At 45.0% G+C, this 121,896-nt stretch overlaps 2 protein-coding genes across 3 annotated transcripts; both read left to right on the top strand.

Annotated features, from left to right (window-relative positions):
• Positions 1-703: 703 nt before the first annotated feature.
• On the top strand, positions 704-82,314 carry TRPM8 (transient receptor potential cation channel subfamily M member 8). 2 transcript variants are annotated; one of them, XM_014862582.3, is made up of 25 exons: positions 704-820; positions 4,318-4,391; positions 10,612-10,768; positions 11,702-11,879; positions 14,448-14,620; positions 20,425-20,599; positions 21,635-21,702; positions 24,153-24,350; positions 30,013-30,115; positions 31,197-31,315; positions 35,082-35,372; positions 36,986-37,081; positions 37,915-38,044; positions 38,703-38,848; positions 41,387-41,499; positions 41,896-42,112; positions 47,627-47,718; positions 49,003-49,144; positions 50,666-50,837; positions 52,961-53,138; positions 62,962-63,152; positions 71,236-71,335; positions 72,385-72,418; positions 76,716-76,807; positions 79,397-82,314. In XM_014862582.3, exons 1-24 carry the CDS (start codon positions 704-706, stop codon positions 76,764-76,766), a joined length of 3,315 nt encoding a protein of 1,104 aa, XP_014718068.3. In that variant the 3' UTR covers positions 76,767-76,807; positions 79,397-82,314. The 2 variants fall into 2 exon arrangements, with proteins under 2 accessions (XP_014718068.3, XP_070345450.1); XM_070489349.1 differs by lacking the exons at positions 704-820; positions 4,318-4,391; positions 10,612-10,768; ... (6 more) ...; positions 76,716-76,807; positions 79,397-82,314 and having other exon boundaries at positions 29,868-30,115; positions 41,890-42,112; positions 71,236-72,372.
• Positions 82,315-98,991: 16,677 nt separating this feature from the next.
• On the top strand, positions 98,992-120,585 carry SPP2 (secreted phosphoprotein 2). Its single transcript, XM_014862583.3, has 7 exons — positions 98,992-99,251; positions 99,337-99,461; positions 106,455-106,577; positions 107,714-107,821; positions 112,587-112,641; positions 116,109-116,203; positions 120,473-120,585. Exons 1-6 carry the CDS (start codon positions 99,185-99,187, stop codon positions 116,168-116,170), a joined length of 540 nt encoding a protein of 179 aa, XP_014718069.1. The 5' UTR covers positions 98,992-99,184; the 3' UTR covers positions 116,171-116,203; positions 120,473-120,585.
• The last annotated feature ends 1,311 nt before the right edge of the window (positions 120,586-121,896 follow it).

Here is a 121,896-nt window from a genome sequence, read left to right as displayed (position 1 = left end):
CGAGCTCCTGTAGTGCGGGATGGGAGCATCTGAGCTTGAGAAGAGCAAGGGGGCAGCCCCGGAGTGTCTCCTCGGCAGCTGAGGCATCTGTGATGCTGGGCTAATGGCCTGCTCTGGAGCCTGAGAGGGAACTGCCAGCATCCCTGGGGCTGACGTGCCAGCTCCAAGTCTCAGGGTGACCTGAAGCACCCTGACCCTCTGGCCCTACTGCTACGGTCCATCAAGCTCCTTCTCCCCCGTCGCTTGGTTGGCTCAGGGCTGGGATTCCTCTCCCCTGCTGATGGCCACGTCCTCTCATCCTCCAGCTGATACGAGCTGCTGGTAGTTTAATTTGGAAGTTTCTTTTACTCATTTACTTGGAAGTAGCTATTGTGAACCTCCTTTGTGTGGTAGTCTGTGATGCATGAGCCCCCCTGGGAGAGGGGGTGCCCAGAAGGGCCCTGCCCCAGGCGTGAGGGTTAGGGAAGAGCTACTGAAGGACAGACAGTCAAGCTGGGTCTCGGAAGATGAAGAGGAGGAGACAAGAGGAGCAGGGGCAGGGGAACCATCACCCCGTGGGGTGGCCAGCAGAGCATGGGGCACTCTGCAAATGGCGGAGGGGAGACGGTGGAGGGTAGGGGCTTTGTGACAAAGCTTTGCATGGAGCCCTTTTACTGCTTGTAGCCTAGACTTATGCCTCCCCCTATTCTCCACAGCAGAAGAGATGTCCTTTGAGGGATCCAGGCTCAGCATGAGAAACAGGAGGAACGGCATGCTGGACAGCACCCGTACCCTGTACTCCAGCGCGTCGCGGAGCACAGACGTGTCCTATAGTGAAAGTGTAAGTCGGAGTGGCGCCCAACCCCTGCCGCCATCATGTTAGAAGGCATGGCTTTGGCAATTAAGATTATTTGGGGATCAATACTCCTTTAAAAAGATCATATCTCAACATATAGTATTTTCTTTTGTGAGCTATTTTTGTCGAATGTATAAGCATTTCCTTGTCTGTGCCATTTTTCCAGCATTCCTATTTTAAAGGTTGTTAACGTAACCATAATAAGTTATTAAATAGTGTATTTGTTATGAAATTCTAAGTGCTGCACTTTTAATATTCATTTACTATTTTATGCTTGGTGTTCTTGCTTCCAGTCCTGTCGATTCACTTCAGAAATGATTCTTGAATCTAAGTGCTTTTCTTCAACTCTGTGGCCAGGGTCTCAGTTCGTGTCCACTTCTGTTCCTGCCATAGCTTCTGGCTCTTCTCTGGAGCATCCGTCTCTCTCATTCCAGGCTGGCATCCGTGTTGCCTTCAGGACGTATAGATGCACCCAGTTATCGCTTACTGGATGGGCGGGACTCAGCTGGGGGGGCTGCCTCTCCCACCCCTGTCCTTGCTGACACCTGAGTTGTTCTCATAGGTGTTCTGCTCACAGGTCATGGGGAGTACCCTCCTTTGTCCGGAAATGAAGACAACCTTGCAGTCTGATACCACGGTTCCCTCTTGACTAGTGTTAGACCGGGATAGTGACTAGCTTTGGAAAAAAGAAAGAAGGAAGGATGAGGAGTGGGGGTGCTTCTGGGGTGCTGGGCATGTCAGGATTTTGATCTGATTGGTGGTTACGTGGGGGCTGACTTTGTGATCCATCAGAGAGTTGTAAAAAAACAAACAAGCAGACAAAAATTCTGTCCCTCACCCTGCGTATTTAAGGAGGATCCGTCTCTTGGGGGCCGCCCCTGAACTGGCCCACCTGGACACGGAGCGTCTCCTTAGATTTTGCACCTGGTCTGATGTTAGCCCTGTCCCTGTGAGAAATACACAGTGGGCAAAGGACAGTGGTGGCCTCTCATTGCTTCCCCCTCGTGCTGTCTTCCTTCATCCTCAAGCAATGAAGGACCGCTGGCTGGGCAGGAAAGCCCTTTCTAGATGGCACGTGGACCCAGGCCTTGATGTCTCTGGGAGATGGACAAAGGCCGGCTCGCTGTCTCACCAAGCTCCTGTGGGCTCCCACGGGTACCCTGGAGGGCCTTCCCACCCACTCAGAAATGTAGGCGGCCCTGTGGATAGAACTTCTGGGACCACCCAAGGGCAGCTCAGTTCTGGGGGGTCCTGTTTGTCCCTGAGAACACACACGTCTGCAAAGTGCATTTTCCAAGGGAACTTTTAGCAACAAAGCAGTTTTTATTTCCACCCCTCGTTCACGATCATTGATTTCACAAGCTCATGCGTCTGTGGAGTTTTCTTCCTCTGTGTTAAGCAGACTTAAAATTAGTTAAGAGGAGAGAAAATATTACGAGGAAGAAAGGGCATTGCAGGTTTTCAAAATTTTTGCCTTAAGAGGAATGTAGAAATTATTTGTGCTTTTTACTTTTTTACCAGAAAACAATGCACAAATGTAAATTTTCAGCTTAAGGAAGAAGAGTAAAACAAACGCTCCGGTACCCACACCCAGCCTAAAGGAACAGACTATCACCAGGCCTTCAGAAGTCCTCCATGTGCCCCCCAGATTGGGGTCCCTCCCTTCTGTCAGAGGTGACCACTGTCCTGAATTCAGTGTCACTCATTCTTTGCTTTTATTTATAATTTTATCATTTGAATATCTATCCCTAAACAAGTTGTTTAGCTTTGTCTGTTTTTGATGTATGGCGTGATACAATGTCTCCCTCGTGAGTTTGATTTTGGGAAGCATCGTGCTTTGAGATTCCCCCACGTGGATGGGTGCAGCAGTTGCTGGTTTGTTTCACCGCTGTGCAGCGCTCCATTGTGTGCAAATGTTTATCCAGTTCGAGGAGGGTGAACGTTTGGGTTTCCTGCTTGGCTCCTGGGAGCAACGCCACTCTGAACATTCTCAGCCGTGTGAGCCGGGCTCCCTGGAAAACATTCTTTTGGTTGAGGCTTGGTGGGTAAAGGCGAACCCCTTTCCCTCATTCTAGGATGAAGTTTGTGTCTGGGTTTAAGACATAGGATTTATGGGGAAACTCCTTCAAAGGGCTGGGAGAAGGGGACAGGCGGCCCTTGTTCTCTGATGTCTCAGGATGTATGCTGGGTGGCAAGAGGGGAGGCTGCTCCATGCGCTGTAGACTTTGCTCCAAGAGAGAGTCTGCCCCCCATCCCCTTTCTGCCATGCACGCCTGGTGACGGCCTTGCTGTAGGGGACATGGAGTCAGGGGTGGCTTTGGTGCCGGTGGCCTGACTTGGGAGGCCACACTTGCGTGCAGTTCTCTGAGAACTGCAGCTGCCAACGCCCGGTGACCCGAGGGAAGTGGATTTGGGCTGCCAGCCCCTCCTCTCCGGGGCAAGACGGCCTCCTAAAGCTGACAACCCACTGCCAGGCACCTGAGCTAGCAGGCTGTTCACGGGACAACCCTACCTCTCTCTCCACAAGGTCCATTTCTAGGGGCTCAACCTTACTGGCAATGGCAGGTGATTTTCCAGAGTGGCTGTACCAATTTACTCACCCACCCACAGCGGGCATGAGGCCCCGCTCCTTGGGCACCCCACCATGTTTGGTGTCAATTGCCTTTTTAATTTTTCCAGCCCGGTGGGTGTGCAACGGAATGCCATTGTGGTTCCGCTTCACATTTGCCTCATTGCTGATGAGCTTGAGTTTTTCACACATTCATAGCTTAGTCGCGTGTCCTGTTTCATTCAATGCCTGCTCCTGTCTTTTACCATTTTTCCATCAGGTTGTCTGTCTTATTCTTAGTGATTTATAGTCCTTTATATATTCTATTTACCAATCCTATGATATTAATCCATGTTGCAAATATCTTCTCCCACTTTGAGGAGTGTAGGTATTTTGGAAGTATTTTTCATCTGTTTCCAAATCGTTTGCATCTTTCAACTAAAGGGAAGCTTTAGGTTTATAAAGGTTTTTGGTTGGTGGTCAGAATGAGGTCCTGGATATGCCTTCCACCTTGCCCAAGCAGGAGCAAATACAACCAAGGAAGGAATTTTTGGAATATATCTTCTTTGAAAAGCAAGCACAGGAAGAATGGGTGCATTGAAACATTACTTATGCTCACCTGTCAACAAATGGTCATGTTCCTCCAGTAGCCTTAGAGATGGAAACACATAATTTGCATGTCTATGATGACATTTATTACAAGACAACTCCAAGTAACTTTCAGAAAAATTTGCATTCAGTGATAAAAATTTAAACGTACGCTGCTTTTTAAAAACCGTGTACTCTAAAATCATGAACAGATGCTGGATGCTATGGATATAAGGTAAATTCTTAAAACCTTTGAAACAGGCCTGGGTCATATTTACTATTCATTAATAACAGCAGCGAGTGAGCATCAATTAGTAATGTGCTGTCCAATGTTCTTTCTCCAAAGGACCTGGTGAACTTCATTCAAGCAAATTTTAAGAAACGAGAATGTGTCTTCTTTACCAAAGATTCCAAGGCCACGTAAGCATCTATTTTCCCTCCGTATTTGCTTCTGAAAATAAATAATTAAAAAACCATTGCAACAAATAAACAAATATTTGCTAGTTCATTATTAAAGTTGTTTTCATCTTGCAATTCTCAGAAATGGCGTGTAGAAGAATTTTCTCAGAAGTGGTGTGTGAGCAGGAAGAATTTTCTCAGAAGTGGTGTGTGAGCAGGAAGAATTTGGCAAGTAGCTTGCAGTTGATCCCTAGAGTGACATCATTTCGTTTTATATTTTTAACTTTGGAAATAGTTGGTAAAGGCTCCAAGAGAGGCTGTCGCTCCCTTCCATAGTCCCACGAGCCTGGGAGCCCACCTGAGTGGCCGCAGCAATGCATGTGGTTGTTTAGAGCAGGTGGCAGGTGACACCAATGGCGCCCATGGCAATCTGACCGGCTTCCCTGTCAGGCTGTCCTTCCCTTTTGTTGACTTTGAGGCTTGCCATCTAGTTGGGTTTTCCTCTGCTCTGAGTCTTAGTGTTTTGAAACATCAAGGCTGGTTACAAAAGCCATGGGGAGCAGCCCCCAGTGGCTCTGTACCCAGGAGGTCCTCAATAAGTGTTCCTTAATGAGTGAGTGAGTGAATGGACTGACTGCTGGTCTCTCCCATAGAAGATGCACCGAGATCTAATGAAACAACGTTAGCCCACCTCCCTCTCATCTCGTTCCTCTCTGCCCTGTCTTTTGTCTCCTGGTGATAGAAGAAAGAGCCCAGCTATTAACTGACTGGATAGTTGCTGCTGTAGTTTGTAATCAAAGCATTGACCTTTTGTTGAATGGAGGCAGTGGACAGACGAAGGACGTAAGAATGAGCAAGAGCAGAGACTTTAGAATCAGCCCTGGGTCCAACCTTGGTCTGGCTGCCTGCCCACTGCTTGACCTTGAGCCAATTACTCTCTTTTCTGAACCCAATTTTCTCATGCTAAAACTCTAGCAAAGCATACCTCATGGGTTATGGGAAGGAGTCAATGAGGCAACACATAAAATACCCACCACCGTGCCTCAGATCCTCAAAGGTTCTCAAAAAATGTGTTTTCTTATTTCATGTGAACTAGAAAATGAATTGGAAAAACTAAGAGATCTGTATTTTGTCATTAATATAAACTTATTCATCATGAGTCATTTTGACTCTATGAGTCAAACTCTATGAATCAGCTACTTATTTCCCCAATGTTTCACTGAAAGATTTTTCTGTTAATATATTTGTTTGACTGACAGAAAACACCATTTGGGTGCATTCATTTGTTTGACAAATATTTATTGGGTACTTACTATGTCACGGGGACTTTATAAACTTTATTATGAATTCTACAACCCCCTTGCCAGGTAGCTGCTGTTATCATTTGACAGACCAGACATTTGAGGCCCAGGGGCCTTCAGTATTTTACCCAAGGTCATGTGGCCAGTGGGCGACAGATGAGAGGTTGGACCCAGGTTTTCTGATTCCTAGGTTGTATGTTCTTTGTATCCCCAGCTCCTGCCCATTCTAAGACGGTATTCATCAGCAATTTCTTACCTGTAGATACCCAATCTAATTGGCTTAGGTGAGAGAGGTGGTCCCATCACTGGCTGAAAAGGACAGCTAGATCCAGGGCTCAACGTCACCCAGACCCTGTCTTTTCTACCTGTCATTTCTGCTATTCTCTGAGTGGGCAGGCTCTTCACAATGGTTACCAAATGGTCACCATATCTTTGACTTACATGTTATCAGCTTACCATTTTGCCAGTGGTGGGAAAGGGAGCCTTGTTCCTAGCAGTTCCACCAAAAGTCCTGGGCTGATGCTCATGGCTCTTATTGGCCTGGCTGGGGCCATGCGCCCGTCTCTGAGTTAATTCCTGGAGCTGCGGGATGGAAAGTGTTGACTGGCCAGGCTTGGGATATGTATTCACATGGACCCAGTGTGGAAATGGATGATTCCTCAAAGGGAAACTGAGGTGCACCTACCAGCAGAATGGATGCAAGGTAGGGAACCTGGAGCTGTCCACCTTAGCTGCTTGATTCAGCTTGAGTCTGGCCAGAATGAAGGGAGATGTGGTGAGCAGCCCTGCGCTCAACAACACAAGCAGAGGACAGGAACACCTCAGAGTCTTCCAGTTCCCGTCCCAGATGGACAGAAGGTTGAAGGCCAGGGTTAAGACTCTATACTCTTTGAACTTCCCTGTATTTATTATTTTTACTTCTCCACAGGTAGTGGGAATACTTTGTATAATCTAAATTACCCATCATGCAAGGGAATCAGATGAAGTGACTATCAATATTCTGTCCCAATTTTGTTGCTGCTTGCCACACTAGCTGACATACGCTGTCCAAAGTCTCCAGAGTTGTCTCATATGTGCTAAGCCCAGACTACCCATGTCTCTCCACCCTAACCCCTTTCGGATGTCTATTTCTTGACTGGTCACCGGAGAGTGATGCTCGACAATTGCCCCTGCTGCAGATGCCCTCTGAGACATTGCCACCCAACTCAGTGGCCCTCTCTTGGCACTCCTGAGGCTGTAAGCCCCTGATATGCCTTTGTTCTCTTCAGTTCTCACTGCCTCAGCCCTGCTGGGTTCCAGGTAGAAACTGGAAGAACTCTACTTCTGCTGTACTTGCTCTGTGCAACAGAACTTCCTCCATGATAGAAATATTCTATATCTGCACTGTCCAAAATGGTAGTCACTAGCCACATGTGCCTACTGAGCATTTGAAATGCAGTTAGTGCAAGCAAGGAATTGAATTCATTTAATTTTAATTTTGACTAATTTAAATATAAAATTGAATAGCCACACGTGGCTAGTGACTACCTAATTGACACTGTAGCGCTATAAGATTCAGATTTGGCCTGAGAGGTAGAACTGGGGACCTGCTGTTCTCCTGCCCTCTTCATCTCTCCTCTCTGTCACCTCTATCCCTCCTCCAGGTATCTGGGTTCCTAATGCCTTCTGTCTCTTCTCCATTTGTAAAGCAATTCATGCAAATTGATGCTTAGAGGGCTACCAGCCCAGCCCGCAGACCATGAAGATGGAGCCACAACAACTCTCTGGCAAGGTCACCTGAGACACAGCCCTACCCTTAGAAGGAAAAAGGCTCAAGAGTCTATCTTCACTTGTAGCAGGATGAGTGGGCGAGGGAATTCTCTCCCCACCCTGCAATGAGCTTGGGTGGGTGTGGACAGACCCCAGAGAATAGTGGGGTGGTAAAAGCTAACGAGAGGAGAGAGGAAGCCATCTTGGACCCTAATGAGGAAGACTCTGAGACCATGGGCAGCACCCTCGGCTCAGGAAATGCCTGGGACTGAGTAAGAGAAATGACCCAAGAAACTGTGATCAATGATGGCTGACTTTTTTTCTTGGTCAAACTGAGTGATGCCCCAGGGAACTGTTCCAGAAAGGAGGCAAGAGTGCTGCTGGAGGTGTGATTTTGGATCCAGGCTCTAGCTCAGTTTTTATAGTTCTAGAAAATATTGAATGTTCTGATATATATTTTGAATACTGATAATTTCCATATTCTATAGTAATTAAGACTTTTGATTACAAGGAACTCAAGCTAGCTAAACCTGAAAGGGGGGATTTACTATAAAGAAACAGGAATGCCACACAGAACCTAAGAGAGAGAAGTGGCTGAGCATGTGGGATGGGTGGAACCATGGCCGGAACATGCGGGGACTCCAGAAGTCCTGTCTAATTTTATCTCCACCTCTCCTTGCACACCTGCTTTCTTCTTTCTCTGTGCAGATACAACTGTGCTGTATTGCCTGGATCCTCCATGTACCAGGTCTAGACCTGGAGACATGGGAACAGCTCTTTTTGTTGTAACTCAAAATTCCCAAGAAAGGGATTCCTATGTCAATCCTGGACTAACTTCCTACCTCTGGGCCCATCAACTGTGGACAGTGCCACAGGATCCGGTTATATGAACAGGCTTGTCTTGATCCAATTGTGTCGTTGAGGTTGAAGAGTGAGAACAGTCCCACCAGGGTCCATGTCAAATGTATCCTCTCCAGCAGGGACCCACACTGATGGATCACTGGCAGCCTCTCCCATAAGAGAGTGAGATGCTTTCAAAGATTCCCACCGGGATGCATTTGTGCCTCATTATAAAATCTCTTTGTTGAATGGCTTTGGCAGTTACCCTGGGCTTCCAGTACTCCAAAAAGATCTCTATCAGCAGAGTAAATCCAGGTCCATGTGACACAATTGAAGCCAGCTGCATCCAGGTAGCAGAATCTTGGCCGCCACTGGAATCCATCTGCTTCTGGTGCAGTCGAAACCTTGCCTACAAAGCACGTAGTTTCTGCTCCTATTATGTTTTTAGAAATAGTCACACAAATGCTTATCACTATTATCATCTTGTAAAATGGAAACGTGATCTACCACCACAGGGTGTTTTTAGAATGAATCCTACATCTTGCCATCTATCAAACAAGTTCAATAGTGAGGAGGAAAATCTTGAGAACAGCCATGTTCATGGTCATGACAGCCATGTACACGTAAGCCCATCTTCTGGAAGGCAAAAATCCCTACTTCACAAAAATTACTCAGGCTGGATGAGGATACAAACTATTTGCAAGAAGACCAGTGAACGTATTCATTCACTATTGTGGGACCGGGGACACTGATAAGAGAGATGGAGGTACTGATCCTACTAGGGCAACAAGTATGAACTGGGAGTGTTGTGTGCAAATCAGGAAGTTTGGCCAGCCACTGGGGGTGGCCCTGTCTTGCTCCAGTGTCTTTGCTCTCTCAGAAAAAGGAGAGCTCTGCCCCTCTAGCCTCTTTCAGTGGCCAAACATGTCTCCCACTTGGCCACTCTCCAGCCTCCTTGGGACAGAACTCTCTGTTCTCCTTCTCCACTGGCCATGACCCCCTTCTGAATCTTGTCCAAAGACTGATTGGAGAGAGAACAGGGAGAGATGCAGAAGCACGTGGGTGGGACAGGCAGAAAGAAACCAGGAGGAGGGTGAGCAGTGTCTCCCTAGGGAGAGCTGCTCTGGCCACGCTAGGATCTTTGTTGTGGTTCTTGTTCATCCATTTGGAGACCACAACCCTCAGAATCCAATATGGCCCTGGCGAGAGGGGCCAAAGTAGTCACGGAATGTATTTTTTGATTTTTTTTTTTTACTGCATTTTTGCTTCTTTTCTGTTGCCACTGCCTTTGCTATTCCTTGCTTTGCACATATGGTGCCACCATAACCTCAAGGCACTTGCCAGGGCATGTCTCATGTCCCAGCAGGATGCTCTGCATCATTTCCAACCCTCTCAGCAAGCCCGACAGGAGAGGGACTGTGCAAGGATAAAGGAGGTGTTCTGTCTGCTCCTCTCTGCCCTCCGCCTGGTGTTGTACTTAGCTATGCCCGAGAGATCACAGGAAGCCCAAGGGCAGGAATCCCATTCAGTTAATCTCTGGATGCGAGGAGCTCGGCCAGGTCTGACTCCAGGTGGATTTTCAATCCACGTTTCTTGAAGGATTACAGTATGTTGGGGAGGAGAAGGGGAAGGGGTTTTACCTCTTACTGCCTATCTTTTCATCCTCTCCCAATTTCCTATCATGCATAGGTGTCCATGAACAAACAAATTTAGCTCTATTGCACTGTTAATGGGAAGAAATTGTGTTCATTTATTGCACAATTTGTCCTTGTCTAGAAGAAATTATTCAGTCTCCCAAACAGCTGATGTCCAGCAGTGAAAGGATGGTCTCTCTAAACTCTGGAACCTTTTGGGCTCCTGCCAGGGGACCACCTCTCTCCAGGGAGTAGAGCCCATGGTGAAGGCTTGCTTCATTTCAGAAGAGGGTGATGGGCCAGGCAAACTGGCAGGGCTGGCACCAAGGCCTGCCCCAGGGCTCCTGTGTGTTATAAACCATGCAGGAAGCTGCATAAATAGTCTCCAGATTTCTAAGACTCTATCCCACAAGAACCTCATGTCCACTTATGTAGAGGACAGACTCCATGAGGGCAGGGTCTGCTCTCCTTATATCTCAGTTCTCAACACAGAGCCAGCTTTTTGGTGAACAGACAATAGACAACAGGGGGACAACACCAAGATAATTTTTGAACAGTCAACTGAGATAATGCAAATGGTCTGAAAATAAGACCTGATGGTCAAATCTCTTTTTGCGTTTATTTAAGCTGATAATGTGTGACATTCTAAAAACGTGACAAACTATTTAAGTAAGTTTAATGAAATCCTTTCCTTCCTGTGAATATCATTCTGCTCAGGGAAAACGTGTGCAAGTGTGGCTATGCCCAGAGCCAGCACATTGAAGGCACGCAGATCAACCAAAACGAGAAATGGAATTACAAGAAACACACCAAGGAATTTCCAACAGATGCCTTTGGAGATATTCAGTTTGAGACTCTGGGGAGGAAAGGGAAGGTAAGCAATGGCTTTCTACTTGAGCTGGCTAATTCATTTACCAACACAACTTGGGCCACCTTGAATTGTCTAATAGCGTGAAGGTGGGAGAGATGGGCAGTCAATGCAAAAACTGTTGCAGAAAAAGATAAATCCTGTAAAAGTCAAAAGCTGTGATTAGATTATGTGCAACTGGAGAACTCCAGAGACGATGACTGGCTGATCGCCCAGCAGCCTTTTTCTGCGAACACTGCAGGCATTCGTGTAGCATCCACGGTGACCCCCACTGCTACAAAAGGCCCGATGAACACTTCTGTGAATCACCCCCTTTAGTTTGGTGTATGGCATTCTTGAGAATACATATGGCCCGGAATAAGGTGACATTTCCCTCTGCACACCCACATGGCAGGCTCTTACACGAGGTTTGACAACAATGTTTAAGGATTGGAAAGTGCGTATTCTTAAACTCTCCCGTGTCCTCTGCTCAATGGCAGAAATATCCACAGACAGCTAGAAGCCTGGGCCTTGACTCTTCCTGTCCCCAAGCCCCATGGTTGCAGCCCTAGAAAGTGACCCAGCTCCGTCCACCGCTGTCTCTTCCCAGGGCCCCTGGCCCAGGATGGGTCACCGAATCGCTTGCCGCCCCACAGCTCTCCCTGCCTGTCTTGTTCCTCCATCTGTAGTCGACCCTACCGTTCGAGGGCTCCCTCAGGTGTAAACCTCAGCCCTCTCAGGTGCCCCACTGCCTGCAAGTCCCAAGTTCTCCCGATGGCTGGGAGGGCCCTTCAGTGGCAGCCACGTCCCCTAGTTTACTGCTTCCCTTGCTCTTCCCTGCCTGGGACCCTCTTTAGCTGCGGTCCCCTCCCCTCGCCCCTTCCGCAGGGGCAGGTCAGCGGCTACACCCCGACCGCCAGGTGGACAGCGCCCACCCTGTCCTTTCCCTCTCCCCCACAGTACATCCGATTGTCCTGCGACACCGACGCGGAAACCCTCTACGAGCTGCTGACCCAGCACTGGCACCTGAAAACGCCCAACCTTGTCATTTCCGTGACCGGCGGCGCCAAAAACTTCGCCCTGAAGCCGCGCATGCGCAAGATCTTCAGCCGCCTGATCTACATCGCGCAGTCGAAAGGTGCGCGCGGTCCCTGCGGTCCGGGAAATTGCGGACGGTCCCTGAGGTCCTGGGAAATTGCGCCAGCCAGTTAGTCCATCCTGGCTGCGCAGCCTCTTCGGAGACGGAAATTCGCAATGCAATTCATGCGCAGGATCCAGATGCTCTAGAAAGACATGAGTAATCATGATCTTTTTAAAGGAGAGATCCTCAAATGATGGACAGGCAGGGAGCTCTGGCACATGGTGGGAGGTTTCGCAAAGTAACTTTAAAATCAGCGTTAAGGTACTTCCTTGCGGGTGATTTTATGTTTCGGTTAATCTTCTAAGGTTTTCATTTTATTTCTGCATATAATATTTTACCCGGAATACTCTGGCGAAAAGGAGATTCCTTTCAAAAAGGAAAGTTTAATTCGTTTGCTCTTTAATTTTGAGATCAAGGATGCTATTTTGGAAATAGTGACAGTGCCTGTGAGGTGGGCAGCGCCACGAAAGTCTATGATAGAGATCAAAATAAATAACAGTGGCTCTGTTACTACAGATGTTCAGCTTAGCATTTCTTTTTCTAACTTTTTATTATGAAAAATTTCAAACCTGCAGAAGAGTAGTAAGAATAACACAGTGAACATCTGCACACCCTTCATTTGGATTCACCAGATCTTAACATTTTCCCACATTTGTCTGATCTCCTTCCATAAATATCCACATATTATGATTTTTTTTCAATCAATTGAGAGTAAATTGCGGGCATCATGGCCCTCTGCCCCCAAGTATGTCAGCATGCTTCTCCTAGGAACAGGATGTTCTCTCCTATAACTTCTCACAATTTTCAAACCCGAGAAAGTTAACGTGGACCAATACTGTTCCCTAACAAACCGTCCATATTTTGATTTTGCTATTATCCCAACAATGTCCTTTAGAGCAAAAAACAAAAATTTTTTTCTCTATCTGGACTCCAATGCATTCAGCTTTTTTTTTTTATCATAGCAAGCTAAAAAACGTTCATTCATCTCGAACTATTCTTTGTCTTTCTCGGCTGTTCAGGACATTTCTGAAGACTGTAGACAAACTGTTTTTGCAGACTGCCCCTCAATTTGAGTTTGACTCATGTTTCCTTATGAGTAGATTTCATTTACCCAAGCCTAACATTTTAAAAGCTTCTTTATTAGGAATATTAGTTGACTGACAGCACTAAGGAGCTAGGTGGCTTATTTTAGATATGAGTTTTTCCTTAATGTCAAGAAGAAACTGAGATCCCCCCCCATGTATTCCTCTCAATTTCCTGATGAACCAGAGAGGGCCACCGTGAGTAGTTACTTTGTCATGAAACTAACTCAGTTCCTTGTTAAATCCTGAACACACATCATTCATTCATTTAATGTTCTTATGAAATGCCTACTATGTGTCAGGAATTGTTTTAGGTGATGGGAATATAGCAGAACAAAACAGACAGAAGTTCCTGGCCTGGGACAGCTTCTTAGGTGAAGTGAGGGGCCAGAGAGGGGATGTTAATGGTCTCATTGTGCTCAGCATTGGCCCCCGGAGAGCTCCTTCACTTCCTGTTGTCTCATTTTAAAGGGGGGGAGGTGTTGACTCTTGAAATCTGTCTGGAGGAAGGAGATTGGGTGCTGACGGGTCTGGAATCACATCCTCTGAGAACTGGCTGAATTTCGGGTATGAAAATTCTAAGGACTGCATCACATTTGCCTTAAAATGTTGGAAGTAAAATATTGGACATACTTCTACGTGGGAGTTGACTAAGCTTGTTCCTCACTGCTGAAGACAGCAGTAAAATTAGAGAACGGAGACAAATGGTGGACAGAGGCCCCTTCTGACGGTTGGAGCAGAGGGCTCCCTCACTCAGGATTCCTGACACTTCCATGACCAGAGCTAATGAAGGGAGGCTGGGACCGTCCCTCGGGCTGGATTCCTGCATGGGTAGCAGATTCGAGCAGAGTCATTTCCAACTTTATAGTCTATTATTATGCAAAATAATATTTTGTAGGTATTTTATTTACTTCAATTCGAAAACAAAAACAAAACAAAAATTCAAAACCCTTGACCTTGTGAAGATCATCACATCGAAACCTTAAGATAGCAGTATGCAAAATTGTGTGGTTCTAAAGTAGAGTTAAATTGTAGGCACCAAGGTCATGCCAGGAAGGTCACGGAGACCCACCCACGTGGGGGTCTGGGAGGTGGGGGGTCGGAGCCTTGGGAGCGTGCTCCACTTTCCATGGAGGCACTGCCTAACTTGCTCAAAGGCTCAGGCCAGGTATTTATTATCCATAAAAAGATTTACCTGAGAGGCTGGTTAAAGATGCAGAGTCCCTGGCCCACCTGCCAGAGAGTCTGATGATGGAGATTTACCATGAGGTCCAGAATCTGTATTTTTTTAAACCAGCATCTCTTAGAAACACTGAGATCCTCTTCTCCTTCCCTTCCATACGGTCGTAGGCGAGGCCCTTTCCAAAGTGGGGTGGCAGTGCTGCGTCCTGGTACTCCTGGGACGGGAGCTTCTTTAGGGGTCTGTGAGCACAGGAAGGGAACCCGAGCCAGCTGAGCGCGTGCTCCTCTCGTTACTTGACAGGCGCTTGGATCCTCACTGGAGGCACCCACTATGGCCTGATGAAGTACATCGGGGAGGTGGTGAGAGACAACACCATCAGCAGGAGCTCGGAGGAGAACATCGTGGCCATTGGCATAGCGGCTTGGGGCATGGTCTCCAACAGGGACACCCTCATCAGGAATTGCGATGCTGAGGTACGAGTGGGTCCGGAGGAGGTCTGTGAGGTCACTCATGTGGGAGAAAGACCACGGCATGGGGCTCTGTGGCGCAGTCAGCTCCTAGGGAAGGCGGCCTTACAAGGAGCATCTTTGGAACCTCAGGGATTGAAAATAAGGATGACATAATCAAAGAACTCCTGGGAAGGAGTTACCCATGGATGTGTTTTGTTCATTAAGATTTGTTTTCAGCAAATTGTGGTAGAATCAGTTTCTTTATTCTTTATAACCATGAGCTGAATCTGTCCCCAGAGGGTTCCAGTCCTGGCTCCCATGCCTTTGTTGCTTGGCCACACTCACAGGAAGTGAAATGAATGCTGTGGCCCCTGGTTAATTTGGCATTAAGAGGGCTGTGAGACGCCCCTTCCCAAAATTTCCCGTTAGCATATTTAGAGAGTAATGAAATGCGAATTTCATGTTAGAAATACAAGGTAGATGTGGGGTTTTGTATCAAGTATGGAATTTTGAAAACAGCATTTCTAGTGAATTGAGGACCTCCTTAAACAAAAGGTGTTCTTTACTCAGAAGCTTTGGGCCAGATGCTCAGAAATCGCAGTTTACTCCACACTGTCTTGCATCCGGGACTCATTAGAAGTTTATGCAGTAAATGTTCGGGATTTGGGGAATCACTGTGGTTCTTTTTATTTTTAGAAATTATTTTACTTTTGTGTCTGTGACTATTGTTGAGGTTCCTGCGGGAAAGAGGAGAGTGGGGGGGCATTTCCTGAGTGTCTCCCACGGTGGAGTGGGAGGAGGGTGGGCTTTGGGGTCCCGGAGGTCTGGGTGCGAGTGACCGATCTTTTGACAGCTGCATAGTCTGAGCGAGATCCGTTCTCTAAGTTTTTATAATCATGACCTTGTGTTGTTGTGGGATAAATTAATTATGCAGGTTGAATAGTAGCTTTTATTGTTATTACCAGACGCTCGGCCAGGGATGGCGAGATGGCCTCACATCAAATGCCACCTTCAGGGTGAGAGCGGCCTGGGGAGGAGTCTGAGGACAGTGGCCAGCTGGGTGGGAAAGAATGCTGTTATCTGTTAGCGATGTTTTGTTGTGTGCATAGGAGTCTACTCGGTGTTGTATAATCATCATCGCCCTGGTGGACACGTTACATATATTAATTCATAGAATCGCAAAAATGACCCTGTAAAGAAAGTATTTTTACCTGTGAATTGGAACAACAACAAAAGACTTCAATATTTCCCTGGTGGGAGTTTATAGGACCCATTCTCTGTCAAGAAGTAAAATCTGAAATGAATCTATAAAGATTAAACAGAAAATGCCAATCACTTGGAAATTAAGAACAAACAATCAAACAACCTTCTTATTAAATAGCTGTTGGGTCAAAAAAGAACTTTCAAGGGCTGGCCCGGTGGCACAGTGGTAAAGTTTGCATGTTCCACTTTGGTGACCCAGGATTCGCTGGTTCGGATCCCTGGTGCAGACCTATGCACTGCTTGTCAGCCATGCTGTGGCAGGCACCCCACATATAAACTAGAGGAAGATAGGCACAGATGTTAGCTCAGGGCCAGTCTTCCAAAAAAAAAAGAACTTTCAAAATTATGCAGTTAGCCTTCCATATCTTCTGATTCTGCATCCATGGATTCAACCAATTGCAGGTGGTATACGTACTGGGTTTACTAGTTGGATATTTGGATGCAGAGGGCCAACTAAGGGACTGAGCATCCTCGGATTTTGGTCTCCAAGGGGGGTCTTGAAACTAATCCCCCGAGGATGCTGAGTGATGACTGTAATTGCAGGTCACTTAGAAAGCAATGAAAATGAAAACATTTCATGTTAAGGCTAACAATGTATGGCCAAAGCTGCATCAAGAGTGAAATTCGTAGTTGTTTACCTTTATTAGTGAAAATAACTCAATAATAATAATAACAATAATAACTAACACTTATTTAATAGTACTCACTATGTATTGGATTCCATTCTAAGTGTTTTATATATAATAACTCATTTAATCTTTGCAACAGTCCTATGAGTTAAGAACCATTATTACCTCTCATTATAGATGAGAAAACTGTGACATGGAGAAAGTAAGAAACTTCCTTAACTCACATGGCTGGTAAGTGGCAGAGCCATGGTTCATAGTCCTTTAACCACAGCAGTATTCAAATTAATAGGTTTGAAAAGTAACAACACCAACAAAACTTAAGAAGGGCAGGAGGAGAAAAATAATAATCAATCAGCAATAAATTAATTAGAAAAGAAAAAAGAGAAAGAATAGAAATATTCTTTTTTCTCTGAAATAGTTTTAACAATTTAATTTAAGGAATAAATAGGACCAAGAAATCAAATATAATAATAAATGTTGAGAAAAATTATGTGGATGCTGCATACAACTGTGTGTCAATAAATTTGAAGATCTCGTGGGAATTTATATTTTTCTGTGAAACTATAACTTTTAAAAAACTGATTCGAAAAGAACTAGAAAATCTGACTAGATGAATTATCAATGAATGAGCTTAAAGGAAGATAAAAAATTATCTCCAAAATTACTCTTGGCCAGATGGCTTCACCTAGTCACAATTTAAAAAAAGTCTATTAATAGCTAATTTCAAAAATATTTATAGTCTCCAGCACATACAGAAGCATGAGATCTTTATAAATTGCTGGAGAATGAACAAATTTGTGCCCTTTCTGGAAAAATCTTTGGAGATATGTATCAAGAGCATGAAAGCTTCATAATATATATCCAATAATCATAAATACATCACTAGGGAATTTAATATTTGGACAAATATATCGTTAAAATATTTCTTATAGTAGCAAGAATTGACATGAACCTAAATATCTAGTTATATTAATAATAGGAGAATCTTCAGGTAGATTACACAAAACTTGAGGGAAAATTGTTGAACCTTTAAAATACTGTTTCCAATGGTTTTCCTAGTATGGAAAATATTTACAATTTTAAATAGAAAATTATGAAAACTATGTAAATCAATCCACGCCTGGAAAAGAAAGAAATGCACTAAAATCTTGATGGGGACTATCACTGAGTTGTGGAATTTAGTGTGATTTTAATTTTCCTTTTACTTTTCTGCATTTTCCATGTTTTCTACTATAAGCATAGATTATTTTTAGATACTCAAATTACAGTGCTAATTGTTATCCTTTTATGTTTCTGTTAATGATAGAGTAGTTTTGCAGGAAACCCATGACCTTGTGGCTGACTTCCTTGTTTCTTTTCTGCCTTCCACGAACAACGGTGTTTGATCTTTTGCATAAGTTGAACCTCATAATTGTTCATAATGACTTCGTCAGACATCTCTTTCTACTCATGGCCTCATTACAAACCCCACCACGGGGCTCTACTAGGATCCAAATGCAGCTGGCTGAAACAATACTGCATTTCACAAGCACTAAAGTTTTACATAATTTTGAGGATCTTTTCTAGGGTTTTTTTCTCATCTTCCATCAGCTGTTTTTTCTTGAGTCAGCACTACACTTTAAAAATTATTGTCATGTTAAAAAGGATAGCTCAGGGGCTGGCCCTGTGGCCTAGTGGTCAAGTTTGGTGTGCTCCACTTTGGTGGCCCAGATCTGGTTCCCAGGCACGGACCTGCACCACTTGTCAGTGGCCGTGTTGTAGCAGCGACCCACATACAGAGTAGAGGAAGACTGACAACAGATGCTAATGCTCAGGGTCAATCTTCCTTAGCAAAAAACAAAAAAAAAAAAAAAGAAAAAGAAAAAAGATAGCTCAAGTCTCTACTCATTATTCTTGTTATTTAAACTTTAAAATCCCTTTGTAAAGATACAACCCAACACAACAAACACAAAAGACAAAACAACACAATAAAATTTCACACTCACTAAGTGGAATCAAATTAAACCTGTAAGTTGCTGCAGGAAAAAATGTGATTGTTATGCTATCAGGTCCTTGTCCAGTGACAATTTATGCAAGTCTGTGTCTTTCAGGAAAGTTTACAGTTTTCCTCTTTGGGTCCTACCTATTTCTTCTTAACGTTATTTCTAGAGATTTTTAATTTTTTAATTTTTGTGAATGGGGTCTTTATTCAATGTAATTTTTGAAGTGATTTTTGCTGGTGTGTATAAAAATAGTGATTTGTTGTTTTGAATCAAACGTTTTATGAACTCTTGTCTTTGTTCTAATAGTTTTTCAGTAGATTGTCTGGCTGTTCTCTGTTCGCAAACGTATTATTGGTATATATTGTTACTTTTTAAAACAACTCTTCCATTTAGTTATATCTTGCATTTTTTGCTCATTTTGTTGCCTTGGCTAAAATGTGCAGAGTAATGTCCGATAATAGTCATGATAACAGGTATCCTGACAGGTGGTTAGCGGGTGAGTGTAGTGTTTCACCAGTAAATAGGATTTGTCTAAAAGTTCAATTTACATATATTTTTAAAAAGTATCGTAGGGAATCATCCTTTCATTTCTAGTGTATAATTTTTTAAAGTGGGAATGAATGTTGAGTATTAAATATCTTTTTGCCTCTATTGGGTTATTTTTCTCCTTTAAACCATAATCTAACGGACTGACTCCTGGAAACAACACTAATTGCTCCTGAATAATCCTGCTGAGTTTAATTAGTGAACGGTGTTTTAAGAATTTTGTATCCTTGTTCATTAGAGAGCTTGACCTTTGGCTTTTCCTTTTGTGATTCTTTCCTCGTTAAGGTTTTGGAATCAGTGTTGTGTTCTGGAAGGATATAAGTGAAATGGGAATTAGTTGTTCAAGAAAAGTTTGTAGCGCTCCTCCGTGAAATGCTTGGATGCCTGCCTTGCAAATATTATCTCATCTGTCCAGGGCTCTCCTGACGGGAGCTCCTGCTGGGGCAAGGGCCACTGGAGAATAGAACTGTTACATATGAATTCTACTTTTCGTTCTGCCTTTCTTCTGATTGTGTATATTCTGTTAATAGAGTCAATAACCTTCCTCTTCTCACTGACTTTTCAACTTAACTTGTACTCTTGCAGTTTGGGTTGAAACACCTTTTAATGCAACCCTGATACTTTAGAAACTAAACACCTTTGAATGGGACGTGATGGTCAGGAACTCCTTTCTTCATATTCCTGCATCAGTTTTTTATTCTTTGCTGTTAAGTGTTGTGACAAAGTATCTGTTTGATTGCTTCTTTTTGTGGTCCTGTAACTATGCTCTTTGCAAGGGTGAAGATTCCATTTTATTCATTTTTTAATCCCTAGACTCTGGCACAGGTCTTGGCATATGATAGATGCCAGACAAATATGTATGTGATTATGTCAATGTCTACCTCTGCCTGTGTCCAGATAGACACGCTCAAATATATGTGTGTGTGTGTGTATATGTGTATATATACATAGAGAGAGAGTGTGTGTGTGTATATTGTATGTACTTACATATATGTGTGTGTATATACATATAAATATCTGTGTGTCTGGATATGTGTGTGTGTGTGTGTGTGTGTGTGTTCATATACATACACACTTTCCTGAATGCTGTCAGTTTCGATGAATTTATACATAAGAGCTCAGGTCAACGGAACAAGAACTGGATTGGGGATCTGATCCTCACACTGTCACTGGCCATTTATGTGACAATAGGCAAGTGACCTACCCATTTTCAACCTTTGTTTCTTCATATTTAGAACGAAAGCCTGCATTGTAAGATCTCTAAGACCCTTTTGAACCTAGGAATCTGGGAGGAGGCATCAGTATAGTTGAACCCAAAAGGCTAGCCTTCATATGAACATATAAAATATCATCATGCATCTTGTCCAGCTTATAAAATCTCAAAGGCAAGTTCCTTTGTGCATTTCAGGAGTATTTTTCAGCTCAGTACATTATGGATGACTTCAAGAGAGACCCGCTCTACATCCTGGACAACAATCATACGCACTTGCTGCTGGTCGACAACGGCTGCCACGGACACCCCACGGTGGAAGCGAAGCTCCGGGATCAGCTGGAGAAGTACATCTCCAAGCGCACTATTCAAGGTCGGTGTTTAGAAAGTGGGAGGTCAGCCACATGCCATAACCAGAGCAGCAGCACTCCCAACAGTAGCTCCCAATTACTGAGTGCAGCACGATGAACCTACCCAATTAGGTCTTGTTCCCAAAGAAGAGCCATTATTTTTCTTCTTTCTTTGACATCCTAGGAGTACTTCTGCCTGGGTCACTGTGATAGGTACCCTTCGACGTGCTGGAGCAATGACAAATACTGACTTGTCCCACTCTGGTTGGTCAGCATAGAAAGCCTGCTGTCTCTTCTTCTGCGAGACAACACTTAAGAACAAATACCATCCACCATGGCAAATATGAGAGCACAAAGCAATGCAGTTAACTAGGGTAGAAATGATAAAAACCAACCCACTAGTTGAACAGTTGATGGTTTAGTTCTTTGAATTTTGGCTACTTCTATATAACAGAACCACCTAAAACACTGGTTTCAAGGGGAGAATGCAACAATTGAGTGAAAGCCTTTATTTGCAATGGAAAGTGACGCTCTCTGTCTTCCTGTGGTTGAGATGTGTCCTGTTGTGGAACCAATTCTCTCATGATGTAGTGATAGACTCCATGACAGAGACTCGCTGGAGATGTTCTCAACCCTTTTCCTCTCTCAACGGGACGTACGCAAAGAAAGATGTTTATATATGCAATGCTCTCCCTTGAGAGAACACAGTTATGCAAATTTATCACCCACTCAAGAAAGCATAGGATTATGCAAATGAGTGAGAGTATAATTATTATAAGGATAAACTTGAACCTGGCCTAATAAATATTAGCAAAAGTAAAAGACTTTAGCATTTTAAGTAGCATTAACAAATTGCGATGTGATACATGTCATGCCATTACTGGCTGGGACACAGAGACGTATCCATCCTGACCAGTGGGAAGATAGTCAAGTCTGATCTGTAGCCATCACCCCACACCCTGGACTCACAGGACAGAAGCTCCTGGTCCACCTCCTTCTTGAGGTAGGCAAATATTTCTAATAAACCCAAAATAAGTTTTACGCATTATGTTTTACAGATTCCAACTATGGTGGCAAGATCCCCATTGTGTGTTTTGCCCAAGGAGGTGGAAAAGAGACTTTGAAAGTGAGTTTTGGCTTGGTTTTCTAGAAGATCGGTCAATAAGCTTGCTTAACAAATGTATATTTGCGGACTTTGGGGCTCGCCTAATCCAACCTGACTAACTTATTTTACTGCAGCATGATGGGAGCATTTTTCCCACCCTAGAATGTTCCTCTGACAGGCTTAGATTATTTCCTCAGCCGACAAGATTTAGGAAGAGACTTTGAAGCAACGTGAATAGCCTGTATATTTAGTGCTGGCTTTGGCCAACAGCCTGCCAAGGAGAAGGGTTGACATTAACTCATGAGACTTAAGGATTGTAACCAGTATGTACATTGGAAAACCATGGCCACCCCATCTGCATGGAGATGAGCTGTGACCATACACACACAGGTTGCCCCCAAATCGGTGTTCCCAGACCAACTAAAGTCCATCCACATGCTTCCTCGGGCTGCAAGACTCCACCCACATGAAGAAATCCCAAACCCTAAGTGATTCTGAGATCATGGGAAGCTTCTCGAATGATTCTGCACCTGCAACATTGAGCAACTGAGGAAGAATTCTGCTTCCCATCCTATCCATGTAGACTCTGCTATTACTGAGTTCATCTTGCCTGCAGCCAGACTTCTGTTTGACTTTTAAAAAAGCATCAGTGCAACTGCATTTTAGTCAGTATTTGAAAGCATGAGCATCATTTTCAAGATGTCATTTTTCTAGGAATAGGACATTACAAGAAAGTAATTTTTGTGTGTGTGCTGAGGAAGATTCACCCTGAGCTAACATCTGTTCCAATCTTCCTTCACTTTATATGTGGGTTGCCACCACAGCATGACTGATGAGTGGTGTAGGTCTGCGCCGGGGATCCAAACCCGTGAACCCTGGCCACCAAAGCAGAGTGTGCCAAACTTAATCACTGTGCCACAGGGCTGGCCCCATGAAAGTAATTTTTAACTCCTCCTTTTAATTAATTTCCATGTTGATTTGTCCTCCCCCCATATTCCCTGTCCTGTTTTAACTCTAAGACAAGGCTTAGAGCATAGCTATTGAAGATTCTTGATCTTCTCCTCTCTCTTTACCAGGAAATACCCCTGGAGTTACAAGTAATTCCTGCCAAAGTTATTTAGAATTATAATCTAGTACCTCCCTTTGTTTATTATTTTATGTAACAATGATCTTTCCATGTATTCATTCATTCATCAACAGGTATTTATGGAGCACCTGCTATGAAATTGGCCTCTGAGACCATCACTAAATGAAAGTCTTTCAGGGAAAGACTTTTCAGGGAAAAATTAAAATAGAGATGTTTTTCGATGTGAAATTGTCAGTGTGTGAATGCTTAAAGCAGTAGCCACATAAAAGAGGAAGAGCGATGGAGAGAACATGATGGAAAGATGCATACATTGATACATACAAAGATGCATACTCTCTCTCTAATCTTAGATTTAGAATTTAGATTTCCAGAGAGCTGCAGAAGGCCTAGGGCGCTGTGTTTCTACAGCATTTTCCACAAATGTCTGCTCAGGCAATCCACAACCCACAGAACAGGGGATAGGAGAGAGGAGGGAAAGGCGCAGAAACTACCAGCTGAGCATCTCTTCATCTCTTGATCCCTTCATCTTCCAGCTCCCTCTCTTATCATCCCCACCCCCGCCGCAGCACAGCCCTGACATCCACCTTTAGTGCAGTAGGTGAGGTACAGATGGAATCCCAGCCTGATGGATGTGTCAGCCCTCTGCCTGTTCTGATGAGGGGACCACGCACTTTACGTCTTCTCTAAGGAAGACATTCACTCTTGGCTGAAGGAAGGGGCTTCACAGTTTCTTCTGTCTCTGTGTGTGGATCACTTTGCTGTCAAGTGAAGACAATTCTTGAAACTTGATGCCCCCGTGCTGGCCTCTGTGGTTTTCATAAAGGAAATAAAAATGTAGATGTTTATCCAGGAAGCAAATATATTTTTATTCTCTTTTCATCAAAGGGGTGAGAGAAATTATTTGACGAGAAAATATGTGAGTCAACATAATACAAAATATGTGGCTGTTGTTTGAAGGTATTTTCATATCTTAAAAGTATGAATATTGTTAACCTCTCTCAGATAAGCCATCAATGATAACACTGAATACCATCTTAAGAGTTTTCACTCCAACCTCTCATGTCAGTATGTGGAGTGGTTGATTTTGTCTATAGGGATGTTTTAAAGCAGTTATTTATGGAAAACCTAAGCTAGTCACACTTGTCCTTATTATGGAATTTGGTTTCAGCACAGGATGTAATACAACTGGCTTACATTTCTCATTCATGAAGCAATTGCAAACTTTTGGTTTGCTTCTGATTGAAAATAAAAGTCCAAAGGGAAAAAGGCAGGGATGTGTCCATATGTTCGGTTCACCAACTTGATTTGGAACTTGGTCCCGAGCTGGGTTCTGTGGATGCTCAGGGTCCCTTCCAACTGGCCCACCCTCTCTCCCCTCTCCCAGGCCATCAACACCTCCATCAAAAGTAAAATTCCCTGCGTGGTGGTGGAAGGCTCGGGGCAGATTGCCGACGTGATCGCGAGCCTGCTGGAGGTGGAGGACGCCCTCACATCTTCCATCGTCAAGGAGAAGCTGGTGCGCTTCTTACCCCGCACCGTGTCCCGGCTGCCGGAGGAGGAAACCGAGAGCTGGATCAAATGGGTGAGTTGCAGGGGGGCCAAGGTCCTGGGAAGGGAGAAAGCCTGAAATGCCCGGCGCCACAGCAGCTGAGGGTGTTTTATACATCCTCTGTGACTTTGAGACTCTCCTCTGGCCCAAACCACTTTCTTGCTGGAAATTGAAGCTCACAGAAGGAGGCAGGTCTTGATACCTCATAAAGGGGTGGCACATGAGGTTTACACTCAAGTCTGTCTGTTTGTGAAGCTGGTACTCCTTTTACACCATGATGTCCACCAACGTTGAGCTTCTGTGCTTTGTATGTATGAGTGGTGGAAAGAAGGAGGAAAGAAACCCCTGATAATGATGTTTAAGAAACGCAGATTCTAAATTGGGTCTACATCCATAGGAGAAGTTGTTCCTACAGAATAATTGCCTTTCTAAATTAACTGGCCTGTGACTCAATTCAGAATCTCTCGCCTTGCTCTTTAGATCATGTAAGAAATGCGCACTTATTGGAATATCATTATGCTTCTTATTTTAACATCATGCTATGCCTTCTCATCTTTCTCTCTGTTTCATGACTGCCATTGACTTGAAATGACTTTCATTTTCTTGACTGCTCAGTTCGTTAGAAGCTCATGTTAATATCAGGAGGTGCATCCACATCAGCTCATTCAAAAATGACCTTTATATTTGGATCATGTGAGGAGCATGTGCTGCCGTTGGAAATTTTCCCATAAAGGAAATAGCAGGCTGTAGTCAGTCAGAGTTATTTTAGTCATAGAGCCCATTTTACCATGAGAGTTGAAGGTTGGGTTTAGTATAAATAATAAAAAAAAATTCTTTCGCTAGATGGGCATTTCAATGATACTTAGTTGTGGAAGAACCCCAAAATACTAAATACAGCAAACTGAAATCCTGGAATAGCAAAGATCATCTTTTTTTTTTTTTTTCTCCTTTATTTTTATTACACAAGTAATGCATGTTCATTGTGGAGAAAATATGAAATAAAGATAAACAAAAAGGAAAAACAAAATCAACAGAATTCCCTCCATAGAGATAGTTTCTTGACACTTTGGATTCATTTCTAACCCTTGATATTTTTTCCGTCCCCCAAAACAGGTCATTTGCGTGTCTAATCACATACATGTAAACACGTATTTCACATGCACACACATTTACACCCATGTTTTGTTAACCAAATGGAATCATGTGATACGTTCTGTTTTTAGCCATTTTTGAACTCACCGTTTCTCACAAGTGTAGAGCGTTCCGTGGGGTGGCTGTGCCATGGCTGATCTAACCACATCCTGCTCTGTGACCCTGGAGCTGATTCTAGGCTCTCACTCAGGCCGAGCTGGCTGGGCCTCCAGGCCCACCCTGCTCCCCGCTGGTCTGAGGGTGACTTAGGCTCCTGACCATCCTCCAGTGGCTTCCCCAAAGGGGCCTGGTAGGGCCCTCAGGGCACCGGCACCCATTCCCTGCCGAGCACCAACACGGGGATCCTGGGGTTCAGTCCTCGACAGTCTGACAGGCCAAACGGGCATCTCTGTATGTGGGAAGGCCGTCCCTGTGATGGAGATCATCTTCTTGCTCATGGTAGCCCTTGTCATTATTTATGGCCAGCCTGGACAACCAAATTCTTGTAAATAATGAGAGAAATCAACCCAGTCTTCCAGGCCGCCAGGTACTCTGTAGTGAATTAACAGACTATGGGACCCTATTGGTCTTATTTAATTTCAGATAAGGGGGCAGTTAGGTGATAATCCTGATGACGTGCAGAGGGATCGAAGTGATTAGGAAGCAAGTCCTTGCTGGGTTAAGCCTCCTTGTCTAAGATTCAGAATTTAAAAATGCAGATGCATCTTCTTCCCAGGGCTGAGGGTCAATGTTGGTGCTGAATGATGTCCTGCACAACAAATGCTTACATGATATTCCTACTTGAGAAGTTACATTTTGCAGATTTTACTAAAGAAGGTAAACCTGGTGGTTTTGTATGCAAGTTTGTCCTGGGATTTCTTGTATATTGGCCACATCCAGTTGAGAGACAGACATAAGAATCGGGGAAATAGAGATCAAATATCAGCTTCATTGATGATGGAGGTAAAGTTGAAAGACGTGGCTTCGGGGGGCATCCACAATGGGCCTCCTTCTGCTGAGCCCCAGAATGGGACAGATGAGCCCACCCAAACAGAGGCAGCCCCGGGCAACTGCTGGGCTCCCCGCCAGGCTAGGCATGTGGCTGATGGCAGACCATGGCACTAGCATTCTGCAAAGAGCAGATCCCAACGGAGAAGCAGGAAAGGGCTGGCTGGGCAAGGCCAAAGTCACCAGTCTGATGTGTCACCCCCCTACCTTGAGTAGCGGTAAGTGAAAGGGGTGGAGATGCTCCAGGGGCCTAATTGGCATGGAGATCCCTCTGCCTGGAGACGTGTGGGTGAGGAGAAGGAGTTTTCCCTCCCCAAAGTGGTTATGCATTTTCTGTTCTCTGCATTTTTAGACCTAACAGTCTGAGTCAATTCCAGACATGTGGATGGCACAGTCCCAAAGTGTAAATATCGGTGTAAGTTATTGCATGTTGAGCTCTGTGCTCAAGGTAATTTCCTGTGATGGATGGAAATTCAGTGGTTAGTTCAAGGATACGCATAGAGGAAGATATAGTCAGCTCCCAAGTTACCCACCAAAGATGGCCCTGGGTCCGTTCTAGGACTTTCCTCATACTCCTCGTACATGTTGGCTTGTAGAGTTGGAACAGGTCATATCCAAAAGGCCGTTCCACCTAATGAAGAATTTTGATTTCTGCTTCAAGAAAATCATTACAGAAAGCTCATCTGAAGCAGGCTAAAATCAGACACATTTCGCTTTCTGTGAATATATTATCCTTTCTGGGATTCGTGTCTAATTCATATTCATATCTAATATGTTAATGATATATCATAATTATAATCATATCAATCAGAAGATGTACATCATTAGTAAAAATTAGTCTGGCATTTTAATGATGTGCTCCTATGAGGTTTTGCAGTTGGTACAGATTTCCCAAAAGACCAAGCTTGAGAGTAGAACTATTAATTAATGAATGTATACATTCAGTCAAATATTAATTGAGCAAAGTCCCAGCATAATTGTGGATGACCTCACTGATCATGTGGACAACCAGCCCAGAAACCTGGACTCATACTTTGTCGACCTTTTCAAGAGATCCCAGGGGCCAGCCCCATGGCCAAGTAGTTAAGTTTGTGTACTCCGCTTTGGCATCCCAGGGTTTGCTGGTTCAGATCCTGGGCATGGACCTAACACCGCTCATCCGGCCATGCTCAGTGGTGTCCCACATAGAAGAACTAGGATTTACAACTAAGATATACAACTATGTACTGGGACTTTGGGGAGAAAAAAAGTAGGAAGATCGGCAACAGATGTTAGCTCAGGGCCAATCTTCCTCACCAAAAAGAAAAAAAAAAAGGGAAGAAAAATAGCATACATTACAAAGAGACTTTGTATACTTCTTCCTGGGGTCATGCCCTTCTCTTCTACCAGTTCTCTCAGAGTTGTTCCCCCATATCTACTCCTTGCCTTCTCAAAAAATTGACCCTTCATAATCTCCCATCTATCAGCCAACCTCGATATCATTCATTCATTCATTTCAAACTCTTTCATCTACTCATTTATTCAGTTGACATTTATTAAATGAGCACATTCTCTAAGCCAGGTTCTGGAATAGGCACTTCAGAAAGAATAGTATACACAACAGAAAGAGTCTGTCTTCATAGAGAAAACAGAAACTGAAGAAAAGTTCATATTGAGTGACTACAATAGAAAGCATTGTATAATTTCAAGCTGAAATGGGTGTTGTGAAGAGAGGTAACGTGAATTCAGAATGGCTTGAGCCAAGGGAGCCTGGCCTGGTATCAAAGTCCAGGGGAATGCTTCTCAGAGGAAGTGATGTGGGAGCTGTGATGTGAAGGATGAGTAGAGTTAAAGGGGTGAGGGTTGGAATTGAAATCATGGAAGCAGCATGTGCAAAGGTCCTGAGGTCCAAGGTAAGCATGGCCTACCTGAAAAGCTGAAAGATGGCAATGAGGATAGATATTGTGGGTGGAAGCTGGAGAGCTTACAAAGGGCCATGTCAGGGAGCTCCTTGAACCTCATTTTAAGGTTCTGGTTTTGTTCAAGTGTAATGAGAAGTCACTGAAAGGTTTGAAGCAGGGCGAGAATGTGATCAGGGTTGTGTTTGGGAAAGCTCACACCGGCTGCAGTTGGGGGACAGGATTGGAGGAGGCAAAAGTACACGAGTGGAGAAGCGGAGACCAGGTAGGAACCCCTGCAGCCGTCTCTGGGTCCCATCGGTTTGCTCTGGATCCATGTTCACTTTCTCCTTTTCCCTTTTCATTTCAAAAGAAAGGATGTTTCAGCCCCTCTGTGCTCCCACCATGTCTTGTGTCCCAGAGCAGTGGAACCTGGACCCCTCCCTGCCTGTCGTTTCTACTCAGACCCCTCTCCTGCCAGCACGGGGAGAGGGCCTTTGCCCTCATGCACCGCCTCCCACTCTCCATTGAACCCACTACGGAGTGTATTTTCCTGAAGTTTTTATTTATTTCCTCCTCACCTCGGGCGCCTTTAAACCAAGGCCTCCAGCACCACCTTCCCCAGGACACTACAGCCTTAAAGGTCACCTCCTAAAGTCCAAACCCAAGGACACCTCTTGGTCCACATCTTTCATCCTCCCAACCTGACCTGAGACTTCCCTCTGCCGCCTGGCCCAGACACTCTGGGGGTCCAGGTCCCCGTTTCCAAATGTTGCCAGGAAAACCCACCACCACCTGGAAGGCAGTCTAACCAAAACCAGACTTGCTTCCTCCTCTAGAAGATGCACTTCCTCACCAGGCCTCCACCAAGATCACCAACACCCAAAACCATGGAATCTGGGGCTCTGTCCATCCCCAGCTCGTTAATTTTTTTTTTCTGGTGAGGAAGATTGGCCCTGAGCTAACGTCAATTGTCAATCTTCCTCTTTTTGCATGAGGAAGATTGGCCCTGAGCTAACATCTGTCCCAGTCTTCCTCCACTTTGTATGTGGGACACCACCACAGCGTGGCTTGATGAGTGGTGTGTAGGTCTGTGCCTGAGATTTGAACCTGTGAACCCCATGCCACCAAAGCAGAGCACACGAACTTAACCACTGCTCCACTGGGCCAGCACTCCCCAGCTCTTTAATTTTACAAAATATTTGAAGTTAAACATTACAGAAAATCACCAAGGATAATATAGCAAATTCCTTATCTCTCTATCTAATCACCAAGTCCTCTTGGCTCTCGTTCACAGCGAACTTCTTAGGTTTAAGCTCTTGTGATCACACTTGGATGATTTCTGTGGTTTTCTGGTACCCTTTCCTCGTTTATTCATTCATTCATTCAACAATTGAATTCGTTACACACACACACACACACACTCGCCCTTAGTCAATGAGTCTCTCAGGTTTTGGACAGTGGCCTTGTATAACCGGTACTTTATTCTCATTATGGTAAAGGACTTGTTATTCCAGTTTAGAAAGGCGTCGTAGGTGAGAGAAGGAGATCTGGAACACCCCTGTCGGTGGTCTTTATAAAAAAAGTGGAATAAAAGATTCCTCACCAAAAGAGAGGAGTTTAGGCTCCTCATGCCTAAAATCAGTTGGCTGACAGCTCTGCTCTTTACATCTTGCCAGCTCAAAGAAATTCTCGAAAGTTCTCACCTATTAACAGTTATTAAAATGGAGGAAGCTGGAGATGAAATTGTGAGCAACGCTATTTCCTACGCTTTGTACAAAGGTGAGTAAAAATGGCTCATTTAGACGTTTCAGCTTTGTGTGGCTTTCCATGACTAGCATTTATTTTTTTTAACAGCTTTATTGAAATGTAATCTTGCACTTAATTTTGATTATCATAGATTGGAAGCTAGAATAACCACTATTGACCTGCTGAGTTAAATCTCCTTAGTTGAATGAATTTAATACAACAAGAATTTGTATGTCGTTAAAATACTGGTCAAATACAATCATGGCAGTCGCCAAAGAGCTGTCTTTAACTGAAATTTAAAATCTTTATCTGAGCCTCAGACTCCATTGAGAATGTAATAAAAGCTATGGACCTTTGTCCTAAGGTTCCATGTATATGCACACACAGGCACACACACACTTCACACACATAAATAATTTTACATTCAATTTCAGGGGTTTACAAATCTCTTGAAGCTTGTGAATGAACCTCAGTTTTCAAATTCTCATCTGTGGTCTTTGCTGTCTTAGAACTCCATCAAGGTGGATATTACTTGAGGGAAATAGATCCTCAGCAAAGAACATCTAGAGCTGGGCCTCCTGATTAAAATACATAAGATGTGCAGAGTAGGGCGAGGGAACCAGGACGTGCGATTTAAGCATCAGCTGTTTATTAGAATCATTCTTATTGTGCTGGCCAGAAATTTGGTCATAAGGATATTTATTAAAATGGCATTATATCTATAGAGATACATAGATACAGAAAATATCAGCTCTGGAAAAGACAAGTAGAACATTTTATAATGTGGCTCATTATTTCACAGATTTAGATATAGTGTAAGTCAGATGTGGTCCTTGAAATGTAACACTTATGGAATCTGAATCTATGCAAAAATATCAATATACCGTAGTTATACTGTTAGGATATGAAATGGAAAGATATTATTTTTGCCTGGATTGATCCTTTGGGACACAGAATATGGATAAGAATGAATGAAAATACAGTGAGATGACGGTTCTCAGTGTTTGTAAGAGAGATGCTTAGACTCTCCTTTGATAATTGGCCATATGAAATTGTTCTGACTCTCTTATTTCTGGGCCTTTGGTGAGGTGATTTTTTTCCTGTCCTCTGACAGCCTTTAGCACCAATGAACAGGATAAGGATAACTGGAACGGGCAGCTGAAGCTTCTGCTGGAATGGAACCAGCTGGACCTAGCCAATGATGAGATTTTCACCAACGACCGCCGATGGGAGGTAAATAAGAAGCCCTCCTGGGTTATCCCAGTGTCGCATCTGGTCCATTTCTGACAAAGTCTTCAATACTGAATCTTGCAAAGGATTATTCTGTTCTGGTGTATCAGTGTTGCTGAGCCTCATTTGCCTCATCTGTAGTATGGGATAATAACATTGACGTAGTAGGTTTGTTGTGAAGAGATAATACAAATAAATGCACCTCTGTGAGAAAACATCAACCCACCAACACCATCCAAAGTTTATAGCTCTTCAACCATGATATGAGAGGGGACCCTTTATCTGGGTGTAGAGGTGTAGATGTCTTCTGGGGAGCAGATCGGCAGAAGTATATAAGGAAAATATGTGCAGAATGATCGAAAGGAGTTTACCAGAAGTAGCTCAACTAAAAATCAAGACAGTGGTCCTCATTTTGCACCCTGCCCCACCTGCCTAACCTCGTTCTGATAAGAAAATTGTCAGCAGTGAGATGCATAAGGGAACAATAGAATCAGTAGATTGAAAACATGCAATGAATGCCTTAGAGCTAGAAAATTGAGACTCCCCCAGTATGGAAGTTGTATGTCTAAGGCCAATTGTATAATCAAAGATGAAAACTTGATTTATATTAACATATGGTCAATTTTAATAATAGAATGCAAATAAAGTAATGGCTTATGGATTTTTAAATTATTCATTCCTTTAGCAAACATTATCTTGTGTTTGGTCTTTGCGGTGTAATGAACCTCATCACACATTACAAGCCTTTATTTAGTTGAGAGAACATAGAATTCTGAGCGGATCTAGTTAATTGATTCATAAATGAATCTCCATGTGTAAAATGTCCTATTTAAGTAAGGTCAGATCGTGCAAATAAGCATAAACTCAGGCACGTATTGAATGGTACATTTAATTTTGTTAAGTTACCTGAAGATAGTTAAGGGTGAAGGCCTCATGGTTAAGAGAGTAAACCCTGGAGCCAGCTCATCGGCATGACTTAACCTCTTTGTGCCTCAATTTCCCCATAGTGTGGAGAGTTGCAGCCAGCTCCTACTGGTCTTAGCAAGAGGTGACTGCTAAATGTTTAGGGGTTTTGTGAGTCGGTTGTTAAATACAGTTATTATTAAAAATTAGATAAACTTAAAAACTAAATAAATTTTATTAAAAACAAAAATGATAAATAATCAAGACTCAACACTTTCTGATTATTTTACTATGTTTACTGTGGTCTGTGCTCTGGAGGTTATTTATATCTATTGTACTTGCGTGCTGGAAATACTATATGGTGGTGTGCTGCTCCATGTCCATTTCCAATTCTCCATTCAATGATGTCACATTGGTAGCTGAAAACCGGCCATGGTGGGAGCGTGTACACCATGCCCTTGTTGTTATGTGCTGTCAAGTCATCTCTGACCCCTGGTGACCCTCTGAGTGAGTGATGTCCACAGTGTCCTGTCCTCAGCAGCCCTACTCAGCTCCTGTAGACTCATGCCTATGACTTCCTTGTAGAGTCACTCGTCTCATATCTGGCCTTCCTCTTTTCCCGCTGCCTTCTACTTTGCCCAGCATTATGGTCATTTCCAGAGAATCCTGCCTTCTCATGATGTGCCCAATAGGACAGCCTCAGTTTTATCATTTTTGCTTCCAGCGATAGTTCAGGCTTAACTTGCTGTAGGACGTGCTTGTTCATCTTTCCAGCCTCCCAGGCTATCCGTTGAGCTCTCCTCCAACGCCAGATGCCAGATGAATCCATTTCTCTCCTCTCAGCCCTCTTCACTGTCCAGCTTTTGCACCCATAGAGGGTAATCGGGAATATGAGAGTGTGGATAACCTTGCCCTTCCTCTTTAACGACACTTCCTTACACTTGATGGTCTCTCCTAATTCTTTCATTGCTGCCCTTCCAGGTGACGAGCAGCAGAACCTAGCTCATCAGATTGTTATGATGATCAAATCAGATAAGTTTTCTAAGTGCTTAGAACATTGGCACGTATTAAGTGCTATATAAGTCTTTGTTTAAAAATAAATAAGAATCTTTGGAATAATAGTAATATTTGTGTAACCTTTTATGATGCACAGAGCGGTTTCATTGTGTTAGTTTACTTGGCCCTCACACCAGCCCGTAACAGGGACGATCTCATTTTGCTGGTTAATAAGCCAGGGCTCCATGGGTACCACAGGACACGGAGTGACTGATGTTTTTTTGAGGGTCTGCTCTGAACTTGAATCTCTGAAGGCATCTTGACCTGTATTTTGTCTCATCTCGTCCCCACCAGCACCTCTTTATAGAAGAGCCAACAGGCTCAGAGATGCAGTCTTCTTCCAGGTCACTCATCCGGGTGATGGTAGAACCAAGGTTTGGAAGCTAAGATGTGTCTGGCTGCAAAGCCTTCCTCTTTCTCATCTGCCAGTGTGGTCCCTGGACCAGTGCCACGTGGGCATAACCTGGGAGCGTGTCAGCAGTGCAGATGATCACACTCTACCTCAGACTCGCTGAAGCAGCAGCTCTGAGGTTGACTCCAGCAGCCTGTGTTTTAGTAAGCTCTCCAGGTGACTGTGACGGAAGTTTGAGAACCGCCGCCTTATGTATCAAATGTATGAGCACGGGCAAGGCCAGCGGATTTAGAAGGAAATGTGAAATGCCAGGCACAAGAAACATTTGCCATGAGGACGGGGGAGAAAGTGCAGCCGCTGCTGTCTCCAGAGCAGCCACCTCTTCCCCTCCCTATGCTACCTGGAGACACAGTGTGGGGCCTCGAGGCACTCTTGACAGTTCCCTCTCCAGGCAATGTGTGATCCCCGTGAGACCAACATTATACAGAAACATAAACCGATAATGCTGCCCTTGGCGGGAGTATTCCCCTGAACCAGGGGGCAGGCAAGTAAGACACTGGGTTGGACAGCAATGAGAAGTGCTGGGGACCTTGGGGACAGGAGAGACCAGGCTGTAGGAGCAGCTGCCACTTGGCTCCAGCTGATGGTTCCCTGTGTTGTCAGTGCTTCTGATTTTCACTCGTGAATCTGGATTTTAATGCTGGAAATGTGGATTTTTGTGAACCTTCTAATCTTAATGTTGGCAACTGAATCACATTGTAAGAAATATTGTGGAGGACAAACAGGACATATCTGAGAGCTGGTGTGGCCTGTAGACCTGGTGTATGCCCAGAGTAAACATTAATTATCTTTACTAAGATTTTCAATAAGCTTCCATGGGGTAAGTTTTATCAGGAGCCCAGAAACTAGAGATAAAGATAAATAATAACCTGGTGTAGTTGTCAAGGGTTCCAATGACTTATTGTTATGTGACATGACCAGGCGTTCACTTGGTGGCATGTGGAGGGCAGCAGGACGATTCCATGGCACAGAATGAAGAGTTGGCCGGTGGTTGGCACACCATCAGTGTCTCCTGTAGACTCCAGAGAAGTGATGGGCACTATACTGCTAGCCCCCTGTGCCCTAACTGAGTGCTTCTTCTTGACCAACATCATGCCTACATCCCTACATTGTAATTATCCATGCTTTACAGTAACAAGAGCCAAGTAACTTCCAAGCCCACATCTAGCTGATTTCAAAGATTCCGCCATGCTACTTCGCCTGTCTAGATATTGGAACTATAATCCAGTATTGTGTACAATTAAAAAGATAAATTTTATTCCCAAAGCAGAATTGGAAGAGAGGTTGAAGATGCTATTACTTTGTGACTGGAAATTCAATGTGACTGGGAAAGAAAACACCTTGTGTTTCCTTTATTGGACTTAGGGTGTGAGTTCTCTCTCTGGTCTTTCTCTGTAGTCTGCTGACCTTCAAGAAGTCATGTTTACGGCTCTCATAAAGGACAGACCCAAGTTCGTCCGCCTCTTTCTGGAGAATGGCTTGAACCTACGGACGTTTCTCACCAACGACGTCCTCACCGAGCTCTTCTCCAATCACTTCAGCACCCTTGTGTATCGGAACCTGCAGATTGCCAAGAATTCCTATAACGACGCCCTCCTCACATTCGTCTGGAAACTGGTGGCTAACTTCCGAAGAGGCTTCCGGAAGGAAGACAGAAATAGCAGGGACGAGATAGACATAGAATTTCACGTATGTACTGGGGCAGTTGTCTGCTTGAATTCTCTGTTTTTTTGAGTCTTCCTTTAAAAAATTTCTCTACCTCCATCTTTCCCACTCCCTACCTCATTGCCATAAAGTAGCTAATGTGTTGGCATTGTTAATTTTTTCTACTGCCTTTGCTTAAGATAATGAGTCTACCTGGTGAGTTCTCTGATGTCTTGCTTTCAGCTTTGTGCTATATTTCAAACTAGTTCTTGCAGTTTTTCTAATTATGAAGCTTAGTGTGGTGCACACACTTTCTGAAGGCATCTGACAGGGAACAGGGACAATGGAATGGCTGCATGCTCTTGTCTTAGCCTTATGGACATGATCTGCTTAAAATAGTCCTCTGCTGCCCATGTAGAGGACTGAAGAACTGCCAAGTGTTCTTTTGTGAATTAAAGAGCGGAGAATATTTCCAGTGGAATAATCCAGATTTCCATTTGAGAAGATGTGGAGGCACCACCCCTACTCTCTCAAGCTTTCCTATTTTAAGTACAGGCAGGCTCAGTTTCCAACTGCCAGCACCTGCGACTCTTTGCTGAAGGGTTGCTCTGGTCTGAGACCAATTTCTGCCAGATGTTGGTGTATAAATACCCCAGCTCCCTCCCTGCTTGGAGGAGATAATCCTGAGCTTGTGTTCTCCACTGGCTCCTAGGATTGCCTAAGGGATTAATCTCTAGTTACCTACCAAGACGACTTGCTGGTAATGCACCCTTTATGGGTTCTTACTTTTCTGATCTTGTTTCCTAACTCTCCTATTGGTTTTCCTGAGATCACCCTTCAAATAAACTACTTGTCTCAAATGCTTGATTGCTTCTGGGGAAACTCAAACTAGGTCATTATCTTTTATAGTTCTAGGATTTTAATGTGTACATGTGTGTGTGTTGCAAACATCTAAATGATTTTTTAGATATTTGAAGTAATTGGAAGTGTTTAGAAAGCTTCTGTTTGACATTATTCATGTTAAGACCCTCCACAGTATCCATAACTGTGCCTGAAGCAGTTTGGATGTTGATAAAACCTCTAAGGAAGTTTAAAAAGAATATATACATTTAGTTGTTTTCTATCTGAAAAGGTTTCATTGGAATATCTGGAATGCTGAATAGGAGCTGGGACCCCAATTGATATCTTAGGAATCAAAACTTTGAATAATGCTGCAAAGAAATAAGCATAGTTTTACGTTGTGATAACTGAACTTAAACCATAGGAAAGTTAGAATTCAGTCTGAATGATTTTTATAGGTGAGAAAAAGATTCATGTGATGAGAAGGAATTGCTTTCTCTTCGGCCTGCCAGATGTCATTCAGTTTTTAAATTGCTGTCAGCACACTTTTTCGCCCTTTATACCTTCCTTCTAGTTGTGCATTGTCTTTTATGATAGAAAAAAGGTTTTGTGTCAAATTATACCACCTGGTGAGTTGCAGAGATGAAAATCACATCACTGTGCTGTTAAAATGGATTCATACACCGAGTTACAGAGCCCTCCGAGTGTGGGGTGTTCTCCTGGGGCATCCTGACCCCCATCTCCAGCCTCAGAGCGGTGCATCTACTACTGTGATGTTCCATTTGCACATGCTGACCTCATGCTTTAACTCCTCCCAGGACGTGTCTCCTATTACTCGGCACCCCCTGCAAGCGCTCTTCATCTGGGCCATTCTTCAGAACAAGAAGGAACTCTCCAAAGTCATTTGGGAACAGGTAAAGGTCCAACCCACGCCAAATGCATACTTTGTTGTGGTTGTTCTGACCTGCTCAGAACTCACATGCCTAATTGAAAATATCACTGATAAAATGGGATGTCTAATGTCAGGTGAATATGGTTGTGTGTGTTTCCATGGCAATGGAGGTGTGTTTGGAAGGGGAGGTCCCTGGAAGGCAGTATTGCTGGGTGGGCAATCCAGTAGACACCTGCTTCTCAGCTGTGTGCACCTGTGTGCTAGTTTTTCAAGAGAGTTTTAAGTTTAATTTAAAAAATTAAGTTGTAGCTTTATTGCATTATGGACAGGAAGTAGGGCCTGTACAGACTCTTCTTTGGGAAGCTCCCTGAGACTTTTCTTTGTGGTTTAGCACAGAATGGTTTTTGTAAATGATTTATGGACAGTTGTGAAGAAGGTACATTCTCCATTTTTAGAGCATAAAATTGGGTATTGAATATTGAGTTCATACACACAGTCTCACTACCTACGTTGTAGGTCTTCCAATCCTTACCACTTTTTCCTTCTTTGAACTATTATTACAGTACCACAGTGGGTAGTTAGGCCTCCCACAGTCATACTCCTCCTACCAGTTTCCTCCTGCATTTATCTGGATGTTTTCTTTTTATATGCTAATTTCACGTTCAAGACTGTGAGCGTATTCAGGTTCAAGTGTATCTTGGGCACATCACGAATTTTACTTTGAATTGTTATGAACAGTTCAGATTTTACCATTTCCTGCTTTTGCCGTGAGTTCACCCTCACCTGACATTAATGTTGACTCGATCACTTCAAAGGATCATGAATTAACCTGAACGTTCTCCACTCCTCCAAAAGACCAGAGGCTGTACTCTGGCGGCCCTGGGAGCCAGCAAGCTTCTGAAGACTCTGGCCAAGGTGAAGAATGACATCAATGCTGCTGGGGAGTCTGAGGAGCTGGCAAATGAGTACGAGACCCGCGCAGTGGGTAAGCCTCCAGGAGAAGGATGCCACACACATGTGCCCATGGCACTCACAGGCCTGATGGTGGTCAGTGGCATGGCCAAGCTCCCACCTGCAGATCACATGGTCATGGGTGCACACATTGTGGCAAAAGCCAGATGCCCCTTGCTCCTGGCACTTACTGACTTTTCCAAGAAAGTGGGAAAATGTGGGCTCTCATCCCACAACCGCCCAGGGCCAACCCAGGCCAGGTCTAAGTAACTTGATGCCACAGGGAGCTTTCGGGTGTTTTGTTTTGGGGATGCTGTTAAGAAATTGTGACACATCTGAGGTTTTACTTGACTTGCAAGCTAATGAATTAGCCTGCCAGTTTCACGTGCATCTACTGACGGAAGACCCCAGACCCCTGGGTCAGGCACACAGATGGTTTGTTACTGATGAGTTTTTATTGACGTCTGCTGCCATGAGGAGCTGTGAGGGGTATGGTGTGCCTAAAGAAAAGGCCTTGTTCAGGGAAGAAGTACCTTGTGCTGGCATCCTCTATGCCTCTTATAAACCAGGATGCTCACACCCAGGCTTTTCCTGAAGTCAGGGCTTGGTTGGGAGGGGTGGGGGCAAGACAGTTCGTGTGTCTGCCAGCCCTGCCTCCAGCTTCCCTCTCTCTGGTGATCGTGACACTGTAGAGCTGTTCACGGAGTGTTACAGCAACGACGAGGACCTGGCCGAACAGCTGCTGGTCTACTCCTGTGAAGCATGGGGTGGAAGCAACTGTCTGGAGCTGGCGGTGGAGGCAACAGACCAGCATTTCATTGCTCAGCCCGGGGTCCAGGTAAGCAACGTACAGGCACCCAACCTCACGTCCAGAAATGGGCCTTTGACATCAGATGCCATTAGCAGCATTAAAAAAATACGATATTAAAAACAGACCTTCAAAAAAACAAACCAACCTTCTCCTCCAACATAAAAGCTGTAGCAGGAGAAGTTGGGCGATGTTACGGGAGATGGCAGCATCTAGACATCTGTAGAGATCCTTGCCTCAGGAGATGGTGCACGAGAGAGAATATTCTTTGAGTTTCCACAAAGTGAACAGTATGGTACCATAATTATGAGCTCGGTGTCTGGATCCCACCGCTCGGTCTCTGGGTCTCCATCCACTGTATCTCTGACTAGGTGTGTGCTGATGGGCTGGTTTCACAAGCTCTCTGAGCCTTAATTTTCTCATCTGTAAAATGGGCATACTAGGAGTTGAAGGAGGGGTTGCTGTGAGGATTCAATGAGATACTGCATCGAAGGTGCCAGCCCTTGGTGTTAGCTGTGACTTTTACAGCTATTTTTAGTGGAAATGGCGGTAGAGAAACTAGTATGAAGTGGGTAAAGCCAGTGTAGAGGTTTCCTGCATGGAATCAAATTAATAGTGATTTGCACCTGGTGCCTCAGGTTTTGGAGGGGAGATTTTCCACCCAGAATCCCAGTGGGAGGGGTCTGGGTAGGAGGAGGTAGGTAGGGAAAAGATGGACGGACTCAAACTTGTCTGCCACACCCATTACACATTTTATCACGTTTCATCGTCACAACACGGGCGGAGGTGGATGTCATCCCATTTTACTGAAGAGGACTCAGGAGCTCAGAGAGGTTCTGGAACCTTCCCCAAGTTGCTACTAAGAAGTAGCAGTGCTGGGATTTGATCCCATGGTGATTGTCCATCTCATGGACTTTCCATTATACAAGGCAGCTAATCATTAGCTCAGTGTTTATGAAAAAATCTGTTTGCTACTGCAGCTACGATGGGTTAAATGAGTGTGGTCATCTATGATGAGGAACACGCAATGAAGGAGTCTTGTTATTGCTCCATTTTAGCCCCTGCACCACTGTGGGCTAGAGCGAGGCCGGCCTCGTCTTTGGGGTTTCCTGGGAGACGGGGTGGGGTGTCCGGGCAGCCACTTTCTGCTCACAGCTTCTTAGACCCCAAACCCCATCTTATTGGTGTCCCAGAGCTTTGGGCCCTGGAAAGACTGACTCATTGCTCCCCTCCAAGTTCACCAGTCCCAAGAGTTTCAACCAAGTGCCAGTTCATTGATGTTCACGGACAATCTCCCTGCCAGGCTCACGGGACCAGCGAGTTTGCTTCCTGTAGGCAGACTACCATGTGGGGTCAGATGTTGCTGGTGGCTGTGGAACCCAAGCTAGGGAAGAGCTTTCTTGGACAGAGGGGCCTATGGGGGAGGGCCTACTGTGCTCCTCACCCTGGCAGGAATGTGACAGTGAGGAACACTGGACATTACCTGTCTTTGATTGGCGCCCCCCGGAGCAGACTCCAGAGCAAGGATTTGAATGCAAGTAGTTTGCTCTGGAGGCGAGCCCAGGAAGCACAGGAGGGGAGAGGGGGCAGGGAGACCGGGAAGGGAAGGAAGCAGACACAGGCGTGCTAAGGAGCAGTTGTCACTGTGCACAACTATGACTCAACACTGCTAGGGACTTCGGAGGACTGCGTGGGACCTGCCCCAGGGTTGCCCATCCAAACACAAAGAAGCTGGCATTTACCCACCAACTACAGTCTGCCATTTGTTGGGGGTTGTCCCTCATGGGCCAAGCACGTTCCCAGCTGCCACAGCTCAGGCAGAGTGTGGCAGGGCTTGAAGGAGAAGCTGTCTTCTCTTAGAAAGAAGTGCCCAGGCGTGGGTGGCCCGTGCTGGTGCTAGCCCCATGGGCCAGCGCTCGAAGGGCCCAGGCTTCCCCTTGCTCTGCCACGAGACACACCAGCCTCCTTCCGACCGTTCTTTTTTGAGAGCTGTGTGTTTCTTTGATGTGGTCTAGTCTATGCTCACCCTTTTTTGTTGACTGAAAATACAACCTCAGCTGTCTAACTCCCACCTTCGTGGGAGGCCCTCGCCCCATCTGTCAGGGGTCGGTATCGCCTGGGCAAAGCTTTTTCATGCATTTCAGCTCAAATCGATGTTGAGACACCAGTGGTCTCTCCCTTCCCACCTGTCTGCCTCCAGAAATGAGTCCTTGGGGACTGCAGGTAGCACTGGACGTGTGTGTGAATTCGCGATCGTTAAGGAGAAAGGAGCTAGGAAGACACTTGTTTAAATTTACATAGTAAGAATTAGAGTTGGTTAAAAATTATAGGTTTAGTGAATTTGGACTCATACCAGCTGTTGTAAAGTTCCCAGAAGCCAGCTTAGGGAAGGACTGCAGATCCAACAGCCCTTAGAATCCAGGCATCTAATAGAAAAGAATAAGGACTTTAATGCAGAGAGGGGTTCATTTAGGGGAAGTTCAAGGGCTGGGAAAAAAGGGTGCAGACCATCCCACATTTCATGGCATTAATAAGGACCCGTGTGCTTTGTCTTTGTTTTTCCTGTAGAATTTTCTTTCCAAGCAATGGTATGGAGAGATTTCCCGAGACACCAAGAACTGGAAGATTATCCTGTGTCTGTTTATTATTCCCTTGGTCGCCTGTGGCTTTATCTCATTTAGGTATGAAATGGAGGCACATAATCGTGTGTGTGAGTGTGCGTGTGTGTACATGCATCCACGCGCGTGTGTGTGTGTGCCCTTGTGTCCAGCATTGTGAGGTATTTGCTCTAGTGCCTACAAATTAGGTCTGGCATCTCCCCTGACTTTCCCCTGGTTTGATTTCAAACAAGTAGAGGGAGGGCCATGTCTTCAATCTCCAAGGCAGAATTTGAATTTGTTCATCATGAAATGCCAAGGGCTGAATTTGGGCCGGGCCAACCTTAGAACAAAATTTTGACGCGCCCCTCCTCCCCCACGGCAGTTGTGGTCTATACTCATCCATGTTCAGAAGGAGAATTATAGTCTACCTAGTGATGTTTCCAAGGATGGTAACGATGCTCTCACCTCTAGGTCCAGGAAGAAGCCCATTGACAAGCATAAGAAGCTTCTGTGGTACTTCGTGGCATTCTTCACCTCCCCTTTTGTGGTCTTCTCGTGGAACGTGGTCTTCTATATTGCCTTCCTTCTGCTCTTTGCCTACGTGCTGCTCATGGATTTTCACTCCGTGCCCCACCCCCCCGAGCTGGTCCTCTACGCTCTGGTCTTCGTCCTGTTCTGTGATGAAGTGAGACAGGTAGGACAGCTCCCACATAGGGCCCCTCCTCCTTTCCTCAGTGGGCAGCGTCTTCCTAATGCCAAGGAGGAGCAGAAGTTGCTTCTGAAGTCCCAAAGTCATTCTTTTCTCAAAATCAACGTTCTTGTTAGGTGGTCGCCCATGCAGATGCATTTGCAGCATCTCAGCACTCCAGTGAGCTCTCTTAGCACCAGGCACACTCTTTGTTCTCTAATTAACGTTAATTGATGGAGATGAATTCCTCAGGACCGGGAATGTGTTCAAAAAGCAGATTGATGTTGGACTGTAAACCCACTCCCATCGTCAGGAGCCATTTGTGTTCCTGCCACTACCATCACTGGGGGAGGCAGCATGAGAGTGGCAGGGGACTTGGGAAGACTTTCGAGCTAAGAGCATCTTAATACCCAGTGTATCAGAGTGATGGTGTTTGAAAGTCATTGAAGTCCCTGTGCATTTCAGGGAGTTTGTGTGAATTATTCATGCTGCTTTTCAGTAGTTTCTTGGGATCCACGTGTTTTGGCATCCACTCTCTACCACTGAATCCAAAACTTTAGCCCACCCTGGCACATAGCTGGTGCTCAGTTAGTGATGATTGAATAAATAAATACGGATGGTGCTGTCCTTAAACCATTAGGAAAGGTCACACGAGAAAATCCTTTTAGACTTCGTAGTTTACAAATTTTTTGAGAACTGCTGTTGCCGTCACTTCTGTTGTCCCTTCTGAGCCCAAACCCAACACCATATCCATTCAACAAGGACGGCCTAAGTGCTCAGAGTGTATGAGATACTATGACAAGCACAACAAGAGGTTTGGAGGGGCAGAGAATGCTGTTCTTGACCCCACACAGTGACTGCCTAGGATGGGAATCCTAAATTGGTTTCAACCATCATGCCAACTCTGATAGAATTTTTTTGTGGCTTCTAGGAGTCCTGAGTTGAGAAAGATTCCGAGGCTCTGTTTGTTCTCAGCAAGAGGATGTCTTGATCAATTAGTGATGTCTGCCATGGGCACCAGAGGTGGGAGGGCCCTGGGTCTGCCTCATAGGTGGGAGGTACAGATGTGGGTGGAGGGGGGTGGAGATGGAGGAAGAGTAACATATATGACACAAGTCAGTGTTGAGCACGGCAAGGTCGTGGGCTTTGTCTCCCAATAGCTCTCCCAAAGACAGAGTTGTGCTGGTGTGCAGAGGATGTCAACGACTTCAGATCAGCCCCTGGGAGCCCCACGCACTAGCTCATGCTGTCACAGCTCAGTCCAAGCCATGCTTTCTGTATTAGTCTGCTAGGGCCGCTGTGACAAAGGACCACCGGTAGCGGGGCTTAAAGAACAGAAGTTCATTGTCTCATTGTTCTGGAGGCCTGAAGTCCAAGATCAAGTTGTCGGCAGGGTTGGTTCCTTCTGAGAGCCATGAGGGAGAATCTCTTCCAGGCCTCTCTCCTGGTATCTGGAGATTTGCTGGCCATCTTTGCCGTTCCTTGGTTTGTAGGTGCATCACTTGATCCCTGTCCTCATTCCCACGTGGCTTTATTCTTGTGTGCATGTCTGTGTCCAAATTTTCCAGTGCCTTAAGGACACCAGTCATATCGAGTCAGGGGCTCACTCTACTCCAGTGTGACCTCATTTTAACTAGTTACATCTACAAGGACGCTATTTCCAAACAAGGTCACATTCTGAGGTCCTGGGGGCTAAGACTTCAGTGGATGAATTTGTGGGGGGACCATAATTCAGCCCACAGTGGCTTCCATATAGTCTTTCTCTTGGTTGTCATCTTTCACTTGCTAATTATCTTTTTGACTCACTGTGTGTCAGCAGCAAGGGGTGAAAGTATCCTGTTTGAGGGGAGTAGAGAAAGATGGACAGAGAGCCAGCACTTAAAACAGGAGTGGGCCCAGGCCAATGTGAGAGAGTTAACCAAGAACCTCCTGAGTTCCGTCTTCCTAGGAGCTGGCTCTGCATGGGGTCACGCGTGTTCCCTTCTCTGCAAATGGTGTGGTCGGTTCTGGGACCCTGGCCTCTTCGCTTTCCTTCACTCCTGGGCATGGTTGACCACTTCTCCAAGCCACATCAAAGAGGAAGAGACAGCGTTCCCAGTTTAGCTTTGGCAGAGAAGGGTCTCAAAGGGCCAGGTTGGAGGGCTTTGTCGCACTGGAAGAGGAAGGCCTGAATCTCACACCATCTGAGAGGCCGGCAGCCCTCTCATCCTCTGTGGTCAGGGGAGGCCCTTTCGGCCGCCAGTGTCCTCCTGATAGTGGGCTTTGTGCCCAAGGATCTTGACTGGTCTATGGGAGTCGGTGGACGTTGAGGGCAGCCCTCCCACTCCTGGCAGAGGCAGCGGGGCCACTGGAAGGTCACACAGGACTCTGAGCAGCCCCTGGCGGTTTGAGTCACACACATGAACCCGAAGTCCGTGGGCTTTAGTGGATATGATGGGGGAGCGGTGTAGGGGTCAAAAAAAGTGTGCGGGTTGTGTGAACTTGACAACACGCGTCCTGGCTCTGGTTTCTTCACCTCAATTGACCAGCCTGACATCTTAAATGAAGTCACTGAATAGAATCAAGTAGCAGTGAGTTCACAGCCCAGTGGGGAAATAAGTCATTAGCATAAATAAGCAGAGAGACAGAGAAAAGGAGGGAGGAGGGAAAACAGCAGGAATTGCAAGTGGACGGTGGTAATTTACTTAACTTCTCTAATCTTCTGGTTCCTTGCCCTTAAATGGGCAGTTTTTCTACTGTAAGAGGTTATTAAGAGGAGCGAGAGGCTGGGATGCCTGACACGTGGGCCTCGTACAGCTCAGCCAGCATCACCTCCCCAGGGAATTCCTTCTGCTTCTCCAGCTCCTGACACTTCTCTGTTGTTGCCCAGAATTGGGCGGCACGGAAATAACCTGATCCACATGTTTGTTTCTTATCTATCTTTGGTCCCTGGGGGCAAGCTCAGGAGCTGATGTCTATGTGTTTCTTGGAAGTGTGTGCATGTTTTTTAACAAATGAATTGACAAGGGGGTTCTTCATGATTCAACCCAGAGCTGGGCTATGACTGACAGTGAGTGGGGGGGTCAAGATAGTGGCTCATGAGACCAGAGCCGGGCAGATGAGGAGTACGTGGCACGAAGGGGCCCAGGGATAGCCTTCTGAGCAGAGGCTGCTTTGGTGGCTCCTTCTTGGAATGGTTGGTAGAAAGTAAAACATCCTTTCTCTGCTTCCTTCCACCCCTCACTCACGCTCCAAACCATTTCTCTGTCAGTGTCATTCCTGACCCTGCCTAGGCCTTAATGCCTTGCATTCAGACACAGAAGCTGCCGTTCCAGGCCAAATATTATTTGGTTCCTCCAGGCGCCTAAGGAAGCCATGAGGCCTAGAAAGAAGACTTCCTCTGGGTTGCTTTAGAAGGCAGAGCCTGGCCTGGATGAAAGGTGCAAAGAGACACATCTTGGCTTAAGCCAAATACTTCATTCATGTATTCTTTCTTTCAATAAATATTTATTAAGTACCTACTATGTGCCAGGCACTGTTCTAGCCACTGGGGATACAGCAATGAGCCAAATGGGCAAATATCTCTGTCATGATGACGCTTCCTACTAGTTCAAGATGACAAGTAGGGTCATTCCTGGGAGCTTTCAAGGAGAGGAGCAGAGCATTGGGTGCGTGAGCCTCACGTTTACAGGGAGGGTGGCCTAGAGGAGTTGAGGTCCTGAAGTCACAGACATCTCGGTACAAGTTCAGATGTCCATTTAACTACTAAGTCATTTATTCGGGTCGTGCAGGAAGGAGACAGGGCAGCTGCATTGTGCTTGGAGAAGGGTGGGCCCTGGGCAGGTGTTGCATGAGGGGTTGCCCGGGAGGGACACTGAGCAGGATGCCGAGTTGGAGCAGACGGTGGGCAGGGACCTCGGGGGAGGGAAGAGGGCCGTGGAGGTGCTAGTCATTCCTGGGGTCTGCCTGGAGGAAGTCGTGCCCACAGGGTCCCAGCTGTCTGTCAACCTTCATAGTGGGTGGCGTTTGATACGGAGGGTGACAATGAGCACATAGCACTTGGTCTAAGTGTTTCTTCTCCTTTTTCAACGTTGCTTTTGAATGGGCCAGTTTTAGCTCAGCCTGACAGTGTGTTAAGGTGATGGTTTGGGAAGCACCCTGTGCTTGCTTGGGGTTAGGAGTGTGGGTTCAAGTCCAGCTCTGCCATTTGAGATCTTTGCCAGCTGGACAGCTCTGATTCTGTGTTCCCTGAGCGAGTCTGCAGAACACGGTCTTGATGATCCTTGTCATTAAAGGAATCCGACACTCGGGGTCGCTGTTTCTCTTCTTGTCTGTGGCCTCCTGTGTTTGGAATCCTCCATTTGATTGGTTTCCTCCTAACTCACAGTTCCACTGGCCTGGTGCTGTCTTAATTAACCTACTTCACACTTGTTAGAGAAAAACCAAACCAAACAGGATGTTAGCTGTTTTAGATTGTATCTGAATGTCAAAAGTGTACCTTTCAGTATTTCCTGTCTCCTTCCCCAGCAGAGGATGTCGATTTGCTAAATTGGAATTTTTAACCAAGGCAGTCAATAAGTGCCAATGTCCATTAAACAGATTGTGGATGTTTATGTACAATGGGATAAGTTCCATCATCTCTTCATGGAAAACACTGCTCAATCTTGAGGCCCATTGAATCCCCAAATCCTAAAAGATAAGATGAAATATGGTCCTGGTGTTTTATAAATATAGCCTATCTCTGGCATTCCATTCAGATAAAAGGCTTCTATTCATTAAAAAAAAAAGAATGTTTTCTCATTGCAGTGGTGCCACTGAGCCCCAGAATTGAGCTCCTTAGAGTTTCTCCCATCACTCAGGCCAGGATTCTGAAAGTCCTGTGGGCGGAGCTGAGTCAGGCTGGGGTGGGCGGGTTGACCTGTGCTTCCCTGCCTCCCAGACCAGAGGTTCAGAGGGGGAGCAGGTGGCAGGTAGGGCTCGTGCCAACCACCCTGTCTTGCAAATGATCCTTGGTGGGTGGCAATCAGTGTCTCTGGGCCCACTCAAATGGACTCCATTTCTGAGCCCACGAGTTCAGCCATCCCACAGTGGAATGTGGTCAAACTGGGACTGCTGAAATCCGGGCGATTTTAGTATTTCTTTGGTGCTTGATTTCATAACATCCTCACTTCCTTGGCCCACTGAAGTCGCTAGTTGCATTTTTAAGTGAATGAAAGGAGGTACTTCTTGAGAAACCCATGATGTTTCTTGCATCCCTTCCAAGTCTCAAGTTGTAGGATCTCTGTGGGCCCTAAAGAAGAAGGGTGATGCTGGGGAGAGGCACCTAAGATTCAGAACCCTGAGGCCCGCCACTTGCTGGCCGTCTGCCCTTGGACCACTTTCCAGTGCCCCTGGAATAGCATGGGGCCTGTGGTAGGCTTCACTTCAGCCGTCATTGGCTCAAAAAGGATCTGGAAAAAACTGTGTGAACATTAACAAATCTGGCAGTGGTTGATGTTTCCAAGCTGCTTATGTCCTCTCTCTGTCCCTTTCTGTGTGCAGTGGTACGTTAATGGGGTGAATTATTTTACCGACTTGTGGAACGTTATGGACACACTTGGTCTTTTTTACTTCATAGCAGGAATTGCATTCCGGTGAGTAGCCCGCAAGACTTGTCCCACTTATAGGTGTTTCTGATGCTTTTGGGAGAAAAGGTGAAGGAAAGATCTTTGACGTTTTGAGCCCACGATAAGCCCGCCCCCCCGCCATCCCCCGCCGTTACAGATCATTGCAAAAGACCATCGTCTCTGCCCCTTCGAGACACAGCTTGTTTGGCATAACGTCCTGTCTCATCTCCTCCCCTCTCCTGGTGATCTGTAATTGAAAAGGGGTTCATCATTTTTCTCTTCATGCGTATAGAATTTGGGGAGAGATAATTAGAAATTGAGGAGAGTAGAGAATAACGAGAATGCTAAATATTGCTCAGCATTTTCATTTGGGGCCATATAATCTTCTAAAATGCGCTTCACTTTGACGCGAGTGCTGGCTATGGGCCTTGCGCTCCCAGCTACAAGCATATTTCAGTCCCAGAGCCAGAGCCTGTCATAAAAACCAACCTAAAATTATGGTTGAAGGCAAAAAGCAGTGTGCACTCCACGTGGTAGAGAAATTGGGGTATGCCCCAACCATGGCCCCCACTGCCTTTGCTGCATCCCTGTAGGCCTGCCTTCCCCCGATAGCTTCAAGGCAGAGCTTGTGGTTCCAGCTGAGCCGATCGAGTGGTGTCCCTTTGTAGAGAAGCCTGACAATTCATATTTACACCTACCCAGAATGACACGGTTTACAATGAGCGCTCACTCTACGATTTGAAGGGAGGAAGAACTCACTTTCCTCCTCCAATAGCTTCCCTTTCGGCTTCGGTTAAAGGCCCAGCATTTGAATCACCGTTGGTTGGACATGATTTCTAGAGCATTCCATTTAGCAAGCACATATGGCTTTCAATTAACACATTAGCGGGTGGTCAGCTAATCAAATGATCTGGTGCGAACGAGGTAAGTTTCATTAGGGGGAAGCTGGCAGGGTCAAGTCTGGTGGTTGGGGTGGGGTGGGCACTGGGGTCGCTCTAGAAGCCTGTGAGCCAGGAAGTTAGCGATACGGAGATTGGGTTCCTGCAGCAGTATTTGAGGATGAAGGACTAAAGTGGCAGGAATCTCTGAAAGCTTTGTTGTATGTGCTGTCCTTGCCGCTACTGGAGTCCACCAGGGCAGAAGATCATGGCCTTTGGTTTTCAGTGACTGACAGGTGGGTGATGTCCCTGGCCCGTTTCCAGTGTCAGTCCCCAGGCTCTCGGCTGGTGCTTCACGTTGGTCATTTTTCAAAGTAAAACTTTGAAATGTTTTTTCAGTATCTCACGGATTCCATTCCCCTTCTTTTCCTAGGCTCCACCCTTCTAATAAAACCTCTTTGTATTCCGGACGAGTCATTTTTTGCCTGGATTACATCATATTCACTCTAAGGTTGATCCACATTTTCACTGTAAGCAGAAACTTGGGACCCAAGATTATAATGTTGCAGAAGATGGTAAGTACAAAGAACATTGGTAGTCGTCATTCTTCTTGCTATGCTGAGTTCCTTTAATTGTTGATGGGGGGGTTGGCCATAGAGTGACTCTTGCATTTCGCAATCAGTAAGGTTTGCTTTCTTTGATGTGTTTTCATCAGGGGCCTCTCCCAGGTTAAAATTTAACAAAAAGTAACTGTGAGAAGCAGACAGTGTAATTCAGTGCATTGTGAATAAAGAAACTCAATCCGTTGTATTTATTTGGATTTTACACTTTACCAAGAGCTTTCATTTGAGTCTTAATAATTCACTAAGAGCATAGGCAAGATAGAGATTTTATACCCATTTTAGAGATGTGGGTAATCGGGTCCAAGGAGACTAGTAGGTTTGTCTAGAGACGTGCGGTGAGCTGGAAGCACAGTGAGGCTGGGACGTCAGTCTTCCAACCGTGTAATATAGATGCAGGCAAAGCACCACTAGACCCTTTTTATAGGGACCTATAACAGAAAGATGGTGGCCTAGTGGTTAGGGTCAGGTGCTCTCACTGCTGTGGCCCGAGTTCCTGTCCCAGTCAGGGAACCATACCATCCGGCTGTCAGTTGTCACACGGTGGTGGCTGTGTGTTGCTGTGATGCTGAAAGCTCTGCCACCAAGATTTCAAATACCAGCAGGGTCACCCATGGTGGACAGGTTTCAGTGGAGCTTCCAGACTAAGACAGACTAGGAAGAAGGACCTGGCCACCCACTTCCAAAAACACTGACCCTGAAAACCCTAGGAATGGCAGCAGAGTGTCGTCTGGTAGGTGGCTGGAAGGGGCGAGGATGGCACAAAAAGACTGGACGGGGCTCTGCTCTGCTGTCCACGGGGTCACCAGGAGTTGGAATCCATTCAACGGCACTAACAACCAGGACCAGAAAGATAATTACACACTGACAAGGATGCTTTGCTGAGCTTTTTTCCAGATGCCCCAGCTTCCCGTGCTTCTGTCTTTAAATCAGATGGGAGTCAGATTAGCTCATCTGGAGCTTTCTTCCAACACCGAGGATCGTTGAGTTTGTGGTTTTAATTCAAAGCATATCTGAGGCATCCCGTCACCATGAAGTCATGCTGTGTGTGCAAAAAATTAAAACGAATTAAACTGTGCATTCTTGTCTAATAAGGGTAGCTTTTATATTGTTAAAAAAAAATGAAGGACATTATTTAGGGATTTAAAGAAGGTGAGCACCGTGAGATGTAGAGAAGGCGGAGTTCTCCAAAGTTAGGGCCCTCTTTTGCTCTCAAGCTGGTCTCTCATTCAGAAAGCTTCTATTGCTGAGCTGGTTTGGAGGCAGCAAAAATGCATCAGTTCGTTTCGACTCTGGAATAGAGATGTTCCAAGACCCAAAGGTGACGATGGCCTTTTTTTTTAAAAATTAGTGAGGGAATGCTGGGTGAGTTGGGTTCCCCAGACCTTGGAACCTCTGCCCTTCTCTGTGGTCAACTGAGGGGACGAGGCGCCTTTGGCGCAGTCCTGACTCCGTTCCCCTGTCCTCCCTTGACAGCTGGTAGACGTGTTCTTCTTCCTGTTCCTCTTCGCTGTGTGGATGGTGGCCTTCGGGGTGGCCAGGCAAGGGATCCTCAGGCAGAACGAGTATCGCTGGAGGTGGATATTCCGCTCGGTCATCTATGAGCCCTACCTGGCCATGTTTGGCCAAGTGCCCAGTGACGTGGATGGTGAGCCTGACTTGGCCCGGGGGGGCGGGGACAGTGGACAGGAGGCAGTCGCTTCCAGAGCCAGCCTCTGGGGCTCCCCACGCTGACCCTTGGGGATGTAACAGAAGCACACGGCGAGCCCTAACCCTCAAAACCTTTCCTTTGTGCCTGAGCGGGATTTTACGTCTGCCTTGCAGACGGTGCCCCAAATTCAGCCTGCCAGTTTCAAACTCTTTAAAAATCGCGTTTCTCATATTTTCAGCAGCAACGTAGCAATTGACAGCAACAAGCCCCACGAGTTTAGAAATGAGTGCCGTGAGTCATGCTCTCCTATATAACCGGGCACCCAGTTATTCCAAAAAAAAGCAATATTAAAGATTTTCCATTGGAACCTGGGAATTTAAACTTCCAGAGTTAGCCCACTGCCAGCTATGCTGGGGAGGCAGGCCGGTGGTGACGAAGATGGCGTTAAGGCTAATGGTGGCAGAGATGGCATTAATTTGCCCGCACGTATTTTACATGAGGAAAGCGTGGGGCCTGTGCAAACTGGTGTGTGTTTTGAATGAGCTGTTGAAAGCATCTTTACGATGCTGACAATGGTCTGGGCTTGTCATGTTCTGTCCTGCCACCCGAAAAGGATCCTGATGTCTTCCCTGCCCTCTTAGTCGTATTTCTCAGCTCCCTGGTGTTTTCTCGATTTTCCTCGGGGCCTCCTGCCGTCTCTCTGGCCTCCTCCGCTGCGGCCTCTTCCAAGATCTTAGAGACAGCTCTTTTTCCACGCAACGGTGGAAAGGCACTTTGTTATTATCATTCCTTGTCCGCACGTGCCGTTTTTCATAGATGAGCACATTGCATCCTCGCGACAACCCCGCAGGTCGGTGGTTTCAGTCCTTTCGTGAGGCAGCTCATAGTAACCTAAAGAGCAGGTGGCAGGCGGAGTTCAAATCCTGCTCAGCCACGAGTGCGCTGTGTGCCCTGGGAAGTGACTCGACCTCTCGGTCTCTCCATTCTCTTATGGGTCAAACCGGCGTAGCCCCATCTTCCCCGCAGGGCGTCTCACCAGCCGCAGGACCTCACTCCCACACCCGGAGGAGGAGACTCTCTAGCCCAGAGCAGCTCCCAGAGGGCCAGATGCTTATGTCCATTGCCTTCTTTGAGCTTTCTCAGATGCACCTCAGCACATGCAAATGAAAGCTCCCCATCCTCCCTTTCAGACTCGGACTTCCTCCGAGGCCCCCCATTTAGGGTCTGTTGCCACCGTTCATGCAGTTGCGCAAATCAGAAGCCTTGATGTCACGTCCTTGACACCTCCTGTGATTTCATCCACCATATCCAGTTTATCAGCTACTTTTACTTGACTTTATCTCCTAGATGTCTTTGAAATTCAACCTCATTTTAGCATCCCCACTGCCACCCCCACAAGCCATCCTCACTGCCTTCCTGCATGGCTCTTAGTGTAACCTCCTCATGTTGCCCTCTGGCTCGTTATGATCTGTGCTGTGGCCAGAGTGGTCCTTTAATAGAGAGAACCTGATGTGTCATTCCTCTGCTTAATGCAGTCTAATGGCTACCCACTGTTTTTAGTATAAAGATAAAAAAATTAACATGTCTGGTCGCTGCACATCTTATTCTCTCATGGCCACAGAAGTTTCCAACTTCCTACCACAGGGCCTTTGCATGTGATGTTCTCTCTCTGGATGCTCTGGGCGCCCATCTCTCCCCTTCGTGTAGTTGGCTCCTGATCATCCTTTTGCTCTCAATTCAGAGACCCTTCCTTCTTAGGAAAGCTGTTCCTGGATGAGTTGCCTCAGTTTATATCCACAGAGCATAGTGGGCATGTCATTCTTAGCATTTCTCATGGGCTAAAAATTTAAACATACGTGGTTGTTTATCTGCCTACCCAAAGAGGCTGGAAGGTCTTTGAGGGCAAAGATCATGCCCTTCCTTTTATCTCTGATCCTGGTGAAGTCCTTGGCTCATAGTAGCTACTCAATAAATCCCTATTGAATGCATGAATGAGTGATTCTACGTTGTTTGGATAAAGCACCTTAGAACAGTGCCCAACACATCCCATGATCATCACATGCCACTGCACTGCCCCCTCCAGAGGATCGTCACTTTGCCTCTTGGTTCTACATCCTCAGGTACCACATACGACTTTTCCCACTGCACCTTCACCGGGAACGAGTCCAAGCCGCTGTGTGTGGAGCTGGACGAGCACAACGTGCCGCGGTTCCCCGAGTGGATCACCATCCCGCTGGTGTGCATCTACATGCTCTCCACCAACATCCTGCTGGTCAACCTGCTGGTCGCCATGTTTGGGTATGTGCAGTCAGTTCCCTGGGTGTCTGGCTGTGCCAGGAGGGATGGAGGGGCTGGGAGCAAAGCATCCATGGTCTACCCTCGAGGAGCTTACGGTAGAGCTTTAGGAGTCTGGTGGGCTGGACGGGGTGGGGCCTTAAAGGGACTGTATTAAAAATACATTGTATCCCGATTAGCTGTGCTGTAAGTTTATTTGACACCCAAGACGAGCACGTGTAACACCCTCCAGGGCGTTCAGACTCTGTATGTTCAGCATCCATTTCACAGTCTCCCTGGAGCGCCATGACGTTGACATGACATTGACTACAATGCAGTTCAGCTCATCTCCAAGGTTCTTATTTTCCGTGGACTCAGTGGTATGGATTCTAGGCCTTAAAGGACACAGCCTGTAGTTAGTTACTCCTTCACATTTTTCAGTTTAACTACAAACAAAAAGAGCAGAGTCAGGAGACTGAGTCTCCTTTGGGGCTCATGTCTAATCAAGTTGGGGAGAATATGATATGGACACTAAACTGTTTTTATTGCCTCTGGCCATTCTCTTTAATACTTTTAGAGAATCATGTTTTTCATTTCCCCTTCATCTCTCTTAGGAGGGTTTCAAAGAGCCCCACGAGATAGTTTCGGTGGGAGTACTTTAGTTTTATGCTGTTGCTTTATGGTGGGTGGTCATTTTGAGTATATGAATCCTGGCACAGATAGGCAGACAGAATAATTAGCAACAAAAAACAAATTAAAAAATTATTTGTTAAACCTTGGGGTGGAAGAGAAACCGTTAGTCAAAACCAGAAACCGAGTTACTATGAAAGGTAAGATAAACACATCTGATTTCATAAAACAAGTGTTGAAGGTAAAGGATAGCTCCGATGAAGTCACATGGTGAACGACAGACTGGGGGGGGATGTTGACCTATGGTGAGCAAAGGCTTTTAATTCCTAATATAGAAAGAGCTCCTGCAAACTGGTAAGAGAAAGATGGCCCAGTAGAAAATTGACAGAGGAAATGCAATTCAGAGAAGGACAATCCAAATGGCCCATAATGGTATGAAAAATTGGTCAACCTCGTGGAGAGAAAAGGTCAGATGAAACCAACAGTGAGATACCGGGACACATCAGATGAGCAAATATGAAAAGGAGCCCCTTTGCTGGGGACGATGCTGGGGAATGGGCCTTGCTGCTGGGAGTGTGAAGTGCCCTTAGCTCTTCGGAAAGAGAGATGAAACAGTAATAGCAAAAATACGCAAACCCTTGACCCAACTCCTTCACAACGGGAATCTATCCTAAGGATGTAGGTACAAAGAAAGATGTTTACTGGATCACTGTTTGATGCCTATCAATGGGCGAATGACCCAATAAAGTGCGTTATAGACTACAGAATCATAGGCAGCGATCAAAAAGAAAAAGATCTATATTTATTGACTCGGAGGGACAATATTTTGTTAAATATAAAAAGCAAATTGCAGACATTTTTATGATATAACCTTGTTTTCTTTCAATAAAAAAAAAGAAATTAAAAAAATCTGGTATATATTTCACTCGTTACAATGATCACATATTGCTTTTGTAATTTAGAAAAGAAAATAAGAAAAAGACAATTGTCCCGTAGAGCCCTGAGTTTCTGAGAGACACAGGATTGTAGATGAGGGTCAGTGGCCTCCCTTTGTGGGGCCTGAGTGGGGCCGTGTGCCTCTGGGGATGTCACTCATCGAAGGGGCTGAGCAGCGAGGGACCGTCTGGTCTTCCAGTGTTCAGAGAAATCCTTCTCCCGTCCGGTTTCTACCCTGTGGCCACAGGGATATTTCTAAAATGTCACTGCTCTGTTTAAAATTCCGGAAGACTTTCAGTATTTCCCCATAGCTTTCAGGGTAAATTCCAGACTGTCCGCTTCCCCCCAGGCCGTCCATGACCTGGCCTTTGAACATACCATCAGTCTTCACCCCTGCTATCTGTCCCCAACAGGCACGCAAGTGTCCATCTCTAAACAGGGCCATCTGTCACGCCTGATGCTTTTGCACATGCTGGTCCTTTTCCTGGCTTGTTCCATCTCGACCGTCTCCTGCCCCATTCCTGTTTGCTGTTTGAGTTGGCAAGCATCACTCTTTGCCCGAGTGGTCCCTGATGCCCTGTCCACTTTGCATAGAGGCTCCTTGGGCCCCTTGCACAGGGACAACTTTCTCTCCTGCTGGACAGTAAGCTTTGAAGGATGGAGCTGGGGCCTGTCTGAGCACCTGGCACTTTGTGGGTTGGTTGGATGAGTGAAAAGAACAGGCTTCTTTCCCATGTTTGGTTCATTATTTGGTCATCAGTTAGGAGTTTGGCTACCAGGTCTGTTATTTACTGAGAAGCATTGATGGTGAATAACGGACCAGCAAGTGATTCATCTCACAGATGTAGAGCATCTGCTCTGTGCCAGGTGCCTGGGCCTCAAAGATCTCATGGTCATTGGCGCCACGTGGCCTTACAGAGGGAATGTGCAGCTTCCCCGTCACCCCCCCCCCCCCCGACTGGTGGCCAGGGAAGGACTCCAGAATCGGGAAGCCTGTGTCACTCACAGGAACCTAGACAGTGTCATGCTGCCAGAGGTCCCCAAGTCTGAGCTTGCAGAGAGAGGTGGCAGGTAAAGGGTGACCATGTGTCCACTCAAGGGCAAGGAAGGCAGGACCAACTCCCAAACCTGAGGCAAGAGTGAGGAGGGCAGGGGATGGTTTGGGGTCCTATTTTATAGGGATAACATATCCTATAAGCCTTTACCTCAAACCTTGGATAGTCTCTGTAAAAACCGACCACATATATAATTTCTACAGAAATTAAACCAAAGGGCCGTCAGCTCCCACTGCCGTGACCTTTGCCCTCCTCTAATTCAGTCAATCTCCCCTAGGCACAGAGTAGAACAGTGCTCAGAGCTTTCCTGAGTCTGTGTGCTCTGAGCTGTTCACAGACTCTCGAGGACATGTCACGTTGGTAATCCATTATCAGGATTACAGTCGTGAAGTGACAGCATTTGGAGCCAGCCTGTCATTTTCACTTTGAGGAAATGAAAGTCGGGCAGCTCAGTGTCAGCGGCCACACTGCTGTGGACTTGGCTGTGTCCATTGGAGGCTGGAATGCAGATCTCCTCCCGATGAGCCCAGAGCCATAGCACCACACCCCACTGTTGCCCCTACAGTGCTTAAGTGTGACAACTTGGGGACATGTCCTCTCTAGGGGGGTGCCTCTTGGGTTTGTCCTGGGTTAAACCAAGGGCCTTTTCTTTGTTAACACCTGTCTGGGGACTTGAGAGCAGCTAGAGCGGTCCCCTTGCCATCCTTGGACGAAATCGTCAGACGCTGTTCTGATGGCTATGATGGTTGTTCTGGGCTTACTCCGCGAGCCGTCGGCCCCAGGCTGTGACCCCTGTGTGACACCACATCAAAGTATTCCTGTGAAAGCTTAACCATACACAATGGCCACCTTATGAGCTGCAACGTAAATGCACACTCGGGGATTTTAAAGCATCTTGGAGTGCTCTCTATGTGGTATTCACAGGGAGAGGAAAAGGGTGCAAACATCTAAGCTTATTCTATATTAATATGATTGATTATCAGAGGCCCTGAGTGAACTTAAAATCAGTAGATGACTCTGGGTTGTCTTAACGCGGGCTGTAGCCATTACAGGCACTGTGACCTGAAGATAAAGCCACCCCATGTGTTTCTTCCGAAAAGGACTCGTCAGACATGCCCTAATCTAGACTAATTCCTAAGAGTAAAATATTTTTTGAATCTTAGGAATAATGCATGTTCATTATGAATACACAGGAAAGTAGAAAAAAGAAAATGATCCCCTGGTACAGACTAAAGTTTTGGGTGCTATACTTCAGCAGTCAAAGGGAGGCTGTTGAAATGGGTGAAAAAAAGAAAAAAAGAGGGCAGGTAATTGTAATAATAGTAATAGCTGGGGCTGTCCCTGTGGTGTAGTGGTTAAGTTCACGTGCTCCGCTTCAGCAGCCTGGAATTCACAGGTTCGGATCCTGGGCACAGACCTTGTCAAGCCGTGCTGTGGTGGCATCCCACATCAAAAAGAGGAAGGTTGGCAACAGATGTTAGCTCAGGGCCAGTCTTCCTCACACACACACACACACACACACACACACACACACACACACACACAAATACAAATAGTAATAGCTAGTATTTATTGATACTTTTCAGTACTAAGCACATCCACGTGCTACCTCATTTAATTGTTAATCATTTTGGCGTAAGTGTAGCTTTATTATCATTTTACAAATGAGGAGTTGGAGGCAGCAACCTCTGTTAAATTAACCTGCTGTTAAGGGAGTTGGTGGGCACATAAATATATTAACATAATATAATATAACATAATACAATATAATGTAAGCAGCTTGAAAGGCTATTTGCAAAGGACCATGGTGCACAGAGAGGGGGCCTGTGAATTGTGAAAGATAGTTGGGGGGGGAGCTAGGGTCAGCAGCAGCTGACAGAGGTGACATTTGCTCAAGGACCGTGTGCCTGGAGCCCAGAGCCTGGCTGGGGAGGGAGAAGCAGAGGAGAAGAAGTGACTCTGGGAGAATTGGCAACCTCCAAGGGTGGAAGAGTATGCCAGGTTATGGAGGGTCTTTTATCCATGTTAGGGAATTTAGACATTTTCCTGTAGGTGAAGGGAGAGGGCACGGGTCTTTATACAGGTGCATGGCACAGGCTCAGTGGTGCTATTCTGATATCCTCAATTGAGTTAGCACTTCAAAGATCAGTGCGGTGAAACTGCTGGTTGTCTCTCGTGTTGGCTGCTGTTGGCTTTGAACTTGCTTTCTTGATGCTGCGGAAGAAGAGGGGAACGGGGATGTGCGGCTCATTTTAGCATGCATGCCGGCGGGCACTGCGAGGTGCAAAAAGTCAGGGTCACTAGGGGTCCTGGGGTGGCGCTGGTTGGATATTGCTGGTGTGTTGGGGATGGAATAATGAACAGAAAGTGCAGGAAATCTGTGAAAAGCTTGCAGGAGGTGTTTGATTGAAATCTAGCTGGCAAGTTTCTTGTACTTCAATTTATTCTAAAATTCTGCCATTGTTTTAGCATCCTCTTTTTCTTCATGAATTTTTTGCAGACTTTTCATTCTGTTCTGTGGATCAGTCTTTCTATTTTGGTTTTTATTACCAAATGGCTTTAATTACCAACTTTTAAAAAATCATTTTAACATCTGTTGTACAAGTCCCCTTCATTATCCTTATTCAAAACTTTCCTGGCTTTTCTTGTATATTTAACCACATAGAGGAGTCCAAGCCTTATCTTCTGAAATCCTTTTTTCTTTCCCATTCCAAAAAAAAAAAAAGCAACCTTGTGAATTTTATTGTAATGATGTTAACTTTGTAGAATCATTCAGGGAAAGCTGGCATCTTTAAAAAATGGTATCTTACCATCCAGAAAAAATAGTGTGATCCTTATTTATTCAAATATGTATAGTTTCTCAGTAAAGTTTTATGGTTTTATTCATATGAATCTGGCAGGTTTTTTGTTACATTTTTTTCCTAGCCATTTGTGGTTGTGAGCGAGATATTTTTTCTATTATGTTTTTTTAAGAAGCACTTTTTGATATGTAGGAAGGCTATTAAAGTCTTGCTTATTTACTTTGGAACAAATCCCGTCTCTGGTCTTTCTTTTCTGTTTTTCTTTTATCATGTCTTGGAAGGATCCTCCTGTTTCTTATTTATTAAGCTCCTTTCTTTTTCGTTGTCTTTTTTTATTTTTCTAATCAGAAATGGATGTTGAATGTGGCCAGAAGAATTTCTAGCAACTATTGAAATGATGTTTTTTCTTTTGATCTATGATGTAGTCTAAAAATGATGAATTATATAAATGATCTTAATTTTTAGTCATTCTTCTATTCTTTGCTCGTGGCATCTTATTCTTTTAACATCCTGCTGGATTTCATTTGTGTAGGAGACTGTCTGAATCCTAAACATTTGTTATCTCTTGATAACATTTTTGATTGCAGTGAATTCTTGAAAGTTTGTCTCTGAGGGGGCCTCTGCTTCCTCCTCTCCTGCTTCTTCCTCATCTCCTGCTTCCTCCTCCTCTCCTGCTCCCCTGAGGGTGTCTAGGTGGTCTTAGGAGCCAGAACTCAATTATCATTGCAAATCTCCTGCCACCTGGGTAGCTGAGGGCACAAGAGATCATGGGAGATGTAGAGTCAAAGGGAACGTAGCAGAGTCCCTCTCAGGGAAAATGCTAGATGGTCCGTGGGTGGCAGGGAGATTCTGAGAACCATTTGAGTTGGGGTGATGAGAGCCTGGATGGGAGAGACGGTCTCTAGGCTGCTCTGGACGTTGGGCTTTGCTGAGGGGTGGGTGTGCTTGTGTTGGCACTAGTGCGCAGCCTCTCCCCTACAGAAATGGAAACCAGTGTCTAAAGAACATGAAAATTATTCCAGCAAAGCAGTTTGAAGCAGTCCTCAATTATCAGCCTTCCCTGGGAAACGCTTGTGTCTCTTTGTCTGAGTCTGGAACAGAGTTGAGAGAAAAAGAACAGTTTGGAAGCTGCTGCCATGTGGGAAAGTGGACCTCAGTAAATAAACCTCAGCATGGCCAACCCCAGAAATGCATTATTTATGCATGATGGCTTTTGGGTGTTGATGCCCCGTAATCGGCTATCTCACCCACACCACCTGGGATGTGGATAAGGGTTTTTGCTGTTTGCCCAGGAAAGGAACACTGCTTGCTGGATCCACCTGGGCCCTGAGGTGCAGAGGAAGCAGAGATTCCAACAGGAGGCTCCTTGCAGCCAACTGGGTTGTCCTGAAGAACAAGTAAAACAGCGATCCCAGGCAGAGTTCTTCAGAATAGAGAATGACGCAAATGCAAAGCTTTGCTTTGTGGGCGCTGGCCTAAATATATTGTAGATCATGGATTGGCAACTTTTTCTGTAGGGGCCAGCTAGGGTCTTTGCTTGGGCCAGATGCCCCCATCCCCACTTCCTGCTTTATAAAAACCATTCTTTGCTCACAGGCCCTACAAAACAAGTCGGGGGCTGGATTTGGACCCCAGGTTGCAATTTGCCCATCATTTTCCAAGATGACCTAGAAGATATGAGATGTTCTTACTGCCTCTGAGTGACCAGTTAAGCCAAGATGCAAATCTCTTTCCACTTGGACCCTTCTCGGCCACAGTTCCACTTTGAGCTCCCGAGGGAGGGTGGGAGGTCCACCTGCCAGAAAGAACGCCTTACTCTGCTCTAAGCATCATCAATATTCCTTGCTTCACTAGGAGTTATTAATTCCTTTTGGACAAAACCTCAGAGTACACCATTCACTGCATTAAAATGGATGCTGTTGCTTCTTTGTGTTGGTGTGTTGAGTTTTAGGCATGGAAGGGGCAGTCAATAAAATCCATTTTTGACAGCATAGAGAAGATTTTAAGATGCTCCTAGGGACAATAATTTGAATGGTGATTCTTGTTCTGGCACAAAGTAGTAAACTGATTTCTGGCAAGTTCTTAGCCTGGACTCCATTAATTGGGGCATGTCCGTCGCCCTCTCTTACTGCAGTGGCCGAAGCCTGCAATACCCTTTGCAGACATAGAACCAGCAGAGACTAGCGAGGATGGATAATGATGTTAGCCTCAAAGCACCCTGACCTATATTTGGAAGGAACGCCAGGCTAACTGCCGGATTCGGTTTGCTGCATTTCATACATCACAACCACTGTCTTTCATCTAACAAATCTACCACGTAGGGTTGACGTGAGAATCAGTCAAGTAACCATTTTACATGTTTAGCATAGGAGCTGACATATAGTTGTTGTTCAATAAACATTAATTCCCTTCCCTTTAAAGACCACGCCCTGTGGAAGAGGCACTTGCTGCAGAAGCTTGTCCTGCACAAACCCAGGACCTGGTGTAGACCTCGGAGGTGTCCAATTCATCAGTAAACTCCAAGATAAGCAGAGCCAAGTTTATAAGCAAAGCTATAACCGTTATCTGATTAGGTTTGTGTTTTCCTTGTGTGTGTGATCTTCTCATGGCTGAAGATATTTAGTCTTGGATTGTCATGTGCTAAGGGTCAAGAATGTGGTCTTGCAACAAACGTATCTGGTTTCTCTGCCTTATCACTTCGTTCAGGTTTGGTCTGAAGTTTTCACCCAGAATTTGAAGAACTGGATGCCTCCCCCTGAGGATTTGCTTATAGGAGAATTCAAATAGTTCATGCTGCGTCTGTGGCTCTCTATTGATGTTAGCAATAAAAGTATCTTGGATGGTTGAGCTTCCCAAGTAGTAAAATGCTTCACTGTTATCTTTTACTAAGTAGTCCAATCAAATCCTTTTGAAATAGAGCGTAGCTCAAAACATTTCATGCTCCCCTCTGTGGGGTGGCATGGTGTTTTTGCAAAGCAAATAGATGCTGGGTTGGATGGCAGAGTGCAAATCTTGGCTTCTTCATTTCCTAGTTGGGTGACTCAGACTATGTACCTACTCTTGCTGTGCCTCAGTTTCCTGATCTGGTAATCATAGATGAAAATAGGACTTACATCCTACAGAGGGTTGTTAGAGTAATTGTCATCAATCTAAGTAGGCTACTTAGAACAGTACCTGGTATATAATAAGTGTTAGCTATTTTATAGTCTTGGTTTACCTTGAAACTGAGAAATCAGTGGTATAGTCAGAAATTTTCCCAATAAATAGACATTTTTCTAATTCTGTAAGTAATTCATGCTCATGGCACCATGTTCAGAAAGCAAACAGAAAGAGAACAAAGAGCATCCATGATGTGATGCCTGAGATGACCATCATTCACGAGGGGTCTACTGCTCCCTGTGAGTTGTGGTTTACTTGGTGGAGATTATATTGTGAGTGCAAGTGTGAGCCTAGTTATTTTCACTTAACATATATGATAAGCATTTTCCCAGAGTATAGACGTTAGTCACCAACATAATTTTTTTTTTTTAGATTTTTAAAAATTTTTTTTTCCTTTTTCTCCCCAAAGCCCCCCGGTACGTAGTTGTATATTCTTCATTGTGGGTCCTTCTAGTTGTGGCTTGCGGGACGTCACCTCAGCGTGGCTCGATGAGCAGTGCCATGTCCGCGCCCAGGATTCGAACCAACGAAACACTGGGCCGCCCGCAGTGGAGCGCGCGAACTTAACCACTCGGCCATGGGGCCAGCCCCCATAATTTTTAATGGCTGTGTAGTGTAATCCTATTGATTCACCGTAACACGTGATACATTGTCTCAGCATCGGACATTTTCGTTGTTCCAGTCTGTTGGGTGGAAGGTGGGGACAGCTGTCCTTACAGCGCTTTTGCAAACAGCTGTGTGTGTCTATCCATTCATATATTTTCCTTTCTCAGTATCTCCTTAGTCATAGATTAAACTTCCAGAAGTAGAGTCACTGGATCAAAGGGATGAACATTTGTAAGGCTCCTGATAAATATTAATAGCTTTTCCAGACTGTCTACAATTAAACTCCCATAAATGATGTTTGAGAGGCAAGTGATTTCTAAGAGAGTTGACATCTTGGGCCTCTTTGCATCTAACACAATAACAGACTAACGAACAAAGACACTCCTTGGAAGATCTTGAAACAAAAATCATTTTAAAGTTCATTGGACATTTTTTTGGTGCTTGGGAAAAAAAAACAAAAGCCAGACACAGTCTTGGCCCAGCATGAATGGAAGAGCGCCTGGTGCTGAGTTCTTCCGGGCCAACACTAGTATGGAGTCTGCTCTCCCATCTGGACTTAAGTTCTCCGAGCGATCACTTGATAGCAATATTACCGTATTTGGCAATTAAGTGATGAGGGCTGTGGAAAGCTAAGGCTGGACCTTCTCTCCTCTCCTCCAGCTACACGGTGGGCATGGTTCAGGAGAACAACGACCAGGTCTGGAAGTTCCAGAGGTACTTCCTGGTCCACGAGTACTGCAGCCGCCTCAACATCCCCTTCCCTTTCGTCGTCTTCGCTTACTTCTACAGGGTGGTGAAGAAGCTCTTCAAGTGCTGCTGCAAGGAGAAAGACGTGGAGTCTTCCGCCTGCTGTGAGTGGCTTGTGCGTTTGTGCTTGGGATCAAGGCAGTGATTAATTTCAGGGAAGCATGCCTGGTCCCTATCTCAACGGGCGGGAATTATTCGGTTATTTCACTGCTCACATCAGATCAGGCATCAGGCCAGCCAATGGATTACTCAAGAGGAAGAGTGGATTAAGACAGTGTTGTGGATCTGCCGGGATAGCCTTATTTTGGGAGACTAACTTTTGGACAGACACAATAATAATATAAACAGTATGTTGAACAAGCACCAGTCAGGGGATGTTGTCAAAACATGACTTTGCTTTTGCTCTCTGTTGCTTCTATGAATTTATTCTCTGGGAAACATGAGCTTTGACTCCAGAAGGGCTTATGATTGTTCGGGAAATAGAAAATCTTACAATAACTTAACTTGGTAAAACAGTTTCAGTTTAGGAACTAGAACTAATAGTCCAGTATATTAACCTGCCCGTTAACCAGCCTTCAGAGGGGAGACCCCCACCTTATACTCTCCCAGCTGGCAGAGTTGTCAAGAAGCTGTTGGCTTTCCCTCTCTTTCTTACTCCCTCTCTCCCACTCACCAGTTGTGTTAGGGGCCCTCTGTGGGTTGGAGCACAGTGAGGAAGGAAGAGAAGGAGCAGGAAGTCCTTTTTAGAAAGAGGTACTGTTCGAGGCTGGCTCCGTGCTTTCTGCCCTGGCACATGTTTAAAACTGAGCCTTTAGCGTATGGGTGCTTGGTGGGTCCTTCAGTGGGTCCATGGTGGGCACCTCCACCCACACCCTCAGCACTTGGTAATGCTTTCTCTGGCGGCTGCTCCCGGTGAGCCTGTGGTTTCCAGGAGTCTGGTCAACGCAGGCTCTCCCTGATGGGGACCCACTTCCTTCTGGAAGGCAGGAGTCAATGTGTCCGCAGGTCAGTTTGTTCTTGCTCTTGTGTGGTCATCTGCCTTCTCAGCCCTGACAACTCTGGGCGGGCATCCTCTCCTGACCCTGCTCTGGGAGCCAGAGTCTCTCACCGTTGGATTCTCAGTCCCACCCAGGGCCAACGTCTCCTTTGACTACAGGGAGCACACATCCATCTCTCTTTGCTGGGTCAGGCTAGGTTTTCTTAACATCTGATCCTGGAGCCACTAAACCCGACAAGTCTTCCTAGCCCACAGAAGCATTTCAACCAAATTCAGCACAAAAGGAGGAATAGGCCTATTTTTACTCATCTGCATGTTTTGACACAAAGGAAAAGATAGAAAGGGCACCAGTGGCCCCTTCACCCTGCCCTCTAACCTCAAATTTAAGCCAGGAGATCCATCTCCGGGGTGGGGTCGGGGAGCCACTGCAAAGCCAACTTCTCCATCAGGCACAGCACCAGCACCCATGTGCTTCAGGGTCCATGAAAATCTTTTAATGTCTTTTAAAAATCAGGAGAACTGTCTTTAGTACCAACCCAGTCACAAAATATTTTGAATATTTCCTTTATCCAGGAAGGGGCCCATGATGGCAAAGGTGCTCAGGCCCCAGGGTGGCCAACTTGTCCTGGTATGCCCGGGATGTCCCCTTCTTAGTACTGAAGGTCCTGCTTCTTGGACATCCAGTTAGGGTGACCAGTTTGCCAGGGACTGTCCCGATTGTAAAATTGCGTGTCGTGTATCCTGTCAGTTCTGGGGCCGCTGGTCACCCTACCAGGGCCCACAAAAGTCATAAAATGGCCCCGTGTCCTGACAAGGAATGTTGAGTTAGTGACTCAGGTTGGACCCAGCTTGGGTAGCTGTGGGATTTCCATTCTCAGCCTCTTTCTTAAGGAAAAAGTGAAGAAGGGCCACATTAGGTCCCTAAGCAGATCCATTGTATATTAGTGTGTAACAAACACCCCACACCTGGTTGCCTGAAGTAACCAGCACTTATTTGCTTGTGATTCCACGGTCCTTGCTCAAGGCGTGGCTGGTGGCTGGTCTATGTTCCTCGTGGCGTCCTGCACTTGGCAGGTGGGCCGTGGGCTGAATGGTCCTGATGTCCACATGCACCCACATGCGTGGGGTTGACTGGGCTGTCAAAGGGGAGCCTCAGTGTCCCCCAGCTCAGGCTCCCACACAGGGAGGCTGGGTTCCCACAAAAAGCAGTTGCTGTGCAACCTCTGAGGCCTTGACTCAGAAAATCAGATGACGTCTCTTCTGCCGCTTTCTATTGGTTAGAGCAAGTCAGAGGCCCACCCACATCCAGGGAGGGGAGAATGAGGCCCCATTTCTCAATGGGAGGACAGCCTGCCTGCGGGGTGGAGGGGAATCTGTGGCCCTGTTTTGCCATCTGCCACACCAGGTTTCCCCAGAGCAGGCTGGAGGAGCTGATACTGTGAGACGGCCTGCCCCACCCCAACGCTGGCCTGTCAGAAGAAGGCGAGCTTCTCACAGTCCTCCTGACCCCGCCATTCACAGCTGCAACGAGCCGTGCTGCTGGAGACGTGCGGATAGGGGCTTACCTCTCATAACTCACCTGCCACGTTCAACCTAGATTCGACACACTAGAAGTGAAAACATTTCTCTAGCCAGATAGTTCTGAGAAGTCCAAAATCATCTTTGATGCCTTGAACAGCTTAAAATAAAATTTTTTACACTATTACAGCTAAGACTGCATGCACCATTGGGAAACGCTCAGTATGTAGGCTGACCCCATGTACATACGTGACACTATTTGCTGTGTCTTTCTTGATCCTCATCAAGCCTGGGCAGGTGAGCACAGATCTTTAAGAAATAGCTTTTTCATCTTTCTCAGCGCTTACCTGATTTTCCTTTTCCATTCTTCTAAAATTGATACACTTTCACAAATCATTTGAATACATTCTAGGTTTTCCTTCCTTGAAAAAAACCTTTTCTGTGATCGATGTGGATGTTATAGAAATGCACAAACTTGGTTCCAGAAAGTGAACTTTAGCAATTTGGGATAGAAATAGGTTGACTTCTTCAATACGTCTTATCACTTCCATTCTAGACTGCCACCGAGAAGCAGTGAAAAAATTCTCGTAAACTGTCTAAATAGGAGGATAAAAGTGAGAAAGGAAAGTCACTGAATTCTTATAAAGTCCAAAAGCAAGGAGCCCACCCCCCTCACTTCCTGCCACGGTCCCCTTTGGAAGAGCTTTGTAGAACCCACCCCACATTTACTGCAGATCTGGGTTTAAAAACAGAATGAGTGTCGGGGCGGAGGGACACTGTGTGTACGCAAGAAGAGCGACGCATGAAAGGGCCAGACCCTAGATCAGCACGTAGGAAAGAAACACCGTAAAGCCCTTATGGGGATACAGCTATGAACAAAGGCACATGGGGGCTGGGCTCGTGGGTCACCGCCTGGTGTGGAGCCAGACCTGAGACAAGGCGGTTAGCGTCATGGGGAGCCTGCCATATGGGGAAGGAAGGGGGCCTGGGAGCATTAATTCAGCAAGTATGTGTGCCGTGTCCACCATGTGGCAGCCAGGCACTGTGGATACAGCGCTAAATAAGATAGAAGCTATCTTAGCCTTTAAACAGGGCTCATAATCCAGGAGGAAAATGAAAAAGCCTTAGTCGAGTAGTGCAGGAAGGGCTAGTTTAGAGAATGTGCAGGCGCCGTGATAGCCGCACCGTGGACGCTTAAACCCCAGACTAGAGTGAGTCGGGGCAGACTTCCTGGAGGAAGCGGGCCTTTAAGCTGAGCCCCAGAGGATGAGTTGGAGTTAGCCAGGCAAAGGGGCAGAGGTTGGGAGGCAGCCACAGAGCGAGGAGTGGTCAGAGAGAGGCGGAAGTTATAGAGGTCAGATGAGAAGAGAGAGGGGTCCACAGGGTCGAGGGCTGAAAAGGGACTAATGAAAGACCGTGGGCTGCATCCCACAGCCAGATGAAGCTCCACACAGTCCCTCTGCCTCCTGCTGCCAGCCCATCATGTCCCAGTGAACCATCCTAGATCACAGGAGGACAAAACGTAGGCAGAAGACATGATAGTGTGAGAAACGAGGACATACATCATGAAGCCCACATCACAATGTCCCTTTGCAGATTGAACTTGTTTCCTTCAAGGCAGAAGTGAACCAAGAAACTCCGGGGGCCTGTTTTGGAAATCCTCAGATCACCACACCAAGGGATTCTCTCAAATCCTGACGCTCATTCTCGTGCCTTGTAGAAGAGCTGTCAGTTTAGGGTTTAGCGGGTGGAGCAGAGTCTTGAGCTGTGTCCCCCAGCACTGGACCACTACTGGGAAAAAGGAAAAGTCTCTGTTAAAGGGGGAAAAAAATGGGTGTTGAGGGCAATTTGAGGCGAGGATAAGCTAAGGGAGAATCCAGTACAAATAGTTAAAGGAATATGTTTAGGTTGTTCTTGTCTCCATATTGGTAAGTTAGACATTTTCTTCTTTGTTTGTGCCTTGTTCCTGCTATTCACAGGTGGTGTGTCTCCCAGTGGCTGCTGGGTGTGTGCTTATGTGTTGCTCTCGGGTCTTTTCTTCATTGAACCTGATAAAATGGTCACCCACTGCCATCATTGGGTTCGTGGTCCATGTTGGGCTAGTCCATCCTGTCCTTTTAGTGTGTCCCAAATATTTTGATGGTTCAGAAAGTAAAAATATGAATTTTACTAACCTAGACATGATAATCACTGGTCATTAAGAGAAATCTAACTTGCCAAGAACCATCATTTTTGGAGGATTCCTTAACTACATAGAAGTGGAGAGAAGATGCTCGTGAACGTGACCTTCAATATGGGTCATAATACTTCTGCGATGTCCCTGGAGCTCTGATCCCCTCAAGTCTGGTTTTCAGAATGTCGGTGTACCAACGCCCCCCAACTCATGTCACAGTTGAAAGAATTGTCATAGTCAACTCTTTTAATAGCATTATTTCAAGACATTAAATGGCACTTTGGGGATGTCATTAGCTATCACACATGTGTAATTGCCTTTCTTAATAAGAAAGGTGTTTTGACAATTTGGATACGTTGCTGTCTTTCTCCCCATCATTTTGCCTTGGAAGACAAAGTGAGTCATTTCTAACTAAAAGAATAAAAATTCTTTATAGCAGAGAGGGGAGTTGGAAGTTGAGGTCTGGAATTTGACTGTGCTCAAAGACCACAACCAAAGACCCGAGGCACGGAATGATGTGTCCCAGCACTGTCTCTGGCTGTCTTGAAGCCGTGTTGTGGACGAGTGTCTATAGGACCTGGGAGGAAGGCTCAGGGCACAACTGGTGCCTTCAGATTTGGAGGCAAATGCAAAGCAAATTTAGAAAACGAATTGCCTACTAGAGGCTCTGGCAACAAGTTTTATATTTTTTCCTGAATGTTTCCAAAGAAAAACAAATAATGGATAAAAGTTGCAGGAAGGAAGATTTTGACTCAGTATAAATTAAAAACAATGTCTGACAATTAGTGCTATCTGGAAAAAAACGACTAGTTGTGTGAGGCAGTGAATTCCCCGTCACTGGCCAGATTCCGGTTGGGGATGGATGGCTGGAGGGGCCATGTGGGATGAGGGTCCACTCTCCAGAGATACATTAAGCTCCGTCCAGGATCCGTGGAACAGGAAACTCAGTGTGGAAGTAGGGACAAACCAGTCCTCCAGATTTGGGATTATATCCCCCCAAAATTTATTTAATGATTAAGCATAATATGAACATAAAAATGGAAAGAAATCCCCCAATTTGGCCAGCAAATGGACAGGAGCTTCAGCGCGAGCAAGCAAACAGATAGGTCAGAAATGAATGGTCTTGGTTTGGATCCATCTCTCCCATGGACCCTGGGAGAGTGATGATCTTACAAGTGGAGAATGTGAAGGTGTTGGTATTTCCCCTTGTCAGGCAGTTCTTATTCTCAGGAAGGAACCAAGCAGTAGAGGGAAATGAGAGAGCACAGGGCAGGATCTTCTCCACCCAGCATGCAGTAATGACGGGAGAGAGGGAGTCACGAGCCCACGTCCCTCACTCGAGACTTCCGGGCGCGCCTGGTCACCGCCCGCTCATTTGTTTCTCCTTGGCGATCTCTAATTCCAGAAACCAGAGCTCTCTGTGCTTGCCAGAGCCTCTCGCGCTAATTCATTTCCTAAATTTACTTTGCATTGGCCTCCGATGATGGGGAAGTCATGAAATTTAAGCTTGAAATTGCCCCTTTTTGGAGAAAAATGCAAGATTTTTCAAATAACTTTCAGAAAAGGTAGAATCCAAACTTCTGCTTTTGGTACTTTTTGGATGACATCTTCAAATAATAAAAAAGTGTGCTACCCAGTAATTGCATTTTTACAAATTTTTAATTTTTCATGATTAAAAACGTATCCATATTCATTAACAGAACATTTGAAAAATATAGAAAAGCACAAATAAAGAGCAAAGGCATATATAACCCACCATCCAGAGAAAATATCGTTAACGTACTGGTATTTATTCTATTATTCTTGTATGAGTGTATAATAATTTGATTGCTCTGTGCATACACATTCATAATCTAATTTATCCATTTAATAATAACACATTGTGACCATTTCCCATAGCCATAAATAGTAATCTACATGGCAGTTTTTAACTGTAGAATATTCCACCACATCAATGTACCATAATTAATTTAACCAATCCCTTATTGTCAAATATGTAGCTTGTTTCTACTTTTTTGTTATTATATAACACTATGATAAACAGTTGCGTGCATTCGTTTTGAGCATATCAGTGATGTTTTTCCTTTGAGTTATTTCTAGAAGAGCGATTTCTAGATTATGGGTATGTACACATTTAAGTCTTTTGACATTGGCTGCCGCCCCCCCTCCTCCCTCTTCTCATTCCCCATCCCCCAAGGCTGTAACAATTTGCAGGTTTTCCCCAGTACATGGGAAGCCTGGTTATCCACATCTTTGCCAACCCAGGGTGTAGTCATTACTATAGATTCTGCTAATTTTCCAATTTGATTGGTGAAGAAGCTATGTTATCTTTTCAACCAGCATGTCCTTGACTGCTAAAGAGGTCAGCCATTTTTTCTTGGTCGTTTGTCATTCTTGCTTTTCGGCCATCTGTATCCTTTCTGTGTTGATTTTAAGTACTCTTATCACACTTCTACACACATTTTAGTTTGAGGAAAAGATGTTGGAAACCACTTTGCTGGGAAAAATACGTTGGAAAGAAGTTCCTTTAGGAATTATTTTCTAAAGTGAATAATCACCAATTAAAAATAAACCCGTACTTGCCGTGTGGGATTTGCTTCAGTCCCGTCACTAGTGTATGGCTCTGTCTTTGAGTCACAATGAATTCTTTTGAAATGCAAGGAGATCTTGTAATTGTTCCTAAACTCTAACATGTTGATGAACAATTTTAAAAGATAATTTAAAAATGAAACTAGATAAATTGGTTCCAGGTGCCCACCTGCACGAACATACGTGCTTTCTTTCCCCCGTGAATTCGTATGGAGGATTGCTGTCCATTGCACTAGCACCTGAAACACAGCCCTCATGTTGATCTGTTCTTTTGTTTGCTCGCCATCTGAAAGGCCCAGGCGTGGTAAGAAATGGAACTAAGAATCTTACTGGAAGATGTCCCAGTCCAATTTTACGGCATGCCCTGCCTTAGGTGAAAGGAGAAGACTAGATGTAAGAATTTTCCTTGAGGTCCACACCCAGATCGCATGTTTCAGAAGGGTGGGAATGATGTCTGGTGCTTATTTTCCTCTCCTTCAAAGTTCCTAGTCCAGGGTTGAGAGTAGGCAGTCCATCAGTGATTAGCCAAGTGAATGATCAGTTTAGCGTTTTCATGTCATCAAAATGGAAGAGGCGCGTGTATGAGCTGTAATAACCAAATTCATTAGTGAAATGATTCTGCTAAGTTCCAGAACACACAGACAGGCTCTAGATCAATCTCTGTTTGGAATAAAGATTGCATTCCTGTTTGGCGCAGGCAGCTGCAATTCCTCAATGTTACCGAGAAATTCACTGATACGATGTCACTCTGCTGCTGTCACTAGTAAGTAACGTTAGTCAGATCAGCCTGTGCAGGACGAATCGAGTTCTCCTGGTTCCAGAGTATCAGAAAATGCCTAGCAGGAGTTGACTGAGGAGCTAGGGGACAAATGAAATGATTTGAATGTTTTTCTTTGTCTCATTATTCAAGGTTTCAAAAATGAAGACAACGAGACTCTGGCATGGGAGGGTGTCATGAAAGAAAATTACCTTGTCAAGATCAACACAAAAGCCAACGACACGTCAGAGGAGTATGTCAGTCGTTCCTTTCTGCTTTGCAAGGCTCCCCTTGTATACGTAAGCTGGCAGAACATAGGCAGCGTATCTGAGCAAACTCTGTAAGGAGAATTTTCAGCAGAGAGCAATAGTGCCAAAAAGATATTACCTAGGGAACTGAAGATGACAAACATGTAAGCGTGAGTCAGCCTTTTGAGAAGGGCAAAGCCACCCATCTACCATCCTTATTGTCCTTTAAGGTCCTGGGAAAGAAAAAGGTATTTGGAGTCTGCAGGGCAGGGCAGGAAACACGTAACAAGTGTGTAGGTCCCTCTGCCGTGGCTGCAGAGGTGGATTTGGAAAACCCACAGATCATGGGCAATTGGCATCATCCTGCAGGGGCCCCATGTGTATCTCTGTGATGAAGATGTAGAGAGGTTAGAAGATGGTAAAACCGTTTGGTTGATCTGTTACAGGCTGAGAAGTCCTGAACGTTGTTTATGAATTGCATGGAGTTTTAATAAACATCCCATACAGCTAGATATGTGACTAAATCCACGGATGGTGCACAAAGAATGGATTATGCAGGGTCTCTCAGAATGTGACCTTCTTAATGTGAAGTTACTCTGGGTAACAGTCAGAGCTCCCAACACATCTTGAAATTCACTCTAGCAAAAAAAGAGTAAATATAAGCACAACTAATCTGTTTGTTAGGTTTAATACAGCTATTGGGTTGCACAGGACACATGGCGTGCTCTCTCTCCTTGAGTAACAAGGCAGACGCGCTAAGCTCTTCTCCATTCCTAGACTCTGAGATTTTGAGTTTGGAAGGGAGGGACGGACCTTACAGGTCATCTCCCACCACCCCATCAAATAAAGGCTCCATCTCTAACTGGGGAGAAAGCGAATTCTGCTTTGGGTATTAGGAAGAAAGTCAAAAAGATAAATGCAGCTGATGTTTAGCTGAAAATGAAAGTGATCTGTATTTCGTCCTTTAAAAGACTGTAAAATGGAGTCTCATAGATTTTTCTCAATCTCTCTCTCTCTGTCTCTTGTTCGCTCTCTATTTCTAACTTCCTCGAAGAATGAGGCATCGATTTAGGCAGCTGGATACCAAGGTATACTTCTCTTTATAGTTTGGGAAATATATGTTTTTATCTCTGTTATCTTTGAGCTGTCACTGAGAGGCCAGTGATCACGGTCTGAAAAGAAAAAAATTTATTAACAAAAACATAGGTGTGACCCTGTTCCACATTCAGCTTTCTTCATCCAGTGCATAAGGTCTGGGTGCTGGAAGGGAATTGCTTCTCGGATGCTCCCAGCCCACGTGGGGAATAGTGCTGAAGTCCTGTTTCCGTGAACTCTAGAGTCTTTTCTGTTTCTGTCTAGCACAGGACCCCTTTTCTCTTTCGCTTGGCTGTAGAGGCAGGTGGAAGATGCTTACAATTACAGGGAACATTAGCTCAGAAGAGCAATGTGGGAGCCTGAGAGCCTCTATGCTGGTCTTTGATGCCACTCTAATTTGTAACCAATTTGAAGGGCATTGCAAATACCTGAATACACATTTGAGCATCAGGCACAGGAAGAATGTATTCACCGCCAGCCTGAGCTGGGAAGCCAGAAATCATGATTAGATTTAGCAGAAATTAGAATCGATTCATAAGTGCTGGATCCCTGTTAGACTGTGAAGAGGAGACAATATCTGCTATTTCATCATGGTATTTTGAGAATGGCATCCTGGACGATGGCGTTCCTCTTCCCTCCCAGCACTATGAGATTTGACAGCCAGACCACACCTGTCTAGTGTGGCAGAATCTCCAGCACCCAGTACTTCACCCTATGGAGGGTCTCAATGAATGTTTGTTGAATGAATAAATGAACAAAAGGTGCCCCTCATGGAGCTCCAATGTGAGAATTTATCCAGTTCACAATTTCCTGTTGACTTATTTATGTATTTACCATCAGCATTTTGGAAAACCGAGGCCGTGTTTTCATGGGCCTCCTCTCCTGAGCTCTGGTGGGTCCATGCCTCATGCCATTCTGCCTCTCCCACCCTCCAGAGGGGCTCTTCTCTTCCATCCCAGTCTTCCTCTCCTTTCCTTCCCCTGGAACTTCTGGCTTTATACACGGGCGTCAACTACTGAGTGTGATGGTCCATTCTGCACTGACAATCGAATATTTTAGTCACAGTTCTCTTTAGTTACCTATCGCTGCACAGCAAACGACCCTACACTTCAGTGGCTTCCAACAATCATTTTACTTTCCCCTTGTTTTGGGGATCAGAATTTGGAACGGGTTCAGCTGGATAGTTCTTCAGCTTCCTGTTTTCTCGGGTGGGTTTACCGGGCTGGATTCAGCTGGTGGTGAGTCCAGGATCTGGCAAAGTGCCTTTTCTCTCCCACCTGATGTCTTGTCCATGTGGCTTGGGCTTGTCACAGCCTGGTGGTCTCGAGCCAGTCCCCCTTCCTACGTAGTGGCTGGCTTCCAAGAGCGAGGAAGGAGAAACTGCCAGTGCTCTGGAGGGCTAAGCCTGGACCTGTCACAATGTCACTTCTACCGGTCTATTGATCAAAGCAGTCCCAGGCCAGCCCAATGAGGTGGGGGAGGAGTAACCCACCTGTGATGGGGGAGTGGCACACGTGTACAGGGAGAAAGGAACCGGTGGCAGCCCTCTTTGGAGACGCCCATCACATAAGAGTCTATCCTGTTACAGCTGCTCTCATTCTGATGTACTCTTGCTGTTTTTCACTGAGGGGCTGGGAAGACTCCAACGTTATTGGAGTTGAGTATCTGCATGAACGATCACGCTAGGGTGTAGATCATGGCTATAATCAGTGGAGAGGAGAAAGAAAAGTGCTGGAAAGTTTTAAAGATGAGAAAATTGAAAGAATATTAAAGAGAATGTATGAAACGAAGAATAAGGGATTGGATTCTAAGATTATTTATATTAGACATATAGAATATGTAATAAATAATGTATATATAAAACCTTATGTGACTATTCACTTTTCCCATGTCATGTATTTATATTTCAATATATTGCCGGCTGCATCTGTGGCTAGGCCACATGGCAATAGTATTTACTGAGCCCCTGCCGTGTGCCAGGCGTTGGGTTCAGTGCCGTCGAAGCGCAGCATGGCCCCCGAATTTCATGGTCGGGTCCTTTGCTAAAGGGTTTGGGTGTAGGAGCATTTTCAAGCTGAATTAGGTAGGACTGGATGGCAGTAAGGATGTTGTGTGCAGCATCCAGCCTGCATTCCAGATTGCCCGAGTCTACATTAGCTGGGGGCAGGGCCAGCCACTGTCTGATGGCCCTGAGTCCAGAGAATCAGGGAATGTTTGAGGCAGCTACGGAGGGGCCGCGTGAACCGGGAACGTCGAGTAGGGAGGCCGGGTCATCCTGTGCGAGAACTTACTGCCTCTTTAGGCTCGATTTTGGGTGTTTTAGCTCAAGAGGGACTTATCTGGCATCCTCCCTTCCAAGAGCCCTCTGAGCAATCAGCGTGGCCACATAAGAGGGGCTTAAATAGTTTGGTTCAAGGAATAGAGGTGCCAGGGGCTTGTCCAGTTTTTGTTTGTTTTGCTGTGTTGTTTTACTTGTGGCTCCGCTTGGCGTGACTTTGGAAGGAGCTCATGGAAAGTCAGCCTAGGAGATGGGCTGGAGATTCTGAAAGCCACGCCTTGATGCTCTCCTTCCTCTGGGGCACACAGAGGATGGACAGGCCGGCAGCAAGCGTGGGCGGGGCAGGGAGCGACAGGGCAGGAGCCTCAGCCCTCTGGACACCTGTAAGGCCTAGGTCAGAGGTCATTGGCAGAACCAGGGCACTGCACCAGCTGGCCCAACTCCCAGGGGCCAGGGAGACTGCCCAATCAGTGGGGTTTGGGCAGGGCGACACGGTCAGTGGGGACGGGGCCTAAGCATTGGGGTTGTGGGAGGTGGGGGCTGAGGGAGTCCCGTATAATTGAAATCATAATTGAAGGCTGTTCACACGCATGTGCAAGCCAAGGGTCTCGGGGACCTCAGAGAAGTGTTTGCAGGTTTGATACCCTGTGCATCCCCCTGGCTGTGGAGCTCAGCCCCTATGCCAGTTCCCACAAGAAGCCCACCTACACCAGGCATGTGGTAGGTTTGGGTAGAATTGGGGTGGATGCTGGGGAAGCCTCAAACTGTGCAGCATGGAGCCGTCGGCCGGCTGTCGCCCGTGTGATTTCAGACCTCTCTGCCCCCGCTTCTTTCCTGACCCCAGCCCCTTCTCCTCCTGCTCCCCCGCCCCTCCCTCTCCTTCTTAGTCCCTCCTCCACCCTCTATCGCTCCTCTTCTGAGCAACAGGAAAGCCTCTCCTTTCTATCCACAGGGAAGTTTAGGGGTCATCACTGTTTCTTGAGCGAGCTCTCGGAGTCTGCCATCCCACTTCAAACAGCTCATTCAGTCATTTTACTGTCAACAAATACAGGGCTTTCCCAAAAGCTCCTCTAGTGAATAAGAAATTTCTCCATCTCATTATACCAGAAAGCAAAGTCATTCACAATTGACCTTAGGTCTGTAAGTAGGGATCTCACATGCCTTCTTTATTTGGGGCAGCCATTCGTCCTTATGGCTTCTTTTTGTTCTTTTTTAAAAAGAGTTAAATGAAGAGGTTATGACTGGAAATAAGCCCAAGTTAAACATGGATTTTTGCCTGAGTAAGTGACGTAGCAAGTTAGAAATCAACTGTATGGAAATGGCATTGCGTAGCTTTTATCAAGGGTACCAATGTGGCATGTCATTTAAAATGAGCTTTGTGCATCTGGTGTAATAAACTTGTGAAATATGCATTATCCAAAATAATTTTATTTTGCCTTTTACTTAAATTGTTTTACTGTTTATACTGCTTTGTTCTGAGGGCAGCCACTTTATTTGCAAAAACTTGATTTATGAGTATTGTATCATTTTAATTGTCTTAGTATTATACTTTTATCAAAGCAAAACTTCATTGGAATCTTATAATTTTATTAGTATTCGTTACATATAACATTATTGTTTCTATATATTATTTCTCTGTGTTGTTAAAATCTGTCATTTCTAGGTAGGAACCCTAGGGACTTGCCTTTGAGTAAAACCAATACCAATTGGTGCTAATGATTATGTGCTAGTGATATGATTTCAGAAAGTAGGCAGTGGGCAGGGTCTGAAAGAGCGTATCACTCATTCTGCCCTATTCCAGGCGTGTCTTACACTTGCTGTTTAATATATATGTTTCATAAAGTAATAATTTAAAAGTCATAGAGTAATGGAAAAGTCATGGAGTAGTAGTTTAAAATTTAAAGTTGGAAAATTGATCTTAAGACCAATGAAAAAGTCATGGAGTGATAATTTAAAATTTAAAGTTGGAAAATTGATCTTAAGGTCAATTCTCTTTTTTCCCCCTTTCCAAGCTGAATGATCTCAAGGGTCTTCTGAAAGAGATTGCTAATAAAATCAAATAAAACTGCACAGATGCTGATGGAGGAAAATCTCATCATAGAAGGTAAGTCATTTTAATGAGTTTTTGCCCTGAAAATTGACATGTTTTAAGATGAATCCAAAATCATGGTATTTTTCTCAGTTCTTTTATTTTCACACTTGATCAGACTGGAAAACAACGCATTGTGTAAAAAATTCAAACAGTACGGGGACATAGGGAGGAACAGTGGAGCCTTTCCTCACGTTACTTTTCCCACCAGTTTTGCACTGGCCAGAGGCTAGCAGTAAGGTCCAAGTATCCCTTTGGATCTTTTAAAAGCACCTGCAAACTCTACAGCTATTTTGGAATTAATGGAATCAAGGTCACACTGTTCTAAGATTTGGTATTTTTTTTCTTACTTAACTCTCTATTGTGGATAGCATTACAGATCAGTGCCTAAAACCTGCACTTCATTCTCACAAGACATTATTTATGTTTATTGCTATGGACTATATAAATGTGTGTTGATCACCTTTTCACTACCAGAAATGTTTTAGTAAGGCATTCAGGGTTTCTGGCAGTAGCTCATTTGCACAATAAAAATGTAATTCAATTAACCAGCAGAATAGAACCCAAGACTTTGCACCATGATCTTCCCATTTGCTTTAATTGTGTCCCATTACTTGTCCCAATTCTGAAACCAAATGTTAAAAGTGTTGTTAGGGACACGTGGAGCTAGGAAAAACCAGCAACGGGCATTCCATGTGACTAGGATTTTTTGAGAAAGTGAATTGCAATTAAGACTTCATTTCTTCCTTCCTTCCTTCCTTCCTTCCCCCTTCCCTCCCTTCCTTCCTCTCTTGCTACTAAGTGCTGGCAGAACTGTGTTGGGATCTGTGCTGAGGCTCAGACACCGATTACTGCCTATGCTGTGGATACTCACACTGCAGAACTTCTCTCCACCGAGTGACTGTGTTATAGGGGTAATTGTGTTGCCTCAGCTTCCTTTCAATATTTCTGGTCACTTGGTACTTTTCCTTGGGTTCTGACAATTATCAATCATATTAAAAAGCCCTCTCCTATGGAGGACCTTGTTTGAGCAATATTGATGCATATTTTATATAATCTGAAAGACGAGTATAGCTCCGTAGTTGCTCAAGAGAATAAACCTCCACATATTTAGGAAGAATGTATTTCAATTCTTTCATAGTAGTATTTAATGAAAACAATATTATACCTTACAATAAATTATAATTTGAGTTTTGAAACATTTGCCATTTTGTTTAATTGGTGAGCTGAAATAGAGAAAAATCAGGGAGAGATAAAACAATTGAAAGGATTTTGAAAAGTCACAAAGGTGTAATAATCAGAAAAGATTCAAAATGAGATGCGCACATCTGCCTTTTTGAGCTCTAATCTCCTCGTCTCTTGTTCTCTTTCAAATGTGTTGACTGTGAGTAAAATGAGCAGACAGACTGGCTTCTTACCAACTTGCCCTTTGCTTAAGCTGAACTTTTTACGAATATATGGTGAGCTAATTAATTGATGAATGAACTTGCATTGAGAGAAGGGCCTTACATTATTTCTCTGTGGGCCGTCCGTGAAAGAAAGAGGCTGAGAGGAAGAGCTTTGAGAAGACAGGTGCCCCGTAAATTCTTAACCACTGATATCTTTAGACGCAATGAACTTGGCATGCCCAATTTTTTTTTTTTTTGTATTATTTCTTCTTCTGGGTGTAAGATCCACTTTCTTCTTTTTGGTGTTGCCTGGCTGGCATAGCCTTGAGAAGTTCTCTGAAAGTGAAATTTTATAGGTAACCAGCTATATGCTGCTAAAACATCATTCTTCTGGTTATTCCTTGATACTTCTTTATCTAGTGGGGTGAAGGTAATCTTTCCTTGCGGTAGGGCCAGGGGAAGAGGATGACACCCCAGATGGGAGTGAACTGGCACCAGTGGAGGTAAGGCAGGGAGCCAACGCTCTGAGGCAAGTCTTTATCCCTTTGCCCTCCTGAGCTCTCCATCCCTGCATTAGCCTTTGATTCAGTAACTTGGGATGAAATCAATAGACATTTTTCTTTCTCCCACGCTAAGGTGGAAAGGAAATAAGAACCAGGATGAGAGTAAAGCCATTTGTTTTTCATACCTTTATACTTAGGAGTGGACACCTTCCCTAAGGACCATAGGGGAAGTAAGGTCACTGGAAATTGTTCGATCCCTACATAATAGTCCATTGAGTCTTGGATATGCTGCACTTAAATTCTAGATCAGTGAAGGAATTTGAAGTTCCTTTGGGTGTCATCATAAAACTATTTCTATAAATTATTGCAGCTCTTAACTTTATTATCAACTCACTCTTTTATTTACATGGAAGCCACTCAGCAGATAAAGTCCTCAGAAACTTTCCGGGTCCTAACCTAGGCTGAATGAGTTGAGCCTTGACCATTCAACTGTAGTCGTTCCATTCACGCTGGCAAGCTGGTCAGAACTCACATCTTTAAGAGAACAAATGGTCTTGTAGCCAGTTCAATAGCAAAAGAAAATCTCTCAGTTTTTGGTGGTGTATTTGGACCCATGCCCAGTGTATCACCAATGTATTTTGAAGCCGATCGTATCCTGAGAATGGGAGTGGGAAATCAATTCTTAACACAGTGTTCTTTCTCTGTTTTCACAGGTCATCTCAGCTATCTAAGGGAGAAAGGTTCAAGGAATGCTGACTGAGCAACAATTTTCTTATTGCCCTAACTGAGATTGGTCAGGCCCCGGGTACACAGCAGATGGTTTTAATCACTCTAGCGTGCTCAAATCTGAGAATAAAACGTGTGATTGATTTCACACGTGAGGATGGACAGACAAGAAGAACATCTCCTGCGGCGGGCTTCCCCTGCAAGTGGCCCTATTACTTTGAGTCTCGGTGACTACTTCTTGCTGTTGATCATTTTAAAGTGTGTTCCTGCGTCCTCGTTTTTCCTTCGCTTTTCTGACTTTTGACCCACACCTATGATGTAACATGTCTCCTAGGAATGAGAACCTGGTCGTGCTTCCCTGCGGTAGCGTTATTTTGTTTATCTTCAGTTGATTCTCCACTATTTCCTAAAGTTTTGTATTATGTGACTAATTAGTTGGCATATTGTTAAGTTTCCCAAATCAGGTCAGACTCCAAAACATACTGGAGCAAGAGGACTCTGCTCTTTTTAGGAGAAATTATTTTCATTTCTCTTTATGCTTTTTATCTATCAAAGGCTGTCAAAGCATCTTTCCCTCTCAACATTCACCAGGAACTCCAATGGAAAGAAGTACCCCGTTGTTAACCATGTGAAAAATCACCACCAATAAATGGAAACCTGAGAGGCACCACTGATTTTGTTCTCATTGGGTGCTCCTCATATTTATGATTTTCGGATTAAAAGTAATTCATGAATATTCTAGAAAATTTAGACTACACAGAAAAGTAGAATGAATATAAATAGTCCCACTACCTGAAGATAATCACTCTTAACATTTCTGGATGTTTTTCCAAGTCTGTTTTTTTCTATGCATGTTTTATTTCTCTTTTAAAATTTTACCTAGTGTCATCATACCACGTAGAGAATTTTACATAAGCTTTTTCACTTAATATTTAACCAAAGACGTTTTCTTTATATTCATGGTCTTCTTAAACGTTATATTAATAATTGTGTAATATTCAACCTCTAATGATTTCTGTAATGTTGGTCACTGAAGACTGTTCCAGTTGGCCAGTGGAGTGAGCATCTTTGTGCATGAATCTTTTTCTACATTTTGGAAAATTTCCCATGGCTAGGTTCCGAGGAATATGTATTGATCGTCAAATCATTTACAAGGGTTTCTCGTAAGTGTATAGCAAATAGGAATTATTAACTTGAGTATAGGATATGCCATACATGAACCTAGAACTATTAACATAAAATATTATATTTAATCCTTAGTTTAGGAAGAAGCCAATATACTTATTTAAATATAATAGATGGTGAAGGCGTTGGTATAGAATTGGAGAGGCTATCTTGTTGAACACTCTAGTCTCAGTTTTCTCTGGAAGTAGTGGAACTTTGCCCAAAAGAGATGTGCTGGAAGTATATAAGGCAATCTAAATATTCATAATTAGTTATTTCAGCCTTGAATAGACTGTAAACTCAGCGGCTGAAGAAGGAAATCTTAGAAGGAAACTATTAAAAGATCATCTGATTAGAAAAATTACAAAGGCATGAACCAAAAAAAGATTTTTTTTTCATTTTGTCTGGGCAGTAGTTAAAATGACTACTCACAACATTCATAACGTTTGCAGGGAACGAACACAAATAGAAGGTGTCTTTTTACTTAAATCTCATTAATGGCCTAAAAGGGAATCTTATTCAATGGGGTTGATCCGTTGTGATTTTGGATGCTGAAAGTCGATGGGAGAAATTTTACATGACAAAATTTGTCAGTGAATGGAATTTTCAGAATTTCTCCATGAGGGAATCTCGCTTTCATTTCACTGTGGCAACTAGGATATCTGCCTTTCCTGAGACCACTAAGAAGAGGCTTATGTCATCTCCATGTTGACTGGAAAAATTGAAGTCTATGGCATTGTACGTAAGATTGTGCAGGGAGAAAAAACAGTCCCAACCTCTTACCCTTGATTTAAGTAGTGAATTTGAAGAAAATTAGTAAATAAAATTGAAAACCTCATCATAGCATGATTCACAACAACCAAGGACGTGGAAGCAACCCAAGCGCCCATCAACAGATGATTGGATAAAGAAGATGTGGTATATATATACAATGGAATACTACTGAGTCAGAAAAAAGACAAAATCATGCCTTTTGGGACAACGTGGATGGACCTTGAAGGTATTATGTTAAGCAAAATAAGTCAAGTGGAGAAAGACACTGTGTGATTTCACTCATATGTGGAAGATAAACAAACATGGAGAAGGAGAACAGATTAGTGGTTACCAGAGGGGAAAGGGGTGGGGGTAAAGGGACACATATGTGTGGTGATGAATAAAAACTAGACTATTAGTGGTGAACATGATACAGTCTGTACAGAAACTGAAATAGAATAATGTAACCTGAAACTTATGCAATGTTATAAGCCAATACGACCTCAATAAAATAATAAAAAAAAGAAATGCCAAAAAAAAAGAGAAAATCTCCCAGAAGACAAAATTTAGCATTGCTATTGGCTGATCCCCTTGAATGTGTTTGCCAGTATATTCATACTTCCACTGAGCGTGTTTTTGTTAAGGAGATAGGTCTGTGTGTACATCAGTATCAACATTAAAAGAAATGACACTAAAAGCTGAGCACTTGAACCCTACTCAGAGTTTGCTTGTATTAGAGAGGGAATTGTTTGGTGTTTTCAGCTCAGCATGTCTGATCGATGTGTTTGTATGGTTACGCTATGTGATTTTTGTGTGTGCTGAGTCCTTATTTTAGGTGTCGCTCAGGAAAATAGCGCCTGGATTGAATGTACCTCTAATGAACGTGTTGTCTTTGTGTAGGGTACCAAGTGTGTCCTGTGTCCCTGCACACAACCCCTGATGATCATGCAACTTGGTTCCAATGAGTGTGTCCACCAATTAAATAATGAGGAGGAACTGTCCTGTGTTGCTTTCGTCATTCTATTGGGAGTGAAAAAAGAAAATTCCTTAGTTCAGTCAGATTCATTTCTATAGAGATTGGGTCCCCAAGTTACATGAGCTGACTTCTCTTGCAGATGACTAGAACATTCTGCTTGAATGGAAGTCAAAGGATGTGCCCTGTGGTTCTGGTTCTTGCCAGCATGGCCAGATTCGCCCAGCCACTTTTCAGTCCCCACAGTTAGGCCTGTAGCCGTCTGTAGCCTAAGGGCCCCCACCTTTACTGACTCAGAGCCACTCCTATAAGTGACCACCCCTCAGATACACCTAGCTGTTTCTGAGGTGACAGGGGTCTCCTGTGGGCCCACAAACAGGTGCCCAGGGTCTTGAGGCCCAGGTGGATGTCCATTGTCCACAAACCCACGTGATGATGGAGCCTCAGGCCCAGCCTGGGACACAGTTTCCTTGCTGAAGGCAGGGTCATCCAAAAGCCACATTTGTCCCAGGGAGAATTGGGAAAGTGTGGCTTCCCTCACTCGGTTGCTTTTGGTCCTCGTGGGACTAAACTGTGTGGTTGCCACGGAGACAGCCGCTGCCTGCAGCCTCTGCCTCAAAAAGGAAAGCTCCCAAGTGAGGCCCTGGGCTGAGCCCGAGCTGGATTTCGGAGACACGCATCCCACCGCCCTCCCCAACCCCTCAACCCAGGCATGAGTGGACGGGCCTTTTTTCTCCTGAAGGTGGATATGGCTGGGGGAAAGCAGCCTTTGGTGGCTGGCCCCATTCATTGGTCAGACCGGATTGGACATTCTGAACCACAGTTAGCTTAGGACCCAGCTGGGGCTCTGGGGCTGCACGGACACATTTATAACATCAATTCTTTCAAATCAGTTTTTTCCCCCCTACAGAAGTCCTGTTTAACAAGGAGATAGTTCCCTCATTCTCTTTTAAGTGCAATGTGTCGTAATTAAACGTCCACTGTGGGCCCTTCTTGGGGAATGAGGATGGCTCAAAATAAATGACAGGAATAGGAGGCCTCTGTTACAACCTATTAGAGGAGGTTGATTTAAGAAACAGGACACTGACCCTACGAGGCCGTACGCCCAAGGCAGAAGCAGGTGCGAGGGCAGTGGGACGCAGACTACAGAAATCCCCGGGGCGGAAGGATTCGAGAAGCACCTGCTTGTGCGACAGGTGGAGGAAATTGGCTTCCCCGGACTTCCTCTCAAGGAGACCACTCCCATATCTGTCGGCAGAAATGCCCTGAGAAGCCCCGTGGGCTAGAGAGCAGGGCCCAAGGAGCTAAAGATGCTGTGCACAGGCAGGGCTGAGGCATTTGGAGTCGCTGGGGCAAGATTAAGGAGGATTCATTGCGAAGGGGGGACAGCAAAAAGGGCGGGCTAGGAGGGGCGTGTTAAGGGGAGAGCAGTGTGCTCTTCTTGGGACCCCCTCCTGAGATGGTGCAAATTGTCAGGAAGGAAATATACAAACCATGAAGCAATCACGTGATCTTCTAGCCCATGGACCACGCCATGCCCGTGAGCCCCGCCAGCCTCCCGCCACACTGGGTGATAGCAGTATCCTTCCAACACGTTTCCATCGAAGCTCTCACCTCTCCTCTTGATTCTTGACACTGTTCTGAGTTATCTTCTCGAAGCTCAAGATGGAGCCCACCATCCCCTGCCCATGAGAATCAATGGCTCCCTATTTGCTAAGTCCTGCCCAACTCCCTAATATGGAGTTTGCAACATGGATTGCCTGGCCCTTACCCACATCTGCAGACACATGGTGCGACCTCTCTGTCTAGTTCCCAAACTCCAGAAACAGTTGCCCGGCACACACTCCATGCCAACTGCCCGTGTGGCCCTCCTGGCCCAAGCTGGATGCTGTGTCCTCCTCCCCGCCCGTTTCTCATCACTGACTGCCCAGCATTCCAAGTCCCAAGAAAACCACGCTGCTCATATTGTCCTCCCTTCCTTCTGGATTTTTTCCCCATTCCCCCCCTCACCCCACTTTTATGCCTCGATGCTTTTCTAATAAGAGGTGGCATAGTGCCATAGTCCGGAACTACAGGACAAATTTGCCTGGTGTGAATCCCAGCTTCACTGTTTGCTGGCTGTGTGACTTTGGGAAGGTTGCTTAAAATCTCTGTGCCTTGATTTGCTGTGGCATTTCATAACTGTTCAGTGAATGTTCTTTTTTTTTTTTTTGGTGAGGAAGATTGTTGTTGAGCTAACATCTGTGCCAATCTTACCCCACTTTGCATGTGGGATGCTGCCACAGCATTGATTGATGAGTGATGTGTATGTCTGTCCCTGGATCCGAACCTGTGAACCCTGGGCTGCCAAAGAGGAGTGCCTGGACTTAACCACTATGCGACCAGACCAACCCTGTGAATGCTGTTTTTATTGTTACCACTCTCAGCTCTTCCTTTGTCCAAAGTCTCTTCCACCTTTCTTGCTGGTGAGCTCTTACCCTACTGTCAAGGTCCAATTTGAGAATCCTCCCCCCTGGAAAGCCTGCCTTGATCCTCCACTCCCAGGGCAGCTCCATCCTGTGAGAGCTTCCTGACTCTTCCTCCTCACGGCACGTGTAGAAAACAGAAGCATCTGTGGGTCACCTGGGTGCTAGCTGAGGACTTCTGGAGACCACAGGGCCTGGCCAGGCCCCCATCTAGCCTCCTCACACTGGAGGATCAGCACCCGGGCGCACTTGGACCCCATTCCTGGTTGGGCGTCCTGGCTGGGAAGTCGCAGTTCTCAATTCCCGTCATGGCCAGTTTATGGGTCTCCCTTCCTCCCTGGAATAGGAAGGGAAGAGACTACGTCTTACGGGTTTGTCTGACTCATTGAACCTAGACAACACCTGGTCTACTGCAGGAGCTCATTCGGGTATGTGTGTGCTTGAACGGAAATATTCTTCACTGTTCTCCAACGTGCCCTGTGCTTTCTTCACTCATGTTGTTCCTTCTCCCTTCTTGGCTGGTTAAAATATGACTCATTCCCGATTAAGCACCATCCGGTCCTTTCCTTGTACCTCCAGGCAGAGGTCACTGGTCTTTCCCCATGTGAGTTTGCAACCTGATTTATAAACTTGACTCCGGCCCCTGTAGCCTGTCTACGAGGTGTCACGGTCATTGTATGGAAGCCTGTTCCCTCACTGGGTTAGGAGCTCTTGTGGGACAAAGGCCTGGTCTTTCTCATTATTTCATTATGTCATGCATTCAGACGCTTGAGTTGTGTGCCTTACTGTGCCTGGATATAACCCTGACCCTGTCCTCGCGGACCTTAGTGTCTACACTCCCTGTGTCCTTAGTGTCTACAGGGAAAGGCAAGTCCAAGGTCATTGCAGTCCTGAGTTCCGGGCTATGATGGGGACTTTAGCACAGGGCTTCAGAGGAGCAAGGTGGAGGCGCTCCTAGCCCAGCTCTGGGAAGGAGACAGGAAGGCATCCCCAAGGCGGCCAGAGGTTGAGAGCACAAACTTGAACTGGCTCCCCTAATTTCAAGTCCTGACTGAAATATGCTTGGACCCGTGCCTGGCAAGGAGCCCGTGCCACACAATGTGAGCTATTGTCTGTGAAGGTCAATTAGTAACTTTGTTTAAATTCTGTGTTCTGGGCAAAATGTTTCACCAGGAGGTTATCCTGTGACATTTGCCCTCACATGTCAGGAAAGATTTTGCCAGGGAAAAATGAAAACAAGCCAAACCCCTCCAGGAGCCATCCTTGTATAGAGAATGAGGATGGGTGAGGCGGGCCTCCTGCAGGGGCGCAGGGAGCTGGGGCGTGGGCATGGGGGGGGGGCACTGAGGCACATCTTCACCAGCTCCTTTTGCTCCTCAACCCCAAAGTGCATTCCTCACACAGCAGAGGGCTTGTTTTTATCTTAAAAATAAGTGAAAAGGACACAGCTCCCAAATTAAGATCTTTAGTAGCTTTTTTCTTTTTCTTTTTTGGAGTTATGAAGTGGAGGAATAGTGTTTGCAATAATTTTGTACAGATGAAAGTGAAATTCCACGCCCTCGTTTGCCTTTCTGCTTTTCCACAAGTGCAAAAGAACAAATAATGCTTCCAAGGGAGTGCTGGCTTCCTAGGGCTTGAGAATTAACTCCAGCTCACGTGACAGTTAATGGTGAGGGGTCTCTGTCTGGGTTTCCCACCTCCTTTCACTTTACCCTGAAACTTCCTGCATCCTCTTTCTTCCTCATTGTCTCCCTCCTTTCATTCCAGCGCTGGCAAATGGCTCTGATGTCAAGTTAATTTTTCTCGGTGATGAATGAAGAATAAAAGAAAAACTTCCTTTCTAGGTTGATGGCGAGGGTTTTCACCTCTCATGTCCTCTGGATAAACCTCCTGATACAAGCAATAAGACGGCAGAATGAAAATCCCTCCGGGCTTCCTCTGCTTTCCCTTGAATCTGCTTGGCAGAAGCTGCGGCAGTCTCAGATTATTCCAGAAATGGATTTCTTTTCAAGCCGCACTGTCAGTTTCTTTCAGGCGGATCAGTGATTTACGCACGCTTTACTCTGAGCCGTGTGCCTTCAGTGACCCAGAGCTAAAGACACTTGGGAGTTCGCGGTTCTGGTAGCACGGAGGCACGGGGCGGGGGCTTCAGCACCCCCTGCGGGCTCCCTAACAGCCCACCTTCCCAGAGAGAGCCCGGACACTGACACCAACCAGCATCCTTTGCTCCCAGCAGAACCCCCACCTCACTACCCATCAACCCCACAAGCCCCTGGAAGCCCCGGCCTTGACCCTCCTACTGTCCTGGGAGCATCTGGAAGCAGGAAACTCATTCCAAGTGAGGGTTGTTTCCAGGTCAAGACAACAATTTTCCTTCCACTCCTGAGAGCGCGCTGTGTTCCAGAATCCTGGATTTAGGTCCCTTCTTTATGAGCTTTCCTCTTCGGATCCTTCTGTAATTAAGTGACACAGTTTCTCCCCCTATTAAAAAGAGAGAAGGCTTTCATGTTCAGACTTCAAGTGCATTTGACTGGGATGGAAGCATTTTTGAGCTCAGAGAAGGGAAGATAAATTCACTCCCCTCAAACACCCACTGCCTGCCTTGTATCCAGTGTGCCCAGATTAATTCAATTATTTCATGGTCTTAAAGAACGTGGAAACCCCAGGGGGCAGATGGATCCCTAAACCTCCCTTGGCTTCAGCTTCCTCATTAGAAAAAGGAGAAGTTGAGCTAAATCATCACCCAGGCGCCCTCCTTTCTGAAACCCTCGGAATGTGCTACTCCCTGAAAAAACGGAAGTAGAACTCGGTTTTGGTGGGATCACCTATGGACCTTCTCTTCTTATCGTTTGGGCTGCTTTGAATTTATTTCTGTGCATGGGGCAGGGATGAAAGGGTAGATAGGAAAGGATGAGTGTTAGCAATTTTCCTCCTCCGTGCCGTCTGCCCCAGCCTTTGGAGGAGAAGAGATTCTAGCTTGGTTCATCAGGCCACCTCTTGCTGCGAGAATGGTCCCAGAAATGGGATAATGAGAGAACAGATACCAGGCAGGCAAGTGGAGAGGAGGAAGGAAGCCCAGCTGGCTGGATTGGAGAGAGAATTTATGGAGCGTGGAGTGGAGAGACTTTGGGTCCCGCCCTGCATGGACGCGTGTGTGCACACACACAAACTCCGTCTGCAGCCCTCCTTGTTTTCCTCTGTCCCACCCTGAAATGCAGTGGCCGTTTCAGACCTCCACTCTCCTTGAAACCTCCAGCTCCCCTTTGCCTCCATCTCCTTCTTTACTCTTGGCAAGTAGCCTTACTTCCTGCCTCCCATTCCCATGGGCGCTCACTCAACCTTCCGATTCCAGATTTACAGAGCTCCCTACACCTGGACCCAGGTGTTTCTCCTTTCTTCTCCCTGCAACTGAGGCACCGCCCTTTGTCTTCTCCAAGTCAGTTCCTTCATCCGCTCCACGCTTCTCGGGAGCCTGCTAGTATTGATTATTCCTCCTCACTTTTCTGTAGCCTCTTCCCTTCCCAACCGGATGCTGCTCATCCGAAGTATTTCCATTTGCTCAAACCCGTCCCATCCTCAAACTCAAAACCTCTGCCTCCATCTTTCCATTGCCCGTTCTCCTCCCTTTCGTGGTCTGAATTCTCACAGATGTTGTCCCTATATACGCGGTCTCCGTTTCTTTCCCTCCCACTCACAGCTCAGCCTTCTGCAGTCTGCTTCAGCCCTCCTTCCCCTCAGAGCCCCTCTTCCTGGGATCACCAAGGCCTTCAGCGTCTACATCCAATGGTGTTTTTCAGTCTTCCTCTGACTTCCCTTCTCAGCAGATTTGATACCGTTGATGGCTTCCTTCTTCCTTCCTCCTCTCTTTCCTCGGCTTCCAGGAAACCAAAGTCTCTGGGTTTTCTTCCTGCCCTTGGTGGCACCTTCTCACTCATCTTTGCAACCCATTCTACTCCACTTGTCTATTAACATTGGCTTTCTTAGGGCCTCATCCCAGGCTCTCTTCTCGTACCATCTAGGTCCTCTCGCTCACATTCATTGCTTTGGGTACCATTTACATGAGGTTGATTCCAAGTGTACAACTCCGGTCCAGACTTCCCACCTGAGCTCCACCCCTGCTCGTCCAACTGCCTAGCATCTCTACCTACACTCTCCGACGTTCTGCCAATTGTGCCAGCCAGAAATCCTGAAGTCATCCTTGACGCCCTGTTTTCTCTTCACATCCTGTCGATTGTATCCCCTGAATATCTCTGCAATCTGACCACTTCTCTCTTTCTCTACTGTTCCTACCCTCGTCCAAGCCACTGTTTGCTTTGCCTGAACCACAGTAACAGACTTTGCCCACCCCGTTCACCAGTTCGCCTCCTCTAAACTCTTCTCTACATCTGGGTCAAAGTGGTCTCTTCAAAATGAAAAGCTGATCATGTGACCCTCTAGGTGAAAACCCTTAAGTATCTTCCTGTTGCTCTTGGGATAAAGACCAAGGTTGTTAGCAAAGACTACAAGGCTCAGCCTGCTGTGATCTGTTCACCTTTCTAGCCTCATATGACACACGCTCCCCTTCCCTGAACTCTGACCCATGGAATTCCTCATAGGGCGCTATTGTGAAAGAAGAGGGATGGTATTAATGATTACTCTGGGACAACAGGCATGAAATAGGATTGTCTTGGGAAAACTGTATGACTCCCACATCAGAGGTGACGTAAACTCTCCTGCCCCAGGGCCTTTACTTGTTCAATCCCACCTGCTGGGACTCTCTTCTTTGCCTCATCAGCTCCAGCTCACCCTTCAGCTCTCATCCCAAGCCTCACTTTTTCAGGAAAGACTTTCTTGACTCCCTACATCAAATTCTCCTGAGATACACTTTTGTAGCACCCCCTGTCCTATACCCCCATGGTGCCATCCAGTCCTCCTTTGAGGTTCTTCATCACTGTTTGCATGAATTTATGTGATCTTGGGTGAACACTTATCTTCCCTACTAAAGTGTAAGCTCCCTGAAGTCAGGAACCATGTCAGGGTTTGTCCACGCCTGTGTATCCAGCAAGCAGCTCAGTGCCTGGTATATAATTGCTAAATATTGTTCCATAGGTGAGTGAATGACTAAATCAGGTAACTACTGGGAGACGATTATCCATTGGTGTCTCATATTTCTGCACATCTGCCTTTGTTTCTGGCCTTCTATTCAAGGATTTTCATATGATGAACAGCTTAGGAAGACAGAGATGATGCCTCCCTTTAGAACAAAGGACAACTGCACCAACTGTCCAATGTAAGAGATAATATCTTCCTCTGGGGAAAAGGGTAGACGTGCCTACTGCTCATTAGAAAACAATCAGGATCTCCAAGATCAAAGTTCTTCTTCTGTCATCTGACTGACTGCGTGTGCGGTACAGTCAGGCTCTTCTCATGTCACCTGTGGGAATCGGGGCTCAGGAAACCAATGGAATAAATGCCACCACTCCAGCTACTACTGTGAGTAATAGACTGTCTTTCATCTCTGACGCAGGAGTCTTGAGTCTTCTCCCAACATCCATGCCAGTCGCAGGTTGGTGAAATCTCAGAACTTTCAGATCTTGACATTAATTAGAGTAACTGTATTTTGCTCATTCTGCCTATTTCTTGGGTTTCAGTATCAAGATGTGAAGAAATGAAACCTGGGAACGCCTTGAGCATGAAGTCCTGCTGTTCCTTCCACATAGACCAATGGCGCCCATGGGATTGCTCAACACGATCATCTGAAGTATGCAGTGATTTTGTTGACCATCTCTGTTATTTTCTCTCTTTTTTATGTGTTCTCTTTTTTCTCCTAACTTTGTAATTTTTTCCCTCCTAGGTCTTTAATCTGTGCTCTATTTCCTTGTCAAGTGGTTAAGCTAATTTCTCCCACAGTGTTAGCTGAATTTTATAGGGGACTCAAAGAGGAAAAATATTCAAGGTTTAGTAAAGTATGGTAGAAAAAGCCCTGGATCAGAAGGTAGGAGATATAACTTTTAGATCTGTTCAGGTATAACCAGTTATGTGACACCGGGCAGGTCAGGAGACTCCAGTTTCCCCCTCTGAACTCACTCACTCACTCATCCATTCAGCAATCATTTACTGAATTATTTGAAATAAACGACATCATTGTTGCCTTCAAAGAACTCACATGCTAATGAGGGAGACAGACAAGAGAAGTCAAGGTCCTAACATGTGTGAAAGGCCTGATAATGGAGGAAATCCTGGAGAGCCACTGCAGGGCCCATGGGTGGGTAGAAGGGCAAGAGTGGGTCAGAGTAAGCCGTCCAGGCAGCTGGGTCCTGAGCTGAGTCTGGTGGGGCAAGCGGTTGGCCATGAAGAAGGCCAGGAAGGGGGCTTTAGGGAAAGGAAGGAGAAAATCCATCCAATTCCTCTTGAGCCTTTTCCTTGTCTACAGGCTCCGTGTTTGCAATCAGCTCCCCAAACCCACAGCAGTGTCCCGGGGGAGAGTCTGTGTCACCCTTAGGGCCACAGCAAGTGTGCCTAGTGGAAGGCAGGATAACAACAGCCCAGGGACCCGCCTCCACCATCAGCCCTACAACCTGGGCCCAGCCTTCCTGTCTGCCCAAAGGGGATCACATTAGGATCCCTCGCAGGGTGGTTGTGGGGACGTGGACGCTCATCACAGCCTTTGGCACGTGCCAACATCCACGTGACTGCATCAAAACGGGGGGATACTTCAGAAATCATTCATGCACTTTCTCTTCTGCTTCTTTGAGAACATGAGCGTCTCCCCAGTTGGCCTAGGATCTCCATCTGCCTGGGGATGGGAAGAAGGAGTGCAGATTAGAAACGTCTCAGAATCACCCAGGGAGGCAGAGTAATTCGCAGTTTCTAATGGGCATAATCGGATTAGGCAGCAAGAGGTTACCCTCGGAAGGCAGGACCTCGTCTTGAGGCAGAATTACAAGCTCTTTATCATATCTTGAATCTTCTCCCACCAACACCTTCATCGGTCTTTAGAAGAAAGACAAGGGCAATTCAGAGCGTCTGGTGAGAAGATGCAAGACTGTCATTATTTACATCTATTCGAGTCCATAAAAGGAGTTGAACAATCTTGGTCCCTAGGGGTTGGCTGCTCCATCCAGAAGCCTGCAGGAAGACAAACCATGCTGGCCCCAAACAGCCCCCACTCTCCATGTCCTTGAAACAAGCATGTGCTTGAAAAATGACTGTTCTGAAAATATCCAGAAGAAAAATTTAATATTTCTCATTAATTTCAGAGAGGTACAAAGCAATGCCAAGGATTTGGAAGCATCACAGACTCTTTTAGATAAACCTTTGGCGTGCATTCAATGGCCGAGCCTGCAAACAGGCCCACTGATTCACATTTTTAAAAGGAAAGTGTATTGTTTTAAATTATCTGGATTCTAGTCCTTGTGGACGTACCATTGTGCTCTCAAGGGGTTGGCACGGGGATCCATGCGGTTATTTGGGAATGTAAAAGTTTGCAAACTATCCTTCAGTGGGAGGTTATTAAGTTCTTTAGTTTTCTTTGCTCTTAAACGGTGCTTATTTGCTTGTTGTGAAAATGGAAACAGACACAGGATTGGAGCTGAGTGGCAAGATGGCCATAAGGCATGTCATTACATTCTTCCCTTTTCTTCTTAAGAGGATGACATGTGGCGTTGTTGTGCATTCAAAAGATAGAGAGATGATCGCTATTCAATATTTGAGGCATTTCCTCCTAGCCTTGAAATTTTAAATTTAATTTCTTTCCTTTCCAAAATAATATTTGACAGATTTTAAAAACGTCAAAAAACCACCACAAGGCTTACCGTGAAAAATAGCAATCCTTGCCCTAACCCACCCTAAGAACGGAGGCAAATGCTTGGAAGTCTTCCGCCCGTTGGTTCTGCTTTTTTAAAATTTTCCTGTTTCTAAAGAATAGGCTTTTACTACTATTCCTTGATCTTTCAGTGCTCGTGACTTGCTGTTGTGGAAGATGAGGACTCAGTGCTTTAATGACCCGTCCCCCTTCCCACCTCCCTGACTCTCCATCCTCCCAACTGGGATTGCTTAGAGTTGACGTGGTCATGACTATATAAATATTGTCCACAGCCACACCTCTTTTTCTCTTGCCCTTGTCCCTAGTGTTCTGTGTCACCTATTTGGGTTTCCACCATCGGGGTACATGGCAGGACTTTTTTCCTGCTCCTTTTGGACTTAGATGGAGTCATGTGACTAGATCTGGTCAAAAAACTCCAGGGCATTTAAGAGCTGGGGTGACATTCTCCAGGGCTCTCTTCGCATCTGGCATTGCCCATTTTCAAGATGGTGGGTGCTCCACCAGCCTGGGTCCCTTTGTGACTATGCTGAAGACTGTCCCCTTTTTAAATTGGCAGTGAGCGTGTAGCATAAGTGAGAGATAAAATTTTACTGTTTTATGCTGCTGCCGTTTGGGACATGTTTGTTACCACCCTGTAACTGAAGCTATCCTAACTGATAATTCTTTCTTGAACAAGTGTTTATTTTTCCCAGAAATAGCAACACCTCTTTTAAAAAGTGCTTCATTTTCTCTATACCTGTCAGAAATATGACTCCAAACTCTCCAAGAAAATTATAAACCTCTTCTCAGTGTTCTCTATCAGGGACTCTATTAATTTCATCTCTCTTTGGGACTCTCCTTTTAACAGTTGCCCTTTAGTCTCCTGCACAACTATCTTCCTGGAGATCCCCTTCACCTCTCTACTGTGGAGCATAAATCCCCTGGTCCCTGCAACTCAAGTTGACAAAGATTACCAGTGACCACCCCAACATCTAGTCTCCCAGTTAATGGATCACGTTGCCTAGCCTCTGATACAGTAGCTTGGCTCTGTAACTTAATTTTGGCCAATGAGATGTAAGCAGTAATGATGTGTGTAATCTTTGGAAAGTGTCCCGAAAGAGAAGAAGCTCACCTTTCTTTGTCATTTCCTTCATCAAGCTGCATGGAATAGAATGTGATGGCTGGAGCTCCAGCAGCCATTTTGGACCATAATAACACAGATATCTTGAAGGAGTCTAGGTCCCTGATAATTGTGGAGCCACCGAACAATCACTGGTCTGCTTATCATCACACTTGTATTGTTTTTTAATGTGAGAAATAAACTTCTATCTTATTTGACCTGGTATTAAATTTTTTGTCACGTGAGGATGAAGCTGACTCAAACTGATCCTTCCTTTTGCTTAGCCACTTCCCCAATTTTGAGGAAGGACGTCCTCTTAGCTATGGCTTGGTCAAGAAATAGAAGCAACTCCATATTTTCCAGATATGAAAGGTTTTAATACAATAAAGAAATTGTTAGATCATTACTTCACACATTTTATCAAAAGTAATTCCAAATGGATTAAATAAGTAAACATAAAAGGAGATATCATAACATACATGATTCTAAGCTGGAGGAAGACCTTCTGAAGAACACACTAGGGGAAACCAAAAGCGAGTTGAGTGGATTTAAAGCAAAAATAAAATTGTTTATAGGACCAGAAACAAAATAAAAAGTAAATGAAAATGGAAAGCAAACCATGATTAAAACTCAGGGCTGCTAATCAAAGTTTCCTTCCTTTTACCAGGGTTTCTCAACCTCAGCCCTGTTGACATTTTGGACGAGATAATTCTTTGTTGTGGGGACTGTCCTGTGCATTCTAGGATATTCCCATCATCTCTGGCTTCCACCCACTAGGTGCCAGTAGCACCCTCTCCCCTGGTTGTCGATGACTGAAAATGTCTCCAGATGTTGCCACGTGTCCCGAGGGGCAAACACCCACGACTGAGAACCACCGCTCAGAAGCAGAGTCAGAGCAGACATCAGAGTCACCTGGAGGCCTTGAAAACACAGCTGGCTGGGTGTTCTCCCTGGAGGAGATGTAGTAAGTCTGGGGTGGGGGTCGAGAATTTGCATTTTCAGTCAGTTCCCAGGTGGTGCTGAAGCTGCTGATGTGGGACCACACTTTGGGAACCTCTGATCCGTGCTACTTTGCTTGCAAATAAGCATGTTGGCCCCTATAAAATAAAAGTAATAATATCAACATTTCCAGAAGATAGAAAGGTGTGACTGTAGGCAATCTTTGTGACAGTGAGGTTCTGGAGTTTTCAAAACCATGCTATTACAGGAAATTGGAAGATAGCTGCAAAATTTATGGTTTATGGATAAGACGAAGATTTGGTTTACATTTGCTCTAAATTTAGTGATTTTTCTCAAATAATGTTACTATAGAGGGGGCCAGCCCTGTGGCCATGTGGTTAAGTTCTCACGCTCTGCTTTGGTGGCCTGGGGTTCACGGGTTTGGATCCTGGCCGTGGACCCAGCACCACTCATCAAGCCATGCTGTGGTGTCATCCCACATAGCACAACCAGAAGGACCTACAACTAGAAGATACAACTATGTACTGAGGGTGCTTTGGGGAGGGGAAAAAAAAAGGAAGATTGGAAATAGATGTTAGCTCAGGGCCAATCTTCCTCACCAAAAAAGCATTAAAAAAATAAAAATAAATATTACTATAGAGATGACCAAAATGAAAAGAAGCAATCTCAAGAGAAACGGTAAAGATGATAGCATTGAATCTCATCAGTCTATGATATGGACTCCACTCATCTTTACTCAGTGTTTTCCCAATTGCTCGTTCAGCTTGCTGTGATGAACTTTATATAAATTTCCAGGAGCTACATAAGAAAAGCTGTACAACCCTCTTCACTTAGCACCACATAATTTTTAATACCTTAACTAAACAATTTTTGTTGGAACAGCAGGAAACTGCTGGAATGAATGCCGATTGGAGAAAGAATAATGAAAGGAATCATTATGGGCTGAATTTCAGTGGATGGCTTCTATTTCATCTCCTCGGTTGACCAGACATGACAGAACTCTGCAGAGGCATTTTTAGATCATTGCTTTTTAGCACTAATCAGTGTCTGCTCTGCGTGCCTGGTGCCAGTGTTGATTGTGGCCAAGCAAATCCGAGAAATCAAACGACCCATCCTCGCACCATCAAGCTACAAAGAAAATCAATAGCCCCGTGCTGGCAACATTCTTTTATTGTTGTCTCCTTAATCTCCTCTCCTCGTTTGCAATTACTTTTATTATTACTGCTCATTTAATGAGACCCTGGAGTTTGGAGCCAGATGGTGCTGTTAGTTAAATCTGAAAGATGCTAATAGAATTCGAGTTCAAACCAGGTTAAGAGTAATAGAATTACAAATCTTGCTGGTCATCATCTCATAGCGCACTGCTTTGTGTACCTTTTACACACCAGAAATCAGGGCAGGCTTCCAACAGGAAGACTTGGATTAAGGTTGAGAGAGACCAAGTGTGCTCTCTCACTCATTCATTCATTCATTCACTCACTCCTTCTTTCAACAGATATTTCATTGTGTTCCTGTCTGGGTCCTGCAGTATGGCATAGACAAGACAGGCATGCTCCATGCCTCATGGAGCTTGTAGTCGGCTGGAAGAGAAGGACAACATCTAACAAACAAGTCAGATGGCTCTGCCTTGCCGAAAGTGCCAGGAGGGAGGAAGCAGGGAGGCGACGTGGAGGGAGAGAGGAGGAAGGAGTTGAGAAGGGTGATCAGAGAAGCTCTCCAGGGAGGTGCTCTTTAAGCTGAGACCCAAATGATGAGAAGACGCTGACTTGGGTAAAATGTTACCACACAAAGGGCACTATCTGCTCGCCATATGACAAAAGCCAATTGTCAAGAGGCAAGATGGTGGGAGAGAAAGGGCATCTTATCACAGCTCGCTCGCAAGAGGGAAGATGGCCAACTAATGTCCAAAAGGACCATCTTAAGGGTGGCACAGAATCTTGAAGCAGTTATATAAGCCAGAGGATCATAGGGGAGAGGGTTAGGAATGTTGATCCAGGAATTGCCACACCAGATCTTTCAGTTGTCATTGATGATGGCTATCAGGATAGACTCTCTTTTCGGGGGTCATCATATTTCTAAGGAACTCAAAAGAACAAAGTTACCATCTTATCACAGCTGGGAGGTACATGCATAAGCAGGGGTCATAGATTCTACAGAGCAGGTGCATCTCCCGGAGGGTGCATGTCCAGCTGGGTTAGTTAGTCAGAGGTCATCCAAGTTACAACACGGTCTCTCTTCTACAATATGGCTTCCCTTATGTCAACCTTGTGTTGAGCCAGTATCAAAAACAAGAGGAATGTCATTATTGTTTGTTGGAAGAAATAGCACAGGCAAAGGCCATGGAATAGAAGTCGTGTGGTATCCCCAGGGAAGTGCAAGGACACTTGTGTGCTGGAACTTAGTGAGGGGTGGAGGGCGGCCCGAGATGAGGCCAGAAGCTGCTGGACCCGGAGATGCTGCATGGGGCACGGGGGCAGCCAGACACTGAAATTGTCCAGGGAATTTTAATCCACCTTTCTGCCAATGTGCTGATGAATAAGACTCATGGAAAGAGCATCTTTTGGGATAGGGCAGTCAACATTCATGATCCGGACAGAGGCACGATTTTAAACCTTTGTGCAGAGGGCAGGCAAAACAGAGGCAATCTTTGGATTAATAAAGTTGCTTGGACAGTAGCAGTAAATTTAAGATTTGCCTCACTGCACTTCCAGTAGGGCATATTTGTCATATTAAATGGACCCAGGCTTTTCTCGTCTTCCTCCTCCTTCTTGTGGGTAACAGCTCCTGGCCTGCCTCTGGCGAGTGCCACCCTCCCACACCGCATCCTCTGCTAAGTGACTACGGTCGCCTTCCCAGAGATTTCCTTTCTGCTCTTTCTACCAGGCCTGAGTCTCCTTCTCTCCTGTCAGATGCTTCTGCAGATGTTGAGGCTCGGTTCAGAGCGACACATGACCACCTGGGAAGCGAGGTCAGTGGGAGTGAGCAAACTGCCAGTGTCCCCACCATCTCCAAGAATTCCTATTTTCATTTCCCTTGTCGGTACTTATATTTGCCTTGTTTAAGCAGGGGGAGCGAGATCATTAGTTCACTTCGATAGTCTCTGGACCTGTTGCCTTATACACAACAGATACTAAAAAATATTTGTTGAATTCTTGCGAGCAGTTACCATTTATTGTGCAATTAATTTGCCAACCAAACTTCCAAGGGTTTGTGATTTAATCCTGTGTGATCGTCAATTTTATGTATCAACTTGGCCATGGTGCCCATATATTTGGTCAAACATTATTCTGGATGTTTCTGTGAAGATAATTTTTAGATGACATTAACATTTAGATCAGTGGACTTTGCGTAAAGCAGATTATTCCCTATCATGTGGGTGGGCCTCATCCAACCAGTTGAAGGCCTTCATAGACAAAGACCGGCTTCCTCCGAGCAGGAAGGAATAATGGCAGCAGGCGGCCTTTGGACTCTATTTGCAACCCTTGCCTGCTGGCCTGCCCTGCAGATTTTAGACTTGCTAGCCTCCACCATCACATGAGACAATTCCTTAAAATAAATCTCTCTCTTTCTTTTCCTCTTCGTACATCCTGTTGGTGCTGTTTCTCTGGAGAACCTTGACTCATAATACACCTTACATCTAATCATTTATGCCCATTTTAGAGAGGGGGCAGTTGAGGTTCAGAGGCATTGGGTACTATGCACCAAGGGTACAAGTATGGAGCCAAGATTCCAGTCCAGATCTTTTGGAGCCACAGCCCAACACGGCTTCTTACGCATGAATTTGAAGAATGAGAACAGGAGGACCCGCACATAACACAAACTGTGTTTACCATAAAGTGTCTTCCCTTTTCAATGATTCACAAACTACCTTGGGATCTTACAGTGCGTGAGAAGCATCACTATGCAAACACTTATTATCCAGGTGAAGGGCAACAATGTCCGCAGCAGAGAAGCATGGTGGACAGGAAGGTGTGTCACAGCCTTTTATCATACATATATATGTATACTCCCTTGGAATTTTTTGGTCCTACAGATTAAATTATTTTTTTTTAGTCATAATTTCCAGAACGATCTTGAAATAACCCCACAATTTTCATAAGCGGTCAACTGCAAGATCTTTAGGAACATGAGAAGGAGCTAAACAGACAGTTGAAAATGAACCATTTTGCAGAAAATGAGAATTACACCCCTTTCCCCCAAAATGAAATTAAAATAAAGAGAAATAAGCAGTGCATGCATGTGGATGAAATTCAAAGAGAGAAAAACAAACAGCCCACATGGAGTCCCCGAGCCTGTTAATGTCTTTCGCTGTGGGCTAAAGTCCCAAGTTGAGGTCAAAACTTCAAAAGTGGCCTCAAACTGGCACCTCTCCATAGGAAAAGCCAGCAGTAAATATTCACCCCAGGATCAATCGTTTCTGTTTAAGCCACGGACTGCTCCAGTGGGAGAGAGCAAACCAGGTCATGATTGATAAAGAGCAGCTTTCGGGAGGACAGGCCACCCCCAAACGCACAGAGCCAATCGCCCCAGCTCTGAATTAAAATTATTCATCCCAGAATGGAGATGATGGTGACGAAGCTGTTGATGGTGTTTGCTCTTGGAATGAGCTACTGGTCTTGTGCAGGTAAGGAACTCAATGCACTTAACCATGGCAGCTGCCCGGGCCCGGTGTCTTGTCTCACTGTGTCCTCATGCGTTTGTGTGTTCAGGTTTCCCGGTTTATGACTATGACCCGTCCTCCTTGACGGAAGCCCTCAGCGCCTCTGTGGCAAAAGTGAATTCTCGGTCCCTGAGTCCATATCTGTTTCGGGCGTTCAGAAGCTCAATAAAAAGAGTAAGTGCCCGTCAGGTCGTCTCCATTCCTCTTCATGCTGCTTTCTGTTGTTTTTTTTCTTTCGTCAGTTCCTTGGGTACACTTTTTTAATTTTTCCAGTTTAAAAAGATAATAGCTAGTCGTCTGTTTCATCCTGCTTTTTGAGACAGAAAAGATTTCATTACGATGATTGTCGTAAGGCCCTTGAGCTACTTCGGGTGCCTGATTCTTCGGCTGTATTTTTCCCTCTGGCCTCATTGCCTATTTCCAGATGTCACCCTTGGCACGTCTTGCTTTTGTATCCCACGTCTCCACGGTTCCTCTTGAGATGTTTTATTAAGAACCACTCGTTTATTAGAAGGGAAGCTTTTTCAAGTTCAGTGGTTCTGCTCTTAATACTTATAGGAAATAACTTCTGGCTTTGGAACTACAGAAATCTGCCTTCCTGTGTCAATTTAGTAAGAGTCTGTTTTCTGTTAGCCTTGGGAAATAGGGAAAGACGAATTTTCTTGGGCTGCCAGTGATGAAGTCTGTGATAAACGTAGAAATATCCTTCAAAGGAAATGCAAAACCTAGACAGCAAGTCCCTCCCTCCTTCGGGATCCCGGGGGATTTTGTCTCCCAGAGGAGCTCCTGTAGGAACAGAAATGTCCTCAAGCTAGTTTAGGTTACGATGGGGGGTGGGGGAGATCCTATAAAGTTGTGGGTCCTACAAATGAGAACTCTATGCAGCCAGGCCACATGGAGCCAGCGTGGAGACAGCCAGGAGTCCAGGCAGCAACTACTCCCTCGAGGGGGCCAGAAGGCCACTGCTGTCTCTCTGTCTGTCTGCCCTCTTCTCTGCTCCCTGCTGCTGCCACCTTAGCTCACGCTTAACTTGCTCCCTCTCATCCCGTGAAGAGCACACGGCTCATGGTCTCCTAGCCCCAGTGCCCAAATACAGTATGTTCATCTGACACTTCTTCTTCAGAAACTGGCTCAGTTTCTCATTTCCAGATTCCCAGGGAATTAATCGAATTGTCCCACTTCTTTTCTCACTGGGTCATAGGTCATGGAGATGATGGGCTATGATTTGGTTAGGTGCCTGCTCAGAACAAGGCTGTCGGGGCCAGAGTAGGGTCCCTCACCCAGCCTGGATGTCATGGTGTGGAGGCCCTGAGAGATACGTGCAGTTAGCTGCCAAAGTGAAAGGTGAATTCCTTCTGGAAAAGCGCTGCACCAGAATAAAGAACCCCCCTCCCTGCACACTGGCTGTATCGGCCTCCATCTTTTGCATTTAATGACATCCACTTGCAGTGTGGGTGATTGGTGTCTTCTTGCCCAGCTTGCAGACGAACAGTTCAAATTTATTTGTAATTTAATGAGTGTTTGCTACAGAAGAAAAGTCGTAGTTAATTAAACCAGTAAGAGCATGAGGACAAGACCTGAGAGAACCCGTCACTGACGCTGTGGAAATCTGGCCTGTGGAGATGAACTGGCATGAGGCACAACACCGAGGGTGCATGCTGGCATGTGCGCCATCTTGGTGTCATAGACCCGAGCCCAGACACACATGCACCTGCCTATAAACACACTTCCATATACGTGTTTGTGATCTTTCATGAGCAGAAAATGAGATCCCTCTCTGCCTCCTGTATGTCACTCTTCTCTCTGGAAGTCTGTCCATTTTTGCTTCTCCCCAGCCTTTTCTGATTATCCAGATTCATTGGTCAAGCTACGTTCACCATGCGCCTTCCATGGAAACTTCCTTTCTTCTCCCATCGGGAGATTTCTTCTCCCTCCTCCTTTGCTCTCTCCTGGTGCTATTTCCTTTCTCTTAGGAGTGGTTCACATTTTCTTTATTGTACGTGTTAGCCATGCCTTCTGCAAACACCCTAAGGACGGCCCCAAATATACCAATTCTCTCCATGTTAGTAGACACAAAAGAGACTCAGAGGTGAGCCAAGTCCTCGGGAGAGAGATGAAGGAAGAGCTCACTGCACTGAAGGTACAAACAGCTCTCCAAAGAAGAAACGCCAGTGAGTGTGAAACATTTAAAAAAATATATTCAACTTGTCCGATAACCCAAAAAATCAGAATTAAGATAACAAGATGAAAAAGAATAACAAGCTCGAAAAGAAATCTCAAACACTGTTAGAGAGAATGGAATTCGGTAAAACTATCTTTGGAAAGCAATTTGGAACTATGTGTTAAACATATTTACAGGCACGTTAAATATTAAAAATAGCAAATATTTAAAACTTTTGATCTCATAGCTTTTCTTCTAGGAATATGTCCAAAGGAAATAAGTGGTTTAGTCATGTCTATATATGTGCTGGAGGTTTGGGGTAGAATTCAGTGGACTCAGAGCAAAGGGTCAGGCCCTGGTACATTATCCCTGCATTATATTGCTTAATAATCCCAATGGCTCTCGACCCCACTGCTCATCAGCGTCACCTGGGAGCTTGAAATATCCCTGATGTTCAGGAAGGATGTTCCACTAACTGAACCACAGTCTCTGAGAGTGGGGACCATATTCTTACATGCTCTCCTGGTCATTCTAATGTGCGGTCAGGGTTAAGAACCATTGGGTTTTAGCGATGAACTGGATCAAATATTCTTGCAACTGATTTCAAATTATTCACCTCTTGGGCTCCAAGTTTAAAAAAGGCTGGGAAAGGTGAGGCAACATGACTTCAGCAACCGTCGCTTCCTTGCTGCACTGTTGGCATTAGGCTCACTCACCCTGTTCCCTCAGGGGACAGAAGTCCTGGAGAAAGGACAGGAGGACACAGAGAAGAAGATGGATGAGGCTGTGCTTTCATAAGGCTCAGGTTCTACTGAGGAGAGAAAGAAATGGAGTGGAGGGAGAGGAGGGGAGGAAGAAAGGGGTGGGGGGTGTACAATTCCATCATTAGACGAAGTTGGTTTCAGAGAGTGGAGGATGCTGTGGAGAAAACAGGTTGATGGATGGATGAGTCTGGACTGGGGCTGGGGCTCAGGCAGCCATCAGATGGGGCAGAAGTCCCCCCAGAGGCTGCCATATTTGAGTTAAGACTCATTCAGTGACAAGAAGTTCCAGCCATGGGAAGAGCAGTAGGAGGGTCCTGAAGGACAGAAGGCCCTGACAGAGGGTCTGGCTAGAGCCAACTGTGTGTGGGGGGGTGAAGTCAGAGAGGTGGGCCTGAGTTGGGACATGCCTAGGGCATAATCTGGAGAAGTTTGGGGGCTATTTTAAAGACAATGGGTGGCCCCTGCTGGGGGGTGGGGTGGGGAAGCCTTGAAACAGAAAAGGCATGAAGCCCTTTGCATTTGTGAGCATCTCTCTAGCTGCAGCCCGGGGTGGGATGGGAGGGAGGAAGCCCAGACAGGGACTGTGGGAAGCAGGCAGCGAGTTTCACGCGGCTGCAAGGAGGTGGGGCGTGGATGGAGTCGGGGACCTTTGAAAGCAAAGCCACAGAAGGTTTGGAATCCTTCATGAGGTCGTGCCCATTTCCGTCCATTTTCGCCTTTTATCTTTGCATATTTTGCTTTTTTGCCTTTCTAAATTATTCTCAGCCAGCTCTACCTGATCTTTGCCTTTTTCCAGTAATAAGGGGTTAGTTTAGGAAACCTGAATGATCACTGTGTTAGGCTTCTCCAGAGAAACAGAACCAATAGAATAAGTGTGTGTGTATATATGTATATAAGTACTGTATGCATATACATGCACACACATATTTATGCACATACATGTTACAAACATATACAAATGTGCTATGAAGGACATTTGTGTGTGTGTGTATCATATATATATTTATATATATATAAAATGAGAGAAAGAGAGGGAGAGATTTATTTTAAGGAATTGGTTCACGCTACTGTGGAGGTTTGGTAAATCCAAAATCTGCAAGTAGGCAGGCAGTCTGCTGACAGAATTCTTTCTTGCTCAGAGAAAGTCAGTCTTTGTTCTAGTCGGGCCTTCAACTGATTGGACAGGGCCCACCCACGTTATGGAGGGCAGTCTGGTTTACTCAGAGTCCACCGATTTAAATGTTAATCTCATCCATAAAACACCTGCACGGAAATATCCAGAATAGTGTTTGACCAAATATCTGGGCACTGTGGTCCAGCCAAGTTGACACGTTAAATTAACCATTACAATCATCGAAAGGAATTGTTATGGGTCTTTTATTGCTTGCATATTTTTATTACTTTTTGAAATAAAAAATATATGCTCATCATAAAAAGTCAGAACATACAAGAAAGAGAAAACCGAAAGTAACATCCATTATCCACTCCTCTGAGACACCCACTATGAACACGTGGGAAGATATCTTTTTGGCTCTTTTTCTATTCATATGAAGGTATAAAATATTTTTTAAGCAAAACAGGACCACCCTGGAAAGCACCACGGTTTATTTCCGCAACAGTCCTGGCTTCTGGATTTTCTACAGTTGGTTTCTTGTTGAGCCTTCAAGCGGTCCTACGTTTTTCAAGCAACTCAGAGCAGAAATTCACCGGCGGAAAGTGAGTTCTGATGAAAAAGCGAATCTGTTAGGCTTTTCTCCATATTCTGGAAAGAGTGCTTAAAAGTGATTAAAGACACAAAAAAGGTTGCAAAGTCATCTCAGAGTTTAACAAAATTATCAGTACTCACAAAACCCACAATTGCATCTTTTTTGTTAAGGTTTTGGGTCCCCAGTTTGCTTTCATCAAATGGCTTTAAGGGGAATTGCTGAAGCGTGATCTGGGGTGGAGAGCCCGAACAAGACGCGCCCGCTGGTGGAAGAGGCCTTTATTTTTATGAGACTCAGATTTAACAGCCAATAATTTAAAATATAAACAAAGGAGGGAATAAATAATGGCGAGGCTGAGTTTTCAGTCCTGCTTGTTTTCAAGAAACTCTACTTGTATCCACACTCCCCGTCCTGTGTTGGGAGGAGACATGGGGACCCCCATCCCAGGCTTGGCGTTTGCCGTTGATTTCCAAAACGAGATTTTCTCAGGTGCCTGGAATTCCCTGCCTGTTGTCCTGTCACCATCTCTCTCCTCACTGAGCCATAGGATGAATGTGATGTTCACTCAAATTTGCCACCAGGTGGGTTGAAGAACTAAAACGGAAGAGATTTTTGGAGCCTGGGGATGTTATGGGGCGTGGACCATGGCGGGCTTCCAGCTGGCCTCCCTGCTGCCATCTTGTTTCTGCCCCAGTATGCTCTCCTTGCAGCAGACATGGTGACTCAGATCTTCTCTCTTAAATCTCTCTGAGAGCTTCTTGTTGCAATGAGAATGAAGTCTAAACACCTTCCTGTGGACTACGTAACACAGATGATCCAACACGCTCTCTCCCTCCCACATCATGGTGTAGGGTTCTCCTCTTGCTCATTTTGTTTCAGTCACAACAGCCAGACTGGTTCTGCGCCAGGACATTGGCTCTGCTTTCTTCTCCCCTGAGAGGCTCCTTTAAGTCTCAGCTGAAATATCCCTTCCTGGGGAGGAATTTTCAGGTATCATCACTAAAGTAACCGCTGCTTCCTCCCCACCCATTACCATGTTGTTTTTCCTTCATAGCATCATAACCATCTGGAATGATCTTGTTGAGTTTTCATTAATGTGTTTGCTGTGTGATACTCTCACTGGAATCTGAGCTCTGCCCCTAGTGCTGGAGACACAATGGGCACTCAATAAGTCACGAGACTTCCATGTCTTCAGAACATCATGGATTCATCTGAAAGCTGGGAAGCTTCCCCCAGGATCCTGCCCTTGGTGGGAAGGAGTAGAAAATCGTGTAATCTCATTCATAGATCAGAACTGATGGAGCAGGAAGTGGGGCTGGATTACCCCACACAGCTGAGATGTACTTGCTGCTACTTACTTATTTCAGGAATTATTAAGAAATTATGGAGCATTCTTTTAGGAAATTGATGCTTAAAGATACCTACAGTCGGGGCCTGCCCCATGGCTGAGTGGTTAAAGTTCTGCATACTCTGCTTTGGTGGCCCAGGGTTCATGGGTTTGATCCTGGATGCAGACCTACACATCACTCATCAGCCATGCTGTGGAGGCATCTCACATACAAAATAGAGGAAGACTGACATAGATGTTAGCTCAGGGCAAATCTTCTTCACCAAAAACAAGAATCAAAAAACCTACAATCGATTCTCATTATTTGCGATATTCACATTCTATAAAGACTGTGCAAACACTAAATTAGTGAAGACCGAAGTGATGCTCTGGGGTAATACAGGGTTAGGTTCCTGCAAGTCTCTGGTCATAATATTTTCGCAAGAATCAACACGTAACCTTGTTTCATGTGTGTTTCTGTTTAAGGACGCCTTATTTAATATGTATGTTGATTTCTTAACATTGAACTCATGGCCAATGGCACTGAAACTCGTGCCTGAACAAAGCTTCTCTAACACACGTATTTTCTCCATAAGGCACATCGCAGCCTTTTTGTACTTAGGAGTATTAGACAGCACTTCAGCACAACACTTGGGGACCATTTTAAACAGCAAATAACACCAAAATGAGAAAAACATGACGTGAAATAGACCACGAAAATGACACTTGTCCTCAGTAGATGCTGAAACAAGAAGAGAGAGTCACCTTGTCTGATCCCAGTTGGGAATGTGTGCATTGGGTGACAAGTTTTTTGCCGCTCTGCGCATGTCCATGAATGACTGTGAAAGGACCCTGGGTATTGATGTGGGGGTTATACATAAATTTTAGCAAGTAGGCAAATTGGCAAATATGGACACTGCAAATAATGGGGATCAATGGTAAAGGTAGGTCATTAGAAGCAACGTCTACCTTGGGGTTAGGACACATATACTCTGGTTCCATTTTCTCATGAACAGATTGCCTTTGGTAAAACACTTCTTCCTCTGATCTTCAGAATGAGGGCATAGAAACAGGGGATTGCAAAGACAGTTTATAGTTTTAATGGTGGGAGCTTCTGTAACTTTTTCTCGTTGTTCAGGGAGAAACATGTCTAGCATTGTGAACTTCAGAAACACATCTTTGGCAAACTGATGCTTTGTTTTCATGAAGGTCAACGTCCTGGATGAAGACAGCTTGAGCATGGATATAGTGTTCAGCATTCGAGAGACGACGTGCAGGAGGGATTCTGGAGAAGACCCTGCTACCTGTGACTTCCAGAGGGGCTACTATGTGGTAAGTGTGGTGGGAAAGGCACTGACGTGGAGAAGTGCCTATCTTCTTCCACGACCTTGAGTTGACTCAAAGTCACGCCGAGAGCTTGGCCACTGCCTGGCATCCGGTCACACTGGGAGGCGCCACTGACTGTGGCCACACTGTGTTCCTGGGCTGGGGCAGAGCGACTCAGTGGTTACGGACTTGAGCTCTGGAGCCCATGGTCCTGAGCGATCTTGGCAAATTATTGAACCTCTCTTGCCTCAATTTCCTGCTCTTCAAAATGGGGATAATGATGGTTCCAGACAAAGGCAATACAAAGAGGTCAATACCAAAGAAAAATCCCAGAGACATTTTGTTCTATTTTAAGTGAATTTAAAACACCAACTGTGTTCCTGGTGTGAGTGGCGTTATTTTGTAGTTGACAGTTAAGTAATATCTGTTAAAGCCCGCCCTCCCCCCCCCAGGCCTGGGCTCCATCGGGTCAGGACCATGGCACGTTCATTTGGGTATCTTCAGTGACCACAACATAGTCCAACAGTTGGTTAAGTCCAGCCTCAACAGGCTGGCACCATCAACCCCAAATTTGCTTGCCAAGGTGTTTACATTAAGACGCAGGAGTTCTCAAGGTTTTGTTACTTTATCAGTTTGGTTAGGAAGGGTCGCTTCGCAACAATGTAAATTCTGAAAGGGGGGTGCTTTGCTCTGTTTTCTCCATGAAACTTTTCTCCGCGACTCTGTTTTACAAAGGACCCAAATCCAAGGGTCACAAGCGTCTGTTTCTAAGGAAATCTGAGGCCAAAGGCAAGGAGAGCAAAGTCCTCTGGGTTCTTCTTGTTTCTTTTTGTTCGAAGGGGAAATGATCCAAGGCAGCCCACTCAGTGCTCACAAAGGGAACCTTTGCTACCCCCCCCCCCCCCCCCCCCCCCCCCCCCCCGGCCCCGGGACCCATAATGTATCAAGTGCCTAAGAGATATTTAAATATTTCATTTGTTTCTGCTTAGGTCTTAAGAAATTTTCATTTTGGGAAAATCGAAATGCCTCTGTGAATTCTTCCTATCTGTCTGCATCATTTTGTCAAGCCCTACAGTATTGCCTTGTTTCTTGCCCTTTCTGTAGGCTGCTGAAGATATAACTCATGGTTTTGCCTTTTCCAGCCAGCAGCGGTTTGCAGAAGCACTGTGTGGGTATCCGCCCAGCAGGTGCAGGACGTGTGGGTTCGCTGTAGCTGGTCCTCCAGCTCTGAGTCTAGCAGCAGCGAAGAGGTATGACCAGGGGCTTGGTGTCCTCCAGGACAGCACCTCTTAGGGGCTGTGACAAGCAGACTGGTGTGATAGACTAGGGGAACATCACCCAGGCATGGGCAAGCCCAGCGCGGCGTATTCAGCTGGATTCTCTCTTTAACCCCTACAATCTCGTTTTCAATATCCCTTACTTCTTCCAGCCTAATCTTTCATTTTCTCTGTCCCTCTCTCTGTTTCCCTGAGATTAGGGAAAGAGAGCTTAAAGTACCAATTAGCAAATCTTCGAAGTCTTAGATCTAAGTATGTGGCTCATTGGCATTGTGGTTTAGTGGAGCGAAGAGGGGCATTTTTTGTTGGACCCGTGTTCAAAACTGTTTACCAGCTCTGCAGCTGAGGTCAGGATGCTCAGCCTTCAGGGTCTGCAGCTTCTTCCTCTGTTAAATGCCAGGAATAAAGACCACCTGACAGATTGTTGAGAGAATTGAGTAAGTTGATGGCCATGAAAGATCTGATTCAGCATCTGGTACCTAACAGATGCTCAGGGAATGGCTGGACACGTCTTTTTTCCTGCAATTGAAATTGATTTGTGATCATACTGTAAAATTAATGGTATAAATTTCTGACTTAAAGTTATGTTACATATTTATTTGTCTGTCTGTTTATTGATTGCTTTCCTTACTAGAATGTATGACTCATGAGGATGGGGAATCTGTTTTCGTCAGTCTAGGACAATGTTTGATGCAGAGTGGATGCTTGGTAAATACTTGTTGAATGAATACAAGAAAACTGAGGAATAAATGGTCAAGGGCACAATATGAGGAAGGAGCCTCTTGACTCTAATAGGAATAAAAACATAGCTGTTACATTATTTGTTTATTCATAATGCAATAACATTCTTGACAGGTATTTTTTAAATATTTCTACCATTATACCCTGAATCTGTCCAACAACCTCCTTCTCTACTCATGTTTTTATTCAGGTTTTGAAGATTTAATTCTGTAGTGAAAATAACATTATAAGACTGTACCATTTCAACTTCAAGAATTATACATAAAAGTTGATAATCCCATATTATTAACACATCCACGCCTTAAATATTTTGTATAGGAGTCCGTTTTAGAATTAGGGAGCACTGAAACTAGTGACCGAGGAGCTCCTGTATAAGGGATGGTTTCATTGCTGGAAAGAGAACTCTGCACATGTTTTTAGGACTTTCTCCACACAGTGTTCCCTTGAGCATCTCCTCATTGCTTGATCTTGTTCACACTGGCAGCTTTTGAGAATCATCCCCAGGTGATTTCCCCAGGATCCTATTTTCTTGGTCCTAGGCCAGTACCAAGGGCCTCCTGTTCCAGACTCTGCTGAAGTATCTAGGAAACCAAATATGTTTCACAGCTAACACACTCACACGCTCGTGGCCCAGCAATGACAGGGACCAAGCATATCATTTCACAAGCATTTTGTTTGTGTTGATTTTGTGGTTTATATGGGAAAACCTCGGGAGGCAGTGAGGAGCAAGACAAGAAAAGTCCCGGCCCTGGTGGAGTTTATAACTGAGTCTGGGGGACGTCTGTTAAACAGGGGTTGCTCTGGCTACAGGCAAGCATGTCGGAGCATGTGGGGAAAAGATGGAATATCGTGTGGGAGGCAAACAGAACTTCCCTGGGGAACTGAGCTCGAACCAAGAATTAGGGGGTGGGTGGACATCAGGACAAAGGCACAGGGTGTAAGGGTGAGGGAGGAAAAGAGATTTCAAGCTCAGGGGAGATCATATAGGAGTACCCGAAAGTGTGAGAGAAGCTGGAGGGTTGAAATAGACAGAAATCCATTGACTGGAATGAGCAAAACATGGAGGGAGAGAGGGATGGGGCTGGAAAGGAACAACAGCCAGGTCAAGATGGACCTCTTGGGTCACGTCAAGGATCCCTGGCTTGATCCTAATGGCAATGGGACTATTGAAGGATTCTAAGTAGGATGGCGACAGAATAGATGAAGAATAGATTGGAACTAGGTCAGAGTAGATGGGGGTGCTAGGAGGCTGGCAGGACAGGTGAGATAGAGTGCTAACTGGAACTAGGAGTTGGTGGTGAGTGTTGAGAGAAATGGATTCTGGTTCAGTCTATGACCTTTAACACAACTGAAATTAATTAATAAATGTCCCCCTAATTTAACCTCTTTTCCATGGCTGATTTGGGAAGTTGGTTCTGATTGTTTGTGCAACTCACAAATCTGTTGCAACTCTCTAATTGCACAGCGAAGACCACTCATTATTCTTCCAACCTCAACCTTTGTAAGAAGACTGACACTAAGTTAACTTAGCCCCCGAAACAAACAAGAGTATAAAATAAACTCCCAGTTTGCTTTTCCTCAAAGATTAGGAGATCGTAAAGAATTAGGAAAAAATAAAAAAAGAGAATTCCTTAAAGAATTCTTCAATTCAGAAGAAAGAAGAGAAAACAGATGGAGATATAAAGTAACTCTTGGAAACTCTAAAATAGATTTCTTACATGAAACAGAAAAAGAAATTAGAAAACAGCTGTTAACTATTTTCAAGTGAAATAAATAGTGATATTACAGACATGAAAGACCACATAGACTAGGATGAATCTAGACATAGAACAAATAAATCATTGTTGGAAGGAGGAAATAGAAGAAATAAAACTGAAAAAAAAATCCCAGAGTAATGAAAATAAAGATCACTTGAAAAACATATGTAGAATATAGATGAATTTCCAGAGAAAGAAATATAGTATAAAGAAAAATGGAAGTCATGGAGAATAAGACCAAAAATCCCAATTATGACGAATAAGGACTTAGATCAAATGGAAACTATCTGGTGAGGATATAATGAGAGAAACTGTCTGGAATATAAGAAGTTGGGTTTTCCCCCACATAATTTTAAAGAGTATAAAAGCTGTAAAGAAATTCAAGAAAATAAATTTCCAAATTTGCTGATATTTTCCTCTCCTTAACCAAATAGGTATTTGAATTATGGGTCATTTTTATTTTTTTCATTTTGAACGTGAAATGCGTAGAGGATAAAATGTTTCTGTATGTGCAGTCAACCACACAATGGAGCCATCGCCATCAAGAGTGTAGTCCTAACACTGCAGGGGGATGAGTGACCTTGACTTTAGACAAATCCTTCTGATTTGGGGTGGATGGCATGAGGTTTGACTAGGGTTTCAGCCAAGAGACACAAAACAGTCCAAAAGGGAGACACTGAGGAAGAATAACTCAACAGGAATTCTGAGCTCAGGCGAGCAGAGGCGACAGTCGTTTCATTTATTGACTGTCTTTCATTTCAAGAGATAGAAATTCAACTAGAAGCAGCCTCAGTCAAAAGGAATATTTCCTTGGATCATATTCCCAGACTGGAAAGGAAAGAGTTGACCTCACGGACATCTCAGCTTAGTCCTTCAACACTATCTGTGCCACATTCATTTCCTCCTCTCCTCTGCCTCCCCCTTCCCCACTCCTCTCTCTACCTTAACTGCAGTCGAGCTTTCTTCCTGTAGCAGGAAGCAGAGCTACAAGCCACTCCAGATTCTATCCTCTAAACTTAGGAGGAAGAGGGAGCATTTCTCTCCAGCTCCACTGGAGATAACTCTTGGCTTTACTTCCATCAGCCTGACTTATGTCATGTGTCCCCTCCTCTATTTTTTTTTTTTTTGAAGAAGATTGGCCCTGAGCTAACATCCGTGCCCATCTTCCTCTACTTTATATGTGGGACGCCTGCCACAGCATGGCTTGCTAAGTGATGTGTAAGGTCCGTGCTTAGGATCGGAACTGGGGAACCTTGGGCCACTGAAGCAGAGCCTGTGAACTTCACTGCTGTGCCACCAGGCTGACCCCCCTCTTCTTTTTAAAATAACACCTTTATTGAGATATAATTAACGTACTACACAATTCACACTTTCCACGTGTACAGTTCAGTGGATTTTAGTGTATTCGTAAGGTTGTACAACCATCTCCACTGTCTAAATCCAGAACATTTTGATCATCTCCAAAAGAAACCTCATCCCTATTAGCAGTCATTTTCTATTCCTCATTCTCCTCAGCCCCCCTCAACCACTAATCTACTTTCCGTGCCTCTGGATTTGCCTATTTTGACCGTTTCATATAAGCGGAATCATACAAGACGGTTTTTTTATGACTGGTTTATTTCACTTAGGATAATGTTTTGGAGGCTCCTACTTGTTGTAGCATGTTAGTACTCGGTTCCTTTTCATTGTCGAATAATATTCTATTGTATGGTGGGACTATGTTTGGTTTATCCCTTCATTAGTTGATCAACATTTGTGTTATGTCCCCATTTTGTCTATTGTAAATGATGGTGCTGTCAGCATTCATGTGCAAGGTTTTGTGTGGAGAAATGTTTTTATCTGGACTTTCAGTGCCTTCATGAAGACCAGCTGTGCACACCTAAACTGAACGCATTATAGGGAGAACACTCCAAAATTTGACCTAAACGCAGTCTATTTGCAAGTCCATTTAACATTTCCGTCTTTCTGGCCCCCAACATTTGGGAGTAATTTTGAGTCTAGTGGAAAGCTTTTTGGTCGATTTAAATGATGTAAATTATTCTTACCCACATGCTTTTTTAGACATATATGTTTGATACCATATAAGGTGATTTAATATAGAATACTGTCTTTAATTTCATTAAAAATGAATTATATAATAATACACCTGAGTCCTTCAGATAATATCTGCATTTTTTACACGGTCTCTTCTTTTTCTCTCTTTCATGTGCTGATACATACTGATGTCTAAATTTACTTAGTTCATTTTTGGGGACACATTGGGATCCTCTAAATGGAGAAACAATTATCTGCTCGGTAAGCTGAAATCTGTTCTTTTTAACGTTTCTTTCTTGAAACAACTTCATATTAAAGCTTTCTGTTAGTGAGTCATTTAAAACTAGAAATATCTACACATAACCTTTGAACAGTTACAGTAATTCCAGGAAATAAATAGTTTCTTCTATTTTTCGTTCTCTTCTTAACACTAGGCCATAGCGATACAACTTTTCATTTAGATATCCCTTTATGTTTATTCAGAGATTTTCCATACATGACGGCCCCAACATCTCTGCCAATAAGGCGGAGATGATGTTGGTTTTCACCTTGAGAGGGTCCCCAGACTTGAACATGCTTGTTCCCTCCTGGGTGCATGACTGAAGTAGGGGGTCCAGGTATGCAATGATGTGTAGCTGGGCGGATCTAGACCAAACCTCCTCTGACTGGATGGGGCTGAATTCTGTGATCCTCCAGCTATGTGACTAAAACTGACCATCACTTCAAGGGTCTTAGTTGAGGGAGGGAGGGCTCACCTTTTTCCTTCTTGTGTGGCTTCCCCATTAAAGTGGGATTGGTCAGTGTCCTGTGGCTTAGAGAACATTCTTTCATTCCTGAGGCTTTTTCCTATTGGTGCTGATGGCAGCCAAACTCTTTGGTGATCTCCCACTGCTTCCTTGCTTAGGAGGCATATTTGGGGCATCAGTAATAAAATCACAGACCATTCCAGAAGTGGTCAAAGGGGCCTTGCCTTATGGCTGTTACTGTGTTATAGGTCTCATTCCTGACAAATTCAGAAATGAACAATTTTATGAATGGTCACTGGGTGATGGCCCTATTTTCTTCCATAGGACACCAAGAGATCATTTTCTGATCAAGCTGGACTCTGTTGAAGCCATTTCATAGAGATAAACCTATGAAATACAAAATATTTTAACTGAAAATGAAAAGAACAGTACTGCATAAACTTGCTTTGCAAAGGCTGGTCTGGTGGTGTAGTGGTTGGGTTTGCGTGCTCTGCTCTGGCGGCCCGGGGTTTGCAGGCTCGGACTCCAGTGGGAACCTATACACTGCTCGTCGGGCACAATGCTGTGGTAGGGTCCTATATGCAGAGCGGAGGAAGATTCCCACAGATGTTAGCTCAGGGACAATCTTCCTCACACAAAAAAAAGAAAAAAGTAAGCTTGAGGCATTAAAACTCACTTAAAAATTAGCAGGATTAAAAATGTCACATCTGGCTCAAGAAATCGGCATTGACCTTTTCTCCTGCCCCACTTTGGGTGTTTTCTGAAAAGCCCAACTTGATCGCCTTTTTGCCCTCCCCCCCTCAATGGTACTTTGCAGGAAGCAGACAAAATTAACACTCACGCAATTCCTCCCTTTTACAGATCAATTTTCTCATTTAATCCTCATGATAGCTCTGTAGACAAAGTGTATTACCTGCTCCCATAGAATAAAGGAGGAATAACTCATGGCGTTAACTGTACACAAAAAATCACCTGTGCTAGTTGCTTGACATAATTTTCTCCTTCAACCCTCACGACCATTCTGTGAGGTGGCACTGGGTTCCTTCCCATTTTATAGATGAGCAAACTGAGGTTACCGAGTTTCGGAAACTTGTCCAAGGCTATGGTGCCAACGGAGAACTTTGATCCTGGTCGTGAGTGGCAGAAACAAGGCTTTGATACGGATCTCTCCGAGGCTAAAACCTCTGTTTTTTCCATCCTGTTTTCCAAGAGAATTGTGAAATTCCTATTTCAGAGTTCATTAAAATGAATAACATGGATATTAATATTTCCTTGAGCTCAGTGTCTGATCCTCATTAGGCATACTCCAATTTACTTGAAGTGCTAGGACTTACAACCTGAGGCTTGATTTAAGAAAAAAACTCCTAAGTTTTAGACCTCCTCCAACTTGTCACTTTGGGGGAATATACAGTTATTCTAACAAGGGGACCACCGCTGAGAACATTTTTTGAACATTTCTTTTAGAATTGCCTTCAGAATCTATGGCCCATTCTTTTGAATCCCTGTAATGGTGGAAGATATTTGTCCTCTGATTTGGTTTTGGAAATAGCCAAAAGCCATCTGGAAATAAATGTAATTAATCAGATTAATAACCAACTTGGGTGTGTTAGTTATCTATTGCTCTGTGTTGAATTACCCCAAAATCTAGCAGCTTAACACAACAAATGTTTATTATGTCACAGTTTCTGAGGGTCAGGGACCCAGAAACAGCTTGGCTGGGTTTTTCTGGCTCAAGGTCTCTGACAAGGTTGCAGACGTGCAGACGAGATGTACACTGGGGCCGTGATCTCATCTGAAGTCTTGAATGGGGCTGAAGGATCCACTTCACATGTTACTCACATGGTTGTTGGCAGGCCCCAGTTCTTCACAGGCTCTTGGACTGATGGCTTCAGTTTCTCCCTCTCCACAGGGCTGTCTGGATGTCCTTAAAATATAACAGCTGCCTTCCCTGAGAGAAAATGACAAGAGAGAGGGAAAGAGAGAGAGAGAATGAGCAAGCAACAGAGCACCCAAGACAGAAGCCACAGTCTTTTATCACCTAATTTCAGACGTGATATATCATGACTTCTACGTATCTAATTTAATTTAATTTATTTATGCTCTTTTGGTGAGGAAGATTGGCCCTGAGCTAACATGTATTGCCAATATTCCTCTTCTTTTTTTTTCTTTTTTCTCCCTGAAGTCCCAGTACATATTCTAGTTGTAGGTCCTTCTAGTTCTTCTCTGTGGGATATCGCCACAACACGGCTTGATGAGTGGTGCGTGGGTCCACACCCAGGATCTGGACCAACAAACTTTGGGCCACTGAAGCAGAGTGCACAAACTTAACCACTAGGCCAGGGGGCCAACCCCATTCTGCATATTTTATTAATCACACAGACCAAATCTGGTCCAATGTGGGAGGGGGAATACTCAAGAGTGTGAATGCCATGAGGCCATCTTGGAGGCTGGCTACTGCATGGGGAGAATACCATTTGGGACAAGAAAATGTTATAAGGATATAAATTAACGGGACTGATCCTTTTTCTATGCCTCAGAAGATAATTCAGAGCTAAATTCTAAAAACATTTTGGGCCTTGGGAACATCGTTGACAGAGATGTGATGCAGCCATCTCAGAGACTACTTTGAACATGACAATTTAATTTAATTCAACAAACGTGTGTCACAAGCACTGGGCAGACCCGGTGGAGGACCGAAAGATAAATGTGACAGTCCCTGCCCTCGAGGGCTTACAGTGGAGGCTGAGACAGAGCACACATGGAGAGAAATAAGCATGGGATGGAGCTAGACACCACGCAAGAGGGAGTGAGGAGAGCTCGATAAGGGGGATGAAGTTACCACGTTCTCGGGTTTTCTCTCAGCAGTGTGGCTTCCGGTCATGCTAGTCACAGTCCTTCTCATTAATTTGTAGTCACATAGTCCACGTTGTCTTAGATCTTGATGTAAGTGACAGAGTCTATACATTCCCTTCCTACCTTTAGAGATCATGAGAAGGATCTCTCCTCCTGGAAATAGAAGGAACCGAACCAACGGGACAGAGTGAGAATAAACACTGGCTTTGAGTGACAGCCTTGAGGTAAGGGAACACAGGTAAAAGCATGTGTATTTAGAAATAGAAGCTACTTGGAGTGAGTGCCCTGAAATGGCTTCTCTCACACCTCTACTATGCTATGCAGCCTGCCTCCTCGCCTTTCCACCACCTCCTGTCTCTTCCCAGATGCCCTTCCTCAGTCGTCTCCTCAGTCTTATGCAGCCTCAATCTTTTTCCTGTGGCTTTTGTATTTGTTGCCACTGATGTGATCGAGTTTCTCCACCTTAAGAGCAAACAAACAGAACGGCCCCTTCCTCTGATGCGGTCTCTCCATCCCAGCACCGCCTCCCCGCCCCCCCCTCCCCCCCCCATCCTCCCTTCTCTGAGAAGCCCATTGACACAATTGTGGTCTGCGGCTGCAGCCTCAACCTCTTCACCTCCCATTTACTTTTCTGCTTTTTGTCAACCGGATTTTAATCTTTCAAATCCATGAAATCTGATCTGCCTTCCTTTTCTTGATCAATAATTTAAATACTGGTGACTCCTTGTATTATCTCCTTAACCCAATTCATTTCTTCTTCTATAGATTACTCCGTCATCTCTCCCACTTGCTTGACTTTATCAATGATGTGCAATTACTTTCAAATATGCACCTCTTAGCACACTCTATCCTGAGATCTAGGTCCTTATTTCTACTGCCCACTGGGTGCACTTGCTGTGGATACCACGTGAGCTCCTGAAGCTCAGCCAGCCTCCTCTGCAGCTCCCTTGCTTAATTGAAGGCATCATCATCCACCTAATTTTCTCAAGCTCAAAATTTTAGAGCATCATTGACTCTTCTTTACGCTTTGTCTTCTCCTAACATCCACAGGGGTCTGGTCTTAGTGATTTCATCCACACATTTTCTCCAGCCTTGGCCCGTGACTTCATTACCATCACCACTGAACTGTTGCTTGCATTTCTTGCCTCAGGTCCTGATCCCACGCTGTCCACCCTGCACGCTGTCCTCAGGTTTATCTTGAAACACAGAGGAGACTCTGATCCTTCTCCACTTATGCTCTCTAATGCCCACTTCACTTATGGGATAAAGCAGAGGTGTGTGAAAGGGAGACACTGAGCTGGGGACAGCCCATTTGCCCCCACTGCTGTGGGAAGCTGGTGACTGAGCCTCGGTCTTCCAAACACACACAGCATCACTGAGTCTCACGGGTGTATGAATTCCCAGCTACCAAGGATTGGAGCAAATGTAGCTATGTGATTTTAAAGGCTCCCAAGTGGTAAAGGGACATCACGAAGGGCACATGTAAAAGAAATCTTCACCTGCAGTTATAGAGATTGGTCCCATGTACATTCATTTTTGCACACACACACACAAGTTAATAATAAAGCTTGAGCTTTCACGGACTTTCCGGTTTACATAACACTGTATGCCTTCAGGGTAAAGTCCGAGCTCCCTAGAGTGGCCCACAAAGGCCTTGGTGATCCGGTCCCTCCCACCTCTCTAGCCAATCTCTCCCAAGTCTGCTTAGCCCCTAAGCTCCTGCAGGACTGAAATACTTGCCCTTCCTCCTGCTGTGACCTTCACCTGGTCAATCCACCTGGCTAATTCCTCCTCAACATTCAGGTCTCTGCTCAGTGTCACTTCCCTTGGGATGTCACCTCTGACCCACTCCCAAGTCAGAGATATGTCCCTTTATGGGCTTCCCTAGTGTCCTCATGCCAGGACACTGCAATTGCTGTCTCTGCTCTGCCCATCTGGCTCCACTAGCCTCCCCAGGCACAGGGCTCAGGGAACTTCTTTTGCCATCGTCTCCCAGTGCCCTGCACAGAGCCTGACACGCAGCAAGCATTCAGCAAATATTTTTTGAGCAGATGACAGACTCCTTTGCTTTGGGTTCTGGAGATTCTCTCATCAAAAAAAATCAGCTAAGCATAGTATAATTAATTTTTAACCACTGGAATCTGAAAGAAGTCAACTGACATTTTACTAAAATAGAAGGAAAATTTACCAGTGAGGCCATATTGAATGAAAGATGCAAATGGTAGGTTTTCTTTTTAATCTCTGTGCGTCCTAAAAATAAAACCCAGCTTCACACTGAGATCAAGAAATTGCTCCATATGAAGACAAAGATGCATCATCTTCCTTTTTTATAAATTTAAATCATTTCTTTTTGCTTCGCAGAGCATCCTCAGGGGGGAGAAATAGAATTCTCAATGAATTGGTTGTATTTTATTTATTAATAACATGATTATATTGGGTGTGTACCCATATATGTATTGCAATATGAATTCATGATCTGATTTCTATAAATAAATTGATCACTTAAAAAATGTCTCTTTAAGGTCACCATAGACAAAGGGCCACACACTGCTGCCCTGGCCTGGACATTGCCTTGGACCTAAGTCCCAGTTCTGACCCTGCCCTCTCATGACGTTCAGCAGGGAGATTTCCACCCTGTGCTCCGAGTTTCCTAGAGTCATAAGATGAGTCTAGTAAGGCCGGGACAGGGGTCCAGTGAGGAGGCAGATCCACTGGCTGGAATCAGCTGGCCTGGCTCCGCGTCTGCTCTGCCGCTTGTGAGCTTCGAGACAGTGATCCAGCCCCTTAACCTCTCAGGCTCAGTTCCTTCAAAGGTTTATTATTATTTTTGTACTTGTTTTCTCCCTGTTAGCCCATGATCTCCTTGAGGATGGATGACCTTGTCATCCTTATTAATTATTTTAAGGTCGTGATGCTAAGAACAGTGTCTAGACTATAATAAGGGTTCAGTCAGGCTGGAAGGAATGAATGAATGCATGACAAAAATCAGGATGACTTTTTTCAAATTGTGAATGACCTTTTTCTGTGGGGGAGCTTCCCGAAGGCACAGACTTAGACTCATAGAGCACAGAATCCTCAGAGCCTGCCTCAGTTTCTGCAATCAACTAGGAGCTGAGTGCTTTTGTGATTTGGTAAATACTGTTCCAGGATTCTTTCAGGTTGCTAGAAGATCATTCCATACATAGGAGTGGATAGTGAAAGGTGATGCAGTCATGTGCCGCTTAACGACGGGGACAAATTCTGGGAAATGCATTATTAGGCAATTTCGTTGTTGTGCGAACGTCACAGAGCGTACTTACACAAACTTAGATGGTACAGCCTACTACACACCTGGGTTACATGGTACCAGTCCTATGGGCTCACTGTCGTATATTTGGTCTGTTGTTGGAAAAACCATTATGTGGCATGTGACTGTATTTCAACAAAGAGCTCTGAATTTTGTTCTTATTTGCTAATCTAAAATAGGAACTATGGAAAATCAGGTCCCAACTCTCACATTGAATGCAATCTATTTGAAAGTCTCGCACTTTCTTGATTTTACAGCTGGAAGAGTTCTGCCTTTTTCATTACGTCATAGCCAGAAGACCACACACCACACGGAGTGCACCCAAACCACCACAGGGCAAGGGGCTCACTTTCCCCTACATTGCAGCATCCATTAGTGTGGAATTTCTAACCTCTATGCCTAAGAGCAGCAGAGGAGGCAATTCTTAGGCCTTTTGGCCATAACTGCATGGTGAAAGAATCAGTCTCATGATTTTATCGATTTGTTCAACAAGTGTTCATCCAATGCCACTTTGTGCCTGGCCCCTGCACCAATGAAGATGGGAACTCTCAAGGGTGCCTGGGTCTATGTTTGGACCCTTCACATCCATCGCCTTATGTAAATCTTGCAACAATCCAAATGAGGCTGTCACTATCATCTCTGTTTTGTAGATGAGGAAGCTGAGGTGTTAGAGGCCCTGCTCTCAGAGGGGATGTTGGCACTGAGACTAGCTCTTGATGTCTGTCTGTCTCCAAAGCATCTCTTTTTCTTCCTGGGATATTCTGCCTCATGCCAATATCTCCAAGTTTAGAAAATAGCAAGAGAGGGCAAACCCTCAAAGATTATTTGTCTAAGGTACATTTTTCATGTGTGGAGTGAAGCTGGATATGTAGCAGCCAACTAGAAGGCAAAGACTTTAATTGATGGAAAGGGTTGACAACATGCCTACTTACCAGCAACCACACGGGAGAAGTGAACCTGAAATATGGGCCACTCAGTGAGCTCGCTGAGTGAGTTCCATATTCGGGGATCAAACCCTGCATGTGTCTCTCACCCCTTATCTTTGTTCAAAGAGCTGGCTGCTTGGCATAGTTGCTGTAGTCTCTGGGGCCATCTTGGATTCCTTTTGGAACAGCACCCAGGAATCCTTGGTCCTGCACCTCCATAGTAAGAACGTGAAACGTACGCCATTGGGTCTAATCTTCCCCTTCCTTCTCTCTTTTAACAGCAAAATGCATCCGAAGGAATAGAAGTTCCAAGGAAGAAAGATGTTTTATGAATTGTGTAGTTTTTCTTTCCATGGGTTCCAGTCTTTAATAAAAGTCTTACTTTTCCTCTTTCTTTCATTGCTTGATTTTTTTAAAAAATGAGAGTACTATAACATTTTTTGATAAGAAGCTATTAACACGAGGAGACTGGTGTTAGCTAAGGATTTTAGGAGTTGAGGACTCACAAAGTGCCCATGTTTCGCATAATTATGTCAAATGTGTGTTTTAGATCAAAACACAATTGTCGTAGTTCCTTGTCTTAAAAACAAAATCAGCCCCAGGCAGCTCAGTGTCAAGAGTGTCTTTCCTTTTGTGACTCATTTTAATTTTTAAAAAGAAGTCATCTGGTGATTAAGGGATGAGAAGCAACCTCCTCCCCACCAGCAAAATGCCCTCATTACTTCTTTTCCTTTGGATTTCTCAGTCAAGGGATCAACAGCAAAGCTAGCTTAATGTCAAAGCAGATACCTCCAGGAGAGCACCCAAGGACTGTCTGTGTCCCCAAGCCACTTACATAGAAGTGCATCCCAATTTGATGAGATTCCTGGAGCCAGGTCTTTCTTTGGCCAGCCTGCTGTGGGGCTGACCGAGCACGCGCTGGGAGGGTTAGAGGATGTGAGAATCCCCAAACCCAAACGCAGTCCCTCGCCAGCAGGCCTGAAACGCTCATCAGTTCCCACGGCTTTCCATGAAGATGTCACGAGCCTCTGAGAACTATTTCTGGATGGATGATACTTTGAGACATTATGGGCCATTTGTTGATTTAAATGTGACTGTTTATTCCTACAGCTTTTAAAGGTTTGAGAAAACCAGTCCCTACCTCAACCCTCGTCGTCTGTGTTTTTCAGAACTTTCCTGGCTATTCCATATATTTATTTTATTTCAACTTTAAAATCAGAAGTCAAGTTAAGAAAAAAAATTCTGTTGATATTTTAAATCGAATTAATTCCATTGAATTTGTAGATTAATTTATAAAAAATTGACATCTTTAGCCTTTTGAGTTTTACTCTGTAAGAAAAGATACACATGCCCATTTACTCAATCTTTCTTTTGTGTCCTTTATTAGAGTTTAAGAGCTTTTTGTGTGTTTGGCATAGTTCTTTTTTTTTTTTTTTTAAAGATTTTATTTTTTTTTTTCCTTTTTCTCCCCAAAGCCCCCCGGTACATAGTTGTATATTCTTCATTGTGGGTCCTTTTAGTTGTGGCATGTGGGACGCTGCCTCAGCGTGGTCTGATGAGCAGTGCCATGTCCGCGCCCAGGATTCGAACCAACGAAACACTGGGCTGCCTGCAGCAGAGCGTGTGAACTTAACCACTCGGCCACAGGGCCAGCCCCTTGGCATAGTTCTTTTTAAAATCTGTTTCTTCGTGGTTTTCTTTTTAT

This window comes from Equus asinus, chromosome 19, assembly GCF_041296235.1.
Source record: "Equus asinus isolate D_3611 breed Donkey chromosome 19, EquAss-T2T_v2, whole genome shotgun sequence".
In the NCBI taxonomy this organism is placed as follows: Eukaryota; Metazoa; Chordata; class Mammalia; order Perissodactyla; family Equidae; genus Equus; species Equus asinus.
This window is presented reverse-complemented; position numbering and strand designations above follow the sequence as displayed.

What these genes read in the sequence shown, in the direction of transcription:
- TRPM8 (XM_014862582.3), top strand. Translation starts at nt 704, where the DNA reads ATGTCCTTTGAGGGATCCAGGCTCAGCATGAGAAACAGGAGGAACGGC. An exon ending in TCAGGAATTGCGATGCTGAG is followed by an intron (nt 14,621 to 20,424) that starts GTACGAGTGGGT and finishes TGTGCATTTCAG; the next exon opens with GAGTATTTTTCAGCTCAGTA. An exon ending in CTCCAAGCGCACTATTCAAG is followed by an intron (nt 20,600 to 21,634) that starts GTCGGTGTTTAG and finishes TATGTTTTACAG; the next exon opens with ATTCCAACTATGGTGGCAAG.
- SPP2 (XM_014862583.3), top strand. Translation starts at nt 99,185, where the DNA reads ATGGAGATGATGGTGACGAAGCTGTTGATGGTGTTTGCTCTTGGAATG. An exon ending in TCCAGAGGGGCTACTATGTG is followed by an intron (nt 106,578 to 107,713) that starts GTAAGTGTGGTG and finishes TGCCTTTTCCAG; the next exon opens with CCAGCAGCGGTTTGCAGAAG. An exon ending in AGTCTAGCAGCAGCGAAGAG is followed by an intron (nt 107,822 to 112,586) that starts GTATGACCAGGG and finishes AAATTTACTTAG; the next exon opens with TTCATTTTTGGGGACACATT.